The sequence below is a fragment of the Rhinolophus sinicus genome, linkage group LG05, assembly GCF_036562045.2.
Source record: "Rhinolophus sinicus isolate RSC01 linkage group LG05, ASM3656204v1, whole genome shotgun sequence".
NCBI classification, from domain to species: domain Eukaryota; kingdom Metazoa; phylum Chordata; class Mammalia; order Chiroptera; family Rhinolophidae; genus Rhinolophus; species Rhinolophus sinicus.
The window spans coordinates 38,974,104-39,116,062 of record NC_133755.1 but is presented as its reverse complement, the minus strand read 5'-3'; the positions used below and the strand labels follow the sequence as shown (position 1 = coordinate 39,116,062).

Sequence of the window (141,959 nt, the reverse complement as noted above, 5' to 3'; positions counted from 1 at the left end):
CCTGGTGTCCTAGCATGTACTGCACATCAACCTGTGGTCCCCAAAGTTTGTACTGACTGTTTTCTAAGCATCCTTGGCTCCCTCCCCAGATATGACTTCCTGCCCCAAAGTATTCCACCACCATTCAGCCACGATGCCTACCAGAGCCTCCAGAGGTCAAATGATTTCTCCACTGATTTCCTGGCTTTCCACACTACCTGTCAGTTCCCCAACTGAGCAAAGGTCTCCTCCTGAGATCATTTCCCCTGACAACTCTTGACTGAGCCTCCATAGTGCTAGAAATCAACATTTCTGTCCTAGCCGAAAAAGTCAAGTAAGATTTCTAGCTCTATTAGAGAGCTGGCACTGGGAGCTCAGCTGGCTCAGGAGGCTGACCTAGCCCCTCAGTTGGTGCGAGAAGCCTTGTGCTGTGAGGAAGCCCCAACTTGAGAGCAAGTATTATTGAGAACAAGCTAGCTACATGGTCACTCTTGTGCCATCAAAGGACTTTATTATCTTCTGCATCTGAATAGATGTGGTAAGGAATATGGGCAGGTTCAAATCAAGCCAAAGTTTCATGTGCTACCAGAAAGACCTATGAAGTCACCAGCTGGAGACATCTTAGCAGCACCCCCATCAAAGCTGCAAAGCTCATAATATCTGTCTCTTGTGCACATCCAAATTAAAACTTTGTATGGTCCTCCCCGTGCTGTACTATCGGAGGATAAACAGTTGTTGAATGTCCAGAAAGTATGTCTTTTGTCTTCCTTTGGCACACCCCCTTCCAAAAAAAAAATCAAAACACGAACAAAACAAAAATGGTTATGCTTTCAGTGATCATTACAAAATCTTCATGATCACTAAAGTTGGCCATCCTAACCAAGCCAGAACTGTCTTCTGTTGAGACAGAGCAGGATTAAAGAAGCTTTCCTCCTTGCAGACTTAATCCTGTATCAGTTAGAGCCTGTCAAGATTGGTAACTTACCAGGTATCCAATTTGGGTCTATCCAGACCACTTTTTCTGAGTAATCCTTGAAGGCTGAACTTCTCCTAAATATGTGGTATTATTTAATTCAGATTCTCAAAACTTGCTGCACTTGCACCCCACGCTCTACTAGCAGTGAACAAGGTGGTGTGAATGGGGTAAAGATGGGGAAGGTGCTACACTTAGCCAACCTGCTTGACCAAGAAGAAACTAGCTTCAAGTTTTGCTCCCCATCAAATATAACTGCTTTTCATTTTCCACTCAATAAGAGCTTAATGACAATGAGGTACAAGGCTCTGTATTGGGAATATAGCTGTGAAAAAACCATCTCTGCCCCCGCTCAGTCTAGTGGAGAAGTTGGTTATTAAACCAATCATGTAAATATCTCCATTGTAATTAAGAGAGTTAACTACTATGAGTAAAGAATGGGGAGACCTCATCTAGACTGAAGATGAGATGGAGTTTTGAAGAATGAGTAGGCATTGTGGGACCAGTATGGTGAAAATCTTGGAAGAAGAGACGAGTTGAATCAAGTTTCGGAACACGTAAGGCTGTCCCCAGCTGTATGACAGTCTTGTCACCTGGAAGGGACGTAACAGGAGGATCTCTCTGGGAAAACCTCTGGGAGATACTCTGGAAAGTGTGACCCTCCACTTTTTAGTTCTATTATGGACACCTCAATTACTGGAAGATGCCCTTAGCTTACACAATGCAAAGATTGCTCAAAACTGTGACCTGGATTGCAGGATTCTCTGTTTTATGATAGCCTATCTCTGAGCTTTTTTCCCTTATTACCATTTTGCACTGTCTACAGGCATACTAGCTATATTTCCAAACTCAAGTAGCCCAGAGAACTGCAGAGTTTCTATTTTACGATTTTTCTAGGGTGAAAAAAAAATGAAAAGAGGAAGTTGCAAATGTACTCCTAAAAGATTTGTAGTAACATAGCGATGTCTAACAAGCAACATTCCTGAATTCCAACAATTACTAGGACTTGAACTTCTGTAGATGCTTAATTCTGGCCTTTTTCCTTCTAGATTATGATACTCACTTATTACAGTCCCATTTAAGATCACTAGTTTCCAATAGCCCACATCGTCTCAGAACATGCTAGAATACTAGCTCTCAAATTATAGTCCCTGGACTACATCATCAGGGAACTTGTCAAAAATGCAAATTCTTAGGCACCATCTCAGATCTACTAAATCAGAAACTCAGAGTGTGTGTCCCAGCAATCTATATTTTATCAAGCCCCCTGGATAATTCTGCTGCATGCACAAGTTTGATAACCACTGGATTCCATAGGGTTTTTCACCCATCTCTATGAATGACTCTTCCCTACAGCAGTTTGTAATGAAATATGATATTCCCATATCTAACATTCCCAGCCACTATGTCCCAGTCCTCAGTACTTTCAAAACTTGTTGCAGTCTTATACTAGGCACTCCAAATTGTCAACAGAAGCCTAGAATCATCACATGTGTGCCATTGGACTCCTGTCCTGCTACTTTTGATAAATGACACTAAGAGAAGATCACACAGAGGATATTTACAACAATCAAATATTGAGGGAACCTGTTCTTCACTTACTTTTATTTCTTTATCACATTCCTTTTGCTTATAAAATAACACAATAACAAGCAATTTCCCAGCCACTGCCAGAGTTGTTAACTTAGTTCCCTAATCTGTCAAATCTAGCTGCAAAAACCAAAATTATATCTACACAAGACCACAAGCGCTACAGGGGAATATCATGATGGGCTGACTTTTTCGGGTCTTTCTCCTGGTGTTCCTGCTCCAACAGTCTTTAGGGTTCTTAATACCATCCTGCATACAAGTCCTTTGGCTTTACTGAAATATTCTATATGAAAAGCATATAAGCCTTAAGGAAATATCTGTTAATAAACACTTCATAACACACTTGATCATAGATAAGAATTCTAGAAAGAGAGAAAATAAGCTGAAAATTATGTCCCTGGAGTACTTTAATATATTCCAAAATTTCACCATCTCTAGAATAAAAATACGATGAAAGCTTAAGGCTCAGTCTTACTTGGCATCCAGATAAATGAAGACAGACAGATAGCAATCAGTGGACTCTCAGTCTCCATTTTGTGATTTGTACTTCTCAGCTCCACCTCTATTCTACTTCCAAATCCCCTACTCAATTATTTCCTATCCTTTATGTCCAAAATAGCCCATATAAAACAGAGGTTCCATTCGACAGAAGGATGGATTTGCAAAGTAATGCTAGGGCCCTTTATTCATTCTATATTTGAGGAATTCTAGAGGATTAATTAGAATTTTCCAATGAGATTATCAAAAGCTGACCTGCAAAATGATCAATAAGGTAGGAAACCAATACTATTCTCTGAGTAGTATGTTTGGCCACTACATTTTTTGTGGTGCCATGTACCTCCTATATCTACTAATTCTAATTCTAACCTCATCATTTCAGCAAGCTAGAATTCCAGTATAGTTAAAAAGTCCTGATAAACTTACCTTGAAGTATACACGCAGTTTATCTTAATGAATCTGAAATTAAATAATTGTCAGATTATCTCATTCAAATCTACTTTAGGATTTTAATAGTTTTTAAATTATCATTAAAAACCAGTAATGAGTAGCTTAAGGAAAGCTGTTTTTAAAATATTCTCTCTAAAAAAATACTTATCCATGTTAGTTTGCCATGAAATAAATGACTATGCTAAGTGAGTCTTCCAGACGTTATACTTACAATGTCTCCTTTGGTAATTGGGGAAATTATTCACTAGCGTGACTTGGAATTGATTTGTCACATGACATATTAAAAAGAGTTACTTAATTGCAAATTTAATATGTAGGAACAAGAGGGAACAAAGTTGCTGCATTTGGAAATAAATGATACTTAATATGATGTCAGAGTTTTTGATGTCGTAGATACTGCATCAGGAACTGATTGGATAAGAATCGGTCACCATCAGTTCCTAATGCATTGCCTTCAGCATCTAAACAAGCATCATCAGTAAACACCTCAGGTTAGATTTGCTGTGATGTGTTTATGGTTAAACAATAAAATAAGCACTCTTAATTTAACCCTGAAGAGAAATGTTTCTAAGAGGTAGTCCTAAACTGCAAATTACCGATCATTAGCCTACCACTCTTAAAGATTTATCACTGAAACCAGAAAAGTTAATAGTTCACGTTTATGCCTATAACACACTTGTACCTTCCTTGCTAAATATATTACTAAATAAAACAACCTAAAAGTTGCTGGTTATTTTTATAACTTGGGAGAAAAATGAGTAGACATTTTTTATTTGCCACCTTTGCTTATCTTTTGTTTTAACTTAAGAGTTTATGAAGTATAAATAGGTATGATTATTTGAATAGGGATTATTTCCTATGATTACCACTAAAACAGATGTTATAATAAAAAAATTCTACAAAGAAATTACCATAAAAGATAACATGTTGGTTAAGTTCTACTTTCAACTAGGCTAAATTCATTTGTATTTCCGACATTTTCTAGTTGAAGGGTCAAGGTGCTTTGACCAGCAAGCTCATTGTATTTTATTTACTAATTCATTTCTCAAACATTTATTGAACACCTATTATGTTCCAGCTACTATTCTAGGCCCTTGTGATATAGCAGTGAGCAAAGTTACTGCCCTAATGGAACTTCTATAGTGAAGGGATCAGACGAAAAACCAATTTATAATATTTTGTGTGAAATCAAGAGTTTTCAGAGGAGTAACATTCCTGAAATATATATGCTTTAACATGGATGGAATATTATTATATAAAAGCAGTGATACAAATGTTGTGGATCCTTATAAAATAAATTTAATGAACAATAACAATAAACAAATTTAATAAACAATAAGTTACTTGCCTTATACTGTATACTATACATATAATATATACATTCTTTCATAGGCTCAACTGACTATGTTCCTCAAACAGAGAAAAGACTAAGCTCTTCTCCCCGTTTCCCTATGGAACCAGAACTCTAGCTTCCCTTTCAATCATTCCCTGCCACTCTTCCTTGTTTTTCATACCCAACTCTGCTCCATTCTCTCCACATTCACATAGCTAGCTCTCCCACTTCAATCTCTACTCCTTTTCAAAAATACCTTTCTCAACTACGTTATTTAAAATAGCCCCTTCAATGCATCACTCTCTATCCCTACACCCAGCTTTATTTTTTTTCATAGTAGCTATCATTACTTGACATTTGGTTGTATGCTTGTTTGGTTGTTTTTTTATTGCCTGTCTTCCTCACCAGTATGTAGCTATCTTGAGAGCTGGGACTGTGTGTTCACTGTGGTATCCGTAGTACGTAGAAGATTTCCTGGCACACAGTAGGCTCTTAGCAATTGTATGAATAAATGAGTTATTTGTACTGGAAATCATCATTTTAATTCTTCTTTCCAGAGCAATAGTGCATACCTAAATATGAAAGTTTAGAAACCTTCCTAACTAGGTCCTTGGGTCTTGTTTCTATAGACAGTCTCTCATGAGAGGGTGGAGGGTTTCAGTATAGTGATTCTCATATATTTAAATACTGTCTATATGCTAATGAGTCACAAATGCATATATCTATCCCTGACTATTCCCTGAAATCTAGACCAATATATCCAACTCTTGGATTGGATTGACTGTAATAGGTTCCTGAAAGTTGGAATGGGGATGTGTGGGAAGACACTGATGAATTTGAGGACATTGAACCCCTAAATTCTGAGGAGTCTTCTTTGCCAGTGGGAGTGGCCTCTCCACCTCCTCCCAGCCCCTGTGTGAGGGGATTAACCCTGCACTGCCTGAGAAAACTGTAATGGCTTCCACTAAGGCAATGGCCATGCAAGACAATGCTGAGTCTCCTCAGAACCTAGCCCTACCACCCCTCTTTGCTTCTAGATCTGTAACTACACACTAGTCCCAGCAGGCCCCTAAAGTTGAGGTACAGAGTGTGACCCACGAGGAGGTGCCCTATACTCCAAAGGAACTATTTGCGTTTTCTGACTCATACAGACAGAAATCCAGGAAATGTATTTGAGAATGAATAATATGAGTGAGGGACAAAGGTAGAAGGAACATAAAGTTGAATCAGGCCAAATTTATTGGTATGGATTCACTGAGTAGACACTCTGCATTTATTGTTGCAGCTCAAGGAGTTAGAAAGGGTTCTAACAGTCTGTTTAGTTAGTTGGCTGAAACATGGACAAAAGGTGGTCCACAGTTACTGTGTCAGAAATGCTCACCTTGGTTTAATGTAGAGGAAGGGATTCAAAGACTTAGGGAGACTGGAATGTTAGAATGGATACGTCATTTAAGACCTATTCACCCACCGTGGGAGAGTCCAGAGACATACCTTTCACCATGATTGTGAGAAACAAATTCCTGAGGGAACCCTGCATACTTGAAGAGCTCTGTGATCACTCTTCTCTGTAGGCCGGACCTAACAGTGGGAACTGCAGTCACTGAATTAGGAAACCTAAATGCAGTGGGGGAAATTGCATTCCCCAGGTGGCAGAGGCCAAGTGGCAGCACTCAACCACCCAAGGCAAGGTAGTGTGGTTACTATAATGGACAGCAGATTCAAAGCAGCACTCAGAAACAAAACAGAAAAAGACTCAAAGATACAGAGAAAAACCTGATGGTTGCTAGATGGGAGGGGAGTTAGGAGGTGGAGGAGAAGGTGAAGGGATTAGAAAGTACAAATTGGTAGTCATAAAATAGTCATGGGGATGTGAAATACAGTATGGGGAATATAATCAATAATGTTGTAAAGACTATGTAGGGTGTCAGATGGATACTGGACTTTTGGGGGGATCACTTCATAGATTATATAAATGTCTAACCATTGCACTGCACACCTGAAACTAATATAAAATAATACTGAATGTCAACTATAATTACACACACACACATATATAGTTATATATATGAAAACATATATATATGTTATGTATATATGTATTTATTTATATATAGTCACGGGATGTAAAGTACAGCATAGGGAACATATGTAGTCAATGGTATTCTACTAGCTATGTATGATGTCAGAGGGGTAGTAGACTGGAGGGGTTATCACTTTGTGAGAGGTGTAAATATCTAATCATTATGTTGTTTTGTACACCTGAAACTAATAAAAAATTCAAAAAGAAGAGCAGCATCCAGAATATTCTGACTCCTGCAGACTTGTGGCATTGGCTAGTTAATCATGGTGTTCCTAGAAGTGACATAGATAGGAAGCTTACTAAATTCTTACTTACCTGTATAAGCATAAAAGTTCTAAGTCAAGTGAGCAAAAGTCTAACCTGAATCATGACCCTCAATTAATATCCAGACTTGAGCCAGTTTACAGACCCAGACCCCTTTGAATGAAGGGAGAAGTCTGAGTCCCCTTGAGGAAGGACCCCAGTACACTGCCAAAAACCTATACTATTAATCTTTCTCCCAGCCATCTCCAAAGGGATCATTAGCCTTTTTACCAGGGTAATGGGTAACCTTTTGTCGAGGAAAGGAAATAATCAGACCATTGGGGGACTACTGGACACTGGCTCTGAACTAACACTTATTCCACGAGAACCAAAATATCACTGTGGTTCACCAATCAGAGTAGGGGCTTATGGAGGTCAAGTGACCAATGGAATTTTAGCTCAGGTCTGTGTCACAGTGGGCACAGTGGGTACTTGGACCTGTCCTGTGGCTATATCAGTTCTAGAATGCATAATTGGAGGTACTCAGCCACTGAAAGAATTCCCACACTGTTTCCCAGACCATAATTGATTCTTATGTTAGGAAAGGCTAAGTGGAAGCGACTAGAACTGCCTCTTCCTAGGAAAATAGTAAAGCAAAGCAAGGCCTTATTCCTGGACGGATTTCAGAGATTAGTGCCTTTGTGAAGGACTTGGCAAAAAGCAGGAATGGTGATTCCCACCACATCCTCATTCAACACATTTATTGCAGAACATAGATGGTCTTGAAGAATGACAGTAGATTGTCGTGAGCTTAACCAGGTAGTGACTCCAATTGCAGCAGGTGTATCAGATGTGGTTTCAATGCTTGAGCAAATTAAAACATCTCCTGGTACTTGGTATGCAGCTATTGATCTGGCAAATGCTGTTTTCTCCATATCTGTCAACAGGGACCACCAGGAGCAGTTTGCTTTCAGATGGTAAGGCCAGCAATACACCTTCACTGTCCTACCTGAGGGGTATATTAACTCTCTAGCCCTATGTCATAACTTTGGAGCTTTTGATCACCTTTCCCTTTGACAAGATGTCACACATGTCCATTACATTGATGACATTATGCTGATTGAACCTTGTAAGCAAGCAGTGGCATCTCAAAGGACAGCAGTGAAGGGAACTCCTCCCAGTGGACAGAACTTCAAGCAGTGCACCGGGCTGTTCACTTTGGTTGGAAAGAGAGATGACCAGAAATATAATCATCTACTGATTCATGGGCTGTGGCCAATGATTTTGGCTGGATGGTCAGAGATTTGACAGGAGCATTATTGGAAAAACTAGTGACAAGGAAATTTGGTAAAGAGGTAGGTATATGAATAGACCACTCTGAATGGGGGTGGGTGGGAAACAAACATGAAGATATTTGTGTCCCATGTGAATGTTCACCAAAAGGTGATCTCAACAGGAGATTTTGATAACCAAGTGAATAAGCTGATTCGTTCTGCGGCTACTAGTCAGCCTCTTTCCCCAGCCACTCTTGTTAGTGGCCAATGGGCTCATGAACAAAGTAGCCACAGTAGCAAGGATGAAGGGTTTGCATGGGCTCAGCAACATGGATTTCCACTCACCAAGGCTGACCGGGCTACAGTCAATACTGAATGGCCAATCTGCCGGCAGCAGAGACCAACACTGAGTCCCCCAAAGGGCACCATTCCCCAGGGTGATCAGCCAATTAACTAGTGACAGGCTGATTACATTGGCCTGCTTCCACCATGGAAGCAGTGTTTTGTTCTTACTGGAATAGACACATACTCCAAATATCGATTTTCCTTTCCTGCATGTAGTGCTTCTGCCAAAACTACCATCTATGGACTTACAGAATGCTTTATCCCTCCTCACGGTATTCACACAGCATTTCTTCTGATCAATGAAATCACTTCACAACAATGGAATTGCAGCTGTGAGCCCAGGCTTGTAGAATTCTTACCGTGTTCCCCATCACCCTGAAGCAGCTGGCCTGACAGAATTTTGGAATGACCTTTTGAAGACTCAGTTATAGCACCAGCTAGATGGGGCACCTTGTAGGGCTGAGGCAAGGTTCTCCAGAAGGCTATATATGCTCTGAATCAGCATCCATTATGTGGTGTTATTTCTCCAATAGCTAGGATTCATGGGTCTACTCTTGATTCAAGAGTAGAAATGAGAGTAGCACCACTCACTATTACCCTTAATAACCCACTAGCAAAACTTTTGCTTCCTGTTCCCATGACCTTCTGTTCTGAGGGCCTAGAGGTTTTAGTTCCAAAGGGAGGAATGCTTTCTCCAAGAAACACAACAATGATTAAATTGAACTAGAACTTAAGACTGTTGCCCAGCCACTTTGGATTCCTCTGGCCTGTGAATTAACAGGCCAAGAAGAGAGTTACTGGGCTGGCTAGAGTGATTCATCCTGACTATGAAAGAAAAACCAGATCACTTAAATATGAAGAGTATAGAAACTGCTGGGAAAAAACCTACTCAAGAATATTCTTCCCTCAGTCTTTACATGGCTGACTTCTTATTTATGGACTCAGCTCAAACGCAACTGCTACAAAGAGGTCTTCCATGACCACCTGTCATCTAAAGTGATGCATTCTTTCTACCCCTACAGTCACTCTCCATCCTATCCATGTTTTATTTCCTTCCTAACATTTCACATTCTCTAGAATTATTTTTTATTTCCTTGTTTAATCTATGTCTTCCCCCTCTCCATGAAGCCTGTGACATTATCTTATTTCTTTAGTACTGAAAACAGTGGCTGGTTTATAGAAGATACTCTACAAATACTTTTGAATAACATAAGAATTGATGGCATCCAAGGAAATAAGGCAAGAGGGAACCACGTGCCAAAGTTTAAGTGTGAGCCAGAAGATTCCGGGAGAAGGATTCTTTTTGCTACAAGGAGGGTACTCAAAACTATGTTTCTAGAGCTGACAAGAGCATTCTAAAATATTCTATAATGATTTTTACTCTCTTCCTTAAAGTAATGATAGTATACAAATTCAGAAGGGAAATCTTCAAGCCTAATATTTTAATTTAATTATGGGTGCAAAACGAAAACATGGATTTTTTGAGAGAAAGAACAAAAGAAGTGACCCGTATTGGTCCTAGTATACTCCCTCTTTAAAAGAGGCAAAATGCAGTTTAGATTGTGCAATTTGAAAAGGACTTGCATACATTGTAAGGACTGGAAAGAAATTTGCACGGTTTGTGAGAAGGACTGTATCTTATTCCTCTATGTCATGCCACCACCCAGCAAAGCTCCCGGCAATAAGGATGGGAGGTGGCAGGGTTCATGGAACTTTGTGAAATGCTTTAGCATCCACATCACAGAAGTGAAGTCAGGCCAAACCCAGCAACTAACTGCCACCATGGAAAATGCACCACCTGAGGTGCCTTTCGTTTCCTAGGAGCAAGTGACAGACCACAATGCTGTAACTTCTCACCCATTGGACTAAACTGTTGTACTTATTTGGACCAGAGGCATAGAGTGGGCCTGTCTGTTCCCCATTATGAATTCACTGAACTGGACTTAGGAACACTTTGGGAGTGGGGAGCATGGCCCATATCACATCAGTCATAGATAAAAAACCATACACACAAGTCCCCTAGTTTATAAATAATAGGCCCTCTGAGAACCCACATGACAGCTCCAGTGCTGGATGGTACTTCTGAAAGCTCTGAGAGAGCTGAAAATCACACACAGGCAAGCAAGTCCCTGCTGAATACACATCTAAGGAGCTATGCATGCATTGTTTATTCCAGCAACTTTATGGAAGAAATTACACACAACAAATTAGTTTCAGATGGTAGGATATGAATAGCCGATGTGCAGTATAAAGGAAAATGAACTCCTACTTTTGACCCAACTTCTTCCCATCTCAAGCATCTCAGACTCAGAATCCAGATGCAATTTATTTTTGAAAATGCAATGGAGATCAGAAAGTTAATAAGTGGTGAGGATTAGAGATTTCAAAAAGCGATTTATGAATATTGTTAACTCATTATATTGTCTTATGAGTTTTGATTGTTGTTGTATGTAAAAACATGAATAAAATCGAACCCATTCTTCCTCCTTCCCATCGTTATGTACAACAGTCAAAAACAAATCTCTTCCTCATACTTCCTACCTGTACAGAAATTCCATAATAGATTCAACTTAACACACGTTTAAAACCCTCATGGCATACTACAGTGGGACAATCATTTATATAGCTGAAAGGGATATAATGTCTTATTTCCCTCCACCAATCTTTTTTTTTTAATTAACAGTAAAATTGACTTATTTTGGTGTATAGTGCTATGAATTTTAGTACCTATATAAAGTCATAGAACCAACACGACAATCGGTACAGAACAATGCTATCCCCCCAAAAGTTCTCTGGTGCTACTACTACTTTATAATCCCCTATCTACCTTTAACCACTGGCAAACCACTGTTTGTTCTTTTCACTATGGTTTTATATTTTCAATAATGTCATATACCCTGTTTCCTCAAAAATAAGACCTACTTGGACAATCAGCTCTAATATGTCTTTTGGAGCAAAAATTAATATAAGAGCAAGTATTATATTATATTATATTATATTATATTATATTATATTGTTATATTATATTATATTATTATACCCGGTCTTATATTATATTATGTAAGACCCAGTTTTATTTTAATATAATAACAAAAATATTTTAATTTTTGCTCCAAAAGATGCATTAGAGCTGATTGTCCGGCTAGGTTTTATTTTTGGGGAAGCATGGTAAACCTTTTTCATGTAATTTTCACTCAGCAAAATGCCTTTCAGATTAATCCAAATTGTTCCTTGTCTTAACAGCTTGTTCCTTTTCCCTGCTGAGTAGTATTCCATTGTACGAACGTATCACAGTTTGTTTATACACTCACCCAATGAAGGACACCTGAGTTGTTTCAAGTTTGGGATAATTATGAATAGGGCTGCTATAAATATTTGTGTACAAGTTTGTTGTGAATATAAATTTTCATTTCTCTTGGGTAAATACCTAGGAGTGGGATTATTGGTCACATGGTACATGTATATATAACTTTACAAAAAAAATTGCCAAACTTTTTCCAGAGTGGCTGTACATAATATATTTTACATAAGTAAAATAATAAAAACTATTTTAAAAAAAGTGACCCCCTGATATCTTGTTCACCCTTATTTAGATGATTCCAAAATGTTATTCTCCATGATAAAATATTGTCCCTAAGATAACCAGAAGCATTTGACTTTATTTTTTTTCTTTTCACTTTTAAAGCTTCAATCAAGTCTTTAATACTCTAACATGATTTTTAAAAGAAAATTAGATGCTTGACAATTGTAGAAATGTAAAGCCTGAGAAATCTACTTGTAAATAAGGATGTTTTAATGAGAGAGGGAGAACCAGGGGAAAGTTTTCATCACAACTAAGTATGAGTGATTTAACCCAGTGTAATATGCTTCAAGTCCAATCTTCAATTCATAAATAAGCCTCCTGCTCCCTTCCTCCAAAAACTTCCACCCCAGGCTAATTACAGAAGAAGAAATCAGAACATGAGCAGGAGCCAAAAAAGATTCACAGTTGCCACTCTTTAGCTGCTACTTTAATGGGAAACACATGCACAAGAAACCACCCAGGAGACAGCTGACCAGTATGCTCTGCAAAAAGGAACGTCACCAGAAAATGAGCCACTCGAGATGGCTCACTCTCTTGAACAGGCTGGACCCAGACAGAAGGTTGATAGCAGTTTTGTTCTTATGTAAATATGTGCTGGTCCAAAGATGAGATGCTTGGTCAGAAATTAATCTGTAGCAACAAAGTAGAAAGGCAATGATGTGAATTAGCTCTCACTATACTTACCCTCTCAGCCATGTGCCCTGCATTCAGTTTACCGTCAGATTTGGGGAATTCTTAGCAAAGGTGACAAGAGTACAAACTCTGCACAGGAATTGAAAGAAAGGGCACAGTGATATCTATAATTATTAAATAGTGATGCTAAAACTCGTTAGTTGCTTCCTGCTACAGGTAGCTAGCAGTGTTCTCCAACTGCTCTACACATAGCATCTCATTATACCCTCATTTACAGGGTAGGGATTATCTCCACTATATTACTCAGGCTGCCATAACAAAACACATATACTGGGGGCTGACACAACAGAAATGTGTTTCTCACAGTTCTGGAGAAGAACAAGATCAAGGTCCCAGCCAATTAGGTTCTTGGTGAAACTTCCCTTCCTGGCTTGCAGATGGGTACTTTCTTGCTGTGTCCTCATTGGTGGAGGTGGGGGGGAAGGAGAGGGAGAAGAAGAGGGAGAAGGAGAGAGAGAGAGAGAGAGAGAGAGAGAGATCTGGTCTCTTCTTATAAGACAAATCCCATCATGAGGCTCCCAACCTCATGACCTCATCAAAACATAATTACCTTCCCAAAGCATCATCTCCAAATTGCATCATATTGGAGGTTAGGGCTTCAACATATGTATTTGGGGAAAACACAATTCAGACCATAGCTTCCACTTTACAGATAAATGCTTTGAGAGGTTGCAGAATTTACAATGAATCTTTCAGTCAGCAATCAACAGAGCTTAAACTTGAATTCAGGTCTATCTGACTCTAGAGAATAATATATACTATTTATTGACTGCCCACTAAGGTCTGGGTACATATATACAATATCTCTAATCTTCACAAAAATATTCCAAGTAATATTCTTTGCATTTATAGATATGGAAACTCTGGCCCAACTCTGGAACCATCTGAACCTCATTTTTTAAAACAAAATGTGTCCTAATGGTTCTGAAAGAATGGTTCTCAGACCATCATCGTCATGATTTTCACTTAGAAACTTGTTAGAAATGTAAATTCTTGGGCTAAACAGCAGACCTACTGAGTCAGAAACTCTGGTGGTGGTAGCCACAATCTGTGTTTTAACACATCTCATTTTAACACGATTCTGATCCATGCTAAAGTTTGAAAACTATTTGTTCCATAAATTTATTAGAATAATTAATACATTAAAAACCCAATAATAAATGGTATATCCAAGATTCAAATGCAGGTCTATTTGACCAAAGCTTGTGGCCTTTTGCTGCATTATACTGCCCCACCCCAACTTTACCAAGGGAAGCTCTTGGGGGTGGGATGTATTTGAAATGAAGTGTGATTGTAGAGCACAATTCTGAATTCTGATTCGCCACTATAATGCTCATCAGTTCTTCCCCCTACGATAATGTGATACAGGAAATGCCTGAAGGATAGTCCCTGAGAATTGACAATGATGTTTTTTATTGATCAAAAACATCTTGTGGTATGAACTAGAAAACCAAGCTCTGTGAAATTTTTATTTGGGCCTGACAATTTTGTATCCCATTTAGTGAAAATGAGAAATAGCCTAGAAGATGGCAACAGTAAGTATGGAACAAAGTTACTTCTTAAAAAAAGCGAATCTGATCAATCACTGCTTTATCTACATATAGTTGCTGTATAGTTACACCATTTTTTCCCTAGAAGGAACAAGACAGAAAGACATTCCAATGTGAAAGTCTGGATAATTTACAGAAGGGAGAGAAGTTTTCCTAGAATAGAAATGGCTCATTTTTGGAGTGTGGTGAATGAAGTTTCTTGATCCTACACCAAAAAACTTTTCAAATTTTTTACAAAGCCAAAGCACTTTGAAAGGGGTTTTTTCCAATGCAAATACAATCACCTGCTTCTGTGATCGATATCACCTCTAAAACATTTTATTAATATTAACTATTATGAACATGTGTTAGTCACTGCATTAAGCCTTTTACATGTGGTACAACTCATTTAATCATCACAAATATGTGAAGCAGGTTTTAGGATTATTCCCATTTCACAGATGAGGAAATTGACACTCCTTGGTTAGGAAACTTGCCAGAGCTCCTTCAGGTGAAAGAGTCAGGACTCCAGGTGAAGCCTATGAAAGAACACTAGCTGGACTTTCATTCCGATGTGGAAGTTTGGCTATGGATGGATGCGCTTAGTGGCCCTCTGTATCTGGATTAGTTCCAAAGGTGCATCTGTGAGCCTGCCTGACCCTCGGGTGGGATAGTGCAGCCGTCCTAGGCTTAGCACTCCATCTGGATAGAACAAAGAAGAGCAGCAAGTGATGACGCAGCAGACCTCACAGTGCCCTCAGTCTAGTGGGAGACAAAGATTCAAGTGAATAAAGGACAGAGTGGGAACTGGAATTCTATTTGCTTGTTTGTTTTCCATTTGATTCTTGAAAACAGACCAATTAATCATTTATTTTGTGGTTTTGGTCATTTCACTGACTCCTCACACATTTAAGTCAATGAGGAAAGACTTAGTAAGATCTGTGGATGTTCAAGCTTCTCATATGGAAGAGGAATTTAAAATCCTTTAAAAACGCCACCAGCCAGCAAAATGCTTCTCATATTTTTCTGCTTCAGAGTTGTAGATAGATGTGACTTAAGCCCTAATCAGGAAAGACTTTATATGATTTATAATAGCAGATATTCTTTTAAGTAAACCTCTCATAATGTTTTATTACACTACCCAAAACAAAAGCTGTTGAAAACAGAAATCTGAAAGCAGAGCACACCGAGGTGAAAAGGGCTTTTCCAAAGAAACTGTTGTGTATGATTTTTGATTGTCCTGATTTGGGAAGTTCATCTAAGCCTAAGATCATTCTGTGCAGCTGACAGGAAGTTTGCTCTATGGCTTTTGTCTTCCATACCTCCACTCTCTCTATCTCTACAGACAGATTTCCCACTTTCATTCTTTTCTCCTTTCCTTCTTCCTTCCCTTCACACACACTTCCACTCCTCCCATCCACTCTGATTCTGTTCACTGACGCCATAAGAACACTGTTGGGAAAGGAGGCCAAGGTTTTTTTTAACATTTTGAGGGCTTTTAGGCAGTAATTAGGGCCTATATATCCCTGGCCTGGATAGACTTGTCATCGCACATTGCGTCCAGACTCTTCCAAACTATGTCAATTGAGGGCCTCTTATTTTGAGTCCCTCTTTCATTCCTTTGCAAGCATCTGAGCTCACTGGATATGCTGGGAGCTTCAGATAGAGCAAAGACCGGTCGCTGCCCTCAAGGAGCTCATGCTTGCTTGGGAGGTACAGTAAGTTTATGGGTAACAAAGCTTCCCCACTTAATCTGGACCCACGCTGATACATTTAGAAGGCAATTTCCCTTATATCCCTTTATGAAAGAGGTCCCCTCAGGCATCAAATTCACGGCATATCTCCCTGGGTCGAGGATGGTAAGCTTTCTGGTAAAACGATGGGTTTTGAAATCAGATCCACTTAAGCCGAAACCCCAACTTTGCCTTGGAGACATTACTGAATCTCACAATCTTAGTTTTTTCTACTGTAAAATGGGAAAGACACCTACCTCAAGAGTCTGCATGAGGATTAAATGAGAACATGTCATACAAAGCACCTGGCATAATTCCTAGAATACAGGAGGTGCTCAGTAAAGGTTTGTTTCCCCCTTTTTTTTTTCTCTCTCCTCTCTTCCCAGGTCTCACAAGCCTCTTAGTAAGAGGACATGAAGGAGACTCTAATATTAAACACTTCAATATCACCTACCATGTCCCAGACACTATTCTAAGCATTTTATATATATTTAATTCACTTGATTCTTCCTTAAAACCCTGTGAGATAAGTGCTAGTATTATCATCTCCATTTCATAGATGAGGAAACTAAGGCACAGAGATGCTAAGAAACTTGCCAAGGTCACAAAGCTAGTATGGACTAGGGCTATGATTTGTATCCAGGTTATCTAATTCTTAACCACCGTGCTATAAGGAGATAGATCAAGAGAGGAGCTACCGTAGCTGGAATCAGAGTCCTCAAACTGGCAGTCCTCAGATAATGAGCCCTGTTTGTTTTGTATGGTGTTTTAAAAATCAGGAGACTTCACATTAAAGCCTTATTTCTGACTTCTTTCAAAAAAAAAAAGTAGGAATATCTGGCACTCTGCAGTCCACATCCTGGTGGGGCAACAAGCTGCTGACTGGTGACTACTTTCTGGACTGAGCCCATGTTCTCTAACTCACTACAGTTGCCAGGGCTCACAGTTCTATTAGATAGGTCTGGTCTGCTTCACTTCTAACTTACACACATATTTGATCTTGTGATCCAGAATTAGGCAATCCTCTTAAGTGTAGTCTTCTCCATAAAGATCAATGAACTATGTTCAATAGTGTACACACAATGGTGAAATGTTTGAATGACATGAAAGAACAAACAAATGAATGCAGGAAAGAGCTCTGAGTAAAAAGCAATCAACAACCAGGTTCCAATCAGAACCATCTATTTATGCTTAGATAAGCCTCTGAGCCACATGTAAACCCCTGCTCTCCACACCCCCCACACCTAAACAAAAAGCCAAAAATGCAGGTTTTCCTATAGTTCGTGGGGGAAGGCCCATTTGCCTTCCCTGCTAAAAAAAAAAAAAAATCCTTCTTTGTTTGGCAGAGCTAGAAGAGGTAGTTTAAATTTTCATGTACTGCTTAATTCAAACAAGAACTAAACAACCTTTTTCTTCTTTTAGCTCTTTAGGACTTGCTGATGGCATGATCTTGGAAAGCAGATAGATATACAGACAGTCCCTGACTTACCATGGTTTGACTTACAATTGACTTTGCAATGGTGTGAAAGCAATATGCATTCAGTAAAAATCATATTTCAGATTTCAAATTGTGATCTTTTCCCAGGCTAGTGATATGCGGTAAGAGACTCTTATGCTCAGTAGCGGCTCCCAGAGATCACAAGAATAAACAACAAATACACTACAGTGTACTGTGTTGCCAGCGGCTTTTGGATATTGTGTTCTGAGCACATGTAAGGTAGGCAAGGATAAGCTATGATGTTTGGTAGGTTGGGTGTCTTAAATGTACTTTCAACTTATGATATTTTCAACTTAACGATGGGTTTATCAGAGCATAACTCCATTGTTAAGTTGAGAAGCATATGTATAGCAAAACTTTCCTAGAAACCTAGAAAATGCAGGGAGGGGAAGGCATGGAGACTTCCCTGGACACGCCTATAAGAGAAGAGGAATTACCTTGATATACAAGTAAAGAAACAGGCTAAACAGTTATCCAGACCACACAGCCATCTGACCTAGCGTATTCTGAATATGGTCTGTGTTTTTTCCAAGACTTCAGACTACCTTCCTCAGAGCCTATCTACCTGAAAATCGTATTTAAAGAAGTAATCTATGATACTACCATATGTACTAAAATGATGTCATCCACCCTGTATTTAAAAGACTTCCTAACAGATTTATCTTTGGCCAAGAGGGAGCTCTAACATTACTCATCAATGACCCTGCCTTTATAAATGTGAATTGCTTTTTGTTTTACCTTCTCAATTTTATTACACTGAGATTAGAACAAGCTTCATCTTTTTACCAGTTTATGATCATTTTTATTTTATTATGAACCTGCAGTAATGCTTGTTATATTTATAAATCTCGAAGTGAAAATTTTAAAACTGTTTTCCTTCTCTAATCTCTCCTATCCTTCCTTCTTAGAAGCACACAAAGCATTTCAACCACTCCCAAATTCCCTCTTCTAACACCCTTAATGATTCTGAAATATTTTGTTATTCCCCAAACACCGCCCTAAAGACAAATCATTGGACTCCAGGCTCTCTACACTGCCAAGTTGAATAGAGTTCAAATGTTCTATCTAACCAAACTCTAACTTAAAACAAAGGCACATATAGTAGATGATGTGTAAGGTATTCCGAAAATACCAAGGCAACAGGAAAGAAATCTGTGTCATCATGAGGTCCTCCCAGAACTCCTTGTAATCTGGAGTAATCATTTCTATCAAGATCCTGTAACCTGACCATAGCATACATGTGTATATCCGTATAACTAACAACATAAGTCAACTTTCATTTTAGTAATGTATAGCTTAATGTTTCTCACATCCAGAGCAATTAATGTTTCAAAATTAATGATTGTTTCTCTATTTTACACATTGGAGTATGTACAAGGACTTAAGGAGAAAATAAAACAAGAGAAAGAATCTTAACTTTATAAAATAAAAATCTTAAAAGTATAAGTCATTTAAAATATAATCTTGCTTTTTTAATTAACCAGTCCACAACATGGTGTAAATATGAAAACAACACAGAAAAGACATTTTCCAAAAAGATATGGGACCTACTAGGATTTCCTCTTATGTTAAAATACAGCCCATGGAAGAACAGTTTTCAGAATGACCAAAGCATAGCCAGGCACGTCTTCACTAGAAGATTCACCAAAGGGAGCATTTCCCCGGACCTCAAAGTTTTGATTCCAAACCCAGTTGTTGCCCAAGTTTACTGAAAGTTTTGCTAAGCTTCAAGCCAATCTCACCTAGAAGATCTTCAGAGACCTTTAAAGTTTAAGGTAAGTTCCTCTTATTCTCAAAATCACATGAACATAAAGGCAAACTGTATAAAGTCACATAAAAGTGACTGAATTTAATTTTTAAAAAACTATAATGACCTTAAAGACAAGGATTCTTTTCCCCCATCACAACTGTGTTACATGCACCATAAATAATGCACAACACATAGCCGATACTTAGTAAATTCAGTACTTGTATGAGTAAGCGAAAAAAGTGTCACATGACCAATGGGGCAGTTCTACAAATCTCCCTATGGCCCTGCAATTTTCAAAGGTTTCATCATACAATTTCCCCAATGGCTCTTTAGTTCACGAATCACATAGCCACATAACCAGAAAGGGAAGAAATCCCAGAGACAGGAAAGCAGCTTGCCCTGTCCATTAACTCACATATTTATCATTTTAGAGCTCAAAGGGGTCCTGGAAGTTGCTTTTGAATTCTCTCATTTCACATATGAGGAACCTGAAGTCTAAGCTCTCAGGTTCAGTGATGTAGCCTTGATTATCCCACTGAAATTTGCCAAAGCCCTTCTATTGTTATTTCCTACATCTGTCTCTGCAGTTAATTCCCACTGCTTCCTCCATGAAAGTATTTGTAGACTTGAGGCTTTCATTCTTAAAATCCTCCCAGAAATCTCATATGACTTCTCTTGGGCTATGGTAGAAGGGGCAACAATTTTAATATAATCTCCCAATAGCCAAGGGTTTTGTTCAACTGAAAAGTATGTATTGACTGACCTGAAGGGTCTTGCTTTGGGGGGTAGGTCTTCGAGCCCATCTGAAAACTTGAAATGGGTTACTACTCTTACATTATTGCATTAATACTGTGTTTCCCTGAAAATAAGACCTAGCCAGACAATCAGCTCTAATGCGTCTTTTGGAGCAAAAATTGATATAAGACCCGGTATTGTATTGTATTATATTATATTATATTATATTAAATTATATTATATTATTACATTACATTACACTACATTACATTACATTATATTAAAGACCTTGTCTTATAGTAAAATAAGACCCGGTCTTATATTAATTTTTTCTCCAAAAGACACATTAGAGCTGATTGTCTGGCTAAGTGTTATTTTTGGGGAAACACGGTAGCTCTGGGGGTGGAGGGGAGACACTGTTTTCTGTAAGTATTGAGACAGAAAGGAAAAAACACCAATTTGGCCACAAGAGGGCAGCTGCATTTCCTCCTTGATCTTTGCAGTTCTAAACGGTGACTGGACTTTTGAGGACTCAGCCTGCCGTAAAAATTGCTGATAGCACCTTTAAACTGAATCCTTAACATGTCACAAAACACTCTCTCATGGTGTTTCTTGGGAGGTTTTTTGCTTAGTTTTTAAACAAATTATTTTCCATCTTCTTTCTGGATCTAGAGAGCTCTCATTTAGAACTCTATGCCAAAATTGCCATCTACAAAGATCTTTGGAGACCAATAAATCGTTCGGCTAATTTGGAAACCCACAGAAAATGTTTTATTTTAATTATGTTTGACCCCAGATAAAAATAAATACAGTAATGATCATCTAATTCTGCCACACTTAATAAAGTTTGTTCTAAGTGCTTTACAGGACTTGCCAAATATTTGCCTCATCTCAGAGCCTTCATTCATCATTTCCATTTTCGTGATATCTTGAAATCTTTCAAGTCAAAATTTATTGTAGAATTTTATCACTGAGATAAACAGTGGGAGGTCTGCAAACAGAAAGAGAGATTAGTGATAGCTAAATTCCCTATCGTTATTGTTCTACAAAAACATACAATCAAATTTATTTCATTTTTTAGATGAATAGAGTTAAAAGTTACTTTGAAAAGTAAATGCTAGATTGGGAGATTGTGTGTGTGTGTGTGTGTGTGTGTGTGTGTGTGTGTACTCACTAATAATTGATAACAAGTTTGGATGTTTACTAATTTTTTTGTAGTTTTTTATTTGCTTCAAAATTTTCACTAACCATCCTATTTAAAATTGCAACCACTTCTCACCCCCACATATTCTGCTCCCATTCCTGCTGCGTTTTTCTCTATAGCATTTATCTACATCTGACATACTTTATATTTTACTTGGTTTCTGTTAGTCTCCTCCATAAACACTCCCTCCCCAACCAGAACAAAAGCTCTATCACAAAGATAATTTTTTCTGTTTTGTTTAGTGCCATGTTCTCAATGCTTAGAACACTACATAGGACATCATAGGATCTGTGTTCATCGTGGTGAAATCACACACAAACACACACACACACACACAAAAGGATCATTTTTCCTAGAAACTAATATTTTTAAATCCCCAATATTGCTAATTTACTTTAGTACATTTAGGGAGACTGCCCTAAAGTGGATAATAAACTAGTCAATCAGAATTGAAGCATATTTGTTAAAGCAATCATCATAAACAATATTTGGGCTCCTGATTATTGCTGAGAGTGTCCTCTTGAATGTTCAAACCCAGCTAGGTTCTGTGTCTCAGAAATCAATCAAATCTGAACTGAATTCTCAGTGAACATGGTCTTCTGAGAGTTGTCACAGCATCTCATGAGCAAAGCAGTGGCATAAGGAAAAGAGTAGTGACTTATCAATAAGAAGTGCGTAGTTCTGGTTCTGCCTCTGTCATTACCTAACCAGCAGTTAGATAATCCATTTAAATTGTTAGTGCCTAATGTACTCATTAAAAGAAAAAAAGGGGGCGGTATAACACCACCTTTGCCTATATCAAAGTATTGTGGAGTCCCATGAAATAGTGAAATGTGAAAGTATTTGGTAAGTATAGAGTATTTTTCAAGTGCAAGGTGTGCTTAAAATCAGTGTTTCCTGTTTTCTACTGAGTAGTGCCACCATTTCGTATAGCCAATAACTATATGTAATGGCTTAATGGACAGTGATAGGCTGGATGCAGTTCTATCAGTCAAGTTGTTTGTCAGGCCCTTCTTAGTACCCAGCCCCCGGCTTTCTGCTCCCCACAGCTGGGTTTATTTGACCCTGGAAGCTTTACCCCATCCTGTCTCCAGGATAAATCATGATTGGAAACAGAAGGCATTTATGGGATCTCTAGCCCCACAACAAGGAATTCATATCAGGTCACAGCTGTTAGTCCAGTCCTGATCATGTGCTCCAACGCTGGTAACTGAGCATCTTCCTTCATTTCCTACTAAAAATCAGTTCAAGAATTCACCTTCTCTTGGAAACATTTTCACAGTAGGTATTTCTCTTAGTCTAGTCAAGGCTGCTATCCTTTTGTGACTTTAGACTGGGTGGCTTGTAAACAACAGAAATTTATTTCTCAGAGTTATGGAGGCTAGGAAGACCACGATAAAAGTACTGGCAAAAAAAAAAAAAAAAAAAAAGTACTGGCAGATTTAGTATCTGGTAAGAGCCTGATGCCTGGTTCATAGATTTCTGTCTTTTATGAAAAACACAAGGTCTTTTTCATACGAACACTAATCCCATTCATGAGAGCTCCACCTTTATGACCCAAGCACCTCCCAAAGTCTCCACCTTCAATACCACTACATTGAGGGTTAAGTTTCAACATATTAATTTGGGTGTGGGGGGCACCAGTATTCAATCGATAGCAATATTCAATAAATATTTGCTGGAACAAATGAATGATAAAAGGCTTTATGCCAGTGTCCCCCTAGGTGTGGAGCTCTGCCAGGCTCTTGACAATATTTCCATCACATACAACCTCCCACCTGCTGACTGACCTGAGTTCCTGATGCCGGCTGACCAGTTAGTAGTCGACACTTCTGAGGATCACCTCTTCCTCCGTTCCTACCACTACATTCAACCACCTTTAGGACGTCTCACTTATTCCATTAGACTCTGCAAAGCCAACTGCTCACCTGATCTGTTCTTGGTGGCCATACCCAATGGATAACACATCCTACTTGGTCACTCTATACTCCCTTAGAACATCTACAGCAGGTCTGTATCCTCACTTTGTTCCTATTCCACTTTGACCTGCCTCACTTTGTTCCTATTCCAGCTCATGGCATGTCCCACATCACACAACCCTCACTGTAGTTAACTAAAAAGATGCTGCTTACTCATGCCCATCCAGGGCAGAGCCCTGAGAGCATACAACACAGTGCCAGCAATCCCCAACTTCAAAAAATGTTATGTTCCAAAAGATAGTTTGTAAATAGGTTCTCTAGCACTTGGGAATGCATTTCCCAAGCCATCACAAACAACTCGTCTATTTTAATAGTCATGCCTTCAAAAATATTAATTGAGTTATCTCCGTACTTTGTACTAGTCACTGATCTTGGCACAAGGGAAACAAAGAAAGACGAGATTCAGTCCCTTTCCTCTATTAAGTTCACAAAAAAACAAAGGAGGCCGTGGTAGAAACAAATAATACACATGCAATGCAGCGTGTGTAGAAACAGAGGACTGTCCGTAGTACAGAGAGGACAAGAGGGGAGAAGTGATCCTGCCGCCTGGGCAGATCAGGAAGGTTCCACAAAGAGACATTCCTGCTGAGGCCAGAAGAATGAGGAAGTGTGCATCAGGCAGATGAGTGGAGAAGGGTGTTTCTGGTATGTGATTGTCAGGCTGCCAGACCAACACCCAAGCGTCAATTTAACCCCTGATGTAGCTCTGCCAATGCTACAGTACTGTCAGAGACAGAAAGAGGAGAGGTTTTTGTAAGCTGGCCTGTGAAAACTTGTTTCTATTAGGAGATTAGTTCTAAAACCTTCAATAAAACAGAATTGGCCCTGGGCTCATGCCAACACTCATGCACCGCCACTAACCACTACTCATCATTTGGGGCAAGGAAGAAAATCAATTCAGTGACAGAAGAAGCAATTCTTGCACTTTTACTTTCTTACAAAACACTAGCTGATCCTGAGAATACAAGGTCATGAGTAAGACTTGTTAGGGACTGCACATACTAGACAGGTCCACACCCAAGGAGTTTAACAACTAGATGTATAGACAAGACTCATGCATATAAAGAAACTAAGAGCCCAAGGCAGCAGCTTTCAAAAGAATGACACATGCAATAAGCACTATACTCCTAGCCATCGCTGCTTTCTTCAGAGAATAATTCAGTTTAGTTCACCATGTGTTTTATATGAAATGCCCAGTATAGGTCTGTCAATAATATAAGGCTACATTCTGAATTTTACAGGGCAACATCCACCAAGTTCTGTAAATGCAACTAAATTTTCCTCTCAAAGGTATTAAATCAACTCTGGAAAGATTCTGGGGGGCCTAATTAATAAGAATTTTGTTTTACTCAATACAGGAAACACATCAACCCTGAATAGGTATGACAAAGACTTTCCCATCAGTCGGAGCTGTCCAAATGAGAAGGAACCGCCTTGGAAGGTAATAAGTTTCCCATCAGGCAAGATAATTACTTGGCAGCGATTTTTAGGGGTGACTCAAGCATTCACTGACCAGTGGGCTCCTTTCCAAGCCTGTGATTGTGGGAACTTCTCCAGTTCCCCCTTGACAGTGCAATAGATGAATCTGGGAACCCATACTGCAGAACTGTCACAATGTTGAAGATTAGCTGTGAGTTAGGCTCAATCAGGGTACCAGCACCCAGTCTGAATGGTGGTGAGGAAACAGAGAGAATGGGAACATATAACTTCTACCAAGATCCCAACCAAACTTCTGGGATTAGTGTGTCTGGGAGAGCCCCAGAGTGTCAAAATTCATTAGTACTCCAAGGGGATGATGAGTGTTAGATAAAGGGCTCCCAAGACAAAGACTAACTTAGGACTGAAAATGTAGCCCTTTGAAGAAGAGACATGAGGATCTTAGAGTATTGAGAAAAGCTCATTGGATGCTGACTCTTTTTTGGTCACCATAATGAGGGGACCTCCTGGACATTAGAACATTAAAATTCTTAGGAACCTCCAAACAAAGGTATTGTCAAAAATATGCCTGAGAAAAGAGCATCGCCAAAGTGAAACAAGCAGGGGGTGGACAAAGCAGAGTTATATAAGACTCCTGAATAAAATATGTAGTCTCAGGATGGTGACTGTAAAAAAGAGGCAACAGCATGAAGGTACTGACAACTAAGGAAGAAGTTGTTTAAAATCCTGGCGTCACACAGTACATCAGAAGGATGTAATTCACTGAGCTCCAGGTTTCCTGTTTCAGAAACAAAGTCTCCACATTACGGCCATGTTGACTAGTGCACTATCAAGTAAGAGAAACAGCCCACATTTGGATCTCTGTCTAACCAATTCAGGGCTCTAACTGAGCCAGTTTAACTCCTATGAGCTTCAGAAAATAGAGGGCTGAGTTAGAAAATTTTCATCAAGTCCCCTCCAACTCTAATATCCACAATCCAATGCACATAAGAGAAAACCTTACAGTAGAAGAAAATAGTAATCAAATAGGTCATCCCAAAACATACTAGAAAAAACTAAATAAAGCAAAAACCTTGATTCCTGAATTTTTATCTGAAACTTCTTTTATCTTTCTTTTTTTTTTTTTTCCTTTTTGGACTAAATTGTGATTTAAATAGTTAAGCCAAATGAATGGAAGTGAAACCAGTACACCACACACCAGCAGCATTCTTATTTTTGTGGGAAAAGAAAGCAAACATGTGCTATTTGATCATGTAGGAAAACTCAGTCTCCAAAGCTTCCATACACAAAGCCCCATTAAATCAATAGGGGTTCTGCCCAGTGCCCAGGGAAACCCATCAAGAGGAACCAAATTATTTCTTTTAAAAAAAAAAAGCTATCGACTTAACGTTACAAATCATTTGCTAGTCTCAAGAGAATCGCCTAGTATTGCAAAACTTGATAATTACTGATTCATGACTGATTTAGGGAAAACATCGCCTTAAGTAATCAGGCCAGAGTATTGCTGCTGACCGCAATGCTGGCAGGAAACCTATCCTTTCTTTCATCGTTCCTTTCATGAATGTTTAACATTCTACAAAATGTAGCTTTCAACATATTAATAGCAGTTTGATTTTTCCAAAAGTTGGGCATACAGAACATACCAGTGATATGTTATCAAACACCTATATTTTCTCTGACTTTTATTCAAGTATTACTAACCCCAGAAACCAAGGAAGTTATACAAGAGTGATTCCAAAATTCAGATTTGGTAAGACATAGATTGTTTTCTGTAAAATATCGGATCTGAGACTCTTTAAAAGGACTCTACAAATACAAAAGCATCTCTTCTATAAACTGACAGTACATTCAGTATAAATTAGCAGGAAGAATTTAATTAATGTTTTGAACAGACCCTACACACCACAAGCTGCACATACTTATATTAAGGGAATGCACGCTTCTTTCATATAAGCTTTGCTAAACCATAACTTCATTTGGCGAGCAGATAACAAGCATATCAGAACATGTTAATCTATACATGCCTCTGGGAAGACATTTACTGGGAGGATATGGGACTCTCATATCTGCAGAGAGAAAGTTATTCCCTCTCTGTTAGAATTGTTTTTCTGCTTAAAATTAAGAAATTAAGAATATTTTCTTTTCTGCAAAGGAATTACAGAGAAATTCAAGCCAAAATACTGTCCCACAGATTCAAAGAGATTGCCTCTAAAAAGCATATCAAATTTTCTTCTCAGATCATTCCTTTTCTGAGATTCTGCTTTCCAAGTAAACATAATTTTGTTAGTGAAAGGCAAACCCTTGTCATCAACTTAGTTTCTACCATCAGTCCTTAAATGCATGTATCACAAAAATATCTGAATTGTAGGTCTATTCACTGAGACCATCAGTGTTCTTAAAGGAAAAAAGTCTACTTAGAGAGCAGAAAATTTAAGTAAACATTTTTAGTAGGGCTGTGGTGATTAGGTACTCTTATAGATTGCTGATATGCAAGTTGGTAGAACTTTGTTACAAGCAACTTGGCAATTTATATTAAAGTTTTAAATGTTTATACCCTGGACCCAAAAAGTCCATCTTAGGAAAGTTATTTAAAAAAAAGAAGAAGAAAGAAAGAAAAGCCTAGAGTAACATTAAGCTTTATGCTCAAAGATATCTATTGCAGAATGATTTATAATGGAAAAGCATAAAAATAATTTATATAAGGCTGATAATTAAGTTTGCGAACTTTATTGCAATGATGTTGCTAACCTTTTTTTGATATCAGAGGGATTATTCATTATGAATTTGTACCAACTGGACAAACAGTTAACCAAGTTTACTATTTGGAAGTGCTGAAAAGGCTGCATGGAAAACTTAAACCTGACACCAACAATTCATGGTTCTCGCATCACGACAATGAACCAGTTCACACAGCACTGTCTATGAGGGAGTTTTTAGCCAGTAAACAAACTGTATTGGAACACCCTCCCTACTCACCTTATCTGGCCCCCACTGGCTTCTTTCTTTACCTGAAGATAAAGGAAATATTGAAAGTAAGATCTTTTGATGACATTCAGGACATTGAGAATAATATAACGACAGCTCTGATGGCCATTCCAGAAAAAGAGTTCCCAATTGCTTTGAAGGGTGGACTAGGTGCTGGCATTTGTGCATAGCTTCCCAAGGGGAGTACTTTGAAGGTGACCATAGTGATATTCAGCAGTGAGGTATGTAGCACTTATTCTAGGATGAGTTTGTTAACTTAATTGTCTGACCTCATATGTTGAACCTAGGAAAATGATTAAGAAAAAAAATGAATATAAACTCTCAACAGAATATTATGCACTCATGAGAAATATTTGTGAGCTTTGATAACAACATGAAAATGTTTATATTATGCTAAATTAAAAAGCAGAAGACAAACATATCATATATGTTATAGATATACACACTTATATGTAACATTTGCTTTTAACTATGCGTATAAATGAACAACAAATCTCTACAAATAAAAAATGAAAGGAAATATTAGGTAAATATTTTCTTTAACATTTTCTACATTTTCCAAATTTTCTTCAAAGAGTTCCTTAAGGAAACATTTTAAATAAAATAAGAGGAATTCTAAGGTGACACAGATTACAATTAATGCTCAATATTCCTGACCAAAATTAGATTAGGCCTGAGGGAGGTCAGATGTGAGGAACGCATTTTGATGGCATTAACATGCATTGAATTAATTCATTCAATGAATAGTTACATAAACTGACTGGGGGAGACAGGAAGAGAATCACAGCAGTCATAGCCAAACCAAGAGAATCATCTAGTCCATATTATGCAGCAGCAGGAAGAATGAACCCTGGTGAGACCGAGATGTAATTTAAGAACTGGAATAATATAGCAGCAGAGAATTCGTAGGAAGACAAACTTTCAACAAGGAAGAAAAGATCAGAAATGTTAATGCTGCAGAGATGCAGTGAGGTCAAGGAAAACGAAGAGAGAGGAAAGGGCACTGAATGCAACAAGTTCAAGGCTAACTGGGAAACTAAGGAGAGAAATCAAATTCCAGAGGATGAGTAGGTGAGGAAATGGAGGCAGTGGGTACAAAGGGAGTTGAGAAGTGACAGCAGATTAGACCCAGGGTCACTTGTCTTATCCTTTACAAAATAGTGAAGACCAGTGTGAGTTTGGAGGCAAGAGGAGGAAACGCCAACACAGAGACAGAAGATTCAAGATGTGGAAATAGTTCAGAACCATAGTGTGCCCTGCTTGCCCCCGACAGTCAGAGGTTAGCCACGTATCTGCTTCTGGCACAGAAGTGAACCTCACACTGTTTCTAAGCACCTTTGGGACCCTATCTGTAAACCATCCCTTGACACAAATTATCTCTTCCAATGGAACCGTGCTTGTGCGACTGCTCCACACCTGTGCTCACAAGGCTCTCCCCTCCCTCTGGAACTGGTCTGCCTCTTCATCTGTCCTCCTCTGCTACCCTTGAGCAAGGTCCTTCCACGGTCCCTGTATGAGTCTCCTGGGACTGCAATAACAATGCCACAAACTGGGTAGCCTAAAACACCATAAATATCTTCTTTCACAATTCTGGAGACTCAAAGTCTGAAATCAAGGTGTCGCCGGGTTATTGCTCCCTGTGAAGGCTCTACAAGAGGTCCTTCCTTAACTCTTCCTAGCTTCTGGGTATTCATGGCAATCCTTGATATTCCTTGGTATATATACAATATACAGAGGGTGCCAAAACAATGTATACACATTTTAAGAAAGGAAAAAACTGTATTAAAATTGTAATATAATGAATGACGCTACCATTCATTTTATTAACACCATTTTTTGAGTGAACGTCCTGCTACACATTGCTACATAATTCAATTCAACTTCAGAAAGTAATACATAGATAATACCTCTTAAAATGTGTATACATTTTCTTGGCAGCCCCAGTTATATGTATGTATAACTCCAATCTCTGCCTCTGTCTTCACATGGCCTTCTTGGCTGTCTGTGTTTTTTATATTCTCTTCTTAGAAGGACCCCTGGGCCCACCCTAATCCAGTAGGACTACATCTTAACTTTAATTACATTTTCAAAGACCTTATTTCCGAATAAGGTTATATTCTGAGGTTCCAGGTTGTCATGAATTTTGGGGGTGGACACTACTCAACCTGGTAAAATCCTCATTCACTCCTCGGACAGCGGCCATTCCACTGTGGTGTCATCTACCCCCAATCCATCTACTCTTTGCTCATGACTCTTAAATCTGTATCCCCAGTCTCAATCTTAACTGCATTCTCTAGACTCATATTTCCTGTTGCCCACTGGACATAGTTGAGCAAGAAATCCACAAGCCCTTAAAACAAAACATGTCCTCTTCAAAAAGAGAGCCCGTTGTGTCTCCTGTGGTCTCTGTTTTAGTTCATGATAAATCCTTCTTGTCTCCCAAGTGAAATGCCTTAGTGTTATCTTCAACTTTCTGTTCTTCCTACTCACCTTCCACTACATCTAATCAGACAACAGACGCTGTTGTCTGAGATACACTTGTGTGGGATACCATCTCACAAAACTCACTCAGATTATTTTTCTTCTTTCCACCTCTGCTGCTAAGGCCTCAGTCTGGGTTGTCAACCTTTCCTTAGACAATTCAAGCAACAACAAGGTTCAATTAAATAAAATATTATAGAGCACCTACCACGTGATGGTGCTGGGCATACCAAGAGGGATTAAACACAACCTTGCCCTCGTGTAGTTTTCAATCTCAGCTGGTCTCCCTGCCACCAGGGTTAATGCATTTTGTAAGAAATCAAATCTGATAATGTCATGCTGTGACTTACAATACTCTTTTGACTCCCTTTTTCCTACAAGATGAATTGCAACTCCTCCGATAGTCATAAAAGACATTTCACAACCTGCTTCCCCATGTGCCACCCTTCCTAAACCCCAGCCCTCTGTCAATGCCATGGTGGGCATCTTTCCCTTTCCAGATCCATGCCTAGGAGGCGTGCTTTCTTTGATCTATTGTGCCTTTCTCCCTTCTGTGCCCTGGTAAGCCCCTATCCACCTCTAAAGTGAAGTTCAAATGACCTCTCCTTTCCTACCTCTGATCAAAATCCAAGAGTCTCTGTGTCCCCACAGAACTTTCTTCTAATCCCTATATGAACATAGTTACCACACTGTGCTGAAATTTATCTTTTTAGCTGTCTGTCTCCCTCACTAGATCATGAGCTCACAGAAGACCAGGACCAGGTAATACTCATTTATCCCAGTCTGAATGAACGGTATCATGAATGCACCCATCCTTCCCTTTGCTTATCAGAATCCTACCCAAGGTTCCAGGCTTGACTTAGTTCCTGGCCCTTCCCCAGACCTTTTTGGCCAGTCACTTCAGGCCATGAGTGTCTCCCTCCTCTGAACAGCCACACCAATTACCTTCTGTGTCACCAACGTGGCATTTACAACATGGTTCTTTGAGCTACTGATTGTTTCCATTTTCCTTTCTGATGCACTTCAAAGCTTCTTTTCCAAAGTTTAGTCTAATTACTTTGCATCAGAGTAGGTGTTCCTTATTATTTGCTGATTGGTAAATCTTTAAGAGGATTGGATTTTAGAGGAAATGAGAAGCAGTGGGTGGCACCCAGAACAGGTGGTGGTTTTAGCTTAGAGAAAGAAAGAGTATATTGTTTTTCCTATTAAACTAAAATGAGAAGAAAGAAGATATAGGAAAATGATAGAGAATACGAAAGATCTGAATAAACGAGCTTCGATCTTATAAAAATAATCATGGGAAAATAATATGCTAAGCTAAGCATGCCACATAAATGTTAAATGCAGCCAAATAGAACAAGTTAGAATATACCATCTATTGTGGGTAGAGAGAAAGAGAAGGCAAGAGTATGTGTAACGTATATGCAGTAGAACATATCATACATATATTTAACTTATGTAAGGTCATTTCTACAGGCTTATTAGAAATGAAAGGGTGAGAGAAAAAGAACAGTAGAGTGTGGATAATTCTGTCCACTGTTCTCTTAAAGAAGGAAGGGAAGCCCCGTCAGTCAGGCCCACTTCCCATGCACCTCTCATAGTATAAGCAGCTCATGATTCTGAGGCTGATTGATGGGTTTGAAGATGAATCTGAGCCAGGTTCTTCAGTTATCTGTTTGTACAGCAAAGGAAACATTACCTGTACTGACTTGCTGAGAGAGAGAGTGTGTGTCATTATCCAATGTAGCACATATTTTTTGGGGACTATATATCCTGAAAGCTATGGGCAATTTAAGAGACTTTCAAGGAAATGGACTTAAATAGTTTTTATATTGTATATTGATTAACATTAGCACCTAACATCCAAGTAAGAGGTGACTCCACTGGTTAAATCAAATGTCCTTTACTAATACTTAATTCCTATTGGGAGCCCTTATAGTACTTGCTGTTTATACTGCTTATTTGGACATTTAGTCATACGCTGTCTTATGTTGCTATTTAATTACTGAATGTTCATATGTAAGTATGATCACTTCATCCATACTGTAAGTAAGTTGGTAGCAGTAATCACATCTTAAGATTTTATACCCCACAATGTATATATGGCACTGTACCAAAGACAAAACAAGTGTTTAATTATTAAAAGGATTTTATCAATGTCACTTTCTCTATAATCAAACTCAGAGTGTAAAATAACTCAACTAAATGTGTACGTTTCATATTCTCTATTGTGCTTTCTAGGGTACACTTACAGCTACAAAATGACTGGTAGGAGGGCAAAAGTCCTTGTTTGACCCAAAATTATTTATTAAATATTAAATAATTAACTGTTACCATATTCAATTGAGAAGGCTTAGTATAAAGGGTATTAACAAAAGATGTTGTCATCAGCATTTTTCTAGAGAGAAAATAAAAAAAAAGTCATTTGGGAAAGAGGCCTGGGAGTGAACATCAAATTAAGCTAAGACCAAACCACTCCATTAGAGAAAATGGAAAACAACGGAGCAAAATCTCTCAGGAGTTAACAAAATATAGAGATATGAGGAGATTAATCAGGATTTGTTTAAATTTAACTAAATTATTATGTATCATCTCTAATTTAACAACAACATTTTTAAAGTAAAATGAGCCTTTCAGGGCTTGTTCCTGGCATACTGGTTCCTTAAATCCTTTCATTTTATTAATATAACTCTGTCCACAAGGCAGCAGGGATCTCATGAAAACTGAGCAATTACTGAGTGTCATGGGATTTTAAAGATAAGCAGTTTGGATAATTTAAACTAAAAAAATAATTCTCCTTTATCTCCTGGGTAGGTTTTGAGACTTGGGTTATTCAGATAATTTGGTGGACCTACACCGCATATTATCAGAGTAGACATTTTAAATGTGTTTCCAACACTAGAAAATTATTTCAAACTGTTTTTAGAATGTTCGGTGATGAAGAGACATAAAATTAAATATCATCTCAGTTAAAAAGTAAGTTTGCTGTTATTTTTACTGTGTTGGTCAGCTAGCTCCTTTTAACTCCTGGGTCAAAGTTTTTGGACATTAAAACAAATAAATTCACTGTTATTTCAAGCATAAATGATATGCTTAATAAGCCTCAGAGAACAGAGGTTACTCACTCTGGTTATGTTTTACTTCCTTGCAAACACATACTCATGTTCAATTGAACTTCCTCCAAGTGATTTTTAAGTATTAAAGGTGAACACAGCTCTCCTTTTTCAAGAATATTTTGGGCAACTGTTGTGAAACAAAATGCAAATCATTAAAAATCTGATGTTAAATTAAAAAAAAAAAAAGAAAAGAAAAGCACTCATCAAGAAATTACCCAAAGTTTAAACTCAAGCTCACATAAAAACAAACTAAAATTAATTATGGGTAAGCATCTCATAATATTTAACAAGAAAAACATTCAGAACACTCGACAACAGGTTCAAATTTCCTGACCTGCTTGACAACCTTCCCTTTCCACATATTTCCTAGATTCCGAAAAGTCCTGTTTCTCTCTACAATAAACTGTCATTTATCTAGAATGCAACCAACCAGAAAGTGAAAATAAACAGGGTGATGTTCTCTTATATTCTCTTTTCATTTAATTTACAGGTGTTTATTGAATGCCTACTACGTTCCTAATGCTGTGTTTCATTTACTGTGGGCATATGAAATATGTCACAAATGTTGCTTAGAATTGTGTAACTTCTTTTTCATAAGGAAAAAACTAACAAGGACCAAGCTTTCAGAAATGTAGCTCATAAAGCCACTTCCAACACTCAAAAAGGTTATTCTGATTCCAACTCTAACTGCCTTATTTATCTATAACCACAGTAAATACTCTGATGGTAAGAGGAAAACAGTATAAAATCTGGAAGTGCCAAAGAGAGGCAAATCTCTTCTGCATACTTTTACTTTCACATGTATTGTATTATTTGACTTTTTAATAAACTGTAACTAATAATTTACATGTTCTATTAATAAAAATAACCTATTCTCCTACATAATAAGTAAGTGAGGATTAATAAATAAGAGGAAGAAGTCTCTTCTTATCCTACACAACACCCAGCATGGGATTTTGAAGGGTTGACAAATAAATGTGAGCGATTGTGATTGTGTCCATAATGCAAATCTTATGTTATTTGCGTTATTATTCCCACATAGGTCTGTGGACATAAAGCTACAAGTTACAATTTGAAGTTTAATTTTAATTCTCAGGCAGTGAAGTTCTAGTTTGCATGGAAATGACTCTACAGATACAGGGAAGTTTGACTAGAAAGCTCTTCTTCAATCTATAAAGAAGAGCCTAATACTCTTCCATAGAAATTATACATGCAACCCTCTCTCCATCTTCATAGTATATATCCTTGGGGAAATAAAGTTTCATTTTTGCCTTCCAAATTAATGTGTTTCTGTTCCTAATCCTCTACTAGACCACCAATAATTGTGTCACAATGAGGAATTCAATATATGCAAGATTCTGATTTTAGAAAAACAGAATATATACATGAGGTCAGCAAAATTTCTAGCTCCCCAGGGTTTCCTGTTTGAATGCCCTATTTTTGAGTATTCTGGGACTTTTTAAGGAAAAAGATATCTTCCACAGTAGGCGCTGGCAAATGAAACCAAGGAATTAAAACTCCTTCTTCTTTCCAAGAGTACAAAGAAAATTAAGAGACTTTTAAAACACAAAACCACCCATTTTCATATTTTTTTCCATATTATGCAGCTAATAACTATGATTATAACTTCTATTCAGATACAACCCTTTTCATTGGTGATAACTTCAGCCTTTATTAGTTCATCTTTTTATTTTTTGACCAATTACCTAGATGTTGGGACAACAACTTAACTACCTGAGGAAAAAAAAGAAAATTAGATTTCTACTTCTCATGTTTCAAGATAAATTCTAAATGAATTATATATTTAAATATTTAAAACATAAAATTACAAAACGAAAATATATGTAGATATTTGAATATTTTTTTCGCTTTTGCCAAGATTTTATTTTGAGTCATTTGAAAGACACTGAGTAAAGAAGGAGAGCCTAAGACTCAATAGATATAGATTCCAAATTCAAACTCATATTCTGTCCAACCCCCACCAATGGTCTCTGTCTTGCCAAAAAGTTGTTTTCTTTGGTCATTCCTATTTTCAGCTTCCTGGAGAAGAGATATTTTCCCATAAGCCATCTTCATTGTTTGTTTGCTTGTTTGTTTGTTTTTTCTTTTCTTGTAGAGTAGAGCTTTATTTCCAGGAAACAGCTTGTTTGTTGAAGATGGGTATTTGTAGAAAACCATCAAGGTAGATCTAATGTGTTCAACAAAGTGGGAGGGCTCCGCTAGAGGTGAAGTGAAAAGGTTCTCTAGTATTTCCTTATCATCTTGCTGCAAGCAGTCATCCCCACGTGGAGATGGTATCCAGGAATACAGTCCAGTATGGAGTTGTCCTGTCCTTGAATCGTAAGTACTAATCATCAGTCCTCCTGTTAAAACTGGAGCAGCACGCAGCTCCTCCCCTGGACTGCAATCCTGGAAGGAGTCTCTGTAAATCTCGGCAGTTTTCATGTGGATAGCAACGCCATAAATTATTGGAAAGTGGTTTTCATTTTCTTCCTGGTCATTTAATTCTGTCACACATAATGTCACTAAGTGAATGTCACCTTTTTGACTGTCAAATTCGCTAAGAAGTTGATGAGTAAGTTTTTGTGACAACCGCCTATCACCACTGAAGCCGCCGACTAGGTACACTTCCAGCCTTCCACAGTGAGTGTGGTCAGAAAAGGATTTTATGGAGTTCGTGATCAAAGGGACCTCAGCTTTGGTGTTGGTTCCATCACAAAGTGTCAAGCAGGTAGCCCCATTACTTGTGTGCCTCAGGATCACAATGTGACACGTGTAGTATCATCAGAACCTAGAATGGAGATAGAGCCTCCAGAAGTGGGTGGGGAGGGAGGAGGTCCCCCGTGGACTGTGGCAACCACAACACACTGCCCCTGGACCACCATTGAAATTACTGAGGGAGCTGCCCAGGAGGGCCCTGGATGCGGAATCCCCACTCGCCGGCTGTTCATGTTCCTCTGAATATTCTTGAAGTGAAGCAGGGTGTCCTAAGTTTAACACCAAAAACAAAACTATACAAGGAAATGTTGATAGATTTGACTACATCAACATTTTAAATTTCTAGATGTATAGTTCCAGAAATGTGGTGTACACCAAATAATATTTCTGCACAGGATACCTGAAAATTCTGAACAAAACATTTAAAAAAACCTTTTAGCAGCATAGTGTAGATGGCAAGAAAATAAGGGAATTCTTCAGATGCAATAATAACGTAAAAGATGGAGTCTAGAAAGATAATCAAGTACTAAAATGCACAGTTGCCTGGGCGCATATTGGTTATAGTTGCTGATTTCTGGCAGTTTGGAGATTTGAATTTTAATGAGAAACAGGAGACAGGATCAATTTAAAGCAGAAATTAAGATGCTTCCACAAAACTGATGTTATGAAAGGAGACATTCTAAGTGAAAAAGGCAAACTGCAAAAACAAAAACAAACAAACAAAACAAAACAAAAATCTTTCCTCCTGCCCCATAGAGGGTGGTACTCTGGATTATGGAGTCTGAATAAAAGAAAAAAGAAGAGAATTCCAGAAAACTTGTAACTTCAGTCAACTTTAATTTGCTTTAGTAACAGAACTCACTGGTTTCTATGCAGCCTGAGGGGGTAAAAAAAGCCAAACAGATTAGAGTAGATGAAAGCAGCTCTTGATTTTGTAGAGCCCCAATTGGCTTGTAGAAGCAAATGAAAATTCTCTCTATAGAAGATACCTTTCACCCATGCCTCATAGACTTCCCACAGATAGCATTCCATTGATTGTGAGCTCACAAATAAAAATCACAAAACACATCAGGAACAAAGCCACCATGAACGAGAGTCAGCAGAATAACCAAGTAATTCAATCAGGCTACAGAAATTGCTGGCATTAAAATGATCAGATATTGAATAAAAATATGTGAGATTAATGTGTTTAAAGAAAACAAGTATTGAAATTATGAAGAAATAGGAGACTATAAAAATGGACAGGATTAAAGAAATAAAATATTACTTCTAAGAATGAAAACTATAATAATTAAGATTAGAAACTTAATTGTCAGGTTAATCATCAGAGTACCATGTTTCCCCCAAAACAAGACCAGGTCTTATATTAAGGTTTGCTCCAAAAGACGCATTGGGGCTTATGTTCAGGGGATGTCATCCTGAATGGAAACACGGTAGATAGAACTGAAGAGAGAACCAGTGAACCAGAAGATAAATCTGAGTACATATATGCAGCAAAGAGAATCAAAGATTGACATATAAAAAAAGAGGTCAAGAGACTTGGAGGAGACAGGAGACAGAGATATGTTTAATAGGACAGCCAAAAGAAGATAATAAAGAGAATGAAGAGATGCAAGAGAATTGCTAGAATTGTGGAAAGGCATAAATCCTCAGATTCAGGAATTACAACAATGCCAAAAGGGGCAAATGAAAATAAATCCTTACCTAGAAACATCATGAAAAACTGCAGCATACCTGAATTAAAGAGGTCTTAAAAGAAGCAAGAGAAAAAAGAGGGATATCTACAAATGATCAATTAAAATGACTGCTGGTATCTTGAGGGTAACCATGAGAGCCAGAAGATTATGGAATAATATCTTCAACATGCCAAATGACAGTAACTCTCAGCCAGGAATTATATACCTAACAAAAGCACTTTCATGATAAGTATGATGAAGACATTTTCAGACAAACAAAAATGGAGAAAGTACACCAACGAAAGATGTTTAGTAAAGGAATTCTAAACGAAGCACTCTAGGACAAAACTCCAAAGGAAGACCTGAAATACTGAGAGAAAATATAGTAAACACGTTGGCAAATGTAATAAACATTGACTGCAGTCAATGATAACAATGTCTAATTTGTGGCCTTTTAAAAATGATAGAACAAAAATAAGTATAGTGCAAAATATGGTTACCAAAGTTAACGGGTTCTGAGGTCTTTATATTGTTTAAGAGGGTGAAGAAGTAACTACCTTAGAAGATTTTTAAGTTAAATGTACATGCTACAAATTTTAAGATAACCACAAGATTAATGGAAAGAGTATGTGTAATTAAAAGCTAGAAAAAGTAGAATGAATAAAATAGCATAATAACAAACCAATCCAAAAGAAAACAAAAAGGGAGAAAAAATATAGAAAAAGACAGAGAAAATGAAAGTTAAGATGGTAGAGATGAATTCAAAAGCAATAATAATCACTATAAATGAAATGATTAAACTCCTTCATAGAACAAAATTGTTAGACTGGAATTAAAAAAACAAACAAACAAACAAACAAAAGATATACCTAACATGTAAGGACCACAAAATAGGTTGAAAGTGAAACGTTGGAAAAAGAACATACTAGGTAAATATTAACCCAGAGAAAACCAAAAGACTAGAGACATTATTATATAAGATAAGCGATGATTAGATTTCATACCGAAACAAAAATGAAATTAGATTAGCACTTTGCATCAATTAATTATTGTTACAGAATAAATCACCTCAAACTCAGTGGATTAAAGCAGCAATGGTTTATTATCACTAAAACGTCTATGAGTCATTTGGGATTCAGTTGAAATCCACTGGGCTCAGGTCATGATGCTTGGCTGAAGTAGCTCCCCTTCTCTTGAGACTAGTGGACTAGCTCAGACATGTTCTCATAGCAATGGGAGAAGCAAAAATGCACAAGACATCTTAAAACCTATGCTTGGGACCAATGTCCATTCTCCATTCTGTTGGCCAAAACAAGCCATATGACTCATCCCAAGTCAAGAGCTGGGGAAATAGCATCTAACTTTGTAGGAGGAGTTTGAAGTCACATACCGAAGGGGATACAGGGATGGGTAAAGAATTGGGACCAATAATACAACCTACACAGCATATGAAAGCATTCACAAAAATCAATTTCAGATATTACCATAAAGGGAAGTGGGGGGAAGGAGTCACAAATTGAGAGAGGGCACTGCAATACACAAAACTGACTTAAGATCACCATGCAGAATATATAAAGAATACCTTGCAGTAAAAAAAGAAAAGAAGAAAGGAAGGGAAGGAGGGAGGGATGGAGGGTGGGAGGGAGGAAGGAAGGAAGGAAGGAAGGAAGGAAGGAAGGAAGGAAGGAAGGAAGGAAGGAAGGAAAGACAACCTAATAGAAAAGTAGTCAAAAGACATGAAAAGGCTTTCTTAAGAGGCGCATCCACAAATGACCAACAAACTTATGAAAAAAATGTTCACCTCATCAGTAATCAGACAAATGCAAAATAAAACAATAAGGTACCATTTTACAGCCACCAGTGATTTTTAAAGACTGATAACATGAAACATAATAATATTACAATAATGTGCAATAATAGAAGCTTTTAAACATTACTGATGGGAATATAAAATGGTATAAGCCCTATGGAAAACAATTTGGCTTTTTAAATAGCAGATGGCTTATATTTTTTAAGCATTTTTTTATTAGTTTCAGGTGCACAAAACAATGTAATAGTTAGACATTTATCATTTATATCCCTCACACAGTGACAGCCCCCCTTCCCAATCCACTATCCCTCTTATAGCAGAAAATATGCTTACCCTACAACCCAGCAATTGTAATATTAAGAATACACTTTTGGCATACAAGCACCAAGAGACATGTACAAGAAGGTTTGTGGTAGCATTTTTTTTTATAATAGCAAAAAACTGGAAACGACAGATGAATAAATAAATTCTGATATGCTCATATAGTAGAATACCATACATGCATTAAAAAGGGGGATGATGATTCTCAATGCATAATGTTTAGTTTAAAGAAAACAAGGAAGTCACAAAAGAATTCATAAAGTATGATTCTATTTATATACAGCTCAAAAATACACAAAATTAAATAATACATATATATTGTTTAAGAATTTTCCATATGTGATAAAACTATAAAGAAAAGAAGACCAAAATTAAGGAAATTGGTTACTTCTCAAGAGGAGAGGAAATGTGATATCATAGGAACTCATGCAAACATCAACGTTTTGGCAATGTGTTATTCTTAAACTGGGATGTGTATTCAGGGTTACTTGCTTAATGATTATTATTATTCAAACAATATATATATATGTCATTTTTGTGTTCATTTGTACAAACGATGTATTTAATTTTTAAAATAAACCTTAAAGGTTTAAACTATATATCAAAAATATCACAAACATTAAAGGCATATAACAAAGTAAAAAAATCTTTTATCCTATCTACCGTGTTTCCCCGAAAATAAGACCTAGCCAGACCATCAGTGCTAATGCGCCTTTTGGAGCAAAAATTAATATAACACCCGGTATTATTATATTATATTATATAAGACTCTGTCCTATATTATATTAAAATAAGACCGGGTCTTATATTAATTTTTTCTCCAAAAGACACATTAGAGCTGATGGTCCAGCTAGGTCTTATTTTTGGGGAAACACGGCAATAGACAAAGAGTTATTACATTTTTTAAATTCTACAAATAGATTTAATTCCAAGATAGGCTAAACACTGAAATAGACAACCCATTTAAAAAATTATAGATGTATAAGTATACCGGCGATGCCAAAAAAATGTAGACACGTTTTAAGAGATAGTATCTATGCTCAAGCAGTAGTTCACCAATATCAGAAGTGTCTGGACGCTGATGGTAACCACTTTGAGCAACTCTTGTAATTGCAGAAGTCAAACGTGATTTGTATTCATCTTTTATTAGTATATATTGAGTATTACAGTTAATACAGTTTTTTCCTTTCTTAAAATGTGTATACATTTCTTTGGCACCCTCTGTATATATAAAAAAGCATTCAACATCACTAATAATAAAATAGAAATCAGAGTAACCATCTGATGCCATTTTCAACTGTGAGAATGTTAAAGATTAAAAAGAAAAGGATAGTGTGGGATAAAAAAATCACACACGTTTAGGAGAGACTATGTATTGATATACTATTTCTGGGGAACAATTTGGCAACAGATTTCAAAAGTTTTAATGTGTATTTACCATTTAACCTAGGAATTATGCATCTAGAAATTCATCCTAAGGAAATGAACAGTCAAATGCAAAAGATTCACGTATAAGGACACTGATTGGAAAACTCTTTATAACAATATAAACTTGGAAACGACTTGAATGTCCAAGAATTAGGGATTGGCTGAATACAGTATAGCAATATATACAATATCACATTAAGCAACTATTAGATGATAGCATAGATACCTAATCATGGACAGGGAAATGTGTTGATAATAACATTAAGTGGGGGAAAAAACAGTTGCAATATAAGTGGACATACTATAACCCCATTTAATTATAAATATAATGCATATAAATATATGTGTGTGTGTTTGTGTGTAAATAGAGAGATATTAAATGATAGATACTATCAAAATGAAAATGTTAACACTCATAACCTCTGGATGGTAGGATTTTAGGTGATTTTGTCTTTTTGCTTATCTTTATTTTCTTATTTTCTATAATAATCATGCATAATGAATAATTTTAAAAGAAAAAAATTTAAACATAGTACTTAGAAAAATAATAGTGTGTGTAAACAGTATCATTACAACTTTTTAAACTTCACATTTTTCTTTATGGTGAATGTGGCACTTTTCAAAGGAAGATGTTGAAATTCAAGAAGTAGGGAAGGAAGGAAGGAAGGAAGGAAGGAAGGAAGGAAGGAAGGAAGGAAGGAAGGAAGGAAGGAAGGAGAGGAAGGAGGGAGGAAGAGGAGAGGGAGGGAAGGAAAGGAATCCAACTGTGGAATTCAACACAAGGCCATTCAACAACAGAAGTCACTAGTGAAATGATTTTTAAATGCCCTATTGTGGCTATAGTTTAATACAACAGAGTAGAAAGTCATAAAAATTAAAATCCAATATCAGGGAAAAAAGTAGAAAATCTATAGAAATCTAAACATTTTAAAAAGTTATCTGGATTTCAATGATGGTATACATTAATATGAGAACCATACTTATAAGATGAGGAATGTTTTAAGTTATAAATTGTTTATACATTGTGCTTCCATTATGGAGTTTGATGTATCCCCTGACATTACACAGTTAATGTAATAAGAAGAAAAACAAAGGGAACCTAAGAGACCGTGGGGATTAGTAATAGGACCTAGGGACTTTCACCTCCAGTTCATTGTTTGGAATTTAGCCTACATCAACAAATGACTAAGAATTATAGCATACACTTCATTCCCAGTGGTTACAGGGTCCCTCTTGCCTGGAGAAAAAGTATTCAATCCAAAGAGCAGCCTACTAACGTGGCACTTCTCCTAGAACCCTGCAAACACTGTAGAAATTAAAGACCAATCCTGATTTTAACCCTTTCTCTAAATAATCATGCATGTATAAAAAGAGGAAATGAGAGGGTTAAAAATTCAGGGATACAGGTGGCTTAAAATCCAAGTAAAATAGTCCAGTTCTAACTTTCACACAAGTGCTAGTAAGTTTTCATTAAACACTAAACCATGCTGTAATTAGAAGACAAACTTGATCAGTCCTAGTATTTTAAATTTCATTTCAAATTTGATGCCCTACTATCAAAAGTCCAAGATTTCTGTTACATTTAAAGCATGGTTTAAACCTCCCAATGAGTGCCTCCAACTCATATATTTTATATTTTCATAGTAGAATATTTTCCCAATAGAGTTAAGAGTTTTCTATGAGATAATGAACAATTATGCCACAACTTGCTAACAAATGTTCTTTACAGTGAAGACCCAATTAGTTGTGTCTGTTTGACTCATGCTGGCTTTCATTCAAGACTGAATTTATGTAGCGAGACCTGTTCTTTCCTCGAGATATGACTCTGGTGATTGAATAATGTTAAGTATACATGGCTAAGATCCCAAAATCTGACAAATTGGATTACTGCTTGTAGAAATTTAAATTCCAGTTGAGAGCATCTCACAGTTCCCAAGGGACATCACAAACTGTAACCATAAATGTTATTTATTCATGACTAAATAAGACAAAATTAGTAGGCAGGGGGTTAGAGGGGCAGGGGTAGGAGGTTATTGGAAGGATAAATCTGTCAACTATTTAGGTTAAACATAACATTCAGAAGCAACTCTTTCAGCTATAAAATGATTTGGTAAATTTTTAACAGCAGGGTTTTTTTTTATAATTTACCAAATACAGAGACCTTAAAAAACATTATACAGTAATACTATAGAGTGATAAGAGCCCTCAAAAATTCACTTGTTATACCCCCTTTCCTACCAAACTTCTGAAGAAAATTTTACAATCATAAAAGAATAAGAAAACAAAACAAAATCAACTACAGCTACTTAAAAGAAAAATTTACTGAAACTAAGTAGATTCTGCTGGATCCCAGCTGTTGGCTTTTTATTTTTTCTAAAATTAAGATTTCAAATTTGAAACAGAAAATAAACTATGCTTGACATACCAGGTGCATATATATATATATATTAGTGGAGTGGAGGAAAATTAAGGGAGGCCTTAACAGTCAGGGAAAAGCCTGAAATAAACAATTAAACCCTTTCCCAGCTTCTAGAAAGAATTTTTAAGACCGGAAGACCGGGGACCAGCCTAAAAACACAATTACCACAGGAGGATTCAATTAAACATACTCTCGATTGTGTGGAATAACATGAATCCATTTGGGTAACATAAATGCTTTCACAGCTGGATAAAAAACAGAAAATGGGAAGATGTAGTAACTCTTTGTCTATTAGCTACTCATGGATGGCTTTAGAATAGATGAGGTTCCTGACTCTGATTATATCTACCACAAGCCCCATGCGTGCTGAGTATTTTAGAGACAATACAAATCTTAGGCTGTTTGTATGACAAAAGGTATCGGTCATATAAGAAATTATTCAAGGGGATTTTTATTGAATGTTTTTATTGAATATTTCTTTTTTCCCATGGCCATAGTTAATTTAGGTCTATCTCTTTCATTTTATTTTGTCCAAAGACTACACAACTTTACCTCTCTTTTCTTAAAAAGCCAATTTCCTGATAGCCATTCAAATGTTCTATTATAATAAGATACTGATTATGGACAACCAGAAGATTTTGAGTGGTTTAATGCTCTCCTGGGTGGAAAATCAATAAAACACCTTAGCTAGGAGAGCTACCTAAAACACGCTAAAATAATAAGCCACCATTCATATATGCTAATGAGGCCACAGACAGACTCACTCTTGAAGTGCTTAGGGTCCCATTTCCTGTGTCGTCATAGATGTGCCTTAAGCCAGCCATCGCCCCTAGTAGTTACCTTATGACCAAGGGCATTTGCCTTTAGATGTATTTCTCTGTGAAGAGTTAAGTTTGTTCAGGTATCAAACAGACAAACTCAAACTTGCACAGTGTGTATTGACCATCTATCTATCTGAACAATACAAGGTAAAGTTAAGTGCATCCTTAACAGGCAGGCCCAGATCAGTCAGTCTCAGCCATCTAGGCCTCAGCTTCCTCATCTGTACAATGCAGGCAGTAATACCTCATAGCATTGCTGTAAAGATTAATTTCAGCCTAACTCACAGTAAGCCTCAAAAATTGTGGCCTCTTTCTAGATCACAAAGCCACACATAGATAAAATGCGGAGGTTGCCAAAAAAATGTATACACATTTTAAGAAAAGAAAAAACTGTATTAAAATTATGCTGATGGTAACCACTCTGAGCACCTCTTGTAATTGTAGAAGTCAAACGTGACTTGTATTCATCTTTTGTTATTGATATATATTGAGTATTACAATTTTAATGCAGTTTTTTTCCTTTCTTAAAAATGTGTATACATTTTTTGGCACCCTAATAATTATGTAATTATGTAATTATTAATTACATAATTATAGGAATTTTTTGCTTGCTGGTTTTCAATAATATTCTCTACTCATTAACGTCTGTTTAAAACTTAAGTGTGTGCTTCTCTCTTTGGTAGTTTATTTCTCCAAAACTTGATAAAGTTCAAATTAGAAGCTTCAAATAATTACCATGAAATTCTTTATCTACGGATTATTTATTATAGAGAAATCTATTATAGGGCAGACACAGTTTTTCTTGGTTTGGAACTTACACAATTTGGGGGCTCTCTTTAAGAAAAAGAATATGAAATTATGAATACAAAATTAGATACAAGGCCTTAGAAATTAGAAATACAAAACTAGGTAGCAGGCTATGCAAGTGAAGAGGCTCTGAAGTTTCATTAACTTCATGGTAAATCCACCCCTGATAGCAGTTCTAACATCAGAAGCATCATCTATCATTCTCATTTTTAATTATTTCACCCTGAAAAAGAACTAATTTGTTCTGAAAGGTAGGCAAGATGGTACATACAGTACAAGAGGGCTGTTTTGCATAGTAATGTGAAAGAATTTTTGCTAATCAAATAATTTTTCATGTATAAAAGAACCAAAGAAATCCTATAGCCTGTATCTTTTATGTCAAGAATTCTAGTATGAAATGAATAAGCAATTTTCAAAAATTACGTTCTGTGACCTGCTTTGTTTATAGCAATAACTGTAACTACTTTTAAGTTGTCTCAATTAGTCACTTATGAGACAGAACTTTGTAGAAATTTATCAAATCTCAGATACACCATAATTCTTAAGTAGAAGACAGTAGCCTTGATCATAAAAAGATAACTTCTTTTTGGAGGAAACATTTTTATCACCTAACATTATTTTTTTCATAATACTCTTGGAAAATAAAATTAGCATACAATAAGAGAGGTATATGATAGTAAATCTATCACCTATTATTGTAGCCAATTTATAATTCCATACTAATCCTATATGTTTAATGACATACAAACTTTAAATGTTTCATAAATTGAATTAACTTCCAGACAGCAACCACTGTCTCTATCATTCTTTATTCACTCTTCAACCCGCTGCAGTCTGGTATCCACTGCCACCCCTCCCATTAAACAGCTCTCTTCAAGGTTAAATATGACCTCTGTTTCTAAATTCAGTTAACATGGTTTCGATTTGAGACAAATATACTTGAAACCCACTTATAGAGCTTCAACTCCTTTTTTCCCCCCTCTTTGATCTCTCTACTCCATTCATATTGAATAATTTACAGCTCCCCTGGAGGCTCTCTAAGCCTTTGTGATAAGCCAGTTCCTCCCGTGCCCTGGCAAACTTGACTTATCCTCCAGGACTCACCTTAGATGTCCCTCCTTCCAGGAAGCAAGCCTTCCTTGACCTCCCAAAGTGGGGTTAATTGCCTTTTCCTTGCGCTCTCTGAGCTGCTCTATCGCATTGCATTATAATTGCCTGTTTAGATGTTTGACACCTCTCCAGACTGTAATATCCTTAGGGGAATAGTGGTAAACCCAATGCTTAGTACATAGTACGTGTTCTACAAATATCTGTGGAAAAATTGAGAGACTAATAAAATATTAAAAACAAACAATTTTTAAAATAAATAAAAAACACATATCCACACACACAAACCATCCAGATTATTTTACATTTGGCTAAGTTTTACTTTCTTTTCATAAGATTCAATTATAGCAACCAAATGTAGTTAATAATTCCAAATAAAATGCATTAGCAGGTGATCAGCACATAATCACCTAATTAAATCTAATCACCAAATTAAACACTTGTATCTCTGCATGGCAATAAAACCAGTAATTTAGTCTACATTACTGCCCATAAACGGTTTGGCTATTAGGTTTATTTTTTCACAGAATTTATTGACTTAACAGGATACTTGAAGAGCATACAGGGGGATGTAGGGTATAGCATAAAGAATATAGTCAATATTACAATAACTATGTATGGTGTCAGATGGGTACTAGATTTATTGGGGTGATGGTAAGGGATTTGGGGGGTAGAGTGAAAAAGGTGAAGGGAATTAAGAAGTACAAATTGGTAGTTATAAAATGGGGCTGTAAAGTAAAGCATAGGGAATATAGTCAATAATATGGTAATAACTATGTATATTGCCAGGTGGGCACTAGACTAGTCAGGGGGATCACTTCTTAAATGATATAAATGTCTAACACTATGCTGTACACCTGAAATTAATATAAAATAATACGTAATGTAACTAATTGAAAAATTTGGAAAGGGGAGGAAAGTTGAAGTGGTATAAGAGGTTCAAATTTCCAGGTAGAAAACAAGTCATGGGGATGTAATGCACAGTATAGGGAATATAGTCAATAATATTTTGATGGTGTGGTACAGTGTCAGATGGTTGATGGACTTATCATGATGATTACTTCTTTAGGTGTATAAATGTTGAATAACTATGGTGTACACCTGTAACTAATATAATATTGTATGTTAGCTACATATTAATAAAAATATTTTTTTAAAAAGCATATAGTCAGTGGCTTTATAGTGACTTTATAATTTAGGAGCAGTCTATTAATCAATTTCCAATGTATGACTAAGAGCTTCTTCATATAAGTATTATTTCCACAAATTCAGACTTAATGCATTACCTCTTACAAATAATAGAAATACACATTCACTTTCATTTGAAAAGGAATTTCAATTTGGTTGTATCTTAAACATTCTATGTGTTTTAAAAATCTCATCATTGTCCAAATGAAATAGTGAATCAAAAGGATCAGACATAAACCCTCGCTTTTATAAATTTGCACTTTAAGAAATCTAGTTGGAAAGAGCAAAATATACACAAATGAACTCTATTGTATTTCCAAGGTCCATTAAGCAAACAGACTCTTCAGGGTTTTCAATATACCAAAGAAAATGGTAGCAAAACAGAATCACAAAAGGTAGCTGATAAGCGATTCCTAAAGATAATCACTCTTGACCGGAGGGTAGGAGGAAAAGAGACATAGTGTTCATAACATCCTCATGGTGTTCGGAGAGATTCTTCAACTAACCACAGCTTCTAAGAAAACACTATTTATTCAATAATTTATCCCACACATTTTTGTTGAGAACCTATTCCATGGCAAGCATTGACACAGAAATGGATGGGCAGAAAATAGCCCCTGCCCTGGTGGAGCTTAAATGCAGATGTAGTGAATGTTTGACAGCAGCTATTACTGGGGGGAAAAAAAATCTGAATCTCTAAACTTTTACCTCAAAACTATGCCTTTGTAATTTTACTCTGTTATTATAAACCACTTCCCAAACCTGGATAACTATCTTACTAATGTGTAGTACGTGTCTCAATAAATACCTTTGAGCTTCTTTTCAGCTGGAAATTCCACCTTCCAGTAATTCACCAAAATGACCAACAAAGGGAAAGCAGAGACACGCCTGCTCTATGTTTGCTAGACCCATAAGAAACCATGGAGTTGTTTCTCTGGTCACATACATTTGAACCTACAAGAAAGGTGATATTGTAGACATCCAGGAATGAGCACTATTCAAAAAGGAATGCCCCACAAATGTTCCCATGGCAAAACGGGAAGAGTCCACAGTGTTACCCAGCATGTAGTTGGTTGGCATTGTTGTAAACAAACAAATTAAGGGCAAGATTCTTGCCAAGAGCATTAGCGTTTGTATTGAGCATATTAAGCACGCTAAGAGCAGAAATACGCAGCTTCCTGAAATGTGTGAAGGAAAATGATCAAAAAAAGAAGGAAGCCAAAGAGAAAGATACCTGGGTTTAGCTGAAGTGCTAGTGTGTTGTTCCTCCCAGAGAAGCACACTTTGTGAGAACCAATGAAAAGGAGCCTGAGCTGCCAGAACCCATTCCCTATGAATTCATGGCATGATAAGTGTAAAACAATAAAAGATCGCTGTACTGTTTTTTTAAAAAAAGTGTCTTTGATTCCCTCAGAAAGGTATAAGCATTATCTGTCTCCCCTACCAAATAAGGGTGGGCCAGAGACGGGGCTTTCTTCATTTCCCCAACACACAGCCCAGGGCCTGGGACACTCAAAAAGGAATGAAGGGATGAATATTATACATTATCAAGAAAACAGGATTCCAAACCCAGCTCTGCTATTAAATGTGTATGGGTGGGTGGGTGGGGATATCTATTTTCAATTAAATTTCTTCATCTATATGATAGAAGAGTGGAATTAAACCTCTAATTCTGAAGTATAATCATAAAAAGCATATGAAAGGCATGGGAGGTCAAATGATTACAGATCTAGTACCTGTTTAATGGTGCAGGACCTTTGATAAATAGGAAATAATGGGAATAAGAAGGGTCTCAAAAATGATCCTCCCGCTGAAATCCAGAAGACAGGAATCCACTTCCTTTTACGTGACTCTGAAATGTTTTATTTCATTTAAATTAATTCTCAATTTGTTCAACTGCAGTTTTAAGGTTCTTTATAGAAAAATGAGTAACAATGAAAGGAACAAGAGTACTTTTATTTTCTGTGACTTACTTGTTACCTATCCCGTGTAAATGCAATGATGTTGGTTTAAGGAATCTGGCTTTCCTCAGCCGCTAGTAGAACAATAAATGAGGGCCTAAAAGATGGTAGAGAGGAAACACAAACAGTAGATGCTAGGTGGAACGAACAGCAAGAGAAGAAAGAAGAGAAGAAAGGTGATAGTAATTAGGCATACCAATAAGAGTCAGCATGTACCAAGAACAGCATAATTTTTCATGGAAAATCTGAAAGGAAGTCTAGAATTAGCAAATGTCCACAGATTTTTGACTCTGCGGTTAAAATTCAAAATCCTTTCTATCTTCATTACCAACCAGCATATCAGCCTTGCAGACTAAAGTATAATTTGATATAGAGATAAAAATTTTATGCTCTCCATTGAAATTCAGACATACGTAGGAGTTTGTCTGGTGAGCAGGTAGGGTAGGTCTGTTGGAGGGTGATTTGCTTTGCAAAAGAGGAGCCTCCTAGGGACAACAAAAGTTTGATTCAATAACAAAGACACAATAATTGGGGAGGAAGAGAGGAGAGTAGCAACATGTGCTGAGGATAGTATGGCCACTCAGATTTGCCCCATGGCCAAAGTCTCAAAAAATATCAATTCCTAAGGAAAAGTGCTGATGAGAGAAACTGTTTCTGTTATTGACTGTACATATTGATATCCAATGCAATCAATGCCCCTTTGGTGCCCATGTGACAGTGTAGCTTGAGAAGGAGCAAGAGACTTTTCCCTCACTTCTGCATGGGTCCAGGGTGGTTTTAGAGCTTCGGAGGCTGCAGAAAACAGTTTACTTTGGAGCCTCAAGGGCTCCAGCCCAACTGTGGAAACTGCAGTGCCCGATGGAATACCTCAGACTTCATGCCCAGGAGAGTTAGGCCATTTTGCGGGCTCAGCAGCTGTCCGCTGTAAGCAGAAGTGAGAAGGATGCATTCATGAGCCCACGTAAGACCTGAGCCTGCCCTGCCCAGAAGGAGAAAATGTGGGACTGAAGGTCCTGCAGTAAAAAGCAGATACAAAGACAAGGAAACAGATAATTATTCTCAATGTAGGCATGCTGTGGCCTGGAGTAACTCTAGTAACAAAGAAACTGAGGAGACCAGCCCTACCCTCCAGCAAAGAGGCTTAGGCTAATCCTGCTCTCAGAACACTTAATGTCCCTGGGCCTCCATTTCTTCGTTTTTTCTTTAATAAACACATATGAAGCACCAACTAGAGCCACTCATATGAGAGCTAATGATATCAAGATTAATGTGACCTGACCCCTCAAGGAGCTTTTGGTCCTATAGGGGAGACCTACATACAGATGCACATACACGTGGGAATCATAAACTATAGGTCAACGTAATAAAAACGGAAATATACACGGTGCTGTCATAGGACAGACAAGCATTTGATTCAATCTATAATGTCATAAAATAGAAGGGATAATTTTCCCATGAAAACTGGATTTTCAATCAACTGAAATGGACCATGATTATTATCCAGGAAAGTATGGTTGTCCAGTTCAGTAATGACTAGCACCAAGGGCTAAAGATTACTCATAGAGAAAATCAAAGATAAGTTTTATAAAATATTCCACAATATGAGGAAATGTTTAAAATATAATGTTAAGAAAGAAAAACACAATATATAAAATCATGTACATATATATAAAATGTATATGCTCCAAAAGAAACATTGCCTATATTTGCATATATACTTAGAATAAATATGGGGAAGAGAGAGAGAAGTCAAGAGAGAGTAAGTGAACATATAGACAAGTCTGGAAAGAAATACAAAATGTTAACAATCGTTGTCTCTTAGGGTGATGATATTTAAGTCAATTTCATTATAGATGATTTTAATTTACATCTTTATTTTTTCCTATAGTTTTATTAAATGTCTACATTGAGCATTATTACTTTTCCAGTCCGAAAAAAAAACAAACACTGTTATTTGAAAGAGCCATTAGGAAGAAGGAAACTATAGAATGTTTAGAAACATAATAAATTCATTTTTAAATATTAGCAAATCACTGAGGAAAAGATTCTAATCAAGATTGTCACTTTTAAACCAATTGTTATAATCCTTTAATATACTTTAGAAGAAAAATAACTACCATGTTGTCTAAAATATAGCTGATTCACACATTATTTTGAAATTGCTGTTTATTAGTTAGCTCCAGCCCAGAATTTCTGAGTGTTTGAAAGAAGACTCATAGTCTTCTTTGGGTATAGAGCACAACCCCGATTTTCCTCACTGACTAAATAGGCCCTCAGAAGAGAAAATAACCCCTTAATATAGTACAAACTTATAACCAAACTAAGTCTTCACAATTCACAGAAAAGAGGAAAAATAAGCAATTATACACTAAATTTTCCAGGTGCTTAAACCACGTATCGGGAAGTTCAAGACAAAGAGTAAGTTTTATTTATGTATCTGAGTGTGATCAACAAACCAGGAGTCATTTTACATCACACACAGTGCTTGACACCATCTTTCCAAGCTAAATATTCAAGAAAAAGATGAAAAGGATGAGGACAAAGATGATATTATGAAGTGTTTTTGCTGCTCGTTCCACAAACATCTGTTGAGTATCTACCAAGTGCCAGGCTATCCTCATTTCCTCAGCAATACAAAGATAAAACTATCAATTTCAGCTCCCAGACCAGTGGGACCTGGGCATAGAATGGGCTTAGGGCAGTGTCCTGGAAGCTTAAAGCAGGGGTAGTTATGGGGGTCACTTGCTCAACGTCTGCAAAGCATAGTGATAAGCAGAAATACTAGGAAAGGTCATCTCTAGGAGAGATACTGAAATCAACGTCAGGCTGACTAGGTGAATTGTCAGGCTGAGAGGAGGACTCCTAGTAGGAGGCAATGGGGACTGACATCAAAACAGACAAGAGGATTCATAGGATAGGGACAGGTGGAGAAATTTTCTGAAGGGCAGTGCATTCTGCATAAAGTTTCATAGAGCATGTTCTGCCATGTAGGCTGGAAGGGAGGTAGACAAACACAGTTCCCACCTTCCAGAAGATCACAGTTTGGTGGAAGAAAGAGATAACACCCATTTAATTCCACACACGTACATGTCAGCTCCACCCAACAGCTCCCTAAGCCTGGAAACATGCCCCAGTCAAATGCTCAATTTGTGTTGTATGGATGGATGATGGTAGTAAAGATTATGTCAAATAGACAAAGGAGGCTTTTGATAAAGAGATAGAACAGGGAAGTGGAATGAATGCTCCAAAGATGAGGAGTTAAGACACCTGGTTCTAGTCCTCAGCTCTGCCACTAACTAGGGTTAACTTGGACAAGTCATCTAAGCTCCAAGTTTCATGAGGGAGTTGGAGCAGATGGTTGCTAAGATTCCCTTTTCTTCTATTTCCTTTTCACCATAAAATGAATTCATCTATCTTAAATCAGATTGAAAAGTCCTTTCTGATCCTGCCATTCTTCCAACTAAATTGAACAAATTCAAGTGTTTTATAACTCTTGGCCCTTTTAAAAATTAACTACAATTGAAGCATCTGCCTGAACAGTGTTACTAAAAAAAAAAAATTAAAATAAAAAACCCTTAAATCTAAGCAATATCCTTGCAATATCTCCCTTGTGAATATGTAAACTTTTAACCTCTTACCTTGAAAAGTGTTTCCACATTTGCCCTATTTAATCAACCATAAAAGTCAGATATGTCATTTCTTATATTTTTTCCATTAGCAGCACACTGTAATTCCACGTAGAAAGGTGGGGTTTTTTTGTTTGTTTTTCCTGTGGGTGTTTTTTTTGTTTTGTTTTGTTTTTTTTGCCTTTCCACATTCTGCAGTGAGAAAGAAGTTAATGCCAGTTTATCAAAATAATTTATGCCTTAAAATTTCTCTAAGAGCAGAAAGAAAAATAACCTCCATTCCGTTTTAGGCTTTGCTCTCAGCAGTTCCATTGGTATAGGGTATGACATACTAAGGGGAAAAATCATAAATCAGTATCACTAATGCTATTACACAGTTTTAAAATTCTAGACTTGAACATACACAATGTCTTTAATTTTGTTTGAACCACTGTTCCCTAAAAAAAAGAAATTATTTTAAATATTTTCAAAGAGATTTTAAAATCTATTTTGGTATCTGTAATCAGTACCAAGGTACAAGCTTAAGTAGTCACAACAGGACAGAGGAGGATTTTCTATTTTAATAAAAATCCATGAAGTGAAGGAAAAAAATAATTCAAGCAAGGTAAAAGAAAGTTGGAAAATAAAATACCAAAAATTCTAAAACTAAAAGTTAACAAAATATTATGAAAGATTCCAAACTGGCAAAATGGGAGAGTAATAATCCATGTTTTAAAATTATGTATTGAAATAAAATTACTAATTTTCAGGGGGTATTATTTCTAACTTGATGCTCTATAATGCAATCATCTTTAAACCCTATTAGCCTTGATTAGCCAAATAAAGTTTCCGGAAAAGTTAAGTTTGAAAAGAGAGAGAGAGGGAAGAACTTGTAGCCAAAAACAAAATAAAGCTTCACATCTGTGTCCGCATCTGAAGTTGCTCTGTAAGATCTGATAACTTGTTAGAAAGCAATCTTTTTTGCAAGGCAGTGGATTTACATCATACGTTTTATCTCTCCAAGGAAATTCTAATTACTGGTTCCAATCATTTCTGATTGATTTGCTTTTTATTCATCCAAGGTATTCTCTGCTGTATGATGAAATCAAGCCTTCAATAAAATTCCAAAAATTTCAGAACAATTTACAAGCTCCAGATGACTGAAAGTTTTCTCATGTCCATTTGGCATTCGGCATCGTTTCACTAAATATATTCAGAAGAAGAATACATCTGGCACTCACTAAAACAAAAAACTCACCAATGACATACTTGAGGCAAATTAATGTCACATAAATGCAAATTTGCCAATATTCTTTGAGTCCAAAGCTGCAATCCAACCTCCATGTATTTCAATGAGTCCTTTTGTAAAGAACAAGCCACATGGGTTAATGTTTGGGGTTATTTTATTAATCAATTTAATAAGTACACATTATCTTTTGTGTACAGGTTTATAATGGTGTGTGTGTATGCATATGTGTGTGTTAGAAAACACTTAGCATCTCCAAAAACCGACTTAAATTCATCTTTTCTCTTAGCTGGATGCTGACTCTAATTCAGTGACAAACGACAAGATAAAATCAAAGAATTTTAGCACTAAAAAGAATATTAGAAGTTATCTCTTCCAAGGACTTGTTTCAATAATGGCAAATATAACAAAAATCCATATGTATATTCACCACGAGAATATTTTCATGGATAATAATGGTACACTTAGCTTTTCAAAAATATTGAATTTTTAAGCATCAAAATGAATGCAGCCCAAGAAAATAATTTAATCAACAGTATTCTTGCAAGAGTATGTTACAGACCTACAGTAGTCAGTGATCAATTTTGATCATGTCACCAAGAATACTAGTATTTAACAAATGAACACTTTCTATGAAAGGCAATGGCTTGTATGCATCCAACACTGGCTTCTCCTTCAATAGCTTCATAAGGGAATATACTTTTACAAACCAACTGGACTCCAAAATTGCCTGGTTTGGCTACATGGCCAGACATCATAGGCTAATTCTGCGGTTCATGTCTTGGTGTCTAGAATGCCAGGGATACCCACTAGACACAGGTAGCTTATACCTTAGTCAGCTACTCTTAGGCCTGAGCCACACTGATATGAAATCTTTGATTCAGATACACACTTCAAAGCATATGAAGACTTAGAGCCCAATGCATGGTCATCAACATCTCTGAATCTCTTCTGAAATTGTGATATTTTCCCCCCACCAAACAGATCTTCAAATCTTTAAGGTCTCCAATTCCCCTAAGCTCACAGCAATTTAGCAAGGTGAATTTATTGCAATCTCTAATTGCAGTCTGCTCAATCTATGCATCCAGCTAGAACTTCTGTCGTTATACTACATAGAAGAAGTCATTCATGCCTCTTTTCTGTCCCTGATGATGAGACAAGTAAAGAGTTAACAGGAGCGGGCTTGTGAGCCAGCAGGATGGGACAGGCAGTTAACAGGAGCGAGCTTGTGGGCTAACAGGAACAGCTAAACATTAACCGCTTGGCTCTGAATCCCCTGGCTAGCACTGCACCTGCAAGCCGACAAGCACCTTACATACATCATAGGTAGGAACAGAACAGTTCCCAATTGCAGCAGCAACCCCCTGCAAAGTGACATCCATCATAGATGGGAACAGGACGGTTCCCAGGAGAATACAATTGTAATGGCAGCCCCCTGCAAACTGACAAGCACCCTACATCCTGCTAAGAAAAATATAAAAGTCAAGCTAAACAGAAATGGATGCAGCTCTTTCCCTTTGACTGCCCTGGTAAAACTTCTTCTGCCAGTTCCAAACAGAACTCTCTCTCTCTCTCTCTCTCTCTCTCTCTCTCTCTCTCTCTCTCTCTGACTTTTAATAAATCTTTTCTTACTCTTGTAGAGTCTCGTAAACGCTTTCACATTCTGCAAACGACTAGGGGTTAATTCTATGCCAATACACCCGCAATCCTAAACTCAGTTGGTACAGAGCAAGTAATATAGAGGAGCATTTAGAGCAGAGGTTCTGGCACCAGACAGCCTGCTTTTGAAACCCCACTCTGCTGCTCACTCACTATATGAGTGGAACAAGTTACCAAACTGCTTGTGCCTCAATTTCCTTTTTAGTAAAGTAGGCATTAATAATGGTACTGTTGATCTGTCACATATGAAGTACTTAACTACAGTTTTTGATACAATGTTAAGTACTCCTTAAATGTTAGCTGTTACTATTTATTATGAGTAAGGAAGTATAATTTTCATACGCCACTTGAAATTCAAAAACTTAGTTATCTCAGAGCCACTTATTCCAAAACTACCATCATCTCAGGATGTTGTTCAGGATAGGGCCACACATTTCCATGACCCCAGTCATCAAACTGGGAGTGAAGTGTCCAGACCCTGCTTCTTCTAAATATCCCATCAACTAGTTACAAACAAAAAATGTGAAGAAAATGTTCATTGTTAATAACTTTTTTTATTCTCTCATGCAGTGAATCTGACTTACTAAGCTCACAGCATAAACTGATGAGTGATAGGGCAGTGTGATTAATAATAATAGCAGTAGCGATTGCTACGTGAAAGGAACTATACTAAGGGCTTTATGTGCATTCTCATTTAATACTCATAAAACTCTCCAAGATAGATACTTAGATAGATAATTATCACTATCCTCATTTTACAGGTGAGGAAACTAAAGCCCAAACATGTCAAGGAACTGTCCCAATTTTACACACCCAGTAAGGGGCACAGTGAAGGCTTGTAGCCAAGCTCTCTGGGCCCAGGCCCGATGCACACTGTCCCCTCACTGGGAATTATCTTAGGGTATAGCTATCATTTCTGAGCTAATCACTGGGGCTCCAGGAGATTTGATGTTATTACTGGCATAGCCAGGGCTACATGCTCACCCACAAAATTCAGAGGAAAAATAGTTCCAAACAAATCATATGAACTGGATATGCTCTAGGCCAAACAGTAGTGTCTGGATTCAAGGATAGTAAGAATCAGTGAGCAAAGGATATAAATGAAATAAAAGCTCAGGGTGGATACCCCAGCTCCTGGCCTGTCTTGTAGTTCACAGAGACAGGCCGAAATCCTACAAGTCTTGACAGCTCATGTAGAAAAGGCCGTCTTCCAGAATTTGGGGCCCAGGACTCTTTATGTGCCCAATCTCATCAGCATACAGAAACAACTTAAACCACTCCAGGATAATTCTGCCACATTGACATGCCTAATTGCCAGGGGCTGGGCCTTGACATTCTTGTACTGGCACTCGGCCATTTCCCCTTATTTTTAGGACCTAGAAGTTTTCCCTTTGTATACACTTAAGGGCATTCTATAGGCAGGCCTGGTCATGGTCTACCACTATAAAGTTTGGTTTCCGAAAGAAAACCAGTATATTATTACTAGGAGAAAAGGGAATCAATGAAGAACTGGTAAAAACTATGAAAACAACAATGATAAAGTACAATACAATAACTACAGCTAGATGTTATTACCCTAGTGGATGTTTATGCAGAACTGACTCAAAGAAGTTCAGTGACTGCCATGGTGACCCAGCTAGCGCACGCCAAAGTCCAGGCAAGAGCACCTGGCTACCTGTCCTCTTTTCTTTCTACGACACCTTTCCTCTACACAAAATTTTAAGATTGCCTAGGACTGAGGGCTTTCCCAGGACATAGAACTTTCAGTGCAAAAACTGGAAAAGTCCTCAACAATCAGGGCAACCATGTGACTTTCATGGTTCCTACCTAGGCACTTTTGCCTTCGGGGGCCCCTTCCTCCATAAAACAATTATATTTTATGACTGCAATGGTATAAAGACAAATATATAACCCAGTCTAGATGATGTAAATTTTTGTCTTCTGACTTTAAAAGAAAATAAAACATTGTGGAGAATCCCTAAAAGTATCACGGGTCCTAGGGTTAATCTGGCCTATGAACAATCCATCAAGGATCCAGATTGTCTCCATGTGTTGGCCATACACAGCAGGTATCATTTTTGTGCTCAAGCTGGCTTATCTCTGGGCTGTAACAGGGCTGCCAGTGGCAACTGAAGCAAAGGGCTCCATTGTTCCTCTCCACCTTTCCCCTAACTATGGAAAAAACAAATCCTTATCCTCAGTTCTGATTGGTCCGAAGTGGGACAATGGCCTACCTGGAAACAATAGCTAGAAAATACATTGCTGATTTTACTATCTTTAGACTAGTCAGGAGCTACCCTGTGGTTAGGAATAGGAAGCATACTTAAATAGCACTGGGTTGTATTATGGGGGAGGAATGGTTTACTATAGCCCTTCACACCATACGTTCTAATATGTAAGAACATTCATTCAAATGTGTTGGATATTTGTCATGAGTTTCTCACTCAATCCTCACAACCTTAGAAGCAGAGAGTATTATCCTCCGCCTTTTACAGGAGCAGTAACTGAGGTTTAGAGAGCTTAAAAGATTTGCCCAAGGTAAGATTTTTTTTTAATTAGTACATATAAAGGACAAAATATAAAAGAAAAAAATTAATAAATTAGACATTATCAAAATTAAAAATGCTTGCTCTAAAAGACAGCATTAAGAAAATGAAAATGCAAGATTAAGATTGGGAGAAAATATTCAATAAATATATATCTGACAAAGGACTTGCAGGAAGACCAAATTTTTAACAAAACCATTACAACTAAGTAAGACAAAGAAAACAATAAAGACATGGATTAAAGATTCGATTGGGCTCGTCACAAAAGAACATATATTGTTGGATAATAATCACACAAAAATGCTCAACATCACTAACACATCAGAAAAATGTGAAACAAAACCACAATGAGATGTCACTTACGTACTCCCAATCATGGCTAACGTTATAAGTGACAAGACAATATTAGGTGTTAACAAGGATGTAGAGCAAATGGAATGTCATATATTGCTGGTCGGAAAATGAAATGGTACAGTTACTTTGGGAAACAGTTTGACACTTTCTCATAAAGGTAAACATACCCCTACCATATGACCCAGTAGTTCCACTACTAAGTATTTACCTAAAAGAAAACACATGTCCACACAATGATTTCTATGTGAATGTCCATGACAGCTTTATTCATAAACAATCCAAATATCCATCAACAAGTGAACAGATAAACAAATAAAGGTATAGCCACACAATGGAATACTACTCATCCACAGAAAGGAATGAACTTCTGGTGTATCTTACAACAAGGATGCAATTCAAAAGCATGCTAGGTGAAGGGACCCAGACACAAAAGAGTACATGCTCTGGGATTCCGCTTGAATGAACATTTGCTGAGAAAAGATTGCAGGGGGGCAAGGGTTTAAGCAGGGAGACCTATTACAAGGCTATTGTGATAATCCAAGTGGATGATGGCATGGCTTAGAACAGAGTGGTTGCAAAAGAATTGATAAGATGTGGTCCGATTCTGGATATATTTTGAAGATAAAGCTGACAGACTTTTCTGAAGAATGGAATGCAGGGTGTGTGAAAAAAAAAAGAAAATCAAGGGATTAAACCCATGATATTGGACCTGAGCAAATGGAAAGATGAAATTGCTTTTAATTGAAATGGTGAAGCAGGTGGGGAAAGAGGATGAGAAGAGAATCAGCAAACCTGTTCAGTTTGAAATGCCCAGTAGGTCTAGAGATGAAGATTACAAGTCAGCAGTTGTATACTTGTATACGGGAAGAGTTCCAGGCTGGAGATAGACTTTGGGAGTTTTAACCCACTTTTTCTGGGGAAAGGGCTGAAGATAGGTAGGAAAATTTTCCAAAAGAAACAAAAGAAAATGTCTGGACATATTTTTACTTTTTACTATTCAAAAGCAAAAATTCAATTTTTTCTTTGAAAATTTTGGAGATCATTAATGACTAGGACAACAAATATTTGAATTTGGGTAGTACAAATCTTCAATACTATTAGCAAAACCTTACATACTCAAGTAAGGTTCAAGGTTGTGAAGCTCCTGTGATCTTGTCCAATATTGCATGGCTTGCAACCAAACTGGCAAGGTCTGGGCCAACCCACTGCATACCCGCTGATAAGGAGAGAGGCTTCCACCTGACAGCCTGCCTCTTGCACTATCTACCACCTTTCCCCCTATGGTCAGTGATTCTTCTTCCTCCCACCTTCTGCCTCCAGCTCTGGATCAAAGTCCTTAATACCTTCAGTTTGCACATTGTCTCATTCATGAAATTTTGTTTGGCGGTTTGCTTCTTGGAAGACATGACTGCCTTAGAAGCAAACTATTAATCTGACTTTAGAGTTGGAGCCTTCAGAGATAACTTAAATTATGTGGTATGATTTGAAGAAGCAAGAAAAAATTGTTTTCCTCTCCAAATTCCTGAAATTCCACCATTAGTATGAAAGGTGAGAGTGAAATGCCCAACTTTGAATGACCAGTACTAGGGAGTCCCACAAATGTACCAGAGGAGAGAAGAAAGGCCGTACAACAGAGAAGAGGCCCATAAAAGGGAAGTTTGGGGAGAACAAAAACAAACCCCACCTCACAATTTTGTTAGTATGAGCTCTTTTTGGCCTATTCTTAACACCTGGCACATAGTAGGTCACAAATAATGTGTGAATGAATGCTGTTTCTTCCACATTTGACGAAGCTGATCCTCCTCCCACTCCATAAAACCAAAAAGTATCTGAAAGAAAAGGCAAAAGAACCAGTTCTATGAATGGGATTAATTTACTCTCCTAGAATTCACTAATTGGGGGTTACCAAAAAAAAAAAAAAGGCAATTTCTCAGGAACCTCAGAAGCTCTCCTCGAGAGATATTTTGCCCTCCGCAGACACGAAAACTTGCCAGGGAGGCTGCAGCATCACCAAGGCTGATTCAAACCCCAGACATCACATGCCAAACGTGCCATTTTCGGCCTGGGGTTCCAGCGTGTCTGGGAACCGCGGCCGAGGGCCCTTGGAGCAGGGGGCGCGGACCCAGCTGCGCAGCGCACTCTCCCGCCCGGCTTGCAGCGCTTGGCTCAGCCCTTGCGCCTCCCTCAGCTCTCTCCTCCGCCCCCCTTCGCCTTCCCCTTTTCCCTCCCTTTCTTCTCCTCCTGCCGCTGCGCCACTGCTAGACCTCGCCAGTTCAGACCCACGGGGCTGCCCTCCCCTGCGCTCTCCCCTCGCTGCCTGGGCCTGGAGCGCAGCGCGGCCGCGCAGGTAGGAGCCCCTGATGCGGGGGTCACACCAGTATGCCCAGTGCCCGCAGGGCCGCGCTCCAGGGAGTAAGTGGGGTGATCCGAGGGGTGCAGTGTACCCGAGAATTTCCCCAGATTGTGAAAGGGAGGTGGAGGTGTGCGGTCTCGGAATGCGATCTGTCAGCATGTGCAAGTACCAGGGTGACATCTGTTTGGATGGGCATGTGTGTGCGCGCCGACGATCAGTAGACAGGGATTTGCCGGTAAACGAGGTTTGAAAGTTTCAGGGGTTCAATGTGCGAGATTGAAGCCGCACCTGAATTCCATAGGAGCTGGTTAGAAGCTGGAGCACTGAGCAAGTCTCGGGACTGCCTCCTGGTAGATTACTGTTAAGGAACAGGACCTCACCTCCCTGGAGGCGCCAGGCCGGCCGCCCGGAAACTGGCACCTCGGGCTGCGGTGTGGTCCCCGGGTTCCGGCCCTACGCAGCCCAGATCCTGAAGGTAGCTTATCCCGGAATAATAAGGCACAAGGCAATCAGACGCTCTTCCACACAACCTGGGGCTTTTAAACAAAGCTGCGCGCAGAGAACCGCGTGGAAATAGGGACCACTTTGAGAGTTTGTGCTGGGGGATGTGAGAAGGAGCTCTGAAGGGCAAGTATTCTGCTGGAACTGGGAGGAGATTGCCCCCGAGTTGGTTTTGGTGTTTTGTTTAAAAAAAGAACAAAGTGTGAGGACAAGGTAATTCGTATTGGTTAGCAGGTACTTCTGCTGTGTTGTGCAAAGAACTTCACTCGCTGAAGGTGAGCATAAACGGAAAAGCCTTAGCGTTCAAGGGAATATGAGGTTTGCTGCCCCACCTCCACCCTCGGGGGAAAAAAAATAAAAATGCGCCATCTCTTTTGAAATTAATTACCCTTTATTCCTTCCCTTCCGCCTCCTTTCTTGAGCCTGTTGTGTAGGTGCAGTAAGAACGGTACCTTTGTATATATTGAGCGCAGACCGATAGAGTGAGACGAGACATAATTCTGCAGCGGCATTACAGTCTTTGGTGCCTCTTTTGGCCCCGGAAAGGTGTGGGGTGGGGGGTCAAGGATGAGGGGTTTGGAAGGGGAGGGGAGATGAGAAAGGAGATTGAAAACTGGGTATGGTGGAAGCTTCAGCTTTCCCCCGCCCTCTCTTTCTTACTTGTTACTTCACAGCTAAAGTTTTGTTCTCCCCCCCCCCCCCCCCCCCCCCCGCAGCTGATACTAAGCATCGGTTTGTCCTGTGTTTTCTTTGAGATTCACGATGTTGAAAGAGCTTTTCCTAACTATGCTGATTCTGGCTCTGGTCAAGTCACAGGACACCGAAGAAACCATCACGTACACGGTAAGGGGTGATGGAATTTGAGATAAGTGCAGTTCAGCGGGATTCTGTGACACAAGGGAGACTTTCTCCACTTCTGCCAGTGTATGCGGGCTGCACTCCGGAGGGTAATAAATTAAACAACGCTTTAGCATTGTTCAAGATTAAGATTCCTTGTAAATTGTCCTTTCAAAAGCTCACTTGGATCACCAGTTGAGGTAGGCATCAAAGTGTAATAATTAGTGCAAGGTCAAAAAAGGGGAACCCTTTTAAAACAAAAACCAAAGTAAGCTACATGTTTTCAACACATTCAATACATTAATGGATATACGGAATTGGAAAACCTGGATTCCTATGCGCATGGAGATGAAACCAAAACTTGCAGAGTAAGGCTCACGTCAAAAAAAATAGTTGAACGTCACAAAAGCACTTCACCTCATTTGTGTGTGACTTATGTTCTCATATAAGTGGCCTTTATTGCCTTTATGAAGGCTAATATTAATTTATAGTATAACCGATAACTCACATAAATGCCCTTCAGATAGACTTTATGTATTACCAGGAGGTGGTATTTGCTAAACTGGTTTCAAAACGCATTGTGTGAAATTTGGTTTTGCATTTTCTAATTAGCATATCTGATATTTCCAAGTAATATTTAACTAATTAGTGAATTGCCTGGGTATAACTAATGTTTACTGAAATATTGAAAATACCATCTGACCTCTCCCACTGTCAGAAATGGATGTGGTGAGAACAGAGGGTAGCACTTACTTCACTTCTGGTGAATGTGCACCTCTGTTTTGTGTTTTCTATTCTTTAATCAGCGTTGTGAGGCAAATGACATTTGTCCTGGATCAGAATATGAAAAACATATTTTTCTACTTGTTCCCAATTTAAAATTAAGTAATCCTACTCAAAGGAATGTGAAAAAAAATTTAAGTAAAACTCTTAAAAGTGAGCTAATGTCAATTACTGATAATAAACATTATCTCGCTTTTTTGGTACTACATTATCCCTAGAATGTTAGTATTCATCTGGCAAATGTTCCTTGTTTTTCAGGTCAACTATAAATCAAATAAAGTTCAATATAAATATTTTGTTAACTAATGGTAAATGTAATTGCTTCCTCTGCTGAAGATAAATAAAGCAAGAGAAATGAATACATGTGTTGTTTATCTTCAAATGCAAGTGTTTTGTTATTCAGGCTACCTTCTCAGGGAGCTAAGATATAAAGAGTTACCCATTTATATATTCATCTAATAAGAAATTTTATTGCTTTTACAACTGCTTATCTTATACCTCCTTCCCTTTGCTAATCACCTAAATCTTACTCATCTTTAGCAGAGAAAGTTCCCTGTAGATTAAACACTATTGTTTTAAGATCACTATTATTATAACAGATTTCCCTGATATGACATCCTTTTTGTGCTAAGATTAGGTGTATTCTCTTTTGAATTGTGTATGCTTAATAATTCATGGTTAAAAGACAAGTTGTAACTATTTTTTTGAGTACCTCACTGTGGAGACACTTTCTCCTTTCATCCTCACAGCAAAGTATGAGGTAAGTGGTATCATCTTCCTTCTGTTGACAGAACTGAAGATCAGAGGTAATATCTTACTAGCTTAAGGCTACATGGCCAGCAGGTGTTGAAGCTAAATTCACTCTAGGCTTGTTTAATAGTAGGTCCATATTAAAGGTACTGGAACTAAATACCTAAAACAAACTGTCTTCTCTATTAGCATACAGATTATTCAAGTGAATGGTCATCTCGCCTAGCTTGAAAGATATTTTCAGAAGGATGGGCTCACATCCACAAGATAGCCTGATATTCCCCTTTCATGCTAAAGATAGGATCCATTCAGCTATTTACTCACCCAGTATCTTCCATGTATATAAACAATTATCATCACTATCAAAAGGATTTAAGTTTATTTGTTTACTAAGAAAATTCAGACCTTAACCTCAGGGAATTTACTCTGGGAAGATAGTGTGGAAAACTACAAAGTTCCTAAGCAAGTACAAATAATATTATTATACAGATTATACAAGTTGCTAAAGCAATTGAAAAACAAGGAGGTAATCGATGTCAATCTGGGGGACATACACCATATTGGGGGACATACAACTCTGTGCTGGTTCTTGAAGGAAGTGATAACTTTGGATTAATCTAGAAAGGTTGGAGAGACATCTGAATCAGAAGAACTGGCATAATCAAAGGCTAGGAGTGAAAACAACCAAAACTAGTCCAGGAGGTGACAAAGTCCAATGGGCTGGAGCTGGGTAGTGGGGAGAACCTGGAGAGAGTAAGAATAGGAGATGAGAGGTCTGCAGGCCACTGTGATTTCTTAGATGGAAGAACAATATAACCAAGAGAACAAGAGAGCTTGCCATGGAGGCTGTGTGTGCAGCATGTAGACATAGGAAGACCAGCTAAGGAGACTTGCCTGCTCAGGAGGCTAGGGAGGCTCATACCAATTGGTAGATACAGAAATGGACACACAGTCAGCAGAGCTTGAAGGGAAACAATTGGAAAAGTCAATGCTGATGTCAACATTGTAATCCTGGGTCCTGAGAATGATGGCAGTGCCTTGGACAGCGTTGGGAAAGCTAGAAAATTAATTTGGGAAATAAAGTGAGTCTAGTGTTTACCCTGTTAAGTTTCAGATATCAGTAAAATATCTAAATTGACCTTTCTGTCTCCATTCAGCTATTTACTTGCCAAGCATCTGTTGTGTATATGAGCAACTCTCAGCTCTATTGAAAGAATTTAAGTTCATTTGTTTGTTTACCCTACTTTTGCTCAATACTTCCTGAAGCATCTTTCTTCTGTATCTGAAGAAATGACCTGTATCAGAATCACTTGGAATGCTTGTTAGGAATTCAGATTTCAGGCCTCCTACCCAGAATCGGATCTTTTGGATGGGCCCAGTAACCTGCATTTTAACAAGCACCCTGGGTTGTTAACCATAGTACAGTTTGAGATTCACTGACCTTCAGTTCATTGAGAATTCAGTTCCTGCCTGTCCCAAAGAAAGGCTTCCCACATTTGGCCCTGCCTATCTCTCTAACCTCATCTCGACCCACCCAGAACTTCTAGCAGCTCCTCCCTTCTTTAACAATTTTGCACCTTTGCTCACATGGTCCCTCATCCTAGAATTCCCATATCTCCCTGGAAAAATCCTATAAGGCCCTATTCAGTTGTCGCCTCCCCCATAACGCCTTCCCTTCTACCCTGTTATGGCCACCCACATCCCTGGCCAGAGTCCATCACTCCTTCAACATGTATGCTGTGTCATAGCACCTCACATCTTGCTCCAACTCATTTACCTGTCTGTCTCCTTTTCTGTCCTACGAGCTGATTGAGGACAGGGACAAAGTCTTCAGGATCTTTGCATTCCCAGGGACTAGGATGGTGTCTTGTGTGAGAAGGTACTTGATAGATGGTTTGTTCAGTGAATGAACGAGAGAGGACGTGTGGGAACTGAAACTAGGAGGCAGGCCAGGGTGTGAGAGGGAGGCTGTGGACTCAGCTGAATAGGAATGATAAGGAAAGCCAGGTGCTGGAATGCTCTAAGAGGATTCAGAAAGAGAAGGAACCAGTCAAGGGCTGAGAAAAAGAACTTGGTCGATTTTTTTTTTTGTAAAATACACAATATGGGAGAGGTAAATAAAGTAATAAAAAAGCAGAACAGTCAGAGGGATTGGAGAGTAGTACCAAGACAGGAAAGAATTCCAAGATGATATTCATGGGTGACTGTACCAAACACAAGAGAAGAGCTGAGGCAACTGGTGATTGAGAAGGGATGCCTGAAGTAGGCCAATGCACAGATTTGTCTTTAAAAAAAGCAAAGCTAGAGAATGTTCAACCACCCATCTCATCGCCTATCTAGGACTCTAGTGCAAGGATTGTTGCCATAAGAATGAAGCTTTTAGAGTGACTTCCTAGGGACTGGATATCCCAATTAACTGTCTCTTGGCCTCATCTTGATCATTTCTTCACAGCAATGCACAGATGGATATGAGTGGGATCCTGTAAGACAGCAATGCAAAGGTGAGCCAGCTTCCAAGACTTTCCATCTGAGCATAGCTTTCTGACTCCATCTCTTGTCACTCTTCCTGTCCTATTTGTATTATAACAACAAGGCATGAGCATATATTTACATATTCAGTTTTCCCCCTATGAAGATTACTGACTTATTTTATTACTGACCACAGATATTGATGAATGTGACATTGTCCCAGACGCTTGCAAAGGTGGAATGAAATGCGTCAACCACTATGGAGGATACCTCTGCCTTCCTAAAACAGCCCAGATTATTGTCAATAATGAACAACCTCAACAAGAAACACCAGCATCCGAAAATGTGGGTGCAGCCGCAAATGCAGCCGCAGCCTCAGGTACAGCTGGGGGTGTAGCAGCCAGTGGCATGGCAACAAGTGGAACGATGCCTGGGGGTGGTTTTGTCGCCAGTGCTACTGCAGTTGCAGGCCCAGAAGTGCAGACTGGCCGAAATAACTTTGTCATCCGGAGGAACCCAGCTGACCCTCAGCGCATTCCCTCCAACCCTTCTCACCGGATCCAGTGTACAACAGGCTATGAGCAGAGTGATCATAACATCTGCCAAGGTAAGCATGATTTATTATCCTAACTAGAAGGTTCTTGCCCAAGTGCACCTTGTAGTGAAAATAACAACTCATAAATTTTTGAGAGCTTCCCACATGTGCCAGACATTGGCTATATATGCTTTTCCCACATTATCATATTTTATCATCACAATAATCCTAAAAGGTGGTTGCTGTCTGTATAGTCATCATTTTTCAAATAAGGAAACTGTGGCTCAGAGGTCATCAATTGTTCTCAACCTTAGCTGCATATTTAGAGTCACTTAGGAGCCTTTAAAACTCCTCCATGTCCAAGCCACACCCCAGCCCAGTGAAATAATAGTCTTGGGGGTGAGTTCCAGGCATCAGTATGTTTTAAAGCTCCTCACGTGGTTCCAGCGTGTAGCCAAGTTTGAGAACCACAGGTAACACAGGTGGTGAGTGCAGAGCCAGCCATCAAAGCCAGGCAGGCAGGGCCAGAGTCACAGCTGTCAGAAGGAGCAGTCAGATTATTCGTTGGGAATTTGAAATTGTGCTGTCAAGCTACTCCATAAATATTCCCTTTTGGCTTCTCAAACTTTCTTTTCATTGAACTTGCCACTGACTTTTTTCCTTATTGAGGAATAAAGAAATGAGCTCCTGCTTCTCAGTACTGTTGAGGGAATGTCCCCCACTCATATTCACATGTTTTTTAAAGGTCTCATTTGAGCATATTTCACTTATATCACTTGCACCATAGCACCATCTGCCTGGGTTTTTCTGTTTGTTTTCACAAAGAGTACACATCACTGTGTATTCTAGAAACAGCTGTAGACTCAGCCTAGCAAAGCGATAAGAATCTTAGGCTTTGAAGACGTGTAGGATATTAGCTAACTGGACTGTGCTAAGGGATTTTGTTTCCCTTTTCCTACTTAGCAAACCCTTTCAGATCCGCCTGATGTGGAAGACTGTGTTACTGAGCTAGGCCATAGGAAACCCAGACTCCTTTTGCACTGCAGGGCTGAATGAGTAGATCCCATATTATACCATAAATGCCTGGGACATATGCATCAATGAAAAGGGCCCAAGAGTTCTGACTTTCTACCTGCTTATGAGTGAGAAAGAGAGCACCTTCCTCCCTCAACACTGAGCAGTTCAGTTGGGATCAACTAGCTGCTGCATTAAGTGCAAAAAGTATCTTCCGGTCTCCTGGTATGCGCTGCCCCTTATTTACCAGTGTTGAGTTATGTCTTCTGTATAGGAGATAGGAGATTTTAAACAGCTTCTAAATGAAGTAAGGAAATAAATCACACCCTGACTTTTAGTTTATATTTTGTGTTCAAATTTTAAGTACCCTACATCAAGAGTTAACCCATGCTGTGATGGTGTCACTTTTCAGAGAGCCCATCATATTAGCATCTGTTTCGTGTTACTGTCATGAGTCAGAATTCCAATATTGGTGATGAATGCTTCAGCATCTGCTTGATATTCTGATATTTAATTTAAGGGTTATGTCAAGGAGATAACCTCATGAGGTTATTTTACATATATGTATTTGAGTGAATATTGATAAAAAATGCCTCAGATTACTTAAGATATCAATTTTTATTGTGTTATTGAAATATATAATTATCTTAGAAGATTTGGTGGTATTTTTCCTGAAACTGAAACATTTTGCTGAAATTTTTTTAAGTATTGACTTTTATATACTGAATTATTTTTCATACTTCAGATGTATATTTCACTGGTACTTAGAAGACCAAAAAACAGAGAAATGAATGGGTTATTCCCCAAAGTAGTTTGTAGTCCATTGTTGACAATTGTGGTTGAATTGAAAAATGATGCCTATAACCGAATGAATAACTTCTAGAATAAAACATATTCAGGGCTTACAACATGCATTGGTTACAGTTGAAACTATATAATAAAATGTGAATAATAAAAATGAAATCCTATTTAATTTTTCTTGAAAAGATTTAGACAACCTTACAAAGTAAGTTACTTTTCACATATTAAAATATTTATAATTCTTACTTCTTCAAGAAATTTTTATAGTTATAAGCTAAAATTATTTAATACTTTGCTTATGGGAGATGCTATATAGATATGTGTGTGTGTGTGTGTGTGTGTGTGTGTATTTATTGATTGCACATGGTATATTTCCAACCCAAACTGTCCTGCATAATTCAACCAATTTCTAAAACTTGGAATTGGGGGTCTATGTCATTGGAAGAAGAGCTAAAAGTTTTTTGGATGACTTAAGGCTGAAATTGGATTTCTTCCTACCTCACAATTTTACAAAGTGCCTACAAATGTGGATTTACTTAATTGTTGATAAAAGGGGGTTATTTCATACGATAACAACAGGATAAGATGTCTAGGGAATCTGACTAACATAAGTCTAGTCACACTTATGCCCGTTTATTATTGAGCTAATCAAACATTCAGTCCAGCTTCTTCTAATTGACTACAGATGTATGACATTCTCATTCCAGGCCAGCAGCACAAAATAATGCTTTATAACCAATGTGAAAGTGTGGGGACCTCTGCTTAAAACAATAATGTGCTCCCAGGACCTATATTACTGACATCACTGAGGAGTTTGAGGAGGCTTCTGTTTTAATAAAGACCTCCATTCCCTTTTCAATGTTGTGTACTTATGCCCAGTAATCCAAATACATTTACCACGGTCATGGGATTGGAATAAATGAATGCCTGTGGATGAGCAATATTTGTATTAAAAATTTTTTTTCCACATATAGTTTTCAGCAGGTACAGTTTATTATTACATAACCTAAAACTGAAGACATGTTTATGTGATGGATGAAATCTGTACTGTTTCAGTCTGTACTTTGAATTTACTGTTACCAATCACAGCTGGCACCTAATAATTTACATACCACTAGATATTTTTAAATGTACTCTATTTTATAAATATACATTTAACCAGCTGTCTGTATTTTAACATTTAGTGAAAATGTGATCTTTTTACTCCTTTTTAAAAAATTTGTCCAGAATTTTTTCAATTTTGTGCAGAAACAGGGGGTTTAAAATGCGATATACTACCCAAATATCAAATTCAGAGTGAGCAGTTTTGTTTTTATCAGGTAATTTTTGTCAACTGAGGGTGATGCTGGGGAGTCATTCATGCTCAGAATTTCAAATGACAGGCACCAACCATCCTTGGCAGTTATAAAATTACATGAAGATCACTTCAGTTTTACATATCTAGAGTCATGTATAAATAAAGTTTTATAAATTAATAGTTTCTCCATAAGATATCATCTACCTCAAAGACAACAGATATTCACCTGCTCCAAAAAAATTGGATGAATGGGGAATATATTGTAACCCATTGATGACTCACTTTATTTTTCTACATCTTTAGTGCACAGTCTGTATGTAATTTTCCTCAAAGGAAATGGAGCTAGAAATTACTAGTTCAAGTTGAAAAAGGATTTTTTTTTAAATATATACTTTTTAAGAGCCCCATTCTTGTATTAAAAATAATCATCTGGGAACTGACAAGTAAGAAAAAGCATCGATTGCCCAATTTGAAGGAATTTGCTCATTTAATTGAACTTTTGAAAAATTAAACACAGGATATTTTGTATAACTGGTAATTAAGCCATAATTAAACTCAGTCAAGATTTACAGGAATCATTACTAACTTGCTAAAGAAACTATGCCATTAAAAAATGAATGCAATAGAAATGCCTAATAAAACTGATTATGGAACCAAATCCAGAATGCAGTGCCTGGCTTGTATTATATAAGGTGAAAGATGTGAAAACACACCCTAGGTTTTCAACCATTACTGCCTACCTGAGGCTGTCCTGGTGTGAAAACTAAAATCCCCACATCCCTGGAAATGCCTCAGTCCTTAATAAATGGGATGGTTGAACACCCTAGAACACCCCCAATAATCAAATCTCCTGTACCTCACAGCCAAGAGTGAGAAAGTCTCAACGTTAGACCCACTTTTTTGTCTTTTTCGGGTAAAGGTATTGTTTGTCCAGTGTGACTGTTTTCTCATTTGTTTTGAACTTTCAAAAACCAAACCACATTGATTTTAATGTACCTGGACAGAGCCTTTCTTTTCAGTTGTCAGGATCCCACTTGCCATTTTGTCAATGAGCTGGTTTCCACATGTTCTAGATTGCAGGTGTAGGATACCTGAACATTAGCACCTCCATACTTAGATACATGTCATATCACAGCTCATCTTTCCATATTTTTGCGGGGAAAAATTTTACTCCTCAAAATTGGTACATGGCCAAATTAAGTACCATATTTCAACTGTAAATTTTTGTTTGCCAAATTTTTCATTTTTTTAATTTTTAGCTATATTTGATTTGATTTTTATCATTATTACTTATGACACAGGAACAACTAAACAGCTAAAAAGAAAAAAAAAACAATGCCTTCTATAAAGCCTAAAGGAACAAAAACGTTATACTCAGGGTTAAAAAGCTCCAGACTCTTGTTGACCGTTATCTTCTGCACATTTCTTTATAAACATAAGGATAACTAAAATACTATTTTGAAAATGAAAGCTATTGTCTACACAGCTACTTTAAAAAAGAGAAACTTGAGCTAACATGCACAGAGTCTCAGCGTCTCAGTCTAGGGACATCTTTCTTTGACTTCTTTCATTTGAAACTTAAATGATCTCATATCCAAAAGAGAATCTATAAATTATAGTGTAATCAAGAGGGCTTAGCACACTTGGCATCGTCATTACCAAACAACTTTCAAACAGTATCCTTTTGTGGATCCTCACTAATCATCATTAGGGTCTCTGGTTGCCTCAATTAGTTTTGTGAGGAAATGCCCATTTTTTGGTAACATAATTATACAGCCCCCCACCAAAGAGCTTTGATCTCAGAAAATAGATATTTTGTAAAAGGAAGACTATAATTGAATAAATTATGATATTAACAGAAAAGAAATACTTCAAGCAGAAAGTAAATGGGTATTTAGTCTGCTTACAGTTCTTCATTGTTTTTAGTTGTTAATTACCTTTGAGTATTCTCTAAAGCCGCATAAATGGATAGGAGTTGGGTTTATAGGGAAAATTTAATTACTTCTTAAATAAGCCAATGCAATGTAATACAAAAATGATTAACTCCTGAAAAATCTAGCATTGTTTCATAATTTACTTTTCCAAATACTGCAGTCATTGAATTTTTAGTTAATTTAAGACTTTTTTTTTTTTTTAAGATTTTATTGGGAATGGGGAACAGGACTTTATTGGGGAACAGTGTGTACTTCCAGGACTTTTTTCCAAGTCAAGTTGTTGTCCTTTCAATCTTAGTTGTGGAGGGTGCTGTTCAGCTTCAAGTTGTTGTCCTTTCAGTCTTAGTCGTGGAGGGCGCAGCTCAGCTCCAGGTCCAGTTGCCATTGCTAGTTGCAGGGGGCACAGCCCACCATCCCTTGCCGGACTCGAGGAATTGAACCAGCAACTTTGTGGTTGAGAGCCCACTGGCCCATGTGGGAATCAAACCGGCAGCTTTTGGAGTTAGGAGCATGGAGCTCTAACCGCCTGAGCCACCGGGCCGGCCCCTAAGACTCATTTTTAATATACGTTTATGAACAGTATGTATATGTATCTGATTTGTGCACAATCAGGAAGTGTCCTTAAAATTGCCTCATGCAACTTAAACTACAACTATTTGAGGTAGAAAGACGGAAGAGATCAGTATGATCACTCTTCTGCCACTAAACACTATGCTGTGTAACTGCCTAATTCAATGTTTCCCATTGTGGTCTCCCAACCAGAAGCATTAGCATCATCCAGTATCTTCTTAGAAATGCAGAATCCTGGGCCCCATCAGACCTACTGAATCTGAAACTCTGAGGGTGGGGCTCAGCAACCTGTGTTTTAACAATCCCATGATTTGGGTCCCTGCCCAAGTTTGAGAACCAGTATTCTAACTTAATCTTAACTTCAGGAAGCTGCATTCAGCTACAAAAATCAGAGGGCAGGATCAGAGTACTTTACATGGAATATGGGAAATAGCAAAGAGAAAACGTCAAAAATGTACATTCTGCTTCTAGGATAGAATAATATTTCTATTTTACTTTTCTCACCTGCTTATTGTCATCACCAGTACTGTGATCCCTAAACATGACTGGTCATGAGTCCTCATCACGACTATATCCCTGCACTGAGGACATGATATGCGCCATCTAGAGGAAAAGGAGTTATCTTAATAAGACAACAGAGATCTTACACCTCTCTATAAAACCTGCAAATGTGAAATACTGTAACTGTCCTTAAATTGTCAGTTGGTGAATCTCTAAGTTACATTATGGGTATGGTAATATAGATTGGTGCTAAGATGTACCCATACCATCTACAGTCATCCCCATTACTCTTGTGGCCCAAACTTGTGAGATGAAGCAACACTGTTTGAAGGTTCAGTTAATACAGAATCTCAAAAGAGGAGGTTGACTCTGATTTTAGCCTTAAAGTGTCTTTCAGTTACCAAAATACCACATGCACAGCTGACATCTCATTCTATTTAGACTCTGTGAATATTATAAGATATTAGAATATTCACACAAGTATCTTCTGTTCAATTTAAACTTGAACAAAGATTTACTTTCCATGAAAGACAAGAAGATTCTTATTAAAACTAGTTAACAGTTACTTTTATTTGTGGAATGAATTTCCCTCTCTCTGTAGAAATAAAAAGAAGCAGATTAGAGTAGAATTGCAAGCCTGGGTAACTTCAGGAATGCGCACTGATACTGGCTCATTCTTTCTTTCTCCAGCAGAGAGTCTCAAACTCTGTTCTCTGAAATCAACAAGTTGCCCCATTTGTAAGGTTTGCTTTTGCACTTGTTGAATCACTGGCACAATTTTATTCTTTGAAACCAAAGAGTAAACAAAGTTAGCCCCAAATGTGTTTGATTTTGCATGAATGTACAAATAAGTAATTCACACCACATCTGAAATGCATTAGTATGCTTCTTTTTCCAGGAGGCAACTGCAAATTGCACACTCAGAAATAAAACTGATCAAGAAAACTGCATTCAAATATTGGCAGAATAAAATGGCTGCCACTACAAAGATTTAGCCACAATTGCAGGCTTGTAGCTTGAACCTAAATGATTTGTAAACATTTAATAAAGAAGTGAAGAAACGACATCAAAGGAAGGCTGAGTGCCAGGATACTGGCAGCAGAATAGATAGCTTATTGCTGTCGATTTCATATGACTACAGATTAAAAGGAGGGAGATAGAGTGAACCAATGTTACGTAAATATGTACTAAGTAGATTAAAATATTTGAGACTTGGGCTAACTCAAATTCTAAAACTTGAACTACCTTTCAAATAGTTGTACATGTGTACTAGTCAAGGGTAACCAGGCAATACTGCAAGTGAAGTTGATCAAACAGAACACAAAACCATTCAATTAGTGTTCAATAAATTCAATCAAGTTGGAGGACCACTGTCTATTTTAAGGCACTTTGATAAAATCAAAGTAGAAGGAGAGAGTGGTCATAATCTTTAAAGAACTTGGCATCATCAACCCATAATTTATCAAATAACAATAAAAGAAACAAACAGTTCCATAAACGCATGGTATATCACACCAAGTACATGACAAATTGCTCAAAGTAGAAGTAAAAGTAGTTTATGACAAAGGTAGCCTTACAATTTACTAAAATCCATATTTGGACTGAAAAAGAAAACCTACCCCAGAAATGTGGTCAAGAACAAAAGTCTGGTTCCTCCTTGGAATGGACCATTGAGGAGAGAATGATGAGGGGAAATTGGGAGGACTGATGAGGAAATTAAGATACATGCAGCAGAGGAAGTAAGCATCCTGCAGCCAGCGTCCAGGAAGCAGCATTGCGTCCATTTTCCTTATGTCTTAGAGTGGTTTCCCAGGAAAGCACCCCCCCCCCCCCCAAGAAGCAGTGTGTTGCTGATGAGAATGCTAACAAGAGGATATGCGGGGGGACACCAAGTCAGCAAGTACACTTGATGCTGAACCACTGCACAGCAAATATCTAGTATTTTTCCTGTCCTCTGTAACTCTCCCCAACAAAATACTAACGTGTTTCTCCACATCTGTCTCAATACCTTCTTGAACCGGGTTCCATTTTACTTATTAATGAATTAGCACTAAGCAAATATTTGGTTTGTGTATGTATATGTGTGTGCGTTTCAATAAGTGAATGGTTTTTAATCATCAGAGAACTCGGGCTTAAAGTTTACTCTGAGTTCTAAAACTATCCTTGAAAATGAGCTATTGAGGACCATATGTATATACAGCATATGTCTTTTATCGGTGGTTCAGCATCAAGTGTACTTGCTGACTTGGTGTCCCCCCCGCATATCCTCTTGTTAGCATTCTCGTCAGCAACACACCGCTTCTGGGGGCAGGGGGGGGGGGCTTTCCTGGGAAACCACTCTAAGACATAAGGAAAATGGATGCAATGCTGCTTCACGCTGGTTCTGTCTGGCTGCAGGAAATATACAGCAAATATCTAGTATTTTCCTGTCCTCTGTAACTCTCCCCAACAAAATACTATGTCTTTTATCAAATTTCCCAACTATGTCTTTTATCAAATTTCTCATTAATTTTGGAGGTCTTAGATATTTTGTTCCCATTTTAAGCTTAAGCCACTTGAAAGGAAAAGTTATAAAATCTATTCTTTATATCCTGGATGGTTAAGTTTTTAATAAACATTGGTGCATAAATAGGTTGGTATTATCCCTAGAACAAGACCAGTAATTGGAAATACTTAAACTCTTTTTACTTTCTGGCAAGCCATTAACCAATGAATGCATCTCTGTGTCAAATATATCCTTCCTAGAAATCTAATGGTGAATAACAATAATAGAGTTGAACTGGGGAAATGTTAAAATATTTATGATATTTCAAGTGAAAAAATCATAAGACTGGTCTGATAACTGTGAAGAAACTCGGGGCACTTGAAGCTCTATATAATAAGAGTAAGAAAGGAAAAAAGGATCAGAACAGTCCATCTTGATCATTTCCCTCTCCCACAGGCCAGAAATTATCCTTTTAAAGTCTACTTTGTTCAAATGCTAAAGGGTGGAATCCAGGAAAGTCACTTAGTTGGGTGTAGGTGACTTAGAGCAGCTCTGTTCTGATCTGGTCCCAAAGTAGGAAGAGCTGAATTTCTAGAGAAGTGAGAAGGAAGGTCGTGGATCCCAGGGGCACAGGAAGAAGGAACCCAGCTTACTGAGGACAGCTGGTGACCTGATAACTAGTTTATACTTAAACTGTCGGTGAAGTACAAGTGTGAAGTAGGGAGTTGAACTAGAGACAACCATAAAAGCTATTTGTTTGTATAGTTTTATGTGTTTGTAAAGCTATTTGTTTGTATAGCTTTAGCTTCTCCCAGCTAAAGTGAGAATTATGATGGGAATTGGAACTGCCTTTGTGCATGTAGTTAAATCTCAAAAAGCCCCAGGGACTATAGTGAAATGAGTTTTTTACTCTAAAGAGCTGTGTGTGCTGCAAGGAATCTAATCCTACTCCCTCAAGTGCCGGTGTGGAACTCAATCCAAAATGGGAAACGGCTTGAAGGATCCTAGTCAGTGCCCACCCTGGAGACCAGGTCTATGATGATCCAGATTAGGGAAGAATTTTTGTTCAGTGGTGATTAGTTAGATTTCACTTGTGAAATATTTTGCAGCCAAGCTCTTCTCTCATACATACATTCACAAAATAAGTATGTCATTAAATTGTCATTGACATTTTTACTATTCACTGAAAAATTTAAATATCTCAATATTTTTTTAATACACCAAAGTTACAAAGAGCAGTATAAGTCTGTTTTTCAGTCTGCTGTTGAATCCTTCCAACTGTTATTGATTTGAAGAGGCTTCTTAGAGAATTAGCTCAACCTAAATCATTCTCTTAAAATATATGAGCAATTTAGACATCTGGCATCATTCTTCTTTGCAAAACCCACCAATGAACTTTTTTCAAATTACTGCTTTTTCTAATTTGAAGCTTAAAGAGATACTGTTGTGTAAGATAGTTTCTCTCCTTATCCATGTTCCTTCCTAAGCAGTTTGTGATATCAGGTGATACCTCATTTAAAATAGAAAAGGACATTCCAAAAGAACTTGTTAAAAGGCACTTTAGAAACCTGTCTATGCAGGCTAAATGCCCCATTTCTTGCCTAGATTAAGTTTATTCCAGCTATTTAGACACACATGTGCACATATACATATACCCACTCAAGTTCATGTGCATATACACACAGGTATACAAACATATAATGCACCATTATTTTTGGAAGGAAAGTAACAGGTACCAAAATTAAACTGATCAAAGCCAATAATGCTTTTAAAATGATTCAGAACACAATTCCCCTCTCATTATTCCCATTAAGTCAATACTAGAAACTGCTTTCTAAATTCATGTGTATCCCTATCATGAGAGAATAGGGCACCTTGGACAGCTACTATAGTATTTAATCAACAAAGCATTTTGTTAGATAGACTATACGAAGGGTCAACAAAATAGAAGTAAAAGTGTTAAGGCCTAACCTCTTAGGCTCTGTTGTCTTTCACTTCTGCAGCATCCTGGCCATTTCTCTACTAACCTTTCTTAGAGATTTACCTGGATTCCATCCTAACCCACCTTTGTAATCTATAATGAGGAACTGAATTTTTAACACGACAAATGTTTTAGATACACCATCACAGAACAAATTAGAAAATAGCTTATCTGGGACTGACATTGAATCCCGAAGCGCTTTTATTCTTTAGACTTCCGTAAATTATACAGTCAGGAGATAGCCCAGAATAAAACTCCACTGAACAAGCAAAGCAGAAAATTCCAGTCCTTCATGATTAATTAAACTTCCCAGTAAAAGCTGTGGGCTCCTTTTGTAAAAATAGTTCACGACCTGGTATATCAGAAGGACCCTAATCCAGGGAGGTAGCCAGAGAAAAAAGTCCTCCCACACAACCCGGTAAAGATTCAGGGCTTTGTTTTGAACTTCAGTTGCATGACCTCCCTTCTTTAGTGAATGGGGAAAAAAAAGTGAACTAATGATAAAAGAAGCTAAATGAAAGAAGGAAACTTAATTGTGGTGCAATTTAACCAGCTAGTGATTGTTCTGAAAAACCAGGAAGATTATTTGATGAATAGCTCTTTCAAAAATGTTAAATCACAAAACCATTATAAATTAGAGTTCACCTCTAAGTAAACTACAGAATCTTCTATTGATTCTTTAATTTTAAGCAGAAAACCCGGTTGTGTAAACATGCTAGAACAATAGTTTCCAACAAACCAAGCTGTCACAGATTGTTAATACCTCAGATAGCCTATCTGAATATCACCCTGTTAGACAAAGCGCTTTAGTTGTCAATGTAAAAATCTGGCCACCCCATATTAGGGTTCTGATAGAGAGTTTTAAATAATTATTGGAAAATATTACAATATCAAAGTCAGGGATAGATGGAATTACACATTACCAAAAGTATTATGAATCTATTTCAAAATGATTTTAACTGTATATTTTTCTTGGTAAAATACACATTTCTTGGTCTCATCTTGAGGGAACAGTTTATAGTGACAAGAGAAAAGAAGGAAGACTTCCATAAGAAAGATTCAATTAATTATTTGATTAAATATGAATGCTGTTTTGAATTTTCTCAAGAGCTTAAAAAAAATCCACTCAAGATCCCAAGAAATGGGCAAAACTAACTGCAAGCAGTGGGCCTGCCTAACCCTCAGTGTAGATCTCAGATTAGAAAAAGCAGAATCAGTGCAGATTCAAACTGAGACCAAGCCTTTGCTGTGGATTCGGAGAACTACATTTAAAACTTATTCTAACAGATGATACATCATCACTCTTATGTCGATCTAATTACTCAGCAGAAAGAAAACACCACTTTCCCTCTTCTCTGTTACAGTTAGGTAAAGCCTGTTAACCACAAAGATAACAACTGCGTAACTGCAATTGCTGAAAATTGTGACTTAAGTGTTACTTGCCCATTGATCGATTGTAAATATATACCCCACGTAGTATTAGGATGAAATGGTGAAGCCAGTTTAAGGACATCCCCAGCTCCTCTGCTGAGTGAGCGACTCAAGTAACAGAGACACTCTTCCCCCAGCACCACCAACCATCACCACATACAACTCAGTATGAAAATCAGTCATCTAAGGAAAAAGCAGAAATGCAGTGAACACTTGTTAAAGTAGAGGCCAAGACTGTATTCACACATTTATGGAGAAGAAAAGCAAAATAGAAGAAACAGCTGAGCCCTATCTTTCTCTTCCAGGAGCCAACTCACCCTGGGAGACAGAAGTAACTAGCTATGAGAGGAATGAGAGGTAGAAAGAAAGAAAAAAAAAAAAGATACAAAATAGAACTGGAACAGAGATAAAAAGAGAACGAGACAGGCGAGTAAAGAACAATAAGGAAGCATAAGACTATGCGAATCGAAAACAGGTTTTACTATAGTATCTAATAAAATAGTAATATAATTACCAATCTTCCACCTAACTATACATGTATAAATGCGTTTTTTTCTTCAAAAGACTAATGAAGGAAAACAGAAAAGATGACACCTGAATAAATCAGTTTCACTGTTTTTATAAAATTGGCTGAGGGAAACTTTAGATTTGTGATTCAATTATTTAATGTGTTTTAGAGAATCTTCTATATACCATGTATGACAGACCAGTGCTTCTCAAACTTTAACGAACATACAGATTACCCAGGAATCCTACTAAACTGAAGATTCTGATTCTGCAGGTCTAGCGTGAGGTTGAAGATTTCACATTTCTAACAAGCTCCTAGATTTTGTTGATATATACAGAGCCTACCAAGAAGCTGATAAGTCTAGTGATTCTTCATTTTCTACTTTCTGCAGTTAGCAATATGTGGTATAATTTAGATAGAATCAGATTTGCATGTGGTGCGTAGTGTCTTTTTTTTTTTCCAAAAAGATACTTTTCTCTTCTGGCTATATACTCAGTTTCTCTGATATAAATTCCAGTGTAACAGCTACAGCTGTGACACATAGATATTTCCCTTCCTTACTAATTAATAGAATTTTCTCCTATAGTGGAATGTTTTTAATGCTTGAGTGCTCCAGAAGATCCCAGAAAATAGTCTTTGGCAGCAGAAACCCGATGAAATTCAGCAAGAGAGAAAGGTCCCCATCTGGGTTGGCCCCTAAGTGACTGTATTAACCTAGTTAACATCTCTGGGCCTCAGCTTTCTCAGCTGTTAAAATTAAGAGTTGTCCTTTCCAGCTCTTATTCAACATTATATCAAAAGGACAAGAGAAAGAATGAGAGAGTAGAGAGAGCGCTTTGTCTAAGTTACAAACTAAGTTACAAACCTTGGGCGCATGGTAACTGTATGGTTCATAATTGATATATGCCTGGAATTTAAACTGTTTCTATTGATAGGAGTTCTTTGCCTTTCAAATGGCTTTTTTTTTTTCAGGGAAACATACCAGGGCAAGTTAAAATCTGCCCTGAGAAGAATGTAGGTGCATTCTGTGATTATAATAGCATTAATGACTCAGAAACAAAAAAACAGACAGTTCTAATGGCTTGACTCTTTATTGACAAAACAGTTCACATCTAGTACTGGTTGTTTCCTAAAAGCCTGGACCAAATCACCGAAGCTTTAAAAGCTGGTTCACTGCAGCCATTTTCCCAGACAGGGGCGTGGGCATTTACTAGGGTTCAAGCCACTGCTCAGGACTCCATTTCAATCCTAGCTTACAAAGCAGTTATTTTTATTTTGGTGCACAGTAAATATACTCTTTGCATGTATTTGTATAAACTCCTTTAAAATGTAAAGTTGCCAACACAACACTAAATGTTACAAGCTCCTTTTTATTTTCTTGGTTTTGAATTGATATAATACCTTCACTGGGGGATATGATGACCTTTCAGCAAAGAACAATCTCTTTAAAGTCTATAAGTTTCTTCATGTCACATTTTGGGATTTTTTTTCCCCTCTCAGACTCAAACCAAGCTTACAACTAAAGCAACCAGTCTTTCCTGAGCTTAAGCACTATTATCCATCACACAGAAACCACAAGAAAGTTTGTCAGCCAGTTACCTATTGCCACGTAACAAATTACTCTAAAATTTAGGGGCTTAAAACAGCAAACATTTATTATCTCATAGTTTCTCTGGGTCAGGAATCAAGATGTGACTGAGCTGGGTCGTGAGGCTTTGGGTCTTTCCCAAGGCTGCAGTTGTCTCTGGGATTGACTGGGAAGGACCCACTTTCTAGCTCTCTCACTCATGGTTGTTGGCAGGATTCACTTCCTGCCTCCTTTCCTCACGAGTTCTTCCTCCTTCAACACCTTGCCACATACACCTCTCCAAAGAGCATCTTACCACATGGCAGCCTACTTCCTTTCTGTAAGGAAGTGAAGGGCAAGAGAAGGTGCCAGCAAGAGAGAAAGTCCTAATAAGACTGGAGCCACAGTTTTTTGTAACGTGGTCACCCACGTGACAACTCATTGCTTTTGCCATATTCTATTCGTTAGAAACAAGTCACTAGATCCAGCCCACATTCAAGGGCAAGAATGCCAGGAGTATGGCATCCCTGCGAGTTACGTCAGAAGCTGACGACCACAATCTGTCATTAAAACTCCCCCTGCACTGATTCCAACCAAATCTTTAAAGTTAAATCTAAAATTATAAATAATTTCAAAAAGCAAAATATAAGCTAAAAAGCAAAGTGCACCCACATCCCCAGCAATGCAAGAGAATGGATGACTCATTCAGATATGCAGCCTGATGGGTGTGGTTGAAATAGGCAGAGAACTGTCCAAAAGAAGAACCTTGCTGCTTCTAACAGCTCCTTTTATATGAATGTACCCTTTTCTTATTCATGGACCTGGGATTTCTAAAATGCTATGAATTCTCTCCAAAACCACTCCTAAATAATCGTAACTACCTCCTTTATTTTAAAACTTCATTTTATTAAAATCTTCCTTAACCCCACTCTACCAAAAAACAATGTCCGCATAATAAAAACTGTATGAGCAAACATAAAAACTACCTTTATTTTTGCAGATTAACATGTACTCACATGCCTGTTGCATAAAAGAAATTTCAACTGTTCTTGCTTCATGTTAACTTTTGTCCTAGACATCTGTGAAATTTGTGTTTGTTAGGGAATCATGGAAAATGTTCTCCATCTCCCATAGAAATCTGTGTTCTGTTTTGGTTACATTTTTCTTCCTACTGCCTATTCAAAAGCCTGCTCCTAGAATTGTCATTTTCATGTCTAAATATGTTTACATCTTTTCTTTTGCCTCAGATGTTTACTAAGCGACATGTGCTAAACATATCCTAAGATTATAATAAATGGGTTGTGTAATCATTAGAAGTTCAGAAGCCATTAAACCCAACACGATCTTTCTTGGGATTCTAAGGAGTAGGTATCTTGATAAAAGGCAGAATAATGGCTTGTTTTTCAACAAGAAGGCAATAAGTTAGAATAGCATTGTAAGGGAAAGGAAAAGATAAGTGAGCAAAAACAGGAAAATCAATGAAGGTGGAAACCAAGAAATTGAACCATGTATCGGAGGACCTATAAAATAGTGCCATGTAGGGAAGGCCACCAGCCACATCCACCAGCCACATCCAAGAATATTCTAGTAGCCAGATTGTGAATTAACCAGAGGGAAAGAATAGAGAAAAAGCTAATACAGCTATTAAAAGGAGCTAGTCAAAGGAAGGTGTTTCTTTTCCCCCTCTTAAAGAACATGGAAATGGACCAAATGTTCTTAAATTACTTTTTAAAGTGCATAATACAGCTCTGTATGGAGTGTAGTACATTTCCTCCTTGGTCACTCTCCGCAAGAATTATTTTCCAGATTTGTCCAGGTGTCTCTGATGCCAATAATAAAAACCTCTGTAGGCCTGTTGAGTAGGTAGTGGGATATAAATGGGTGTCTCGGCAGCCAGGTAGAGGCCAGACTCTGGCCTCGAGCCTGGAGCATCCTGGGGAGGCTGGTCTGGTCCATGAAGCAGGCAGTGAGAGCTGGGGCAGCCCTCAGGGGGTCCCCCAGTCATATCTGGTTCCCTTTACTGTGAAGTCTGGAGGGATGAGGTGTGGGGGGGAACGCATTATGCTCATAAGATTTCCTCATATCCAGCCATCCATTTGCTAATACATTCTCTTGACATAAGTAGCCCCACTAAATTCCTCTTTCCTCATCACTAACTCTAAAATGACAGCTTAAGGATTATCCTTTCTGCCACTTACCATGAAACACTGCTCCAAACCAGTTTGTTGTAGGTTTCTGAGCTTAACCACATAGCTCACAACTGAGTGGATAATCAATCATTCTATGACTAAATCCATCTGGAACAAATTTGAAGTGGCCATGTAGGTTTCTTTTGAAAAAAAAAAAATTAAACTGAAACCAGAGTTGATCTTTTAAAAGGTTCAGAAGAAAAAATATATATATAAAACTCAGTAATAACTTTACCGCCAGAACTGGTGCATGCTCTCAGAGTAAGACTGGGTCTGTCCTGCCCCCGTTTTGCATTTCATTTACTCTTTTAGAAAGGCAGTCATCAAACGCTTTGGAGAAGAGTCCACTTCCCAAAGAATGAGGTCACCATGTCCTCTTGGGTAGAAGGCAAGGGAGACATTGTGTGGCCAGGTTGTCACCATAACTTCATGCTGATCTTAAATTCCCAAATACACAGGGCTCAACTGAGAGATTATGGAACCAAAAGAGCCTATTTCCAGCCTTTCTTGCTTGACACATTACTTTTTGTCCTGTAGGCATTGAAGGATCCCTTAAATATCAAGAGTCTTGACTTTCTTTTCCTCACTAGACCCCAAATTTTTAGAGTAAGTTTAGGGTATATTTTTCCATGTTTACCCTGAAATCTGCACCATTCATGCATTCATTTGTTCAACTTTTCGTCACTTACTCATCAATTCATGCACCAATGCATTCAGTTAATATGTGTTCAAACTGTGCTCAACGCCTACACTCCACCTTTCTTGCAAAAACTTTCCAGTCTATCTGAAATGGTAATTAAGGTCAGATTGTAAAAAATTAAATGATAAAGGTAATTCAAGTTAACAATTGAAGTCAACAAAACCCTAGATGAGAGCCTCAGTCCCTGTGTAATCCACGGTAGATGGTGGTTACCAAAAAGCACTGGAGGAGTCCAGTGAAGGGACTGGATACAGGAACCAGGACTGGTTAGGATTTTGTGGAGAAAGTAGATATGATCAGGGTCACCAAAGATGAACTGGATGTGAAGAATCCCGAAGACAAAGGACAGGCTCTGCTGGGTAGAGGCTCCGTATACAAAATAATGGTGACAGTATTGGTGTCATTGAGATGAGGGAAAGGAGGACTATTATAGGGCAGCAGGAAAGAAGATAGGAAGTCATTAGACGACAGTTATGTAGAACCCTGAATTCTTGGTTAAGCCGTTTAGATTTAGTGCTGTCATACCTAGTGAAAGATTTTGAACAAGGAGTGACATAATGAAAATGCTACCTCAAGAGAGTTGTAGGATGAGGAAGAAAAATAAGTATACACATATGGTTAAATGTGTTAAATCATTCTAATAGGACTGGGGAGGGGAACAGGGATGGAGAGGTCATATGTCAGTCTGGTTTATTTAAAGGTGGGTGAGTTTCTTGAGAAAGAATGGCATTAACTTTCAAGTACTGTACATATAGTAACAATGCTAATAAGAGGCAAAAAAAGAGAATTTGATCCACAAGGATTATGCTCAGGATTATAAAAATTTGTTTAAAATAATTTCTAACTGACACATTCATTATTTTTGCAGGCAAGTGCTTCTTCTGAGTCAAATGATGATTGTAAACAAGTTCCACTCCAAGTAGGATAATAATATGGTTATAATATTGTTTAGCAATATAGTTATACATATGCATATTGCAAAGGTAAACATCAAATTCTAAATTAATAAGATTTTGGTGCAATTTCAGCTCCTGCACCCCATGAAATAACCAATTAGGAATTAAATAAGCACTGAAAGGATCTTCTGAATAATCAGCCTTTCTGCCTCATGCCTGTATCCATTAAAGTGCAGAATGTTCACTAGTCATAATACATGACTGAAGGAATATGGAGCAAGTCTCTGTCTGCAAACTGTGGCTAAACATAGACCTTTAACAGTACTTATTCTTATTTTAACATGTTTAAGGCTGTGATACTGCAAAATGCAATGAACACAACCTAAGCAGAGTCAGGCCCTGAATATAACATGGTTTTTGCAATTGTAGAAATTATGGTAAGAGGCAATTATCAATAGGCCTACTCTCCCCTGTCAGTCCCCTACCATCTATTTTGCTTATAAACATGAACTAAGGAATAATGTGGTTATAAATAGAGGAGAGCAGCAAGTTCTCCTGATATGTTTAGGGGAAATGAATTTTCCAGTTAAAAATCACCTTTGTTTAACAATAAGAATCTAAATAGAGTACAAGAAGGGGAATGGCAGTTTGGGAGTAGGGGTGAGGCTAGACAGCTAAGCTAATAAAGCAAAATCTTAAGAGAATAAGGATATATAGTTTCATTTATAGAATCCAAAAGAATTTTAACTGGATTTAGATCTCACTTCACTAAGTCATGATACTGGTTTTGGGGTTTTTTTTTTGGCTTTTTGTTTGTTTGTTTTTGAAGACCTACTCACAGTTAGAATTTTGCAAAGGTAAAACACTTGGTTTGTCCATTTATTGACCTATTTAAGTTTCCATTCTGGAACACTTCATAAACAATAGTCATGCCTGTAATTTTCCTTCTCAAGAGTGGGGACTGCTGAAGGTGATGTGTTAGTTGTCTGGGTTTATTTTTTATTTTATATTGGATTTGGGAATAATAAGACAGGGGAAGAAAATGTTCACATTTGCTTTGTTGTTTATACTTTGGAGGTGGCAGAAGACCATAATGTGGGCATCCTGAATGAAGCTGGATCCCTAAACATAATTTCAGAGTGAGATTATTCAACACATCTGAGTTGAGTAACTACTGTACGCAAGGCACAGTCAGTGTTGAGGATAAAAGATAAAAAGTTACAGTTCCTGCCCTCAGAGAGCTCGTAGTCTGTGAGGAATTGGACAGTAATTATAATGTAGCATTTTGAGTCCCATTTTAGAGACTTCATAGAGAAGATAATGCCAAGCCTCCGTCTTAGGAAGTTGTGGAAATGAGCCTTTAACCAACTGGGGGAGGGAGGAAGGGAAGGAAAAAGAATGTTCCATGCAGGAGGAATAGCATTTGCTAAGGTCATAAGTAGAAGACAGAAGAAGGGAACAAGTGTTCTGTATGATTCAATGTACAGCACATGAGGTTAGGCAGGACTCAAATCATGAAGGCTTTGCATCTCATGTTAAAAAGTTTCGATTTCGTCCTGAAGATACTGGGAAATGACATAATCAGATTTCCTCTGCACCAAGTGAAAGATGCCCTATACCAATTTGAAACTTCCTTATGTAAATCCAAATAAAGGCCACCCTCTTTGTTCACAGAAGTAAACACATTTGTTTTCAAAACTTATTTCTGAGCTCTCAATTTGTTAACCCAGTTAGGTAATTATATTGTAACTAATTAGGATTGGTTTTATTCTCCATTTACAACACTGCCTCAAAGGTATATTAAGTATGGATTTCATTCTAAAAATAACACAGCTCTGTTTGTAAGCTTAAATTTTTTATGAAATATAATATGCTGAGGAAAATATCTTAGTGTAGGAAAGGCTAAAAATGTCAACACCAGCCTTAAAAATCCACTCAGCATTTAGTGCATCATTCCAGGCCATTATGATTTTGTCCACACAGAATATAACTGTAACTCTTAGAGGATTTTTATGACTTGAGGTTTGTTCCACCTTAAAGTTTGTACTAAAACTTATTGGGAGACTAGCTTGAAAGTGAAACTGTAACCCAGCCTTTGCAGAAGCTGCAAAAGGTTCTACACATTCTCTTTATTTGGCACAGCATTCCATAGTCCTATAAAAAATTTGTTGCAGTGGCAATGTAATTGTATAAATACTATGGAAGCGTTGAGTATTATTTATTGTGTTTTGCCACTTTATAATGTAACAATCATAGAATTTATGTATCAAATCTAATGGTGAGCTAAATTGGTACCTTCAACAAACTGAGGCTATAAAATTATATATAGGCCACTGATGTGGCAACTAGGGTTATCCAGCTGCTGGTTTCTTAATGGAAAATGCCAGAATTCAGTAGTCAGAGCAGAACTGTTTAGGACCCTGAGCCAGACCAAGTGCTAGGGTCACCCCTTTACCCTTAAGGTGGCTCTAGTTGAGGTGAGATGGGGAGCAGTCGTCCAAGACCTCCCCAAGGCAGTTGACTTTCCAGAGATTGCAAGTTTGCTGCTACTCCTCTTTCTTAACAAAGATAATTTGTGGATACAGCTGTCCCAAAGATGAGTTGGACAAGCTGCTTTCTGTAGTGATCTTATATTGCACAAAAGGACCTGGAAAAAGCAGCATAAAGAAGGTGGGTGGGAGCCGGACCTTGAAGCGGAATCTATTCTGTTAAGACAGAGGGGCTGCAGAGAAACTCACAGGCAAAGGTAGACAAGTGGCAACATGTGTGTTGCACGTGGCAGTATGTAACCTGGTTGATGTGGGGGGTCATATAAGATGGCATTGGTGAGTGGGAATCTAAAGAAAAGACTAGCTTGTATATGAAACCACCTGCTATGCTGCAGTGAGGTTCAAACCAACCATACAGGACCTCCTGCATTTTACTGACATCTGCTTGCATAGTCACAAGATTAGCTGGCAGGTTGGAGTTCTGAGGTCCAGCCTCACTGAGGAGATGAGGATGGCAGAGGCAGCCCTGCTGAGCTCCTGGGGGCTGGGGGGTGGGGAACACTGGAGAGCCACAGTGCTGGGCCAGAGAAACAGTACTCACAAACCATTGCTGAAGTAGCAGTGCCCAAGGCCTACACAGCAGTCGGAGATGGTCCTCACACTACCTTCAATGTGGCAGCAGTCAGATCACTCAAATTAGAAGAATGATCTATTCAATTAGGGTGAAATTGAGAAACGGCAAATGCAAAGTCAAATATTTAAATAGGAAGGAGTCAGAAATGCAGGATGGAGACAGGCAGGCTAAGAAGATGACAGAGAAGGAAGCCAGTGTAACCAACCTGCAGATTTGTCGTACTGTCACCATAAGCATAGTGTTTTTCCTTAGGCTTTAAATTATTTCTTGTAAATTTTCTTTGTTACACCCTTAATAAGGGAACAAGAGACTATCATATTCACATATATAATTTACCTCTTGCTATAAGGAAAGCAGTTGGAGAAAGTCATTTGTTGTTCAAAGAAACCAAAACTAATTTTAAAAAAGAATATTTTTCTAATATGCCATGGTTTTACTATGTTACTAGCATAGCTTTAAAAAAAAAAAAAAATTGACTCCAAATCAAACTGTCCTGTGTGATAAGATTGAATGAATGCTTTGTTAACTACAAGTGATATAGATTACCATTATGGTTTATAAAAACTCCTGGGACTTGCTCATTTGAGAAGCCAAGCAAGCATCTGGTGTTTTCATCTTAGCGTCTTAACTCTGAGCTTTGTCCGTATGAGCAAACAATCAGAAATATTTGTCCTGACTGTCCATGCAGTTATTTCCACGACATTTGAAAATATTCCCCATGTGTTCTCTGGTTCTGACTTATAATTTCATCACTGTCTGAAACACAATGACCATACTGTCCCTGACATAGTTAATATAATAAAAACTGCTGCTGAAATTTATATTTTCATCACTTTTTCATTGCTATAATGTGTTCACACAAAAGTTCTGTCTGCAAGGTTCTAATTAGAGGTCTAATTAAAGCTATGTTTGCTAAGTACCCGAAGTTCTTATAACCATTAGCACTCCATTGCTGCGAAAGGGTCCTATAGGCTTTAACTGTCCTTTTATACCACAACATATTATGAAAAGCAAAAAATCTTAGATTCTCTTGTTTTGCCAGATCCCTTTTATTTGAATACTTGCAGTTTCTCTAATGAGAGGTGACCTTAAGAAAGAAAGGCTGATTTGCCTGTTCTTGAATCCATTCATCTGGAATATGCCAAAGGAAGGGAAGTCATTCAATATGGTGTTCTTTCTAATTGGATTTCAGTCATGAGGGACCACCTTCAAAATCTGACACTAAGCAAGGAAATGAAGATAGGATGTGTAATTATATGCAAGTACATAGAAAATTCTGTTAAAAGCCCTGATTTTCTGCAGTTTTCTTGCTTCCTTCCTTCTGTATATAATAGAAGTACCAATCTGAAATACACCAACTGTAGTCATTTCACAATCTTCAATACAATTTAAGAAACACTTAGTGTCAACCAGGTACTATTTGGGGTGTGTATTAGTTCAGTCAGTCTTCACAATAACATTATGAAATGGGTATTATCCCTACTTGACAGATGTGCTGGAGAGACTTGGAAAGGTTAAATAATTTTCCCCAGACACATAAGTAAAATGTGGTGATGCTTGAATTTGAACTGAGACCTATTTGACTCTAAAACCCATGATCTTAACCACTCTTTTGTCTCAATCATATTTCATATCTTCCTGTCAGTGAGTTGCATAAGAAAATATTTTATTCTGTGGTTCTCAGACTTTCTCAAAAGATCAACAAGTCCTCCCATAAACTCTAATTCCTGGTATGATAAATTCCTGGTATAATAAGGCTAGGAAAAAAAAAAAAAAAGCTAGCACAAGCAACTAAAGAAAGATACAATCTCACATAAAATCATTGAGAACTTAAAAAGACTATGCAGTGAGAAAATAGTATGATTGTTCTCCTTCTTAAAGCGGTAGAAAGAGATCCATGGTTGAAGGTCACTGACAGAGGGCCTCCTTACACCTATCTGGCAGCCTCACAGTCACGCACGTCATGGGCCCGAAGCCAAAGGTTTGCATTTAAAGGTTTCCACAAACAAATTATTGCATTTCTAAGGAAAAATAATTCTAGGCTAATTTTTAAATTAACAATATGAATTGCTCAATTTTTCCATTTTCTTCTGAAATGAAAACTTGGACTGTGACAGGCTCCACGGATGTGCTTCATGCAGTAACCATTTTAAGTATATATAACAGATCTAAGAATGTAGTCCTTTTTTTTTTCATCTGTGTTTATTCATGCCAAGAAATTCTTTTAAAGACTGCCTTAGTTTGGCATCTACCTTTAACACATCAATTGCACAGCTGGCACGGGTCCATCTCCCTTTGTACTCCACAGGCATAGAAACTGTGTACAGGGCATGTTTCCCTGTGAGATTTTTCTTCAGAATTTATGCTGCTAAACAGGCATTAAGCTACTCTAAATTCCTGACAGGTATGTAGCTTTACAAGTACACAGCGGTGCATTTAAACATTGAGGAGAACATTCTATTCATCTCACTCTGCTAACAGAGCCATTTAATCCTATTCAAAAAGATGAGTCCATTTTAGACCCTCCTTTGATTCTGCACAGTAGAAAGAGGGAGAAGTCACTGCTGAAAAATGAAAAAGAAGGGAAGAAGGTATAGAGACCGATGATTATAGCCCCCAAAAAGCAAGAGCATGTTATTCAGGTTTCCCAGGATTCAACGTTTTCAGTTAGAGAGGGAAGAAGAGATAAGAGCTGAACAATGAATACTTTTTATAATAGCATTAAGGAATTCAGCAAAGTGAGCTGAATTTCAGAGTCTTAAAACTAAAAGAGACCTTAGAAAATTTATTTATGTCCCCAATAGAAATAGAAGGTAAAATGCCTACAATTTATTTAAAGTCCAAAGACTATTTTATACGTTAACTTTGAGAAGTATTCAGAATTGAAACCCTCTCAGGGTCGTAGTTTTCTGGAACCGTGTTTTCTTTTGTCCTCTATTGCCTTCAGGTACTCCTCAAACTAATGCTGAGGTGTTATTTAAATGCTATTGCTTCACAATACTGAAAGTGTTTTAACACAGAAAGGTGGGGGAAATCCCACAGCCTATGTATATCAAACACAATTTATCAGCAAATTAAACTCAAGTATGCATGACAATTCGTGAATAACTTAGGGAAAATGCTAACTATAGTATTGATTTGGAACAAAACCAAGAAGTCAAATCTCACTTGGTTTAATGGTATGTTAAAGATTTGGGCACAAGTTGATAGTTGCTCACATTTAACATTTTGATCCCTGAATAATCTTGTGTCTTAATATGATGAAGGCTGCAGAGTCTTCCTGAAAAATTCTTAAAACAGGACAAAGAATAATAAGTCTAGGATTTCTTAACTATTTCCTTGCTCAGGGAAGAGGGAGGGAATAAATAATCACTTAAGAAGAGCTCTTTCCTTGCTATACTTTATCATCAAGCAAGTTTTTCAGATGTTAGAGGATACATTATAAAAGTATAAAAGTAAGCTTCACAACTATAAAAAGATATATGTGTATGCACTCCGTGTCGAATGGGAAAAAGTACAGATTTCAATTTTGTTGAATCCTCACAGCTTTCCATATTAGGGTGGTGGCAGCATCTCTTTTTCAATTTTTTGTTATGAACTTTTTCAAACTTAAGTGTACAATACCATGAACATTGAATACCCACTATCCAGATGCAAAAGTTGTTAATATTCTGCCATATTTGCTTGCAGCACTTGAACACCATTTTTAAACACAGATGACTAGTCAAATCCTCCACCCACTGCTGGGATCCACATTGCACCATGTGCACATTTCCAGTGATAGGAACCTCATCACATCCTAATATATTAAAATGTCCAGGGACCACAGCATTTTTTTCTTACACTGAACTAAAATCTGCCTTCCTTGAATTTCTACCAATTTATTCTAGTTTTGCCCTTTGGAGAGATGTGGTCAAGACCGTTTCCTTCTTTTCTTGCTTAGCAGCCCTCAAAACTCTCATAGGGGATCATCTCAGATAGGAACGAATCTCATCTGCATATGCTTCTCTTGTAAATTGAGTATAGTGGGGGGGAAAGTTAAGAATGACCTAAGGAAAAAGGAGGGGCTATAGGCCTACTTATGGGCTGGCATTTTTTCCCACAGGTTTTGATATGTAATATTTGCATTTTTACTCAGTTTGAAGAAGTCTCAAATTTCAATTTTATCTTCTTCAGACCATAAGTTGTTCTGAAGTATGTGCCTTCTTTTCCAAAATAAGGGGATTTTTCTAGTTTTGTTGTAACTGTTGTTTCTATCTTATCCACATTATAGTTAGAGAATAAAATCTGTACATTGCAATTTCTGATATTTATTTAAACTTGCCTTAAGGCCAGTACATAATCATTTTCTTTTTTATGTTCCCTCAATACTTGAAACGGTTATGTATTCTGTACAGTGTTCTATATAAGCTAATTAGTTCAGTTTTTAATCGTTATTCATATTTTCTATTCACTTCTGAATATGTATGCCTATTCTTTTAGTTACTGAGAGAAGTATGTTACATCTCTTAATATAATTATGTTTATGCATTATTCCCTTTAGTTTTATCCTTTTTTGTTTTATCTATATTGAAGCCAGGTGATTGAGTGTAGTAAAATTTATAATTTCTATATTATCCTGGGATCTAAAATTTTTATCATTACATAGTGTTACTTTTTCACTACTAATCTTGTTTTCCCTTAAAGTCAACTTTGTCTGATATTAATAATGCAAAGCCAAAAGTCTTTAGGTTAGTGTTTGAGTGGTATATTTTCAATCCTTTTTCTTTAATCTATCTGTCCTTATATTTAAATTATGTCTCTTAAAACAGTATATATGGCTTCTATTTTTTTAATCAACCTGAGAATTTGGGGTTTTAGTAAGAGCATTTGATCCACTTACATTTAATGTAACTATTGATATGTTTAGGTTTAAACTACCATGTTAGTATTTGCCTTCTATTAGGCATGTTTTAGTTTCCTTTCTTTCTTCCATTCTCTCTAAAATGCTGAAGTATTTTGTATTATTTTAGTTTCCCATACTACCTTTGTAGTTTTATACTCTTTTACTATTCCTTTAGAGCTTTCCCTTGGGATTAATTTAATGAGTATCCCTGATTTATTAAAGTCTAAAATAAATTATTAGTTTTTACCTCTTCCCAAACAATGCAAGGACCTTTAACTACTTAAACTCCATTCACCCTGCTGCCAATTTATATGCTACTATTCTCATTTCCATTCTACATATTTTATAAATCCTAAAAGACCTTGCTATTATTATTTTATATATTCAATATTCATTTAGATTTACCTACTTACTTATGCTTTCATTGCTTTTCATTGTGCTGGAATTTTGAATCAAAAAGAGAAAAGAAAAAAGGTATTTAGTGCAAATTTGGTGAGTCACACACACACACACACACACACACACACACACGTACATATACATTCATCCTACCTCTCTGCTCCATTTGGAATTCAGAAAACCATAAGGGCCAGGAGGCCTATGGGGAAACATTGTACAGAAACATCATAAGTAAGCTGTAATGAACTGGGTAGGAAAATACACACAAGAAGGTAACATGCTCTGAAGGGCAAGAGGCACAAAGATATACTTTATTTCAAAAACCTTAGGCAGTTAGTGATTTGGAGAAGTGCTGCCAAATTACACTCAGCAAATTTAGTATTATACCTCAATTTAGTGGGCACAAAAGCTGTCTATTGTTGAATGAACAACAAGTATAATGTAATTGGTTTCATGCAATTAGGAGGTCACCAAGCCCTGCTTGTTACAATTGGCATTGCCATAGCCAGGGGCTTATGTGACCTCAAGTGATGATTGGCCTGAGGGAGTAAGCCAGGAATGTGTATGCTTTGGGCTAAGGAGTCTGACTAATCTGGCTGTAAGGATTGGGGGAAAGAAGCCAAGAAACAGATCACAGTACTCGGGCAGGGCATGGTGGACTCAGTTGAGCGTAGTCAGTCTCCATTCATCACTTTCCAGGGGTTTGATCTGGAGCTGGGGATGTGAGTGGGGGAGAGGGTAAGGTGAAATGATAGAGCTCCAGGAAAACACAATTGAAATGTCAGTGCATAAGCATCTCACGATAAGGTGGGATCATAATTCCTCTGAAGGCCATCCAGTTAGAAGCCGGCCCCCCACTTGTGTGGGTTGGACTTGAACTTTCACACAGAGGGCTTTAATTCCTGGTACTGAGCCACCCTGAACAAAGACTGATGGTGCTGCTTGCTTCAAAATACAGTTTTATCTCCACAAGTTTTGTAGATTGATGATTGGTTATAATATCATCCCAAATACCAGGTTCATCTTTTCCCAAACATTTGAATAATTAAGGAAAAAAGGGGGGGAGGTTAGCTGGCTATGACTGAGATGCCAGAGAACATCCCTGACAATTAATTATTTATCAGTGAAAAATGTCTTTTCCTTAAGATTCTAAAAGCAGTAAGCTTCACTTAGCCAGTGTGTGAAAAGACCTGAAGAATGAGAATTAAGGCCTTTGTTCCCTGGCTCATTCTCCTGTTTTAGCCTACGACCGATTCCCGATTCGTTCATTTGGTCTGTGCCGAGTACAGATGAGTCATGAGTTGATTGTTCACACACATGAGTTGGTTTTCTCCCCCACGTTCATGAACCCTATGTCTAACCTCATCCAATCATCTTGCAAATGAATACCACTAGCCACAGAGGATACTAGGTAGGAGAGGGTCAATTTGCAGGGCAAATCCATCATCTTTGCTGGAAAAGCGTCTCCAAGTACATGTAGCATTTTTCCGTATGGGAACAGCGTATTTCAAGGTTCTGATAGAACACAGTGCAATGCCAAGGACTTCCAGGACACTTGATTTGCCACTTCACTTTCTAAAACAAAAATATGCACTATCAAGACTGATATTTGTTGGTTTTGGTGATATTTTTGTTGATCATTTAAAGCACACCAAATTATTAACAATCTGTTTTGCCAGAACAGATAAGAATCTAGAACTATAAATCTACTGCTGGCCATGGATGAAGACAGTCCTTTTTTGTTACTTAATATCAGTATTTATTTTTTCCACTAGAACTGCTTAGCTTGGGTGAATTCTGGTTGATAATTTCAGAAGGGTGAAAAGCTAACTAGAACTGGGCATTTGGCCCAGATAAATCTGATTCCAGTACTATGAAAGAAGCAGCAAGGGAAATAGAAAGTCTTTGACAAAAATTGTTGATAATTGGCTAAGGACTGGGGAGGGAAACAGAAGACTTGGAGAGCTATGAATGTTATTTCAACATAGAAGAAAGATGCAAGGGAAGAATCAAGATGCTACAGATTAAGGACCCTCTCTTTAACTCTAAGAAAAATTACATATATATAATATATTATACATATATATAATATATATATACATATACATACATATATACATATATACCTACAATAAAACTGTTACCCAGAACTTTTAGGTTTGGATAAGTCTTTCTGGAATAAGTCTTTCTGGAAACCTAAAATGCATAGGCAAAATGGAAATTTTGGGTTTGAATTTCTGCTCTGTATGACCTTGGTCAGGTTATCTCACCAATCTACATTTCAGTGACATTCACCTGCTTCACATATAAACTGTGGGTCACATGACCACTTATTCTACAGGGCGATTAACAAGATTAAACCAGAGGCCTGTAGATCTGATTTCCTAATCAAATAATATGTGTTTAAAGATTGCCAAGCATTTACCAATTTTTACACCAATTAATTTCAGAATTTTAACAGCTGTGTATAGGAAGTTATATAAAATATTACATACCTTCTTAATCAGATTTCAATCGGCATAATGCAATGTCTTGCTTACTCAGGTTATTGTTATCAGTAGCCTTTAATGGATGAGGCAGCAAGAAGACAGTAATGCCCTCAGCTCTTGTTGAGATAGTTCCTACCTTCCAGGATTATATTGAAAACTAGGATGAATACCTCCAATAACTATAAGATCTTCACCCATTGAATCCCTTCTATTTAAAAAGTTTCACAGAGTAAATAAAAAGAGTACTTTGCTAGGTACTAATTTATTGTCTTGTCACTAAAAAAGATTAGTACCAATCACTCGGAGCAGATGGATGTCTCTCTAAATCATTAAGACTACGAAGGGGGAGGGCAGGGTGGAGAAAAAAATAGAAAGAAAAGGAAAGAAAGAGACCAGGAGTAGAGAAACCCCTTTTTACAACAAACATGAAGGCTTGACCTTTTTCCCCCCTACTTTACTCCATTTATGAGGTTAAATCAGCATGGTTGGGGAAAATATAAGAAAATTTTAAATCCACACAGATCAATAAAGAGCAGCAATTGGAATCCAACCAGTACGTTTGCTTTAACCACAGGAGTTCAAGGGACAGCACCGTCAAATAATATTTACAGAGTATACAGAGTGTCCCACACAGACTAGTAAAGACATGGTTATTTTACTTTAAGCGTTTACAGTCTGGAAACAAAAAGACATATTTTGAAGATTCTGATTTTTTTTTTTAATCTGCACTATCATTAGGAATAGACAGTGTATTTTACAGATGGAGAACAGAGAGAGAGAAAAAAATTGATGCCGTGGCCCAAGATCATATAGGCAGTGACAGAATCAAAATAATTGCAATCCCCTTCCTCCTACTTCAGTGCATTCTCACAACTGGTCGATGGTGTCTTATTCCAATGTAGTTCTGAATTATTTCTTAAACCTAAAGCAGCACAACGTTTAAAAAGTCTAAGTGGTAATCTACGGCATTTAAGATACAGAAAATGTTTGCCCATGAAAACACACTGAAGTGACTCCATGTCGTGGTAAGTTATCAAATTATGGAAAGAACATTGCAGAGATTAAAATGTTGCATAAGAGAGAGGAAGCGGCATGAGTCAGGGGTTTGGGAAATATGAGTCAGGCTGAAGGGAAGGAGCCAAAACCATAGAGAATTAAGGGCCTGAGCAGGGACTTACTGGATGTTCACACAGTTGCCTCCATTAACTTTGAGAGAAAACTGAGTATGCAGTTGCAGAGACTGGGGGTCAGCTTGGCAAAGAGGCTGGGAGCACGAGCTGAGTAAAGATCAGACGGGATTGTTTAAAGCAGCGATGGTGCCAAAGTCAGCAAGAGAGGGACCTGCAATAGTATAAACCACTAGGAGGGAGAACACGGGCACATTTTTGAAAAATGAGGGAATCGCCAGATATTGCCATTAGCTATTCTTAATGCATTAGACTGATGAAATGTGAGTTGATTTACATGTTGTGAGTTGATTTACAGAGTAGAAAGCACACTCTATTATTTTGTTCTTTGATCATGTTTACATTAGGCTATGTCTACATAGTTCAGAGCTGCTCCCTGTGGTGTTAATCCAAACTCTAATCCCAGAATTTTGTAAGGCCCAGAATTTTGCTCCTGACTTGAACTCCCATTTTAGGAGCACCTTCCACCAGGCACTGCACCAGGCTTCTCTCACATAGCCCCTTCAGCAACGCAGACTCCAGCTGTCAGCCATTCACCACTTCTGTCTTGTCAGTGTTCTCTAAGGTAACTTGCCTTCTGCCTAGAAATAACCTCCTATTTCTGTCAATCCATGTATCTCATCTTCTTCAAAGGGCTGCTCAAAATGCACCTCTCCCGGCAAACCTTCCATAGCCACCCACCTCTGATGTTGACTTATTCTTCTTAGCTGCCACACTTCTCAACACCCATGCTTTACATCCATTTTCATTTGCTGACCTCTTGCTGATTTTGCTGTTTTTCTCATATCTTGCCTGTTAACCTGCCTTGTAAATGTTTAGTTCCTTGAGATAAAACATCGATCCTTTCCTTAAACATCAGTTCTCAGCAATCGTGATTCATTCATCTATTTATTGAACAAATATTTATTGAAAATCCACCATGTTTCATGCATTCTGCTTAGGTGCTAGGAATACAGGAGAGAAAAGTAAGACATAGACCACTTCCTCAAAGAGCGTGGGGACCAGGGTACAGGGAATGTGTTCACCGATGGCCTAAGAACCTAGTGAGCTTACCTGTCAAGGATTAATTTTAGATAGTTTAAAAACAAAACAAAAACTCTTCTCCCCATAGTACTTCTTTCTTAGATAATCAGAAAAATCATGAGTGACCTGAGCAGTTTCCCTTATAAATACAGCATTGCTTTTTCACCACTACCGATACTCTCACCACAGAGGGCTTTCATAAACAGGTACCCCTGTGCAGGAACGGATATTTTGCTTTGAGCTTCTGACATAGATGTACATTTTAGTGATTTTCTTATCACATTCAACTTTCTGATATTTAAGACCAATAGAAATGCATGCAAGTAGAAAAGAAGCATAAGAGTTTCACAATGTATAACGATTCTTATATGACTTTGTATATTCTTTTATGACTTTCTCATGACTTATATGTTTTGTGAATAAGCAATGACAGGATCTCAAAGTACAACTTTCAAAATAATAAAATGGTATCATTTAAATAAACTAGTAAATTGACAGTATAATTGAAGATAGTTCAAAGAAATCCCCCCCCCCTCTATATATATATCCTTCAGCATTAGATAACCTGCTAAGAGCAAAGGAAAGGATAACTAATAACTATTCTAAACTCAAGTCAGAGAAGCCATAAATGAAAATGTAGTCATTTAGTGTACTAGCAGATCCAGTTCAGGGTATACGACAAAGCATCACGCCCAAGACTCCTTTGGAATAACTTCTCAAAGGGGATTTCAGGCAACTGTGTTTTATTGAATTTCAGGAGGTTTCCCCTCCAAAACAATTAAAATAAAAGTGAATTCAAGTAAGTAGAAAACGTATGAAAAATATCACCGGTTAATCCTGGGTGAGGGGAGTCTGATTGCGGTTTTGTTTGTTTTTTGATAGAGAAAGGAAAAGAATGTACTGGTACTGGAGGCTGTGGTATTTTACTTGGTGTTTTTTGTTGGTGTTGTTGTTGTTTTTATTAAATTATTTTAACTCACCTCATATTTTTATTAAATAATCCTTCTCAGAAGGTAAATGGACCGGTTCTTAGAAAGGAGTAGGTCCAGGCAGCAGGTTTTTTAATGTTTAAAACCTATTTAATGATATACGAATTCCACTGGAAATGTTAACCTATTTATCAAAGAGACTTAGAACTGAATGACCAGAAAATAGAAAGGCAGTTGTAGAACATCAGGAACGCGATGGCGTGGTTTGCAGAGAGGTATCTCAGAAAGAAGCCCCAGTCACTAGTGAGGCCTCCTTTAGAAAATGCAGCAGCCACCCTGAGCCCTTGATCTTCGGCCAGCACTTACCGAGGAAACTTGCCACATCTGAATCTCACGTTGCAGTATCTCTCAGGGCTGTTATCACTGCAAATGTTGGCAAATGTTCTTGACATAAAACAATAGGAATTCTGCTGTCATTTCTGCATTAGCAAGTCATAAAGCTCCAAAGAAACCTCAGTAGAAATGTTTTCATCAAGTATATATGAGAAAATAATAAAAGACACAAAAAAGAATGGATAATTTCAAAGCAAGATTGCTGCACCTTTACATAGTATCTAAAAAGGACAGAATTATAATAACTGATTTAAAAATAAAAATAATAATAATAAATTTCAAAACAAAAATTTAAAAAATAACAAAAATAAATCCACCAAACTTTGAAAACCAGGTTCAAAGAATTGTGTAAGCAGATACTTTAATAGGTTATTATCCAATAAACAGCCATACATCCCTCGGGTATTTTTCATCGCTACTTCCTCTTTCTTTTGGAAAGAATCTCCCTTATTACTTCCACACTCAGCTACTCAAAGCCCGTATCTGAGGACAACCCTCTTATAACCTGAACTTCCTATATTATTTTACTGGGTAGTGTAAGTGCAGTAATTCTCCTTGGAAACGTAAGAAAGATGAATGGCAACATTCTGAGCTTGGGCAGGAATTGAGGAATAAACTTTAATTAACCGATGGTTCATTCTTTTATTAGTGATTCTTGGCCCTTTCTTCCAAAGCACCACCCTGGGCCTACCACAGAGATGTTCTGGACTGCTTTAGCTTGTCACAGTTTTTATGCTAAATTTGTCATCAAGGAATTTCAAGGCTATATTTTTTAATGACACTTAAGAGTCTTAAGTTGTTGAGGAACACCAAATTCACTTAATCCTTTCATTTGTGCTATTTAACTTCATAATATGAGAGCTCTGAATGAATGCAAAGTGATGTAGATAAGGCAAAATTAAATTTCACCTATAAATTACTGTGTAATATAAATGTACACACACAGATTCACATCACATTTTGACCCCAAAGAAATTTATTATAACAGGTTCATTATATTTTGACAGAGCATATCTTACTTTTCTAGAACTGCAATCAACTGGTACCTATTCCTCAAGGCACCTTTAGTATATTATTCCCCAAATTGAAATGCTTTGGGAAAATATGTATTTTACACTACACCAGCCTATCTCTCCTAGAGAAATATTACCAATTTCAATCCTTTGCATTTTGAAATTTGCAATAAAAGGTTTATACAGTTATGTTACCCTAAAGTTCAAACACACACACACACACACACACACACACACACACACACACCAACAACAATAACAACAACAACAGGTAATGTATAATATTAAAATTTGGTTTATACCCTGTTATTGAGCAGATTTGAGAGATTTGTCAACAAATTATCTCAAATGCAATGTAGTGGGTAGAAAAAACAAGTATCATACAATTTATTTACATTTTAAAACACACAAAACAATACTGTATATTCTAATGGGTGTATCTTTGTATAGCAAAAGTATACAAACATCTCAAAGAAGGATTCACACCTACAAAGACAGTGGTAGGTGGATGAGTAAAGGGATGAGGACGAATCTTCAGATATAGCTTTATATAGCTATATCTAAAATATTTCATTTCTTAACAAAATAAGAGCTGAGGGAAGCAGGGCAAAATGTTAACATTTGTTAAATCGGGGTGGTACACACTGGCATCTATGAAATTATTTTTGGAACACTCAATTGATCTTTTTAAATATTTCTAATACAGCAATATTGCAAAGTAATATTTTAAAAGTAAAGTAAAAAGTCAGTTTCTTTAAGAAAAGTATTAGGACAGTATGAAGGCTATATCAACATCTTCACAACCAACTCAAACCCTTTCTACATTGCGTGTCTTTAACAGACATAGATGAGTGCGCTGCAGGGACGCACAACTGTAGATCCGACCAAGTATGCATCAATTTGAGAGGGTCCTTCGCCTGTCAGTGCCCTCCAGGGTATCAGAAGCGAGGAGAGCAGTGTGTAGGTAAGTACAACCATACAATAAGCAAAGTCCTGTCTTGAGTACTTAATTGTTTAAACATCAGGTCTTCAAAACAAAGCTCTCATATATATTTGGAGAATGACAGCTAACAACTGCTTATCCTTTCATTGATTGCCAATTCACTTTCCACATTCACAAAAAACAACTAGCTTTAAAGATGGAGCATATTCTGGATATCAGAATGTTGGTTACCTGTTAGACTCAGCAAAAGCAGAAATTTGGGGTATGAATGGGACCACAAAAGCAACTGAGAAAATAATTTTAAATTACCTATTTGGGGACCATAGCATGTAAACACTGATGATACAGGCTTCATTCACCGGGTTTAGCATAGCATAGTTTATAGGGCAAATCATGAGGTTCAAATCCCAGCTCCACTCCTAATTCACAGTGAGGCCTTGGGTGAGTTACTGAAATTCTCTGTCTCACTTTTTTCCTGTGTACTATGTAGATAATACTAGCCCTACCTCAGGAGCTCGTGTGTGGGAATATTAAAAACAGTGCCTGTTCCCGGGCTGAATACTTGTGTGCTATCATTATATCATGAGTTAACATACTGAACATTCTTGATGGTGCAAGAGGGTGCAGTGCTAGGAATGCAAAGCCAAGTTCATCCTGTGCCTCTATTTGAGAGCTCTACTTGAGCTCCCTGAAGGCTAGGGACAGGTCTGATTTGTGTCACTGCTGCCTCCTTAGTCCCTGACGAGTGCCCACCACATTTAATAAATGACTGCAAAAACACCATATGGGGAGGTCGACTAGCAAATAAGAGGTTAACTAAAGCATCCTGGGCTCAATTGGGAGGTCCAGCAAGAGGCATGAAACCCTTTCACTGAATTCCTCTGTCCATTGATTTACATACCACCACCTCTTACCAGAAACCAGTCAAGAGCCCTTATTACCTCTTAGGAACAGAGGATCAGGATGTGGGGACAGGCAGCCAGCATCCATTTCTGCCTGAGAATGTGAGCTGGTGATGTCAGGATGTCAAATCAACACTGAGCTCTGCAGAGTTCTTCCTGCCACAGGGCTGTGCCCAAAGGCTGGGGTTCACGCTGAACCTCCGAGGAAGGCCCGGGTTTGCAGTGATGAAACAGATTTGGGAGAAGATTGTGTGGGAAAACACAGACACCGAAGTTTTGCCCATTGTATTAGTCAGGAAAATAAACAATTGAGAGCATAAAAAGTACAGAAAAAGAATTAACCCCAACTACTGTGGGAAGAATCAAAGAGAATGGAAGTTATGGTTGTAGCCCTTTGTGATAGTAGGAGATGTTCTTAAATTCAGATCTAATCATATGGTATTTTCTTTACCCATTGAACCAACTCTACGTTCCTCAACAGAGCTTATAAGGTCTACCTTAATCTATCCTTGCCCAGCTCTGAACACCCCTCTCCCACAAAAATAAGTATACTCCAGCTCTATCCCACTAGTTTATAGTTCCCCACATACATCACACAGTGTCACACTTCAGTGCCTCTACATAAGCTCTTTCAGCACCAAGAACACTCTCTGCTGGCAAACTCCTATTCAACTCTCAAATCCCCGCTCAGAGTCAGTTCCTCTGGGAAGCTTTCCAGGATCTACACCAATAGAATTAGTCATCCCTCTCTATGCCAGTACTTCTCACATTTTGATGGATCCTTTTTGTAAATCTCCTATCAGATACAGAATAATTTTTCTGGAAAGTACAATAAAAATGTTGTGGTAAACCCCAGTTGCTATTTCTAAATAAGTACTCTCATTTTCTGTACTTCTTTGTGGCTGACTGGTCCAAATAGTCCATGGACCAGCAGCAGTTAGCAGGCCACATTTTGAGGAGCACAGTGCTCCCGTATCCCTTTCCACCTTTCCACTGTTGATCTTATCATTCCATGCAGTGATCTGTTTTCGTGCCCATCTTCCACACTAGATAAGGGTGGAACATATGTATATTTATCATTATTGTAAACCTGCAGTGCCAAACATAATGCTAGCAAATAACAATGGTTTGATGAGTGTTTGCTGGTTGTGAAGACCTGCATCATTTATTCATCAAATATTTATTGAGGGTTGACTGTGTGCCAGACACTCTTCTAGGTGCTGGACCATCATGGTGAACAAACACTTGACAGAATCACAGCCTTCATGGAGCTATTAGAAAGTACTATTTATACAAATTAGGTATCAAGAGCGGCACCTGGGTACTAGGAAGAAGTATGCTAAAATTGCTCTTAGCTAGCATGACATTTCCATTCATTCAACTAATGTTTATTGCGCACCTACTTACGCCAGGCCCTGTTTTATTTGTCATGCATTATAGTGAGGGAGACACATAACACATAACACAGTGTTAAGGAGTGTCAATGGCTACAAAGAAATACAAAGCAGGATAAGGGGATAGCTGAATATTTTATATGGATGGTCAGAGATGGCCTTCTTGAGGCTACATTTGAGAAACCCCCTAAATAAATGAGGGGGGAAGCTCTGTGATTATCATTATCATTTGTTTCAATATTGAAGTTAAGTCAAATAGATTTTGCAACTTATTAATAATAGCTCCCATTTAGTTTTTACCTGTTTGTGTGGATGTAGGAAGAACTTTACCTATATTACCTCATATAATCCTTGCAACAATTCTACCACATGGTTGTACTATTATTTACAGAGGAAGAAATGGAGGCCCCAAGAGGCTAACACCAAGTTAGTGATTGCCAGAAGATGCAAACTCAGATTACCCTGAGGCCATTTGGTCACACTGCTTCCCATGCTTTTAGCTATTAAAATATCAGAAGAGCTCGGCATAGTTTTGTTTTTGTTTTTTACTATAAGATAGTGTCACTATATAATCTTTACATTGTACATGCATGATTGTTATTTTGAATTACACATGCCATTTTGGAATTGTCACAAAGTATAGAGTCATGAATTAATGAAATTTTATTATGCTTCTAAGATGTTAATCCGACTCTGCAAGTTCTCAATTGAGCATTTTATAGTTGGAAATATTTATATGAGAAGGACACGGGTTGGAACACTTCATCAATGCATCAGAGGGCACTTTGGTTTAGCATCCTTTTCTTTCCACAGTGTTCTTTCATTTGATTCTCAGAGAAACTTCATAAGATACTCACAACGAGCATGTCCGCATTTTACAAAAGAAAAAACAAAGATACTGAACTATTAAGTGACTTCACCAAACTCACCAACTAAACAGCAGCCCACACTTCTTTCTCCTAGTTTTATGCTACATCACTCAATTCTTCGACAGTTCTTTTATACTTCTGTCATAATAAATAAGCTTTTAGATTCCTCAAACTGACATTCTCAGATATATGTGAAACAGTCTTAATTTCTTTTCTCTCTTCTAAGTCTCAACCCACCCAGCCAAGTTTATGAAGTCTTTGTTCTTCACGTATCACTTAACTGTAGAATGTAGAGCAAAGCATATTTAGAACACATATACCCTCATTTAAAAAAAAAAAAAATAATAATTACTTTTAAAATGAGGTCTTCTCTAGGTAGGTTTTCTAGATAATGTTTTGCTGAGAACTTGAGGGCAAACAGCTGTGGATAATGAATAATGTATCTGTGTGTGTGTGTGTGTGTTTGTTTGCCTGATAACTTAGATATAGATGAATGCACCATGCCTCCATATTGCCACCAAAGATGCGTGAACACACCAGGATCATTTTATTGCCAGTGCAGTCCTGGGTTTCAGTTGGCAGCAAACAACTATACCTGCGTAGGTAAGTAAGCGTTTCGGGAACTGCCACCTGACTACCTGATTTCTGTCTTCCAAAAAAACAAACCCCATATCACACTGCAGTATTGCCAGTTTTCTGTGTTCTTGAGTGAACTGGTTTCCATCAACTTCCTAAAGCTGAAAAGACAATAACCAATCTGTTTCTGAAAACACATCAAGATGTGAATGGAAAACTTTGTTTAGTCCTCCTCCGTGGGTGTATCAAAAATTTTTTAAAAAAAAATACAGATCCATTGATATACACACACCAATTAGTCAACAGTGTGTGATATAAATGCTGAAGGTGCCAAAGGAGTTACTGCAAGTTCAAGTACATAAACTTTCCACTGAAAGCGCATCTGATTTTTACATGCTTCTTCTCCCTTTCAGAATGCAATGTCACGGCACACAATTTTAAGATTGGCATGACATGGAAAGAATCTAGTGCAGGAAAAATGCCTTTTCACAATATTTTCAGTGCCTTAGAGCATTGCAAAACTCCGTATGGGTCTCAAAGGCTTATGTTATAATTGTAATGGAATTTAACAGAACCCATTTAAAAAGTAATAAATAGCACAGATAAATCTTCACTACAGCATGCTGAGAGACCATATCAGTATGAGTGTCTTATATCAATTATTTATAGACTTGGCATTTTGCTTCTGCACAACAACAAAAGAAAATAGATACTGGAATGTATATTTATTAGGATCATTAAATTCTTTTGGAAAGTTTCATCAAACCCCAAAATATCTGTCATTCCCAGAAAAAAAAATTCTGGTATTTCTAAAAGAAGCATATGACAGATGTTTGAAGCTGTTCCAACAAATATGAAACCTGAATGAATGTTCTCCAATGAGCTTCTGCAGGGCAAAGAATCCAGCTAGGGAGTTACTCACTTACCATCAGATGACACAGGTACAAAAGAGCAAGGACTTGTTTAAATCCATAGATATATAAATGTATATAACCTTTCCTTTCAGACATAAATGAATGTGATGCCAGCAATCAATGTGCTCAGCAATGCTACAACATTCTTGGTTCATTCATCTGTCAGTGCAATCAAGGATATGAGCTAAGTAGTGATAGGCTCAGCTGTGAAGGTAAAATATTTTCCAAATAATTTTTAATAAGACTCCAATCCCTTTGATTGCTGTTCCTTTATCTGATTATGTGCCTGTTTATGAGAACAAATTTTTATCCATAGAAATCCTATTCTAAAATCCAGTTAATTCAATTGTAACATTGACTTTCTCGTATGTTATCAAGAGAAATGAGGGGGAAAATAACTGAAATATGAAGTGCAGGGTGGGTCTAATAATTAGAAAGCATGCACTAGTGTCTTGCTTCTCAACGTGTGACCCAATGGCCAGCAGCGTTGGCACCTCCTGGGAGCTTGTGAGAAATGCAGACTCTCAGGCCTCAGCCCAGATCTACTGAGTCAGAGGCTACACGTAACTCCAGGTGACTGGTGTGCACATTTAAGTTTGAAAAATGCTGGTCGCATATCAGAAACATTAGAATAGAAACCCAGAGAGCTGGCTTCTAGTCTTATTCCTGACTGTTTGATGTGAGCACATTTCTTACGTTGCCTGGTTTTCATTTTCCACATGAGTAGAAAGGGGGCTGTTGAACTGAAGGGATGACCTTCAGAGTCCATTGCACATGCACATTCCACTGTGTAATTTAAAAGGCATAAGACATCTTGAGGAGATGCCATTGATACTTGATGTCTCTGAGTTCCTCATGGACCCTCCTAGTTTTACTTGGGGTCACAAAGGTCATACTTCACCCAGAGAGACATCACATCATGCTACTATGCTCAAAACCAAAAGAAGCCGGCTCTGGACACCTGTCTCCACCCTTCTAAGGAAACTAGAATGACATCACCATTGAGAAATGAAAAGCATTCTTCCCCTGAAGGTCAGATCCTGACAGGATGTCCCCTCTAGAAGCTAGCCAGTGATGGGACTTGAAGTTCAAAGTTCAAATAAACTTGGTATCAAAGTGACCCAGTTTCTAGAAAACACATATGAATCTACATCATGGGTGGGTCTGCAGATCCCAAAATGAAAAGCCTCTACCATAAGCTAATTCATTCACTCTCTTCAGTTTGTACAGTTAGGTCGAGGATTTGCTAAACTGTCAGTAATGATTAAGTAAAACTGATGGCTTTGTGCTGGGAAGTTCTAGGGGAAATAACCTGTAAACTGTTAGAATTTGCCCTTGAGCGTCTTATAAAGTATTGTATTTCAGTTACAGAGTTTGCAGTGTTTTTACTCTATTATATCATCTAAAAAAATATTACCAATGTAGTTTTTCAATTCTGTGTCCTTGCTGTTCTCTGATTCAACAGACATTGATGAATGCAGAACCTCAAGTTACCTGTGTCAATATCAATGTGTGAATGAACCTGGGAAATTCTCATGTATGTGCCCCCAGGGATACCAAGTAGTGAGAGGTAGAACATGTCAGGGTAAGTTTATTGTTTTCCTATCTGCTATGTTTAGTTTTAACCAGGAAGAGCAGGGAGGAAGTTATAGGAAGTTCTGCCATAGACTTTCATTTTTTTCCACCTTGAATGTACAATTTGAGCTCCCTTATCCCCCTGCTTATCATCAGATATGCACATCTCATAAAAAGGATATTCACTGTTAACACCCCTTTTCCTTGAAATTTAAAGTAATGGTTTTTCTTTCTTAAAATAGAAATAATTTTAGTAAAATATTGATGTCCCTTCTATATAGCTGATATAATCTCCATGCTATGTGTCTTCTAATCATCTACCAGAAAAGATCGAATTATTAAAATAGCTCACCATGAGTTTGAGTCTAGAGCATAAGCTTAATATGTGGGTTAGGCATACCTCTAAAACACCAAGATTATAAATTGAGTAGTAGTTTAGATGTTGAGAATATCGGCCTCATATGTATTAAAATGTGCTTGAATTCTTTGGCAAACAACTATTGATTCAAAAATAGCTAAGGTCCTTGGATCCAGTTTTAAAATAAATATTCAGGTGATCTTCACACATACACATAGGTGGAAGAAGTAACTCTCTACATGGTATGATTTCAGAGTCTCTTTGGAAGATCTGAAAATATGCACCTTTTTCTCCCTACCATCAATGCTACATGTAGCTTGAAATTTCTTTAACAGGGAAAACACTGCTCAGATAAAACCAAAAATGTCGATAATCCTAGAAAACCTAGTACATCACTTGGATTTACATAAAGCAATGAGAGAGTGAAAAAATGACTGAACCTGAAGACAGACAATCTGTTTGAGTCCTAGCTGCACTACATTCTATGTGTACAATCTTGAACAAATTATCAAACTTCTCAGCTTTCTAATTTGGAAAAGGCAGTTGAGGGAGGGAAATGGAATAATATATGTAAAAAATTATGTGTGAAGTATACAGCCTGTCTAATTCAAGATGTTTTATGAAATTTACCTAGCAATGTAAATGACTAGTAGCAAATCTACCCTAGAGAATCCTTTCTAATCAGAACTGAGAGAGGGCCCACAGGGCAGTAAAATGCTGTTAAGAAAGGAAAAGATCAAGGAAAGGAGACACTGGGGATTCTCAGTCTATATCATGGTTTAACAAAGAAATATTAACTCAGAGGAAGATCCATGACCTGGGATTTATTAGTATACATATGATTTTTCAACTAGACTCCAACCACCAAGTATGAGCACAATCAGAATGTCAGTCATTGCACAATGAACATCTTTATACCCCTTTCCAGGTTACTAGAGACTCCGTAACACATTAATTGTGGAAAAACATTGCATTGCAATGGTTGTACTTACTGAACCCTAATTGTGGAAAAATATTGCATTGTAATGGTTGTACTTTCTGAACCTTAATTGAGACTTTTAACATCAACCTTACATGCAGAAAAATGTTAGCCAGTGGCATATCTTAACCAATTTCCCTGGCATCCTTCAAACAAATGTCTATGTGTTTCTCGTCTTATATGGATTTGATATTCAGCAAAAGACAGAAGCAAATTAATGTACAATGGAATCTGACCTGCCTCGTCCGTATATCTGCAAACATTTATATCTGTTATAATTAAAGGTGAAAATGCACTGGAACTTCAAATAGAGGACTCATGAATGTTATATCTTGAAGATATACAGTTTCAGCATGTTTGGTTAAGCCAAAACTTTTTTTGTATGTGTGTGTGAAAGAGATTTTCTGTTAAGGTACAAATCAATTGGTTTCCTCCTCTGAAAACATCCCTTCCGAACCTCATCCACACATTAAAGTAAAACTGAAGGAGTTTGGATTCTTACATTCCTCCGGAAGCCTTATTTTGGGGATGAAATAACTTTGCTCATTTCCATAGTCTTGCAAAAATAAAAACTGGGGATTAGGGAGGGGGTGAGAGGGAAAGGGAGAGAGACAGAGAAATAGTGACAGATTATACACATACACAAATACACACTCATCAAATATGTTAATACTGTTGATAATTTCTGGAAACCTTCCAGAACAATTAAGGTGTTGATTGTGCTAGGCTCTAAATTAAATTACTGAAAGTAATACATGAAATTATTACATAAAATGTCCTTCTGCTACTGCTGGGACTCTGTATAATAAACCAATCAGTTTGCCCTGCAGCTAAACAGCATCTTTATTTTTTAAAAAAAATAAAGTGAAAAATATTGATTGTGATTTCTTCTGAGTAAGTTAAGTTCTTTCTTTAGCCATAGTCAGTCCAAAAGAAGACATTTCTTGTAATTTACTCTTGGAAACCTCATAACTTTTCCAGTCTTTTTTTGGGTTCCAGATAGCTTTAGTCAGTTTGGAAACTAAAAGAAAGTTGTTTTTTAAATCCAAAAGGCAAGGCATGGAATTATTCTCATTTAGAGGATGTAGTATCTCGCAATGGAAAGTTGCCTGTCACTAACTGTATGAACTTGGGTCAGTTACCTAACCCTTATTTGTCTTTCCTCCAATGTCAAATAGAGATAATATCTTTCTCACCCTTCTCCACTTCCTTTGTGTGAGGAACAACTTAGTTCAATTTAATATTTTTTTAAAAATCAGGAGTCCCCAGTGCTAGGTGATGAAAGAATATAAAGATGTGAATGATAGTCCTTGCTCTCAAGGAGTTTACAAGCTAATAGAAAGGTGAAGACAAACTTGCACATTTCAATAATGCAAAGCAGAAAGCAATAAAGGTCCAAAAAGGAGGACATGAGGTGTGAGAATTTCAGAGAAGAAAAAGAGATCATATCCCAGTTACTAGTCCGTGCAGCAAGGATTCAGTAAATTACTTATGGAATGAGTGAACTAACAAGTGAAAATATCTAATTGTGGGGAAAGAATGATTCAGAAAAGGCTTACGTTGGATAAAACCTAAATCACTATTCAAATGTAAAGGGAAATAAACATAGATAGTGATGTGGATATTAATACAATTGTTGTTGATGTAATGGCTCCCCACTGAAGCTGTTCTCTCACATGTTATCTGGGAGCTCCTAATTCCTAAATCTAAAATCAGTCTTTGCCCAAACTGGCTTACCCACAACCCTCCTTCCCAGGACTCTCTTCCCTCTGATATCCTTGCACTGCTTTTTCCTGGGTTGCTTCTCACAGCTGACAGCCCTTCCTTAAGTCCTTTTCTTCCATACTGTCTTTAAATAGCTGTGCTCTACTAAGTGGAACACTTCATAGCTTCACTCTTGTGCTCTGCTTCCTCTGCACGGTCTAATCCACTCCCAGAGCATCCACTATCCTTCTGCTATTCTTTACTGAAACCAGATCTCTAGACTTTACCTTTCTCTGAAGCTGCTGAGCCAGGCACTACACTGCCCTCTTCCTAGTTTTTGCTTGCTGCTTTCTCCGCCTGGAAGGCCCTCCCCACCCCAACCATGAGATTCCCATCTAACCACCACCTTTCAAGGCCAAGTTGAGATGCCTCCTCCTTCCTTCAGCCTTCCCTAATTCCCCAGGCAGCAGAATTAATCAATTCTTTTTTAATCTTCCTGTGCACCCATCAATCTCTCAGGTAATTCCATTTTATTTTATAATTAACTGCTGCCATATCTATATTCCTAACTAAATTGTACTCTCCCTGAGGGCAAGAAGTGGTGCCTTTCACGTTTATATAAGCAGGGTCAGTGGCTAGCATTTGGCTTTGAATTCAACACATGAATAATAGGTGCTTGATAAAATATCACAAAATGACACATATTTATCTGTCTTGACTATCTGGCTTAGTTACATCTATCCTGAATTAAATGCAATGAACTCAGGTCCTACCCAGTCCTGTGTCTAAAAGCAAATTAAACACAGCCCAGATTTCCAAACACCTCCTTCCTTGCAAACCTGAATCTGCCACTTATATAATTTGCTTAGATCAGTAAACTCTTTGACCCTATGTCTCTGCAGATATAAATGAGTGTGAGACAACAAATGAATGTCGGGAAGATGAAATGTGTTGGAATTATCACGGCGGCTTCCGTTGTTACCCACGCAATCCTTGTCAAGATCCCTACGTTCTAACACCAGAGAAGTAAGAACTTATGAAAGCAAGAATCTTCTGGGCTTACCAAGCCAAACTGTTGAATGTATTTTTTTTTTGCCTTTGCAGCCGATGTGTTTGTCCAGTCGCAAATGCGGTGTGCCGAGAACTCCCGCAATCCATAGTCTACAAATACATGAGCATCCGATCTGATAGGTCTGTGCCATCAGATATCTTCCAGATACAGGCCACAACCATTTATGCCAACACTATTAATACTTTTCAGATTAAATCTGGAAATGAAAATGGAGAATTCTACCTAAGAGTAAGTATCCAGACTGCAGCCTTAGCTGTTGAGAAAGGTTCAAATCTGTTGTTGTTGTTTGGTAGCATTCACATGGAAGGAAAGCTAATATTTAAAAAGTTTTATAGGTAGGCATTGAGTACGGTCTTCCTGTGTGCATTACCTCATTTAATCCTCGTGGTAACACTCTTAGATAGATATTAATATTGATCTCCATTTTTTACAGAAAAGTAAGACTCAGAGAGATTAAGTAGCTTCTCTAAAGTCATGCAAATAAAAAGTCGCAGACTCTAATGAAGTTGTGTGTGACCATTAAAACACAAGCTTACACACACACACACACACACACACACACATCAAATAGATACCACAAATTAGTGATAGTTAATTAATTGCACATAGAAAAACTTATTCCTGGAGAGCTTTTCATAAAACCATGAGTTCCTTTTTGTTACATTCACAAGATTATTTACATTTGCACCAAAACTAAAATCTGGAAGTCTCTAAGTGATCTCAACCCTCTGCACCGGATGTGTCAATAGCCATATGTACCACCCCTACCCACCTCCAGGCAGACAATGTGAGGTCACCTTTGTGTTTTCCCTTTCTTTCATTGCCTATATGAAATCTTCCTCTGAATTCTGTCATTTCTTCTGCACAGTGTCTCCTGGGTAATCTTTGCTTCCCCATTCCCCTGCCTCTCTTCCTTGAAACTGGCCACCCCAATCCCTCCAAGAGAGTCCAAGCACATCTCCCTGACTCCAGTGCCTCGGCCTTCCAGTGCCCCCCTGCAAAATCTCAGCAAGTTCATTTTAGGTTAAAATTCTGACATATTTTAAATACGGCTCACCACTTCATGTGAAAATGATGGCACCCCACCAAGGAGTTTGCAGGGTTACGGTAACTATTTCACGCTAAGGATGTTATTCATCTAGTTACAATTTTCTCAAAACTCCTTTGGGCAATCTTCATTTTTAATCAAATTTTAAAGTTAATATTTCATTTTCAGAATATGAAAAGTAAATTGGGAAATTCATCCTTGTGGTAAAGTTTACAGATTTTTAATGTTTACACATTTACACTATTCTTTGATATATTAAGTTCCCTTCCAGTTCCAGAATTATGTGATTCTGTTTCTTTGCCAGTAAATTAGAAATGATTAATTTCTCATGACCAACTTATGAAGAGAAAAAACAAACCCAAAATACGATCTGTTACTATTCTTTTTTCTAATAGCTAAGAATGAATTTTGTAACATTTGATGCTTTTAATTTGAGATATACTAGATATTTGTGATTTCAAACAGTTCAGATAATACCAATTTAACAATTCTAGCCCAAACAAATAACATTATTTGTAACCCATGGCAATAAAATAGGTTCATCTAAAAATCTTCTTTTAAAATAATTTTCCATTTTGAACCCTTAGCCATAATTTAAGAAAATAAAATTTCCTAGCAGAATCAACAAACAGTTGAGCAAAGTTCCCACATGTTTTTTTTCTTGCAATAAACATGGCACTTTAAAAGCTTTATGATTCTTATCAGTGCATTTATCGACTTGATGATTTCAAATATACTCAGTGTTTTCTCTCAAGTAAAATCCTTTTTGCTCATGAATGATCTGAAACATTGCCCATTTTGAGTTAAATAATATTAAGTTATTTGAAACAAAAAAAACTATTTAAAATTAAAAAAAACATTTCCAGACTATCTCTTATCACATAATTCAAAAAGTAGTTGGATCAAATCCTACAAAATTTATCCAATGAAATTCCACTTATGCAGTGGGTATTTAATGCATAAGAATCAATTAGCAGGCCTTAATTAATACCTACTGTGTGCTCAGCTCTATGCTACATGCATGTAATACACAGTTCCTTATTTCAAAGAGCTTTCAACATTACTATTTAGCAAAAGTTAACATCTGCGGGGGCGGGGGGGGGAAGCAGTGGGGGGTTAGGGGAAGTTTGTGTTTAAATCTATGGTCCAAGACATCAAAAAATTAATATGGGCTGGAATAGTCAAAGAATGTTTCTTGGTGGTTATGAGACTGGACCTGATCCTTGAAAGGATTTGTGGGATACAGGATTTTATTTATATTCCTTTGAGGAAAATACTGAGAAAACTTTTTTCCCTAGAAAAGGGAACATATTGTAAAGTACTACATGAAATTGAAGATAGAATACAATCCTATTTCCATACCACCCAATATCTATCCTCCCTTTTTGAGCCTTCTTTTTCTTCATAGCTTTTATCAACACCTTGCATAGTATTAATTTGTCTATGTCACCCACTAGAGCATGACTGTAAAGAGAGTAGAGACTAGCTGTCAGTTCACTCTTGTATACACAGCACATAGAATGGTACCTGGCACATAACAGATGCTCAAAAACTATTTTGAAATACATTTAATTTAATCAACAACTTCAAGATGTTACTGTTACCTACAAAGGGCAAGCACCATGCTAGGTCATAGAGACATAACAGTGAATAAAACTAAACCAATTCCTGCCTCGGGAGAGCTTATAATCAAGACATGGAACGAGGGCTCACAAGTATGCTGAATATTACAACTGAGCATTGCAAGTTGCTCATGAATGCATAACAAGTCAACCCCTAACCAAAACAGGAGTGGTCTGTGAGCCTCTTGGAAGAAGATGATTTAAGTTGAAAACTAGAAAATAGAGAGTAGCCAATGGAAGGAATAAAAAGAAGACCAGTTGGTGTGGAGTTCCGGGTACTACAGGCAGAGTGGTTTGAGTGGAGCCTGGAGAGATGAACAAGGCCTAGATCACACAGTGTTTTACAGACAATATTAAGGGTTCCAAGTAGAGGAGTTGTTACTGTAGGACGTGGATTGGAGTGAAGCAAGAATAGAAATGGAGAGACCAGTAAGTAGTTCAAGAGGTGGGAGACTAGGGTGGTAACAGTGAGTCGAAAAGAAGTGAACAGATTTATGAAGACATAAAAGAACTACATGACTTGTTAATCCATGTGCTGTGGGGTGGTGGAGGAGAAGGAAGCATCAACGATAACCTCCAAGTTTCTGTCTTGAGCAACAATAAGTGGTGATGCCATTTACTAAGATAGGGAAGAAGGAGCCACGGTAGAGAGGAAGGTGAGTTCAGTTTGGACATATTGAGTTCTGGTCCCTATGAGACATGGAAGTAGAGATGAACAGAGTGGGCTTGGAATTCAAAGCACAGACTTTCAAGTCACTGGCAAATACATGATAATTGAAGCCATAGCTATGGACGAGATAACTTAGGGAGAGTGTGTAGGGAGTGGGCGAGATCACTCAGAAGAGAAGATGACCTGCGATAAGGAGGGGCAAGTTTGTGAAGTTGTCCTTTCGGTAACCTGATCTGGGCACTATTTTAGCCTACAATTCCCTGACCATCTCATCCCCCATGACATTCAGCTTCATGCCACTCTGCCAGCAACCCCATGGCTACATACTGGACTTGTATCACTCTGAACAGTTCCATATCAGAACCTTAGTGTCCAACAACTGACCTTCTCTCTCATGCCCTCACGTCCACTCTATCTGCTCTTCACCCTCAAAATGATGCTACTCCCCTGACCTCTACCCGCCCCCCCAGTTTCTTCCAGTCTATCAACTGCTTGGTAGACCCTTGAACTACTCTGTCACCAACACCTCAATTCCCAGGCCAGTAACCCTAGATCAATCCCATAATCCATATCTATTTTCATACTCAGCTTATCAGCACAAATTGGTAATACCGTAAGTCTCTGACTTCAGATGGGTCCTTAGTATGCTCAACAGTCCTATTGCTTTCTTTTATTTCTTCTTTTCAGCTCCTGATAGCAAATGTCCCCCACACTCTTAAAGTCCTTACAGCTATCATTTTCAATAAGTAACCTCACCTCTTATTCTTCTGAAACCACTGAGACCAATAGGCACGAATTACCTGAACCTTGCATCCCATCCCCTGCAAACTTAAGTCCAAGTGTCCTCCTTCTTACACTCTCCCTCAGTTTTCCAAAGACAAGGTTTTACTTCTGTCAATCAAGGCCAAGCTACCACCTCAATTCTTGAAGGTCCCATCTTTTCTAAAACCTTGTTCTGTCAAACCCCAGTCTACTTCCTACATATTTAACTTGTTTCTTCCTCTAAATGTTGCCCCCTCTCTCTTCTTCCCTTTTGGCCAATATTCTTAAAGCATAGTCTGTAATCATAATCTCTGCATTCTCACTTCGTATCCCACATCTCTATTGTCTGTTTCTACTACCCTACTGAAATTGCTCTGGAAAAAAGCCACCAACAACAAACATCCAGGGGTCATTTTTCAGTTCCAGTCACCCTCAGCCTTTCCTGCTCTATTGGATACTGATGGCCACTCATTTTTTTTGCCACTTTATCTTCTATTTCTTCTCTGTTTCCTTCCTTGCTTCTCCACTGCCTACTCTTTAACTGTTGGCCTCTGCCAGACCCAGTGTTATCACATACACATTCTCTATCTTGGTTTAATATCCACCCATTGAAGTGACTGCTAAATCTTAATCCATTGTCTCTATCCCTGCCCTCCTCTTGACATTCAGATTCACACATCCATTGAACTGCCCTTCCAACCTCACCTTCCTTCACTTTCCAGCACCCATCACAGTCTTCATCAAAATGAAATTGCATCCAGTTTTTGTGAACATACTTCTCTACAAAATTTCCGTTTATCCTGGGGGAATCTCCTCAGGCATTGAAAAGCCATCCCTCAATTTTTGAGGTACCTCCTCCTTTTCCCTGCATATATACACATTTATGTAGCTTTATACACACCATGTATACCCCCATATATCTTAGCATTTGCCACATTCCATTGAAATTAACTATTTACAAGTCCCTTCATCTACTAGAATGTAAACAGATCCACAATGTTGAGAAGTGAAAAATGATAACTTTGTTTATCAGTTCAAAAATTATCAGATTCTCACTTGAACTCAAGTCTCTATAAAGGCTGGATATACTCAATAAAAGTGAAGAGAATATTAACAGAGAGGGACAAATAGAAAACAAAGAAAAAGGTAGGCCCCTGTACCTTGGAACTAATGACTATGTATGGACGAAGGACAAGGCCATGGAAGGGTTGGAACCAAGAAGCAACTAAGTAGTGACTTGTATCCCACCCTCAACATTCTTCCCCTAATTCGTATATGAGGTACAACTCACCAAAAATAGAAACTCCAATCCAAAAAAAATTATTCTCTCCCTACCTCTTTTTTTCTTTTGTTTTAGCAAATAAGTCCTGTCAGTGCGATGCTTGTGCTGGTGAAGTCACTATCGGGACCCAGAGAATATATCGTGGACCTGGAGATGCTGACAGTCAACAGTATAGGAACCTTCCGCACCAGCTCAGTGTTAAGATTGACAATAATAGTGGGGCCATTCTCATTTTAGTTTTTTAAAAGAATCCACTAGAGGCGTTTAAATCAGCCAAAGAATACTGTTACCTTAAAGCACTATTTTATTTATAGACATATCTAGTACATCTACATCTATATACTGTACACTCACCAATAATTCAAACAAATACACCATGGTATAAAGTGGGCATTTAATCTGTAAAGATTCAAAGTGTGTCTTTATTACTATATGTAAATTAGACATTAATCCACTAAACTGGTCTTCTTCAAGAGAGCTAGGCATATTCTATCCGGGGAAACTTGGATTCTTTTCTGAAAAGGTGGGACCAAGCAATGATTATCTTCTGTGGTGCTTAAGGAACCTTACTGTAGCTCCACTGACAGTCTTATAAGGAGGCAGCCATCATAACATTGACTAGCAAGTTCAAGGATGAGTTTTTTAAACTGCTTTGTAAGAAAATGGAAAAAGTCAATAAAGATATATTTCTTTAGAAAATGAGGATCTACCATATTTGTGTTGGTTTTTATTTTCATGGTCAGTCTTAACATGGTTGTTTATTACATAGTAATAAATCATTGTATGATATGCTGGTTTCTGTAGGTATTTTACATTTTGTCAGAAACTTTTGATACTGAATGTGAAAAAAAAAGTAGGCAAAATTCCTAAAATGAATAAGGTATCCCCAGTAAAATTATTATATTGAGAAATCTACAGGGAGGAGATGCGATAATGAATTCTTTCTAAACCACAATGGAGTAGATCCGAAGAAGCAAAATCAGTATCTCACAAGCTGCTAGAACAAAACTCTATAGACTGGGTGGTTTATAAACAACATAATTTAATTTTCACAGTCTGGAGACGGGAAGCCGAGATCAGAGTTCCAGCATGGTCAGGTTCTGGTGAGAGCCCTCTTCTGGGTTGCAGCCTCATAGCCTCACATGGTAGAAAGAGAGCTGAGGAAGTTCTCTGAGGTCCCTTTTATAAAAGCACTAATCCGATTCATGAGGGTCTCACCCTCATGACCAAATGACCTCCCAAACACTTCATCTCCTAATACCATCACACTGGGCTTTAGGATTTCAACATAGGAATTTTGGAAGGACACAAACATTCAGTCCGTAAGGCTCAGTACATTGAGGAGTTCCGCAAGATGTGGAGCAAAGTGAAGAAAAGGTATTTTACTTTCTGAATAAAATTAGACGAAATTTCAATTTCTGAATAAAATTAAAGGCCTAAAACTTCACCAATTTATAATTAAAATTTCTCATCTTTATATTTGATGCTCACAGAGCAAGAAAATGGTGATGGTTCTTATTCTTGGCATCCAGAGTGACAGTGAACAAAAGTAAATCATCCTCCCAATCCTGTGAAAAAGTTTTATGTCTTCTTCTTTGTTTAAAATGTAACTGCTTCAGTTTGATGTATCATATTTTTAAATAAAAACAAATATTCTTTTAGAGGATCACCCAGTCTTTGGAGGTATTTGTTAATGCAGCCAATATAACTTTAGTGTCTGGGAAGAAATTAGTTATAGCTGCCAGAGCAAGAACACCACTTGATTTTTTTAAATAAATAATCTACGAGATGAGGAAACAAAAAGACTGAAAATTGTGCCACAAAAAGGTGTACAACCAATTTTCTCTTCCATCTAGTTTCAAAATTCATATGAATAACCTCTAACACCAGGTAACCTTGACACTGAAACAAATGTTTCTCAAGAGTTGACTAAATGTGCAGTAATTGTCAAAGAAAGTTCACCAAGAGACAAAGGAACAAAACACAAACTTCTTGTGTGAGTAGAGCAGGGGTTGGATTTTTAAAAAATAAAGGGGCATAGAAACAGTGATGAGAGAATAGGTCTAAACAAGTGCCAGACAAGGAAGCAGAGTAAACAATGAGCCATAACACAGCAGGACTGTTGAGGGTGTTCCTGTCATCTGTCCTCATGATTACTTACATTCCAGATAAATTAAGGCTTAATCTAAACTCTTCCATTTTTAATCAATCTAGTGATTTTTCTACGTATAGACACGGATCTCAAGTCAGAGCTAGGAATGGTAAGAGTTTTTTTAAAAAGCCCAAGATCTTCTTTCCACAGATTTTTCCCTCTTAAACAAGAAAGCAGGGTATTACCTATAACTCTTCCGAGGATGTGGCAGAAACAGAAATCTCTCTGAAATAATTATACATAAGCCCTGACTGCTAAACATATATATTATTATATTATTATATATAACATAATTATATATTACTATCAAATTACACATTATGTATATATACATATATATTTGTGTCTCTGGATCTGTAGAAGCTATTAACTGCAGAAAAGATGGTTGCCCGTTAATCCCAAAGCTTAGTCCTATACACAAATCATAGACACATGGAAAGGGTTTAGGTACCAAAGTGTTACTGATGCAATTCCTTTTTGGTTGATTGTAAACTATACATAAAATTCATTTTAAAGTACAGCTCGGTGGTATTTAGTACACTACAGTGTTATGCAAATATCACCACTATCTAGTTCCCTACCATTTTTATCACTTACAAATAAACCCCATATCCATTAGCAGTCACTCCTCATTCCCCTTTCCCACAAGCCCTGGTGGGAGTTAATCACTAATCTACTTTCTGTCTCTATGGATTTGCCTATTCTGGATATTTAATATATATAGAATCAAATAATAGGTGGCCTTTTGTGTCTGGCTTCTTTCACTTAGCATAATGTTTTCAAGGTTCATCTATGTCACAGCATGCATCATTCATTCCTTTTTATGACTGAGTAGTATTCCATTGTTTAGAAATACCATATCTTGTTATTCCATTTATTAGTTGATGACCATCAGTTTGTGGGTTGGTTCTACATGCAATTCCTTTTTATCTTGAGTGTCAAAAAGGAATCTGATTCCTAGACTATTCAATCACAAATTTCACAGCCTAAATCACCCATTTTCAGGTTCGTTTTTAACTGAAAAAAATAGCAAGTGAAAAAAAATCTTTTGTTCATTCACAGAAACAAAATCCTGGAAAGAACTATGAAAAGTTAACACATGAGTTCCCTTACAGGTACATCCGTTCTTGGTAAACACAAAAATCTCATACTCTCTTTTAATGTAATTTGAAATTCAAAACAAAGTAAATATCATTACCAAAATCAAACCAAAGCAGTAAGAAAAATCCTTGCTATGTTTTCAAGCTACACATCCCTCCCTCTTCCCTTCCTCCATGGGAATCACTGATTTAAACCAGCTCCCAGAGATGGGAATTATGAGAATAACTCATCATCAAAGTTGTTCTTACTCAGCAGCAAACATTTATTGAGCAACTTCTATGGTAATCCCTTCCAACATCTAACAGCATGATGTAGTGTGGAAGAACCAAGATTCTAGTCTCAGTTCTAACATTAATCAGTTGTGAGACTTAGCTTCTTGGGACTTTGGTTTCTTTATCCATAAAACTGGACTATTGAAACAAGGAGTTTTTCCAGCTTTAAAAAGTATAACTAATCCCTACCCCAGGGTTGCATTGAGAGAAAAGATGGCTCTATTTGCCAACTTTTTTTTAAAGCATCTGAGCATTCTTTGTATGCAAAGGCTGTTGGAAAGCATGGGACATTGGTGGAAGGGAAAATCAATAGTTCCTTCCCCAAAACAGGTCTTCACAATGCGGTTTCATTATTGGGGCCAAGGACATGAGGAATAACCCAATTTAGCTATAAATTTTTTAAATTACAATTCAAATTAAAAGATTTTATTCATTCTGTCAAATTTTGTATGGTTTTGCTCCTTTCTTCTGATACTGACTGAAATATGATTACTCATGTTAAACTGAAAGACATTTTACCTTGTTTCACCAGTGAAAAAAAGCCCAGCCATGGGTTCCTACATTTCAAACATGCTTCTAGGGAAATTCATATGTTCTTACTCAGTAGTGAGAAGTGAACTTCACCATTCTAATACCCATATCTGGGCTCTGAGTCTTCCATGCTCTCTGACTGGACAGAGTTATTTTCTGACAGTGGTTAGGCAAGCCCTCTGAGTTGTCAAAAGAGTTCTCAAAAGCAAAATAACTTCCCTCCTGCTGCCAAATTTCCCTCTTAGCTAGTTTATTTGACAACTTACAACCTCCATCTCCTTGAAACATAAAATCTCCTATGACATACACTTCTTTTTCGTAATAATAGAATTCTAAACTTAAATGTCTCCTTGTCAAACCATCTTATTTTTAAGAACTGCTCAAGGGCACAGTTTGTTGAGCAAGAGCATTGTGCCCAGACTAAAGGTCTAATGACTTAGATTAGGGCTCTTGCCATTGGCCATACTCCACAGTTCAACACCAATAAGCCATCCCTTTCCTTCCAAGCTTCTTCCTGCACAGTGTCCACCCAAATCATGGACCTGTCTTGCTGGTTGCCAGGACCACTTGTCACTGCTGCTGTTATACGCAGGGAGGTTGAAATAACACAGATACCCAACTGATTCTGATCTACTCTCTTAATTTTTAGCTGATGTGTTCTCTTTCAAAATTCCAAAGAGGCAGAAGTAATTGTGTTACACCAAATACCCTGGAACTCCAGAAACTGAAACTCAAGAACCAATCATGTAGACCTTACTATACTTGAGAGGACAGCAATTTCCAAAAGGAAAAAAAAAGCCTATCACCAAATATCCAAACGGAGTTGTCGGCCTATCGGAAGTTTTGAGAGCCTCCGCAGTGAAAATGGAGTGGGTCTAACACATTTGTGGTTTAGAAGCTGGATCCAGAGGCTTACAGAGCCCTTCCTTCCATAGGATTAGTGTCAAGGTAAGGAGTTAATGTAAAGAGTACTGCCATTCCTTGATATTGGCTAATATTCATTAGGTGATTTTTGAAGGGGCAAACAATGAACACCGTGACCAAATGGATTCTTGCTTTCGAGGCCTGGAAGAAGATAATATACATCTTACTAACACCTCAGTTTTCAGTGAGGCTTTTAGTTCTTTCACAATATGTTTCAGCGAAAATGGCAGACATAAGTAAGGATTTTTAAATGTGATTTAAATGTGTGATTTTAAATGTGATTTAAAAATATGAATATTGGACGGTAGAAATCAGCTAGACCAATCTCCATGTCTAATAAATGTAGTCATCTCTACCACTCCACCTCTACAAAAAAGATGTTTTAGTGAATCCAAATGATGGAACTAGAAACACTATTCAATATCCGAAGACTACCTGAACACAGCCCATTGCGATTATTACTTTTTGGGAAGCTTCACAAATACAAGTTTATTGTTGAATCTTGTTTCCATGACTCCAAGCAGTTGCTTATGTTTTGAATCGCCATAAATGCTTCTAACTTTCTAAGTCTTCTTTTAAAATACAGAACAGCTGCTGGTCTGCTCATGTGTTATGCATAAGAAGCCCACAAGGGACAAAGCCCTTCATTAATATGTTGAATTATTTTTAACACACTTATATTTCTATCCTGAGTCATCATCTCAAAAAGATGGCAAGTTTCCATCTTCCCAGCTGGGGGGAGCACCTGCAAAATACAAACCCAAACTGTGACACATCTGGTACCAAAAAACCAATCTTGTTTCATCTGGCCAGCAGACTAAAATATCAGGATCACTGAACAGAAACAAGGCAAAAAGTTAACTGCCTCTTATATGTAGTCAACACAGATGTCTAGTTAAGCTGTTTATATTGTAAGCGCATGTGTATGTTAACGGAGCACAGACCCCTTTAATAAGCCAGAGTTGGAATATAAACGCAAGAGAATTTTAAAGACCTGAATGCAATAATTCAGTTCCTTTTTATCTTCCCATAGAAACTCAATTACTTTCTGCAGAATCTCAGCATTATTTTTAAATAGATGCATATAACACAAATACATACTTTTGTTGAATTTTGGGAGTATCTCTACATTCTTTATTTCCTTTAAAAACTATATCTCATGTTTTTGTATTTTAATATTTATAGCATGTTTCTTTAAATGCCAAGTTACTTACTTAAACCAGGTGTTTGGGTTTGTGTTGCCCCCAAAGCAGACTCTGAACAAGCATTGAGTGTGGATAGTTTGCAAGGTTAACTCAGGAAGCACAGGCGAGGAAGTGAGGAAAATGAGTCAGGGAAGGGAGAGATGCCAAAAACGAGAGAGGTAAAGAAAGGGTCACTTCTGTGGGCAACTGGTACTCAATCTCTCCGGGAATCCTCTGGGAAATAGTGTGGAATTCACCTTAAAAGCCTCCCACAAGAAGCTGCCTCCGCTTGTCCATTTGTCAACCAACTTCCATCCCTGTGGTGAGGGTTGCCCCAAGGGCACTAAGGCCACATCCCCTTACAACTGCCTGCAGGGGGCGAGCTCCCTGGCACTGAAGAAAGCCCTCGGGCAGAGGAGAAGAAACACAGAGGCTTGATGTGGAATGCTGTCAGTGAGCTAGAAGTTTCTACTGCAGCCCCCAGGAAAGTCATGTGACTGAGGGGATGTGGAGCAGGCATCAATCTCTGCTGCCCAAGGTCAGCATGCTGTTTGATGAGTGTGACACCTGAAGCAGGAGTAACTGGCCTGATGGCTTCATACCTCTTGAACTTCTTCTTTGACCTTTTTCCTATTGGCTCTCCACCATTTTTTCTCTCTTCTCTATCTTTCTCTTCTACTCTGGCTTCCTTCTCCTCCTAGTATCACTCACTAGGCAAATCGGGCACCAACCATGCCCAGGACACTTGGTTCTGAATTAGATGCAAAGACAAATTCGATGTTATGTAAAGTGGTGTCTTTTAGTTAACACCATGAGCCTGTCTGGTCCCAGAGCACATCACAAGCGCAACTACAGAGTATTGCGTAAAACTAGTTGCCCTTCAAAGGTGAATTTTCAGAGAAGCTACTGAAGATAAAGCTTCAAGCCCCGTGCCCTGCACCAGTTGTTGCCAATGCTCTGAAGGGACCCTAGCAATGTGTCACATGGTCATATTATTCTTGTAAAATTTGCTAACGTAATACATTTTAGCTAATTGGTTAGGATTGCTCTTTCCTCTTAGCCTCCCCTGCACGCCCCCCTCTTGTCACATCACACTCCTCATGTTGGGTGGCACTGGAGTGGTCACAAGCATTTTTGGAAATTCAGTCCAGGGAAGTTGAGTTAGGAAGGTACATTTAGTTTGGGTTTAGTGGAATATATCCATGCAGTTCACAGTCACGTCTATGTATGGTTAATCTTAGTTCCTGTCTGGTATAGGAATAGCTTCTACACATATTCCTACCACCCTTAGTGTTGCCCTTACTTGACAGCAAGCACAAATGTTCAGGCCAGGGGTCCTATCACAATATAATGTGCCCTATAGCATCCAGCAGCAAAGAGGGTGATAGAGGAAAAACAAGATTTGAGACACTAGAAGGGGGCCGGAATGGATCCATGTTAGAAGGCTTTGCCAGCAGCGCAGGCAAAGATGATATGTGAAGTTGGACAAAAAGTATTGGTAGAGAGGATGAAGAGAACAGATTCAGTATATATAGGAGACAAAATAAAGGACTTAGTGATGGATTGGATATGGTGAGTGAGGGAGGACATGTCAGAAATGAGCCTAGGTTTCTGGCACCCATAACAAGATAGGTAGGCAATTGTTTCCAAGCAGAGATTCAGGAATCCAAGCTTCTATTTAGGGGCTCTACCATCTTCAACAGATGACTTCTAAGGTCACTGTGCTCATCTACATCAAAAGGCAGTGGCAGATGGAGGTGAGAATGTTTTATGGGGTAGGCCTGGAGGTGGCTTACATCACTCGGCTCATCGTCCTTTGACCACGCCTGTGAGGAAGGCTGGGAAATAGTCTAGCAGTGCATCCAGGAAGAAGAGCAAACAAGTTTGGTCCCTAGCCAGCAATCTCTGCCTCAACGAAGAAGCTAGAAAATGAGGATGTTCTTTATTCTGTGAATGGAAGTGTTCCCCTGCGGCAGAGAACAGTTTTCTAATTCCCAGATTTATTGTTAGTTTCACTTATTTTTCTGTAAATCCCTTCTTTTTAACATACTTCTGTATTTAAGGGTAAGTAGAATCCTTACTTAGTTCCACACTTCCATGTATTCATTTCTAATGAAGGCAAATCACCTTTTCAATACTTATCTATTCATGCACTAGATATTTAAGTGTCTACAATGGTCCCAGTCTAGTTGCTTACTCCTTGTCCAAGGATGACAGAAAAAAAGAAAACTATTCTTTTACTCAAAATAAAAAAAGAGTATTAGAACTGGGTTTGAAGTTTATAAGAAAATGTTTATGCACAAATATGATTACTTTAGTGTTTCTGATAACCAAACAAACAGTTTATAAATATACAATAATTAAAACTGTGGCACGTCTATATGATAGAATATTATTCAGTGATTAAAATGTTTATAAAGAGATTTTTATTATGGAATGGGAGATGTTTATGATACAGTGTTAAGCAGAAAATGCAGGAGGTGCTATCCCAATTATATAAATATATGCACAGAAACAAGAAAGTACTCCAACTGTTAACTGTAGTTATTTCTGGGATAGGATTAAAAGACCAGTGTGTTCTCCTCTCTATACTTTTCCTGTATCTGCAATTTATTTTTTCACAATGATTGTCATATCAGATTAAGAAGTCCTTTTTTAAAAAAAAATTCAAAGCAAACTCAAGGAATTCATGGGAACTTGGAAATATGATAAGTAATGACAGTCACGCCATACTAATCTTCCTAAGCATTAAAATGGGCATTAAACTAAAATTGGAGGTGAACTCCCAAATCTGGGAGTGGGTTACTGGAGTCTTCCATATGGGTGCTTGTTAGATAGTGTCTGGCTATAGAGTCTACCAGTCCCACTGACTGAGGACTTTAACATCTTCGTGTCCTACGTGCAGCCCATGAGATGGCTCCATCTTTGCCGACCTGGTGGGGCAAAGCCACAACACAGAACTCTAGCCAGAAGGTCAGGCCTGGGTACATGAGGTGGCATAATAAAGCCAAACCTCCTGGTGATAGACAACCAGGAGGAGAGGCCAGACTTTGGCTACCACAGCAGAGGCAAGAGGCAAAAGCTGCAGGAGCAGTTTGAATTCAGAGGTGTTAAGATACACGTATTGAGCAGTTCACATGCATCTTCTAAATTAGAATTTAGGTTAGTGCCTCAGTTGAAAATCTATATATCAAATACCTTAAAGGTATAGCTTAGTGTCAGCAAATCTCTGTAGCCTTTTAATGCCTACATATTTAAATAGTAATAATGAAAGCTAGTATTTACTGAGTACCTATTATATGCCAAACACTGCCTCCCGCTGTGCTAAACACTTGATATGCTTAGATGACCTCACTTTATGACAGGGGCCCATTTGAAAGAGGAAGAGCCTGAGCCTCAGAGAGATAAACTGCACAAGTCACACAGGCAGAAAGTGGGGGATCCAGGTCTGTAACCCAGCTCAGTTTGATTCCAAAGGCTTAATCACCTCGTTACTGGTCAGTGGCTAATTCTATGTGGCTATTAATATTTTCTGTGTCTTTTAAAATAAAACATGTCAGTAAACCAAAACCCCATCTGCCAGAGGTGAGACTAGTAGAGACCATGGGTAAGTAAATTGCATTAAAATTGCATTCCTTTATTAATAATAAAGGAATATTATTAATAAAAGACTATTGCATATTTGAAAGTTGCTAAGAGAATAAATCTTAAAAGTTCTCATCACAAGAAAATTTTGTAACTATGTATAGTGACGGATGTTAAAAAGACTTATTGTGGTGATCATTTTGCAATATATACAAATATCAAATCATTATGTTGTACACCTGAAACTAACATGATGTCATATGTCAATTATACCTCATTTTAAAAAACGATTTATGAGAGTTAATTTGGAAAATAAGGAAATCTTCTCAGCGCTCTTAACATCATTCCATGGGGTCAGGAGATGACTCTTCTTCATCTCTAGCTGAGGAAATTAGGGAGGAAATGAAACGTTTATACGAGTGCTGTCTGAGGCAGCTGCGAAAATTAGACTGGATTTAGGGAAGATCTAAATGAAGTAAGTAAGGCATTAAGCAAGTAAGATCACTAATTAACATTGAAAACACAACACCCAACCCTGTATGATTCTTCTTTGAATCACTGAAACATACCCACTTTAGACCAAACATCTAAAGGACATTGTGCAAAGTTGAACAGTAGATAAAAAGAGTAAATACTCCTTTGCTTCTTGGAGATTAATGTAGAGCTGTTGAATATCAGTTGCAACTTAATAACATGCTCGGTTGCTTTTTGAAAAATAGTTCAAGAATTGATGTATTTTCTTCTGTTGAATGAAAGTTTGTGCAGTTAGCTGTGTGGAAAGCTACAGACATGCATGGGCCACTTGACCTTAACAGAAGTAACTGTTCACAGATCAATTGCATACTCTCTATCACTGGTGCTCAACCTAGCAGGCCATTCCAAAAGTAACCATGGAGCTTCAGCACATACCATTTACCTTCTCCTATTCCAAAAAAAAAAAAAAAAAGTTAGTTGTTTCAGCAGTAATTCTCATCCTTTTCCCAAGAGATGCTTCAAACACCCTGTGATGAAATTATTAGGCAAAGAAAATAGAAAGTAACTGACGATGTGACTGTCACAAAATGCAGTGGAGAAGTCTCATAGCAGCCCAGGGTCACTTTGGAGGAGGGTGAAATTAAATATCTGTTCAAAGTCACCAAAGTAATTTGGTTTTTGTTTTTATTTTAACAGCCTGAGTGCCATTCTCAAGATTCCATCTAGAAGTTACTGCATTGATATCAAGATACCCTTTCTATCCTACAGTGTAGTAGTTAGAAAAGAGCGGGACAAGTTTTGACGTCAAATAAATCAGAGTATAAATAAAAAATAAGATACGAAAAACGATGGAATACAAAGCTGTTTAGCTCTGCCAGATGCTTCTGTAGCAAACAAGTCAAATGATCCCCGCAAGTCAAATGCATGGCCTGTTATCTTCCCAATAGCTTCAATAATGAGCTATTTAATGTGGAAGCTTGATTGGGCCCCAGCTCTTGACAGCTTTATAGCCCTTGGTCAAAGTTTTCAACAGCATTTGGGGCAGGCATGACTAGGCAGCTAGATTATACATACTGACTTTCCACTTGCAGATTCACAATATTTACTTTTCAGGGTGAGCCTGTAAACCAGCGGACCAATTAGGCTGCAGATTCTTAATGCCTCATGAAACCTAAGCAAAGACTGTGAATATAAAAACCCCAGAAACACATGCAGGCTGGACTTTCCTTTAATGTCTTCATACAATCTCTACCGAAAAGAATTCCAATGACCAGTAGTCTTCTACATCAGAGCCACTTCAGTGTAAAAAACACCGAGAGTGTCTGTCAAGTGGCAAGTGTTATTTCTGGGTGTTAATGGAGACCCACATTCAGGCAGTAGATAGGATCAAACTTCAGAAACAGAGGCAAAGTTCTGCAAGAAATCTCCTGAATTCCTCTAACCTTCCTGTCATTCAGCCTGTCATTAAAGTCCCTCCACAATCAATTTTTCAACTTTTTAAATCAAAATTTCCTTCAATGAATCCTTTCTTCTAGCCAAATTTATCTTCTCATAGTCTCCTGAACATGCGTGCATTCCTATTCCTGTTTCTGCTCAAAGCATTGCCCCTCACTTAGAATGTCATTATGCCTCCCTCCCTATCTCTCCTTTCCAAACATAGATCCCACAACTCCCTCTAGACCTGACTGAAAAGCCATCTCATCCACAAAGACATCTTAGCCACAGTGATTTCTCTCTTCTAAGACCTCTCTTAACATTAACTGTTTATATATCCATTTGATACTTACACCACTGCATGACCATCTTTACATCATTATATAACTTTCTATTAATGCATATTTTGCCCTCCTGAAAAACTTTTCAGCCATCTGTATGTCAATTCTACTTGAGTGGTTGCCTTCCTGAAAATTCAACAAATCTACCAACAAGCCTATATGCTTCTTGAATTTCTCTTACCAGCACCACCATTCTTACATTTCAGCCAGGCTCATAACCTAGGAATCACCTTTGAGTCTCCTTCCTCTTCCATATTTCCTATATTTAATCAGTTGCCAGCGCCTGTGAATTCTAGCATTGTCATATCTCTTGCAACCAACCACCGGCCCTTTCCATTTCCACTGCCAACACCCTTTCTCAGGCCTTTATTTCCTTACTTGGACTATTTCAAAAGTTTCCCACATTCCTCTCTAACTCCAATTTCTCTATCTCCAATCCAATCTAAACACCTCTGCCAGGTTAATCTTCCTAAATACAGCTCTGACTCACATTATTTGTCTGTGTAAACACCTTCAATGACATCCCCAAACCTACCAAATAAAGCGTAAATTCCTCAGTGTGGCATGAAGCACACCTAGTGTTGTGGATGCTGCGGAGTGCCACCCAAATCCCCCTTCGGTACCAAGGCATTCCTTCCCCCAGAAGCCAGAATTGCTGGCTTCTGACAGGTCTTAGTGAAATTCCTCCCCAGAAAGTTCTTTGGCCAAAAGGAGCTGTTTGGCCCAAGTCTTGCTCCCTCCCCAGAGGCAGCCCAAATCCAATGACTGATTGCTGTGGGTACACAAAGGCCTGACACCCTTGTCTCATTTTAGGACAACTTGGGAGGGTAATGCTAGTTTCTATGTGCCATGTGAGATTAGCTGAGGGCCCTGCGGCAGCTTCCGATAAATTCACCTTCTCAGTCTGCCATATCCTGCCTCGCTAATGCCCTCATAGGAGTTGACCCCAAGAAACTTCCTGCACTGGGTTCTTTATCTCAGAATTTGTGTTCAGGGAACCCAACCTAAGACAACTAACCATTTTTATTTCATAACTTTCACTCCTATCCTTCACAAATCCTACATTCTAGTTAAACTGAGTTATCTGTCATTTCTTAAAGATACCTCATGTATTACTTCTAACTCATATTTCCAAAAAATATCTACTGAACGTCTAAAATGTTCCAGACTGTATAAGAGATGTCGACTGACTTAAAGGGATATAGACAAGTAAACAGGCTATTAGAATACAGTATGAACAATGATTTCCCAGCTGAGACCACACGAAGAGCAAGGGAAAAGAGGGTGCTAGCTAGAGGATAATGTGCACAAGTCCTGAAATATGAAAACTCACCTGGTGAGTTGGTAGACGGCAAGTGCACTGCAAAATCGCTGAAGTTCAGAGAACTTGAGTGGTGGTGGCAAGAAATAAGGTAAGAGAGGTCAGAAAGGCCAAAACAAGAAAGACAAGTAGCCCTAATTTTGGATCTGGATACTATTCTTTGGGCAAAGGAGAGCTATTAGAGGGCTTTAAGAAAAGAAACAATACAATGGTCATGCTTGTGTTTTAGAAAGATTCATTTAGCTACAACGTAGAGAAAGAATTAGCTGGAGGAAAGATCTAAGGTAGATGGCTGCTGCCAACATCCAAGCAAAAGATGGGGTGATTACCCAAGGAGGTGGCAATGGAGATGGAGTGACCTGGACAGATTCAGGAGACATTAAGAAACTACAATATAAGGGCCATGATGGTTTATCATATGGAGAGGGATGGGGAGGGAGGAGTCAGAGATTATACCATGTTTCTGACTGGAATAATTGGATATTCATCATTCACTGAGATAAGAAGCACTGCAGAAGATGCAGAAGTGGGGAGAAAAATAACGAGTTCAGTTTCGGACATGCTGGACTTAACGTATGTAAGTAAGAGTTGAATACGTGAATGTGAATAGCAGATAGCTAGATATATAGGACTGACCTTTAAGACAGCAGACTGGCTAGAGGCACAGGCCAGGTATCATCAGCATCTATCTGGTCAGAGAAAACTGGGAGTGAGATTGGAAAAAAGCTGTGAGGAAAATGGGAGGAAATCCAGTGGTGCCATGGAAGCCAAGAGAACCCTTCAAGATGAAGCAAGTGGTCAACAGTGTCATATATTCCTCAGACCAAATAAAATAAGGGCCCAAAAGAGTGTCCACTGATTTTAAAGACCTCTGTGCCTTTGCTCAAACTATTCCACAACCAAAAACCATAGAAACCTTTCAAGGACCCACTCAAATTGCCTCATATGCGTGTGGTGATTTACTAAACATCATCACGTTACCTCTTTGACTGTAGATTTCAAGGGTTAAAACCATCTCTTATGTATCTTTGCATCCCCCTCAGCTCTTTAAAATATGGCTGCTGTAGGTTCAGAAAAGGAGCCACATTTGTGGGAAAGCTTCATAAAAGAAGAGGATCTACAGATAGAAAGAGCTGGTCTAAAACCAGGACTACCGCTTGTCCTTGTCACCAAGATGGCACATCTAAGACAAGCCCATGCCCATGTTGGCAGCATCATGAAAACATGTCCTTGATTGTTTAGGAAGGAACACGAGACAATCAGGCTTCATGCTCACATCCAAACTTAGTGAATGAAATAACAGTGATGAGGCCATCCTGTCTTTTCACTGTGACATTAACCTTGATGGGCAGTTTAGTGCTAGGTCTAGAGCAAAACACACATGAGTTCTGGACCTGGACTGATCTCTTACCCTTAAACGGAGGCCATGAGCAGCCACTGATAAGGAGGCATTCATCTTCTGACTGTTCTTTTTTCTGGCATGTAAACATTTAAAAAAGAAAGCCTATTTGAATAGGTGCAACCACCAACTTCACTTATCCCTTCACATTTAATGAGCTTATTTTGTTTTATGGGTGTTTCAAAAGCTGGCAGAAAAGAAGCTGCTATAAATGGAAAACATGAAGCAACTTGCTGAGACCTCATTGTGAGGTCGATGGCTTGCCTTGTCATGCCCTTGCAGACCTACATTTCCATAATTCCCTTTTCAAACACAGATCAAAACCCAAATGTGAAGAAGAGAATTCTTGCTCTCCTCCAAAGTGTCAACATGCGAGTATTTCAAGGCAGTTTGAGGGAGAGGCAGCCACCAACACAGTAATAGTTAAAGTGGTAGAGATGTGGTACATATTTTTGGAGACATTCAGCCCAGACTTCCAAAATTTGCTGCACACTGCAGAGCCAGGAATTATTCTGCCCTACCCCCATCCCTGCTTAAGCAACATTCCTCTTAAGTTCTCAAGAGGCCCTGGCATTTAGAACATTTGCAAATATTTACTTAATGCCCAGAAGAGTTCCTTAAAAATGGTGGGTCCTTGATGGTGGTGACACTCAATACGGGTAACAAATAGTCCGCTAAGCGGTAGCTTTTTAATAAACAGAAGAGGACAAAGTAGGAAAGATGAAAGTTAAAGGCAAAATTCGCAGCAGCTTTTATCTGTAATATGTTGCCTAAACAAACCAGCTCAGTAAGACGTTAGTGAATGCCTTTCAACATTAAAAACTGCAGAAGTTCAGGTGACCCTCTTTCCATCACATCATTTTGTCATTCAGCATGGCCTCCATATTAATATTGCATATAATATTGCGTATTTCATTCCTGGATCCCTTTAACACTGTGGTTTCCACTGACAACCCTGAGAGGGTTAAAAACATATAATCCACCTTATATTGGTCCATCATACAGGTGTCCAAGGATGCATGGCCTCATTAAATTGGGACCAGCTGGGTAAGGAAAGCATTTCAGATAGGAGGAAGAGTATTATAAATCTGAAGCTTAGGAAGGAAATTAGGGATTTAGTCCAATGCCTGCATTTTACATGCTTTTAAAAAATTTTTAAACAAGCCAAAACATGAGGGAAAGTACTTTACCAAGGTCACAGTTAAAATTACCTTCTCAAAATTAGTTTTATTCTCTGTGTGTTCCTATTATTTTAGTACCTGTAATACTAGATTCACATCACAATATAACAGTACGCTAAGTTTTATAATCTTAACAACCCCAAACACACACACACACACACACACACACACACACACACACACACACACCCCACAGCTATCAAGGAGCCCTTTAGGAAGAACATGAATATAGAGGTAAAGAACAATTTAGGTAGGAAAGAACATTCTCCAAACCCAGCTATAGATTAAATTGAGAAGAAGGCTATTTGTATTAGACCAGAAAATTCTCTCTTGTAGCTATGACGAAGAAAAAGAAGGAGAAGGAGAAGGAGGAGAAGGAGGAAGAGGAAGAGGAAGAGGAGGAGGAGGAGGAGGACAATTTTTTACATGTATTAACACATCTAATCCTGACAACAATTCTATGAAGTTGGACGATTATCCCCATTTTGGAAGTGAGGAAACAAGGTCTTGAAGAAGTTTAATGATTTTCCCAATTGTTCATAGGTCCTATAGCTGATAAATGAGAAAGCAAGGATTTGAACCTAAGCTGTCAGGCTCCAGATACTGCCCTCTTAAGCACTATGATACACTGCCTGGATTTAGGTTTAATATACCCAATCATAAACAACATGCATGACACTGATTTGCAAACAGATTTCCCAGAGCTTAAAAAAGAGTTTCATTTTATATACAAAATTTGAGGTTTTTCTTCTTTTGTAGAATGTCTTAAAACGGCTAATCTAAAACAGTAAAATAATTCTACAACTCACAATTCTCAAGCTGCCTTTTCTACTAATGTGTTGCATTTTATTTCACTAGCTATTTTTTATAGCAGATTAATGCAAAATTGCCTCCAGTTTAAGAACTATAGCTATGCATATATTTTAATATTTTCTACAACTTGTATTTTTTTCTAAAAGATTGCTTCTTTTTAACTAAAAGGAAGCATTTTTTAGTATCTGTATTTCTTGGTCATTATTCATCACTTGTTCTAGTTCTCATAATTTATTAGTGGAAGTTATGTTTGAACAACCCATGCAGATTCTAATGCAGATATTTTCCACTATAGGTAAATGAAAGATTCTAATAATTACTACATATTTTACCAATGGAAAATTAACTATAACTTCAGGTAAGCCCTTTTTCAAACAGAATCTGAATTTTTTTTTTTAATGGTCAAAATAGAAGATGACTTCTTTGTCAAATACTTACTTACCTCATACTTTTAAGCTGATCAGAATTCTCCAAACTGTCAAATTATAAATCACTGTCATAAATTACAAATTAAACTCACTCTCAACTTACAAAATAATTTAATTGAGTAACTATAATTCAATAGAATTTATTAGGTGACTATAATGTGACTAAATAGTCTGTAGCAGTTCCAAACAAGTATCCATATTATTTCCAGGCAGAAATAAAAGGGTTACTTATTCATTAAATGTGAATGATCAACCTCTTTTTAGTATATGAACCCCAACAGTCAATTTTTATTCACTCATTTTCCAAATAAGATAAAGTAAAAAATAAATGTTATTAGTTTCAGGTGTACCAAACAATGTAATATTTACTCCCCTCACAAAGTGATAACCCCTCCTCCCCTAATCTACTATCCCTGTGACATTGTATATAGCTGTTACAATTCTATTGACTTTAATGCAAATAAAAACCACAATGAGATAAAGTAAAATTTTGATTTGAAGAAAAAGAATGAAAAACGAAGTATACCAAGTATGGTAGATTACTTTAGTAAGCATTTTTGATGAAGGCTCCATAAAAGATGCTGGTAAGATAGATAAAAATGCAAAAACGGAGCCAAAATAATTTTACCTCACAAGTTTGATTTTGTTATTTTCATTCTGGGTTGTTTGGACCACATTTTTATAGAGAAAGATAAATACTGAAGAAAATTTCACTAAATCATTGTAATTCTTTGACCAAGTTTCTATATACACTTACAGTATTTCTAATTTTTCCATTTCTATTTTTATTTTATAATACTATTTTCATCGGGATCAATTTTTGGGGGGTAAATTTTATGGTATTTTATCATTTATGAGGTTTTCATTATACCAAGTAAAAATTTTGCTATATAAATTTTGTCAAGAATATTTTATTTTTCTGTTAAATTTGGTAAATAACACACTTTATCATGCAAAGTTTTAATTATTCACATTGTTATTTTTATTGATTATTTATACCTCTAATATTCATTATGATCTTGATTAAAAGTAACTGATTGTTGCTCCATGATAGTATTATGAGTAATTTCTCTCAGATAATTCAGAATTGACATATCATGAAGGGTTGGCCAGTTGTATGGTTTGTATACTTCTAATCATTTTTGTATTCCATGAACTAACTGTAAACATCGTTGAGTGAATGATCTTGGCCAAGTCGCTTAACCTAATTGTCTGACTGTTTCTCACTTTTCTCATTTATAAAATTAGAATTATAATACTGCATACCTTATCAAATAGTTGAACTTTAAGAGAAAATAAATATAAAGCACCTAGAAAGGACCTTGGCATCTAGTAATCACTCAATAAATACAGCTATCATACTTTTCACTATTGTTATTAGTGGCAGAAAAAAGAGTAGCTAGAAGAGTCAAAATGTCCTTAATGTCAATATGATGAAGTCAAATGACAAGATCAAAACAGGAAGGTCAAAAAATGGGGTCAAACAGAGAAAGACAAATACCATATGATCTCACTTATATGTGGAATCTAAAGAAAAGACTAAGTGAATGAACTAATCAGAAACAGTTTGGGAGACATAGAGGAAAAACTGAGGGTTGCTAGATGGGTGGGGAGTTGGGGATAAGGGGGAAGGTGAGGTGATTAGAAAACAGTCGGTAACCACAAGATGGCCACAGGGTTTTGAAAATCAATTTGGGGAATGTAATCAATAATGTTGTAAAGATTTTGTAGGGTATCCGATGGACACTTGTTCCATTTGGGAGACCACCTCAGGGATGATGTAGATGCCTGATCACTGCACTGTACACCTGAAGCTGAACAATAATGAATGCCAACTATAATTACATATATATATGTATATATATATATACATATATATGTATATATATATATATATTTATGTATGTATATACTTACAAGAGGCGGAGTACAGCATTAGGAATAGAGACAGTGGAAATGTAATGGCTCTGTGCTATGTCAGAGGGATAGTGGATGGGGGGAGGGGGGTTCACACAGTGTGAGGGATATAAATGATAAACATCTAAGTATTACTTTGTCTTGTGTACCTGAAACTAATAAAAAAAAAATGGGGTCAAAATATTCTGTTTTATTTACTCATAGTATCAACTCATTTACAAGTCTACCCTGAAAGACAGAAGAAATTTTCCGCATTACATTCTCTATCGTAATTTAGCAACCATATTGCTGTTTTAAGAACAACTCTATACTAAGTTCACTTCGGTGAAGATATAATACAACACCATATAATTAATGCAAAGGCTGTTACCTCCTTATGATTTTCATTTTTTGCTGTAATGACTGCCCACTGTTCCTAAAAATTAAAATATTTATGCTAACTTGCTTAGCAATTGACATTTCTCAATATGTTTTCATAACTGTTGTTTCAATGTGAGACTCATACCCACACTGGAAGTCACATTAGGGCATTATATAGATATGATAAGTAGGCCACAAAGAGAATAAAAAACATGTCCAACAGATTTGTACACAAATACCTAGGAGGTGAGTGAGAACTATAAGTTAACCCTTTGAAAATATATCTCAAGTATTATCCTGATACCAAAGCCAGGCAAAGACAGCACAAGAAAAGAAAACTACAGGTCAATATCCCTGATGAATATAAGTGCAAAAATCCTCAACAAAATACTAACAAACCAAATCCAACAACACATTAAAAAAAATGATACAACACAATCAAGTGGAATTTGTCAGGATGCAAGGATGATTCAATATACAAAAATCAATTAATGTAATTCACCACAACAGAATAAAGGATAAAAATTATATGATCATCTTAATAGATGCAGAAAAGGGTGATTGACAAAATCAAACACACTTGCAGGATAAAAATTCTCAACAAACTAGGAATAAAAAGAAAATACCTTAACATAATAAAGACCATATATGAAAAGCCCAAAGCTGAGGAGATCCAAGACGGCAGAGTAGATAAACACTTTGTCTGCTTCCTTCCGTGAACACATTAAAATTACAACTAAATTATAGAACAATCAACTTGGAGAACCATCTGAAGTCTAGTGAACAGAAGTTTTATAACTAAGGATATAAAGAAGCCACATTAAGACTAACAAGAGGGGTGGAGACGTGAAACAAGTTAACCCCAAACCTCCGTGTGGCAGTTGAGAACAAGGAGGGCTATCTCAGCCACAGACGTTTCCCCAAGAGGAACGAGGGAGCCCAGCTGCAAACCAGTCTTCCCAGCCTGGAGTACTGGTGCTGGGAATAGGAGCGCCCACAACATCTGACTGTGAAAAACAGTGAGGCTTCGGACCATCTGGGTGGGATGGAAGGCAGCAAGAAACCCAGATGTCCTCTTAAAAGGCACGTGCACAGATTTTCAAACTAGCAGGCACTCACCTTAGGCTCCAGCAGAGGGATAGCAGTAACTTCAGAGCTGTCAAGAGACATACGAGGTGGAGACTGAGGTCTGTGGCTTTGCAGTGAGGGCTGGAGAACAACTGCCATTTTCCTTGTGTCATATCCTTCTCCCATGCAGCCGGCAGGTGGGCACAATCTTTACTTTGTTAAGCCCACCCTCACAGGCCAAATCTGAATCTGATTGGCCTGGTGAGCTCCACTCCCTCCACCCTGCTGACTCACTGGGATCCCACCCCACCCAACTCCCCCAATGCTGGAGAGCAGCAAGTCCTGCCCACATTAAAGTCTTAGAAAACTATCAGAGTCCACAGGCTGCAGGTGGGCTGCAACTGGCCTCGGTGTGCTCTGAGACTTTTGCTGAGTAGCTCCAGGCTCTGCACCAAACCAGAGTCTACATTAACCGGTTGACCACACTCTTCCCACTCTAGTGACTCCCTGAGACCCCACCTCACCCAACTTGTGTATCCAACTTGTGTAACAAGATATAGCTCATGTAAAGTGTTCTAATCACAATACATTTTTATAAGAAAATATATCTTAGCTGTAAATGTTTTAGTTCCTCTAATAATTCACATGATATCTAAATAAAATATTTTTGACATGTAAGTCTGATCACCCTACCCCCCAACGAATTTTGATGGCTTCCCGTTATTAGGATTAAAGACCAAAATCGCCCATAACATGGCCTTTGAGTCCCTGGATGATCTGGCCCCTGCTTTCCATCCTCATATTGCCCTCTGCTGCTGCCTCTAACTCACTTTACTCCAACTGCACTGGCCCTGTCCATCCTTCCTATCACAGAGCTTTGGCATCTGGCCCCTGTCTCTAGGGAACTGCTCACACCACTCATCAATCAAGCAAATCCTCTTCTTCCTTCAGATCTCTTCCTCCCGTCTTACAACTATGTCAAACCCAACTGTTTTGTCTCTAATCACTCCATGCACTGCCCTTTTTAACACTTATTATTATTAATACAATTTTACATATATTTGTAAGATTATGTGATCACTGTCTGTGTTCCCCACTGGACTCTATACTCCATGAGGGTGAAAGTCCCATATCTTGCTTTACTCACCACTGTTCACTACTGTTTAACAGTGTGCCTGGAACAGAGTAGGTTCACTATGAAACAAATAAACAAATATTATTTTGCCTCAACAAAATAAGTAGATTTGAATTTATGCTTATCATTTGTGATATACAACTTTGCAGCCTTCCTTTTCAATGTCTCCCATATTGAGCATGGTCCCGTAAAAGCAGAAGCTTTTTAACCCTGAATAAAGCCTTCACCAGGAATCCAAGGGAGTGCATGGAAAGGTACAGATATCAATGACCTCTAATCCCCCCGGTAGGATTTAAAGTTACCATAAATGTAGGGAGAACCAAGGTGTGCCAGAGAAAGACCTGTTACCTACATTAGGAAGGAATTAATCTCTTCACAGTTACTTTCCTTTCTGAGAGTTAATCTCCTTTCAGATATTACAAAGATTTCTGACCATCCAACAATATTGACCTCTCTGAAAAGACGCAAATATTTTTGTGGCTTGGAAATTATTTTGTCTGTTTATTTTTCAGCTCAGCAAAACTTAATTTCAAACCATAATGTTCAAGTTGTAGAATCTAAATGCACAAAAAGAGTTCACCTGACCCACCAATCCCAAGAGCATTTCTTCAAGAAATCATGGCATCCTAAGGTTTGAATGGACCTAAAAGAGATCATAGCCCATTTCCTTTCACACTCAAAATTCCAAGTCATTCCATGCCTCTCACTGGAGTGTTTCCTTGAGCTACGGCAATTTGTTCCACATAGTTTAAGGGGACTTAGAATAGAACCTCATGAAAAGTTCTGTGATAAAAGAGCAAAGAATGGTGGCCGGTTAGCTCAGATGGTTAGAGCGCGATGCTCGTAACACCAGGGTTGCCGGTTTGATCCCCACATGGGCCACTGTGAGCTGTGCCCTCCACAACTAGATTGAAAAAAACTACTTGACTTGGAGCTGATGGGTCCTGGAAAAACACACTTAAAATAAATAGATAGATAGATAGATAGATAGATAGATAGATAGATAAGCAAAGAAGTTTATATCTCTCCACAAAGGTCTAGAGAAATGGTAAGAGATGGTGTAGAAAAGGAGGATATGTGGAAAGAGGAGTTGGGAAACGAATAACAGGAAAAAGAAGAACTAGGGAAATACTGAAAATGGAAAAAAAAAATCTGGAAACATGCACAAATTGAGATAGCCCTGGATATGAGTCAGAAGAGGCTTGGTATAAAAAAGACAACCAAAGAAAAATCAGGAAAATGAGGATGGCTTTGCTATTTTTGTTGTTGTCTTACAGACATAAGTTTACAGTTAGTAAACAAGGCAAAAATTAGAATTGTTATAATGTACCGTATGTGTAGGGAACTAAACTTTGAGGTGAAATATGATAGTCCAAGGACATATGCAAATCAGACGAAAACATTCAAGATGCAAAATAAGGCATACCTTACATTTGTTTTTAAAGAAATCACAAAGAGCAGTTAAGAATATACCTTCCAAAATGTTTAATTTTCCTTCTCTTCACCAGCTTCCTCAGTGTATATACCCATACACACTGATGTTAGTGGCACATAAATCAAACCTTCCATAAGATGAGAAATAAATAAATGTAAAAAAATAAAAATAAAAATAAAACACAGGCCGTTCCTGATAATGGTCAATCTCCAATCCATATATACTCCTGGGCCTGATCCACTAACATTAAGAAGCCAGGTTGTTCTTAGTTCAGTAATGGGGCAGCTGCTACCAGCCTTAATTTACATGTACTAATGTATTCTCTGTAAGGAGGAATACGTCTCCAACAAAATTACTTCAGGATAATCATATGAGATATTGCTGCAAGGTGTGTAAAGTCTTCCTCACTACCAATTTGTAACCAGACATTGACTTAAGTATCAGAAGATTTGGAAACTCTGGCTCAGTGTATTTGTGCCCAACACCAGTAGAAGAGCTTAGGAAAAGATGTACCATTGTGTGGGTATGACATCTGTAGCAGGGAAAGCATTTTTTAGGGCAAGAAATTTGCATGCCATACAGTACACTCTGCACCTCAGGAAGATCTAATGCTGATCAACAATAAAGCAAAAAAGGGTTCTCTCCAAACAAAAACTCTTTGGAAGGGACACACTGCAGATCATATAGAATAATCTTAGCTTTACAAAGAGGAGGCACAGTAACACCCTTTCTGCCAAAATCTGACTCCCTGGGAGGGGCTCCCAGAGCAGTCTTCAAGTCTGTTGACTTGTTTTTTCAAGCTGTTAATGTAACTCGCAGCTACGTTAGTTTGTTTTGTTGTTGTGACATGGTCTCCATAGATGTGCATTGAAATTGTGCCCAGCTGCACTGAAGCCAAGAACCATGCAATCTGGAGGTTGTGCAAGCAAGATTACAAGACTCCAAGGTATCCAATGCCTGCACTGCTCATCCCTTCCACTTACCTCGAAGCTTGGCTTGTTCAGCCTGCGCAACAGAACACTGCATTGGGACCAGATCCAAATATTTGAGGAGAGTGGCTACATTTGCAAAGAAGGAGCAGAGATTTATCTTCACATCAGGGCTTTATTTGCATGCATGTCTAGTAAATGGTCAGTGGTAACCAGAACCACTTTAGTGACTCTTTATATTTAGTCTTCCCTCTTCCTTGCTGTAGATAGCCCAAAGTGGTCAACTTTATTCCTCTCAAGAGTGTATTACCCTCAGATTTTCTTCATCCCCTGTCCCTCTCAAGAAATGGATTCTCAAGAAATAACTTGATCAGTTCATTCACACCAGACTTAGCAAGTAAAAATACGGGATATACACTTAAATTTGAATTTCAGATAAAAAATGAATAATTTTTTAGTATAACTATATCTTGTGCAACATTTGGGACATACTGATACTGTGTTTCCCCGAAAATAAGACCTAGCTGGACCATCAGCTCTAGTGCGTCTTTTGGAGAAAAAATTAATACAAGACCCAGTTTTATTTTACTATAATATAAGACTGGGTC

The 141,959-nt window shown here is 37.8% G+C and overlaps 1 protein-coding gene, 1 long non-coding RNA gene and 3 pseudogenes across 3 annotated transcripts; 4 read left to right on the top strand and 1 right to left on the bottom strand.

Annotated features, from left to right (window-relative positions):
• The first annotated feature begins 7,444 nt into the window (after nt 1-7,444).
• LOC141571776 (uncharacterized) lies at nt 7,445-8,295 on the top strand (annotated as a pseudogene).
• Nucleotides 8,296-8,297: 2 nt separating this feature from the next.
• On the top strand, nt 8,298-9,690 carry LOC141571775 (uncharacterized; annotated as a pseudogene).
• A 25,730-nt stretch (nt 9,691-35,420) lies between these two features.
• On the bottom strand, nt 35,421-36,439 carry LOC109459012 (protein N-terminal asparagine amidohydrolase; annotated as a pseudogene).
• A 24,833-nt stretch (nt 36,440-61,272) lies between these two features.
• EFEMP1 (EGF containing fibulin extracellular matrix protein 1) lies at nt 61,273-118,069 on the top strand. Of its 2 annotated transcripts, XM_019719812.2 has the most exons (11): nt 61,273-61,501; nt 62,764-62,851; nt 66,831-66,879; nt 67,044-67,454; nt 101,539-101,661; nt 105,289-105,408; nt 106,388-106,507; nt 107,761-107,880; nt 111,814-111,937; nt 112,016-112,211; nt 117,443-118,069. In XM_019719812.2, the coding sequence occupies exons 2-11, from the start codon at nt 62,771-62,773 to the stop codon at nt 117,602-117,604; spliced, it is 1,506 nt and encodes a 501-aa protein (XP_019575371.2). In that variant the 5' UTR covers nt 61,273-61,501; nt 62,764-62,770; the 3' UTR covers nt 117,605-118,069. The 2 variants fall into 2 exon arrangements, with proteins under 2 accessions (XP_019575371.2, XP_019575386.2); XM_019719827.2 differs by lacking the exons at nt 106,388-106,507; nt 107,761-107,880 and having other exon boundaries at nt 61,340-61,501.
• Nucleotides 118,070-118,636: 567 nt separating this feature from the next.
• Nucleotides 118,637-119,036, top strand: LOC141571546 (uncharacterized). The gene is made up of 2 exons (XR_012496359.1): nt 118,637-118,744; nt 118,861-119,036. It is a non-coding gene; the product is annotated as an uncharacterized LOC141571546 (long non-coding RNA).
• Nucleotides 119,037-141,959: the final 22,923 nt, after the last annotated feature.

Coding starts and splice junctions, on each gene's coding strand:
- EFEMP1 (XM_019719812.2), top strand. CDS start 62,771: ATGTTGAAAGAGCTTTTCCTAACTATGCTGATTCTGGCTCTGGTCAAG. Junction 62,852..66,830: donor AAGAAACCATCACGTACACG/GTAAGGGGTGAT, acceptor ATTTCTTCACAG/CAATGCACAGATGGATATGA. Junction 111,938..112,015: donor TACGTTCTAACACCAGAGAA/GTAAGAACTTAT, acceptor TTGCCTTTGCAG/CCGATGTGTTTGTCCAGTCG.